General features: G+C 44.2%; 1 protein-coding gene across 1 annotated transcript; it reads left to right on the top strand.

Moving 5' to 3' along the window:
* The first annotated feature begins 35816 nt into the window (after positions 1-35816).
* LOC144683566 (adenosine receptor A1-like) lies at positions 35817-142572 on the top strand. Its single transcript, XM_078546713.1, has 2 exons — positions 35817-38034; positions 137293-142572. Exons 1-2 carry the CDS (start codon positions 37673-37675, stop codon positions 137951-137953), a joined length of 1023 nt encoding a protein of 340 aa, XP_078402839.1. The 5' UTR covers positions 35817-37672; the 3' UTR covers positions 137954-142572.
* Positions 142573-144179: the final 1607 nt, after the last annotated feature.

Below are 144179 nucleotides of genomic sequence, written 5' to 3'. Positions count from 1 at the left end.
TACATTTATGACCCATAGTTTTGAACTCTCCATGTATGAAAACATTTTACCTATGACTATCCTACCAAACTCCTCTGTAATTTTAAAGGCCTCAATTATGTCACAACTCAATCTTTCTTTTCGAGAGAATAGAGCCCTAGCTCGTTCAGTCTTCCCAATAGGAGGAATCACAACTGAAAGATATCAGCATCAATGCTATTTACTTATACAAAAACAACAACTTGTATTATGTAGGACCTTTAATGTAGTAATATGACCCAAGTATTTCACAGGAGCGTTATTAAACAAAATTTGATACCAAGCCACATATGGAGAGGTTAGGGCAGATGGACAAAAACTTATCCAAAAAGATAAGTTTTAAAGAATGCCTTAAGGAAGAAAAGCGGGCTAGAGGCAGAAAAGTTTAGGAAGGGAATTCCAAAGATTAGGGCCTAGGCAGCTGAAGTCACAGCCACCAATGGTGGAGCGACTAAAGTTGGTGAGGGATTTCATGAGGCCAGAACTAGAGGAACACAGATATCTGTAGGGCTGGAGGAGGTCACATAGACAGGGAAGGGTGAAGTCATGGAGGAAATTAAAACCAAGGATGAGAATTTTAAAATCGGGACGTTGCTCAACTAGGAGCCAATATGCGTTGGAGGCAGTTCAGAGGAGGTTTACGAGATTGATACCTGGAATGAGCAGGTTGTCTTATGAGGATAGGTTGGACAGGCTGGGCCTGTTTCCACAGAGTTTAAAAGAGTGAGGGGTGACTTGATTGAAATATATGATACTGAATGGTCTTGACAAGGTGGATGTGGAAAGGATGTTTCCTCTTGTGGGTGAGTCCAGTGCTAGGGGGCACTGTTTTAAATTTAGGGGTTGCCTTTATAGGACAGAGATGAGGAGAATTTTTTTCTCGCAGAGGGTTGTGCGGCTTTGGAGTCCTCTGCCTCAGAAGGCAGTGGAGGCAGAGTCATTGAATATTGGTGATGGGATGGATACATGCTCAGAGCTTAGCTTAACACCAAGGCTGTGAACAGCCTGGTTCAGCCTCAGACAGTTGACAGGGAGAGGGATGGAGTCGTTGGCTCTGGAATGGAGTTTGTGGTGGGGACAGTGGGTAAGAGCTTGGTTCCGGGTTTGGATGGGGATGTGAAATCCAGGATAAAAGTGAATGCATTGAGCGGCCAGCTACAGACTGCAACTTCTGTATTTAGCTCTAGTGTACCAGATTGCGTGTTTATAACACTTGGTGGTCTGGTGGGGGAGTCAGGGTTGGGGGGAGAGGTGGGGGTTGATGGTGTGGGGAGGGGGTCAATTTTGCTCAACTAATGTAATATCAATGGGGATTTTGCAGTTTATCATTAGTTCCAACTGTTGCCCAGGTTTCCTGGAACTCACCAGTGAAAGCAAGGTGAGTACAAAATGGCAAATGAGGGAACTGAAGTCCAAATCTGCTGATAAATGGTCAGTACTGACAACTGCTTCCTTACCTCTTGAAAGATTTGTTAACCGTACTTGTGCTGAGAGGTCAGTTGCATGTTTAGGAATGTGACTTTTTTTCACTTTGGAGATGCCATCTGCATTTGGAAGTTTCTATGTCTGATCTTCAAATTGGATCTCTCTTCTATCAGATCAGCATGAGTGTAGTTTATACTGTGTTACTTTGAACCTCAGGTGAGGACCAAGCTGACTAACAACAGCACCAGTGGAATCAGCAGTCACAGCACCAGGAGCAGCAAGACCTGCACCAGAAACCACTAGAAAACATCTGCTGCTCAGGGACTAGTATTTTTTATATTCTTTCACAGGCTGTGGGCATTTGTTGCCCATCCCTAATTGCCCCAGAGAAAGTGGTGGTGAGCTGCCTTCTTGAATTGTAGTCCATGTGGTGTAGGTACACCCATAGTGCAGTTAGGAGCAGAGTTCCAGGATTTTGACCCAGCAACAGTGAAGGAACGCCGATATCGTTCCAAATCAGGATGGTGTGTGGCTTGAAGGGGAATTTGCATCCGACCTGCACTTGTAGCCACAGTATTTATGTGGATGGTCCACTTCAGTTTCTTGTCAATCATAGCCCCCAAGGATATTGATGGTGGTATATTCGGTGATGGTAATGTCATTGAATGTCAGTGGGAGATGGTTGGATTCTCTCTTGTTGGAGATGGTCATTGCCTGGCACTTGTGTGGCGCAAATGTTACTTGCCACTTATCAGCCCACCCCTGAATGTTGTCCAGGTTGGCGTATATGGGCACGGACTGCTTCAGTATCTGCGGAGCCACGAATGATGCTGAACATTGTGCAGTCATCAGCAAACATCCCCATTTCTGACCTTATGATGGAGGAAGGGTCTTTGATGAAGCAGCTGAAGATGGTTGGGCCTAGAACACTACCCTGAGGAGCTCCTGCAGTGATGTCCTGGAGCTGAGATGATTGACCTCCAACAACCTCAACCATCTTTCTTTGTGCTAGGTATGACTCCAACCAGCGGAGAGTTTCCCCCTGATTCCCATTAACTCCAGTTTTGCTAGGGCTCCTTGATGCCACACTCAGTCAAATGCTGCTTTGATGACAAGAGCAGTCATTCTCACCTCACCTCTTGAGTTCAGCTCTTTTGTCCATGTTTGGGCCAAGGCTGCAATGAAGTCAGGAGCTGGGTGGCCCTGGCAGAACTCAAACTGAGCATCAGTGAGCAGGTTATTGCTGAGTAAGTGCCACTTGATAGCACTGTCGACAACCCCTTCCATCACGTTACTGATGATCGAGAGTAGACTGACGGGGCGGTAACTGGCCAGGTTGGATTTGTCTTGCTTCTTGTGTACAGGATATACCTGGGTAATTTTCCACAAAGCCGGGTAGACGCCAGTGTTGTAGCTGTACTGGAACAACTTGGTTAGGAGCGAGGCTGGTTCTAGAGCACAAGTCTTCAGTACTATTGCTGGAATGTTGTCAGGGGTCATAGCCTTTTGCAGTATCCAGTGCCTTCAGCTGTCTCTTGATATCAGGTGGAGTGAATCGAATTGGCTGAAGACTGGCATCTGAGATGCTGGGAACCTCAGGAGGAGGCCCTGATGGATCATCCACTCGGCACTTCTGGCTGAAGATGGTTGCAAATGCCTTGTCTTTTGCACGAATGTGCTACACCCCCCACCATTGAGGATGAGAACATTTGTGGCACCTCCTCCTCCCCTCTAGTGAGTTGTTTAATTGTCCACCACCATTCACGACTGGATGTGGAAGCACTGCAGGGCCTCGATCTCATCCTTTGGTCGTGTGATCATTTAGCTCTGTCTATCACATGCTGACACACTGTTTGACTAGCAAGTAGTCCTGTGTTGTAGCTTCACCAGGTTGATGCCTCATTGTTAGGTATGCCTGGTACTGCTCCTGGAATGTCCTCCTGCACTCTTCATTGAACCAGGCTTCATCCTCGTCTTGATGGTAATGGTATAACGGGCAATATGCCAGACCATGAGGATACAGATTGTGCTTGTATAGAATTCTGCTGCTGCTGATGGCCCACAGTGCCTCATGGTTGTTCAGTTTTGAGTTGCTAGATCTGTTAGAAATCTACCCCATTTAGTACGGTATTAATGCCACACAACACAACCAAGGATATCCTCAATGTGAGGATGGGACTTCGTCTCCACAATGACTATGCGGTAGTCACCCCCTACCAATACTGTCATGGACAGATGCATCTGGAACGGGTAGATTTGTGAAGATGAGTTCAAGTAGGTTTTTCCATCTTGTTGGTTCCCTCGCCAGCTGCCGCAGACCCAGTCTAGCAGCTATGTCACTTAAGACTCGGCCAGCTCGATCAGTAGTGGTGCTACCGAGCCACTCTTGGTGATGGACATTGAAGTCCCCCACCCAGAGTACATTCTGCACCCCTGCCACCCTCAGTGCTTCCACCAAGTGGTGTTCAACATGGAGGAGCACTGATTCAGCAGCTGAGGGAGGGCAGTACGTGGTAATCAGCAGGAGCTTTCCTTGCCCATGTTTGACCTGATGCCATGAGACTTCATAGGGTCCAGAGTTGTTGTTGAGGACTCCCAGGACAACTCCCTCCCAAATGTATACCACTGCAATGGCACCTCTGGTGGCTCTGTCATGTCGGTGGGACAGGACGTATGCATGGTGGTGATGGTGGTGTCTGGGACATAGTCTGTAAGGTATGATTCTGTGAGTATGACTATGTCAGACTGTTGCTTGATTAGTCAGTGGGACAGCTCTCCCAAGTTCGACACAAGCTCCCAGATGTCAGTAAGGAGGATTTTGCAGGGTTGACAGGGCTAGGGCTGGAATGCACAGGAGAGAAGGAGGCAGTAGAGAAGTGCAGATTGCAGGAGGCCATACCCAGCACACAGGGTCTACAGGATGCTAGTTATGTAGGCTGTACAGCTGTACATCCCAAAGACTGGCGGGTCATATCAAACAGCATGTCCCAGCTGCTGTTCTCAATGAGCAAGACACAAACCATACCCAACCAGCCTGTGTTTGTAAAACTCAAAACATAGGGTAACATTTTTAGCTTGGTGGGTGGTGCATGCCTGACCCACTCGAGTGTAAAATAATGCACATTGACATTGGACGAACGTCCTGACGTCAACGCGCAGTCGCACGATATTTCATTTGGCGGGTGTGCGCCAGAGTCAGCAGCGCACCCGCTGACAATTAAAAGGCTTGTTAAGGTCATTAAATTATCAATTAAGTTGAATTTTTCGCTGCCCATCCAGCCTTACAGTTGACGGGCAGGTGAAAAGGCCAAGCGGCCTTTACAAGTTTTAAGAAAACTCATCCGCAGGCAGAATGAGGTTTCGCAAAGCAAGTAAAAATAAATTAAAAATGTTAAAACTTAATTAATAACATGTCCCTGCTCATGTGACAGAGTCACATGAGGGGACATGTTTTGTAACATTTTTATTTTCTTTATTTTTTTATATAAGTCCTTATCTCCCTGAGGCAGCTCTGTGCCTCAGAGAAAGTAGGAAGCATGCCCCGCTCGCCCTCCTCCCCCGCCTGAACAGGCAGCGCTGCCACTCACGTTTCATGCTGGGCGGGCCTTAATTGGCCCACCAGTGTGAAATCGCCTTCTGTCCTCAATCGTGGCAACGGTTGGCTTCCCGACCGTCCTGCCCGCCCCCACCAAGCCCGCCTGGCATGGGTGAAATTCTGCCCATATTGACCAACATTAGATGTGATTCTGTGATTGGACAACATTTGCTAAATAATTCTCAGTTCACTAAAAATTACGCTGACAACCAATTTAAGGTAGTCAGTTGGGCTCGCAGTGTGGTGCATTTGTGTGTACTAGAAGCTATTTGTATAATACACAAGGCCCTGTTCTTTGCAGGTAGAAAGAACATGTACATACATTGTGCTTGTTTCAGCTAAACAAAATAAGTGACATCCATTTGCTGACTCATTCCTCAGGGAAATGCCTTGACCAATCAGGGTCAAGATGCCTGGTTTAAGTTTCAAACAATGCTTGGCAGTTAACTGTCAGTTACCATCACTGGTGTATTCTCCTTGGCAACGCATCTACCAATCAGAGTCCACATGCCAAACAATCAGCACTCTCTTCACACACGGTATAAACTGTTGTTTTCCCCTTATATTGGCATTCTTGCGAAGTTTCCTGATGAGTGCTTTGATGAAGATGAAAAGCTTTGACATGTCTCTTTTTCAGCAATATTCAACGTGACTAGTGCAAACACAGTAGGCCAAATGGCCTCCTTCTGTGCTGTAACAATTCTGTGATTCTGTGATATGACTCTTCTTCGGAACCAAGTTCCAAAGAAGAGTAATGAACTCAAAATGTTAACTTTATTTCTATCTCCAAAAACACTCAAGAAGCTTGACATCATCCAGGGCAAAGCAGCCCGCTTGATTGGCACCCCACCTACAGGATGCACAGCAGGGACTCACCAAGACTCCTGAGCCAACACCTTCCAAACCCACAACCACTACCATCTAGGAGACACATGGGAACACCACTACCTGGATGTACCCCTCCAAACAACTCACCATCCTGACTTGTGCCTTGAATTTTCAGCTCAATGGGTGGACACGATCGGCGGGCCCGAGAGCGGCCGGGAAATGGACTGCCGACCACGATCAGCCCTTGACCACTACCTCAGCGTTGCTGGGGCGGGAGGGCGGGGGGGGTTGCGGGAGGAGGGCAGGTGACGATGTCAACACGGGCACGGGCAAGTGCTGACAGAATGTTCCCTGAAGACAGAGAACTGCCTCAGGGAGCTGAAGAGCTGAAACCCAGGAAATAAAGTTTTTAAAAATCAGGAAAAAACTGTCCAGGCATCAGAATCAGGCACCTGAACATATAGATTATAAAAATGCAGTCCACAGATTTCTATTTTTGTTTTATTTTATAATGGAAACCTCATCCCACCCTTGGATGAGGTTTGATGAAAAATGTAAAGGCTGCCTGGCCAATTCACCCATCCGCCAACCGTAAGGTTGGACGGGCCACGAAAAATGACAGACAATTGCACCATTAATGGGCTTAATTGCCCTCTTAATTGTCGACAGGTGCGCCTCTGTCAACCGAAATATTGCGTGAGCGCGGGATGACGTTGGGACGCTCGCCTGACATCATCTCGCGCGATTTCACGCCCAATCGGTTTGGGCACACGTCTGCCCGATCAGTGTAACATTCAGCCCCTGGAAATATATCGCCGTTCCTTCACTGGGTCAAAATCCTGGAACTCCCTTCCTAACAGCACTGTGGGTGTACCTACACCACATGGACTGCAGCAGTTCAAGAAGGCAGCTCACCACCACCTTCTCAAGGGCAACTAGAGATGGGCAACAAATGCTGCCTAGCCAGTGACATCCACATCCCATGATGAATAAAAAAAAGATACTGCCAGACCTGCTGAGTTTTTCCAGCACTTTCTGTTTTTAACCCAAGAAATCAATCAGCTCAAATAGGCAGTCATGGACAAGCACCTTAGTTTATCAGCAAAGATTGTTTTAAGTACAGTAAATGTTAGCGATGGCAAGCCAAGTGAACAATGAGATACATGTTGTTTGCCCACAGTTCTGCAACTGCTGTTTTATAACAGCCAGTATGTGCAATTGTTTAACTGGATATTGGATAGCAAAGGACGCAGAGGGACGATGAGTTATGTTTACGGGAGTGACACTGTCAATAAAAACTGAAATTGTGACACCCCGCAACAATACAGAAATCAGACAAGAATCTTTTGTTTGTCCCATTGTTACGTGTATCCACTTAATAACCTATCCATTGGCTCTGTGTTTTCCAATCTACCTTAACAGGAAAATCTTCTGTCCCACTAATGCATAGATGATATGAGATTTGAGTTTTGTGATGTGTGTCACAAGGACCCCTGAGATGAACAGCTGTTAGCATGTATTTTTTACTCAGGACATAACAATGGCTATATAACCATTTTTTAATCAGAGATCATATCGAAAGAGATAATTTTTCATGAAGTTTATTTATTTCATTAGTTTGCTATCAATTTTTTAGTTAGTGTGCAACTAAGCTAGTCATAGGGACACTCATAAATGCCCTAGACAGAAGCGGTTAGATAAAATGAAAATAACATGACGTAGTCAAGCTATACAAACATACACAGTAATGCTTTTCCCTTGTGACCCACGTGATTTAAGCTATTGTCTCCTACTTCAGAAAATGCTAATACAATGCGGCAATTTTCATATCAGCAAGAAATCAGTTATTCATTGGGAAAGTATAGGGAGAATAAAGTCATTTAATGTCTTTTGTGATGATCTTTCTCAGGGATGGATCCCTCACACCCCATTTTCATTCATCAGTTTTAGCATGAAATCTCCAACCACAGCTACAAATGTGTTACACACAGCATAAATCTGACAGCTTTCCAGAGGAGAAATCTTGTCCTATTTGTTCCCTTTCAGAAGAGCTTTTTGATACCTTCCTCCACAGGCTCGGTGTACTCAGTTTTTGTGGAGTCCAATTGTTCATTTAACATTTCAGTTCCTGCTCTGTGTTATGAGAGAATCAATTACATCATAACCCCAGCAAAACTCTCAGCCAATTTGTATATAGGATACATACGTAGGATATACAGCAGAAAAACAGGCCATTCGGCCCAACTAGTCTCTGCTGGTGTTTATTCCCCACACGAATTTCCTCCCATTTTATCTACCTCATCCTGGCCAATCAGTATCTGTTTCTATTCCTGTTTCTCTCATGGTTCTTGTTTCCTTGATTTTATCCAATATCACTGTGAAAGAACAATCAAGCAAATCAAACTATTAAGGATTATTATTAATATTACTATGAGGTAAAGTGACTAAACCTGCATGTCAAACTCCAGAACTGGCCTCAGCATTGATCCACAGAATGTGAGCACACCATTTCAAATCGTAGGCCAATATTCTCCAGACGGACACTATATACCAACCAGGTGCTTTCAGAGTCTTACTACTGGTCACTCTGCTATTCCCATTTACATCTCCTCTCAACTCATTTTTTGTGTCTTTACCAGCTTTATTACTTATCCCTTTTGCTTTACACCGTCTTCTATTCTATAATTTAATCTCTCCTGCCTTCCAGCCCATCACAGACCATCCCTCTAGTTCTTTCCTGTCCTCCCCCTTTTCCCTGATTCTATACTTGCTTAAAACCTGTTACATCTCTAACATTTTCCCAGTTCTGATGAAAAGTCTTCTACCTAAAACATTAACTCTGTTTCTCTCTCCACAAATACAGACTCTCCTGCTCAGTATTCCCAGCAGTTTTATTAATATCTCTATAACCTGCAATCTCCTTATACAATAGATACTGATCCACTTTCTTTGAAAGGTCCCAGCTTCGCCCAAACCAACAACCCTCACTGGGGTCTGTTAACAAATCCATTATCTTCTGGGGATGGGGGGGCTGATATAATCTTAAACCTGGCTTGAGGAACTCTTTCGAGTTATCAACAGTCACAGATTGCAACTCTTTCGAGTACAATCACAGTTCTTGGTTTCCGGGAGTGGGACATGAACCCACAACCCTCTGATTCAAAGGCGAGGGTGCTATGAACTGAGCCACAGCTGTGAACTTCATACTTGTGATCAGTTCTCTGTTCATGGTTTAAGTGTATTTTTTCAGATGATCTGGACTTTTCATTACTTTGAACAGATAAAATGTCCAAAGAAAATATATTGTTCCAAATAGTAGGCCAATACTCTCTGGACAAACCCCAGTACTCAAGTTAATAATTGGATCATACTGGCCATGTGCTTTCAGAGTGTGACTACTCATCATTTCCAAATATTTTTGACCACCATTATCTGTTTCTACATACATTATCCTATGTTTGTCCACATTAAATACAGTTTGCCATATCACAGACAAAGTAGCCTAAGCCTTGTCAAAGACAATCAATTTCCTTCCTACTATCTAGCTGCCCACTGAGCTTTGGGCAAACTGAAAATGCAGTGCAACTTCCACAGTCATCAGTTACAGATTACCTGTAAATGCTGTAAGTAGCAGAGCTTCAAGAACAAATATCTGTGGGTATGCATAGGCAAGGCATTTCCATTTCCATTTATCACCATCCAGTTCTATTGTCAAGTCAATTCTCATTGTGTCACATTGACTAAACTATTTGTGTCTCGGCTTTGTCTGGTCTCTCTGCTTTCAGCCGCATCGTCAAGACTTTCGTTCTGCATGCTTTCATTCATTCCTGATCAGTCCCCTGTTAATGTGTCAGTTGATTCATTATTTGGATTCAAGAGATTGCTGTTTGAACTAATCTGCGAGCTAATTGAATTAGCACCATCAGATGGATTCTGCTGAACTCTTTGGTTAAGTTCAGAATCAGAATCATTCTCCATTAGAGAGCTCAATTCACCAAATCCTGTCATAATCTGACGAAAGACAATTAATTAACCATCTCACTGAACTTTAAGCCTTTTGAAAATGTAAGGGAACCTCTGTAGCAGAGATTAGTTCTACTGGATTTCCCTCATCCATTAGTTTAGTTGCTTCCTCAAGGAATTTGAGTACGTTCGCAAGGCACTTCCTTCTAAGAAGAAACTGATTGTACCCTATAAACAGCATAGGTATTAAGTGTTTAGTTACAGCATTCTGTAGAACACTGTTAGGCTAAGTAGTCTGCAATCATCATATGATATTCATCTAATTGTTTTGCAAAAGTGTCAACAGAAAAAACAGCAACAGTCACTAGCTGGCACTGAATCTCCAATCGATACTTTTTCAATATGTACTAACATAATTTTAGCTTTATTATGGTTGGATTTAGTGCAGCCCACCACAGTGGGAACAATGGTAGCCAGGCCAATTTAATGGCAGGAGAACTCCATGTCAGTCTCCCAGTGGTGATGGAAGCTCCCCCGATTAAGTCGGAGGGCGGAAGGGGCTGGCACGGGATTCCCGGCTGTCATGATCCTGAGGTCAGTAGATTTGAAAGGATAGGATAAAGGTGGCTTTCCATAAATGTCGTGGTGAACCCTTCGCCACATTAGCATCTCTAAAATCCTCAAAGAGCAAGTTGGACTGTAACTGTCCAGGTTGTGATTCTGAAAGAGTTATTTGTACATCAAAGGTAATTTCCTAAAAAGGCTCCTAACTCTTACACTGGAATTGAACATAATTTTATGGCATCTGAGTGCCCTCCATGGGATACTTAATGAACAAATTTAAATAAGGCTCCCGCAATGCAATTGGCTCATCCCGACACTGCATTATAGCTCTCCCATGAGGCCCAGCACAAGTTGGGCAGCACTAGGAATTCTTCAGTTTGCAGCTTATAACAGCACCCCTCTGCAGACAGACTTCAACAGCAGCAGCCCTGACAGAATTTGATTGGAGTGGAGACTGCATTTAATTTACATTTAAGGACCTTATTTTTTAAACTGTTGATTGACCCCATCCCTGCTGACCAGCCCCTCCCAATTGCCAGAGACCATCCCCAAGGGTCCTTGACTGGGGCCTCCTGACGCTGGTTTGCCCTCTCAGGCGCTGGCCAGGCTGTCAACTTGGCCAGATGCCAAGTGGTTAACAGAGCGCAAAAAAAATTATGCTGGGGTCCAGCCACTTTGTTTAGCACAGTCTCCGCATCCCCAGCCTTGCCAGGGTCTTCGGGCGTTTTCAGCCTCCCTTGCCTCCTGTAGATATTTGGGCATAAATCTGCATATCTCTTGAGTGGAGTATGCTTGAACTCACGATCTTCTGACTCAGAGGCAAGAGTGGTATAACTGAGCAAGGTACACTTATATGGTCACATATACAATGTACAGGCTCCTACTCCAAAACCAAAGAAAGGCAAAAGGTATAGCGTCTCATTATCTTCCCAATCTCTTTCTTGCCAAAGGACTTTACTATGTAGTGTTCCATTGTTGAACAGCTTCATGTAGAATCAAGTTATTGAACAATTCCAACAAATCCTTAACTATGAATTTGGGCAATGCTTAAGCGATAACAAAGCAGGATTTTGTGGGTAGCTTTGCCTGTGGGGTGTCTGCAATGTGCTTCCTCCACTCTCAGTTTGTAGTTAAAATTAAACTCTCACTTAATCTGCTGCCAGTGGTTTCCACCTGGCCATCTCACTGCTGGCAGTCCCTTCAATATTCACCACCATCTGCTCTATTCATCCTCTTTGGAGATACTGAGTTATTATTGTTAAAGGACAAATCCTTGTTACAAAATGTTTTCTTCAATGATCGGCCATGAAGTTCTCTACAACGAAGGCAATTTGCATTTAACCCTACCACAAGGTCAACTCATATTTATAGTATATAAATTCCATAAATATGCAGTGGTCAAAGCACTTTTATGTCCCTATGGAATTATTTAAAGTAATCTCTCAAGGATAATTTTCCTCACAATTGTCTAGCACTTGGAAAATGACCCTCATTGTCTTATAATGGTTAGTTAATTACTGGCTTTGGAATAGTGTAAATCTCTCCCATTGATTGTTCTTTTATGTTTCTCTCTTTTTTGCTTACTTATTTATTTTTGGGTGAAAGGCAACGGGCGGTGTGGTGGAGATAGAGCGTGCAATTGCTTGGTGATAAATTTGTGTAGATGACACACATTAAAAATGCGCGCAGAAGAATTTATAATGGAAACAACCTGAAATTGAAATATGGCAGTAAGAAGTCAGGTTGTGCAGCCAGGAAATAGATGCAGGTGTAAATTATTTTATATACATTGTAAACAAATATTGCAGCCAAAAAGCAGCCATGAAATTCAGTAGGCTGCAGGCACAGAACAAGTATGGCTAGCTGTTTTGTCTATAGCACTCATGGTTAGCCAGTATAAAATCTGGAAAGACAAAAGCTCACAAATGCACAATAAAAAGGAGGTTGGAATGGTGGCAGAAAGGTCAACTAATTGTTCCCAAGGTCACAGTGAAGAAATGTAGGCAGCACTGTTTTCTTTGATGCTGAAAATCTTGTTGCAGAATATGCACCAAAGGTCAGATGGTTCTATTGGAGATGAAGGCCACCCTTAGTAAAAACACAGACACCAACTATATGGGAAGAGTCTGCAAACTAAATCAATGCAGTCAGCAAACTCCATCTTCCTCAGTGCAAATGAAGTCCAAGTGTATAGATATTTAGAGCAAAGGTGAAGATTAGTGTACTTCTCAGTTTTGTACATATTTCTTGTGACACCCAATGACCATTGCATAAGTTTCAGTTGAGAACGGCCTCCTACACTCAGTGGTGGGGGTGGGGGGGTAGGGGGGTACCATTTGAAGGACTATGTGCAGCCACTTCTCTTTTATACACAGTGTTTCATCACCCCTAAGCTTCATGGACCACATCTCTTGAAGGTGGGGATAGCAGGTGAAGAGCAGCAAACAGATCATGAGGAGTCCAGAGAAAAGTGCTCCTCTACTATGGAGTTTTTAATGTACTTAATAACCATGGTTACAGAGGATAGCTTAGTTCTCTAAAGATCCATTTGTTGTATTTCTGTGTTTGCTTAATACAAACTTACGAACTTCACAAGGGACTGGTAAACAAAATGTAGGCTCGGTATATTTAAAGATGTAGTACAGGATTGTTCAGCAGACCGATTTGCTATAAAGATTCAACAGCTATTGTCAACAGGGAAGAACAGTTGCAACTCCTTCACACTACATGCTACTAGCTAAACTGAAAGCTCCTCTGAACAATGTCTGCTGGTCACATGGTTTACATCCTGGCTACTTACTCTTTAGCGTATTCTCTCTTAAGGCATTATCACACCATTCACCCAGTGTTTCTTTTCCTTCAAATAATGTGGGTCTCATGGAATGTCATACATCAAAGTCACCATGTTTTAATCTATAATATCCACTGACATAATAACCATGTCTCTTTGGTCAGATGCTACCTTAATAGGGTAGTGATGGGTGTGACCAAAATACCTGCATCTGCATTTTCTAGTCCTTCACGAGCACCTCTTCCTCATCTCAGTTACACAGCATTGCTTTGAATCCCCATCCTTACCTCTTAGGAAGATGCAGCATCAAAACCAGCAGCAATCAAAAAAAGTGTTAACAAAAGTGGAGACCCACCCAAAACACAATCAAACAATGTATGGAGCAAAATGCAGCAAGTAATACAGAGAAATGCAAACATTTATTTTTAATTCTACCTTCTGCTCAGCTTTTTTGAGCAAGGCTATTGCTGTGGGCGAGACTCAAGGACTTAACCCTAATGTCTCAGTTAAACGGACTTTCATATTTAGATGAATCCATCCATACCAGGAGTGCAGCCTTATTATTTATGCTTAAATCATCTGTCAGAAAACCACCACCACTGCCTCTCATCCAAAGGAAGTAAGGAATTGATCATGTGAGGTTGTGAGCCAAATCTTCTGACTCGTGACCTCTGTGTGCGAGGTTTACTTGTTTACAATGGTCCATGCATAATTTAAACTTGGTTTTTGCATGATTCCATCTAAAATTCAATTGAAAGGCTTAACTGAATGTTGGTGGGAACTTAAAATGCCAAAATGTTGGTATACTTCCAATGTACAAGCATTCCAAATATGGTCAGTTCACCCATTGTACATTGTCTAGACACAAGATAACTTAGTTATACCTTTTCAGGAATTATTATTGACCTACTTTTACACTGATGCTAATTGCATGTATTATTTCTCTCAAGCAATTTAATCAGGTTATATTATGTGTTTTTAGTGCTACTGCACAATTCTTTTCACTTTGCCATGAGATCTGAAAAAGCACACTTTATTAAACTAATTTGTTCTCTGGTAGGTTTGTCTGGGTCAAGCACCTCTTGTAATCACTGCAATCACTCCAACTAAATTTGATAAATATTCTATTCTCATTTTTGAAGGTGAAGTCATGTGGTGTGAACTCTCTATTCAATGTTAGACTATGTGAAATGGTGACCCAGATCTTTCCGGCTCCGGAATGTTGGAGACCGGACGAATGACCCAAGGTGCACGTCAGGACCGTTGGAAGTTCCGACAAGCTGGCCTCCATGGGAATTGCCCAGCAAGTTTTGCCCAGGGCAATTCCCCTGCTCCCTGGGACACTCCGCAAATGGTTCTGACTCTCAGTTAGAGTTGGAGACTTCAAACAATTCCATGGGGTATACTTGAATAGTTACCCAGGAAATGTTAGACAGAAAAATTCTAGTCTAAACCCTGGGTAGCTACAGAACTGCAACCCCACCCCCCTCTCCAATCACTTAAACTGACTCCCACCACCACCTACCCCCTGGCTATCCCCAACCCTCCTGACTAATGCCCCAACTACCCCCCTGCCACCCTACCCACCTACCTGCCACCTCACCCACCTAACACCCTATCCACCTGCCACCCCACCCACCTATCATCTCACTCACCTGCCACCCTACCTACCTACCGCCCTACCCACCCACCATCTCACACACCTGCCTCCCTACCCAACTACCATCTCACCCACCGCCCACCCTACCGAGCTATCACCCCGCCCACCTGCCACCGTACCCACTGCCACCCTACCCACCTACCACCCACCCACCTGCCATGTCACTCACCTACCATCTCATTCACCTGCTCACCCTACTCACCTTCCACCCTACCTACCTGTCAGCTTCTACACCTGCCACCCTACCCACCCACCATCTCACCCACCTGCCACCCTGACCACCTGCCACCCTCCCTGTAAGATAATGGTCTGGCACATATAGGGTTAATTTGGGACTGAGTACAATGTGCCCACACAATGATATAAGACAGCACACGACCCACACCTAAAGGTCAGTCTAGTATTGGACAGAGCCATGTTAACCAGCAAGCATGGAGGCAGTTCCTAGCTTGTATCCTTTACTATATTTTTGTAAGTAGTTCTAATAATCAATAAAGACTTACTTATGACTATGAAGGCTTCTTCAAGATGTACAGAACATGACCAATGCCCTACAACATGGTGGCAGCTTGTGGAAAAACCTAAAACCTCACAGAAAATGCAGAGAATCGCTAAAGTTCTAGAAGACTGAAAAAAAAATTCAACAAAGCATTCTGACCTGAAAAGAAGCTCCTGAAGCAGAGGGGCAGAGGAAAAATCACCAGGAAAAAGCTCCAAAGAAAGGCTTACAAGCTGAAGGCAGAAATTTTAAAAATCCTTACTGCAGCAGGAGACTCCATAGAATCTCTCTTAGTACAGTGTCAAATCTCAGAGTGCAGAGCCAGCACACCTAGCAGGGGTGAGCTAAATCCTTTAAAATTCCATGATAGAACAAGTCCTGAGAATCTTTTAACTAATTCAGTAGTCAGAAGTGCAGTTTGAAAAAACCCATTGCTAAAATCCAATCCCCAAGTACGAGCTTGCTCCGAAACAAAAAAATAATAATAATTTGGGATAATCGTGACTTAGAAACTCAACTAAAGGCAAGCAAAGGCCAGGTTTCAAGGAATTTGTGACTCAAAAAGTAAAGTGCTGAAGAGGAGAAGTCTTCAGGCAGTTGATCCAGGCAGCCATTGTTCAAAAATCTTTTTCAAGCTAGGCACGATCACCATTGTAGTGGAAACCGCCAAAATCAGCGAGGGCGGGAAATCCCTATGTCTTTAAATAAACGGTGATGCTATCTTGAATTTCAGAAATCTCTTAAAGCTGAAGCTACACTTTTAAATTTTAGCCATGGATCAGAATTCCACTCTTCCAGAACAATTTGGAATTATCCAAGAGCCAAACCTAATGAAAAATTGGGCGTCCTGAAGAAGAGAATTTCTAAACTATCGGACTACATCAGGTCTAAGTAGAAAGTCAGAAAAAGGCCAGATTAATACCTTTTTATACTGGTTTGGTGAATTTGCTGATGAAATAATCCTAATGCAGTGCATTGATGAGTCTTCAGCCAGCTTCGATTAAATAATAAAAACCTTTGACAAATTCTTTAACCTTCAAGGTGTGGAGCGCACCGAGATTAAGAAGAGGGACAGAAAAGATTAGTCCTAATAGTCAATAAAGACTTACAGTTAACCTACAGATGACTACAAAGACTTCTTCAAACCCTACCAAAGTGTAACCAACACCCTACAACACTACCCACATACCACCTCACACACCTGCCTCCCTACCCACCTACAACTTCACCCACCTGCCACCCTACCCACTTACCTCATATATTACCTAACCTACCACCATACTCATTCACTCATTCATCCACTCAGCCATTCATTAACATTCACAGTGGACGCTTAAACTTACCACATAGCAGCTACTGCTGTAAAAAAGGGGCGTGGTTTCTCTCCACCCCACCTCCCCCACCCCCCGACTCTACAGTGCGATGAAGTTCTCTGATGGATGCTGCACTCCACATTTCTGGAGAAGCCAGTCTCAGAAGACCCAGCAAGAAATGCAGGACAGCATTGAAGTGTGGATAAGTTCGAATGGACAGCAATCCAACAATGATTGCCACTTTGTGGAAGGTGCAGGCTGGTAGATTACCTACACTACAAACAAACCAGTAAAATGTTAGTTATATCTAAACCTTCATTGGTTGTTCATTTATCACTTGCTACTTTTTTTTGCCTTTCCTCTATGTATCAACACATTTTGGGATCTGATTCTTTAAATGTTCACCTAGACACTAGTGTCTGCAATTTATTCTGCAGTTAGTGGGCCAAGCTGAAGTTTGATCCTGTCCTTGTGTGGTCCGTGTGTACTTTCCAGCAGTGGTCTGTGAGGTGTGACCAGGGCTCTAACCATGGCTCCTTTCAAGGATGTCATTAAGTATAAGCTACATATGTCACGGTAAAAATTCTGTGGGACCTACCCACTTGGCAATATCTGGCCTGCACCACCTGATGCCAATGAAGGTGAATGCTAAGGCACAATGCACTCTGCATTAGCAACTCCACTGTTGGAGATTAGATTATACAGGAACAAGAGAACTGGTCAGCTTCCCCTTGCCTCACACACAATGCAGGTAACCTTAACAATCTTGTATAATAACTGTGTTATGTTGGAATGTGAAAATGACTTTAATGTGATCTACACTGTAGGCTGTCTGACCGTTTGCCAAGGTGCTACATGTCACCAATGACGGGGAATGAAAGTGCTGCATGTTGGCAGTCTACATAAATAGCATCACTTTCTTACCAGTTTGTTAAGGGAGGAGGGCACATCCCCCCCTTTGGCTAATTGAGAGTTAATGGGTCTGATAGTATAAATCTGATGCAGTACTACTGGGATCACTTTACCCGAAGCGTTCAGTGTGCCAAAGTGAACTGATCTTGCATAATATGACATTGGTTAATTTAAATATATCAGTGGTGCTTCCAGCCAAAGTATATGATGTCCTAAGAGCACCACGGGCATCTGGGGCTGAAAAGAAAGCGTTGCTGGCTGCCAATTCACTGCTGCCATTTTGTTTTGTATTTCCAGCCACTGGGAATTTAAGTCCTCTTACAGGATTTGGTTATGGAGAGTTAGGAATTTTGGAATAAGGAGTAAGGATGAGGAAGATTAACTATGAGGTCCACACAAAATCATAGGCCCAAATCTTCCAGTCTTAGGATGGTTGCGCCCCAGAGATACCCCGGAAGATGCACTGGGGGATCCGTCAGAAGTCCCCAAACAGTACACAGGAATTGTTTGGGAAGTTTCAACTTCCGATGGCCAATTCTCCTGCATCTGGAACCCTCTGAAACTCTGATTTAAAGTCGGAGACTTTGGATGGTTTCGACTCACTTAGCAGAATAATTACCCAGGAAAGGTTAGTAGGATTAAAACCAGTTCTACCTCCTGGGTAGCTATACTACTGACCCCCCCAACTCCCCACTGGACCCCCCGACAACCCTCCCACCATACATCCCCCTGCCCGACATCTCCCTAACCCCCGACTATACCCCCAGCTATTCTCCCAACCTCCAGAATGCCCCATGAGCCCCTCAACTATGCTCCCCAACCCCGACTACCCCTCAGCCCCCGTGACTTCCCCCTCATCCTTGACCCACCTACCTGCCAGCCTAACCCCCCACCCACCCACCTGCCATGGTATCCTCTTAACCACCTACCTGCCACCCTATTCTCTCACCCACCCACCTACCACCCTACCCCTCACCAACATATCTCCTACCCTGCCCCCTTACCTGCCACCCTACCCCTTCACGCACCCACTTGCCACCCTACCCCTCACCCACTTACCAACCACACCACACCTTCACCCACTTACCTGCCACCCTATTCCCTCACTCACTCACCTACCACCCTACCCCCCCACCCACTTATCTGCCACCCTACCCCCTTACCTGCCACCCTACTCCTTCATCTGCCCACTTGCCACCCTACCCTCACCCACTTACCTGCCACCCTATCTCCTCACCCCCTTACCTGCCACCCAACCCCTCACCCACCCACTTGCCACCCTACTCCCGCACCCATTTACCTTACACATTTACATTCTCTCCATAGCTTGTCAAGGTGCTTTTGGAACATTTAAACTTACCGGGGTATGGCAGCTGGTGCTGTGAAAAAGACATATGATTTGACTTCCCTCAACACCCCTGCACTACGAGGGAAGGATTCCAGTAGCAGGTGTGCTCCACATTTCTCAGGAGGCCCGCTTTGGAAGTCCAGGAGAGAAATGCAGAGCTCCAGTGCAAGGTACGTAAATAGGAGCAGTGACAATCAGACAGTGATTGACACTCCTCGGAAATTTTGGCCCAAAGAAATTAACTTCCCACATATGTTCCATCTAAGTTGCCTGGCTATGCAGCAAACAGAAACCAGAAAATTATTGGGCAAGTGCATGCACAACCATGTAAAAAACAGTAAAAGGGCTGGGCACTTAAACAAATCATTCATGCCACTAAAAGAAAATTCGAAGTAATATTGCTCCTCACCAGTCTATCCAAATCACCTGTTTCAAATATTCCAGTCACATTATGGGGATGCTCTTGATTTAAATCATTTTGAGGGTCTTAATAAACCTGGATGACAGTTTGTATACAGGTTCCTAACATGTTATATATTGACAGACTACAGTATTATTTAAAAACAAAAAGCTAAAAGCTATTGCGGATGCTGGAAATCCAAAACAAAAACAGAATTACCTGGAAAAACTCAGCAGGTCTGGCAGCATCGGTGGAGAAGAAAACAGTTGACGTTTCGAGTCCTCATGACCCTTCGGCAGAACTGAAGTATAGTTAGGAGAGAGGTGAAATATAAGCTGGTCTAAGGTTGGGGGGCGGGGGGAGAGAGAAGTTGAGGGTGGGGTGGTTGTGGGGACAAGCAAGCAGTGATAGGAGCAGATAATCAAAATATGTCACAGACAAAAGGATCAAAGAGGTGTTGAAGCCCTAGGGACCTCAGGTATGTTATAGGCCTTGTGCCTCTGGTGTCCAATGAACCATCTTCCATCGCATTATTGGCCCAAATGCATAATATTAGCGCCAATTTTGCTGCCACATCCTTGGCTGATTTCCCTTGCTCCCTTTATTGAATCCAGGAAAACTGGAGGCCAATTGTAGTGCCCCAGTTACTGTTCTAGCAGAAATCAAACAGCTAATGATCAGAGCTGGGCTCTTCCTGATTTATACAGGTCAGTAACAAACCAAATACCCCAGTGATTCATCAGCTGAGCCCTTCAGGAGAAATGTTACACCTCAGTGGTTAAAATGTGCCTTTGAAGTCAAACCCAGTCTACTTGCACATTCATTAGCTCTAGAAGGAAGCATTCTTGGCTCATGTCTCTGCCCCAGCTCCAATTTCATTGCTCAACAGTTACTGTGCTTGCTCAGGTTATGCTCATGTATTTTTCATCAGTTTTGATTCACAGGAGTGAGCAGACCTTCAGGTCTTCTGAGTTCTCTGGTAACAACATCCGTAGGGCCTTGAAGTTTAAAAAGTTATTTATGATACATTGTCGTCACCAGTGTAAACAACACACCAGCTGAATCTGTGATCTGAACAATGCTCTTTGATAAGTGTTATTTTGTCAACATAAACTGCAAAGGGCAACAAACTTTGATTACTTATATATTACTTTCACATTTGTAGCAAGTAACACACAAGGAGGGAAAGTTAAACCTCACATCCCCTGAGGTATGTTCATATTGTTAATAAACATTCAAATGGTTTATTTGAGGCGTCAGCTGTGGTTCAGTAACAGCACTCTCATCTCTGAGGCAAAAGTTCGTGGGTGGAAGCCCCACCAGAGATTGAGCATATAATCCAACCTGATATTACAGAGTAATACTGGGGGAGTGCTGCACTATCAGAGATGTAATCTTTCAGATGATATGTCAAACCAAGGCTCCCCTGGTCTCTTGGATCCCTAAAGAAGATCCCATAGCACTTTACGTAAAAGAGCAGGGAAGTTCTCCTGATGTCCTGACCAAAATTTACTTGACCTAAACCACTAAACCAAGTCATCTGATCATTATCCCATTGCTGTTTGGGGAAGCTTGCTGTGCACAAATTGGCTGCTGCAATCCCTACATTACAGGAGAACATAAAGACATAACAAAATAGGAGCAGCATAGGCTATTCCAACCCTTCTGTATCAACGTCACCTTCCCACACTACTCCATCACAACATGACTACACTTCAGAAAAAGGCTTCATTGGCTGTAAATTGCTTAGGGTCATCCTGAAGTCACGAAAGGTTTCAATTAATTTAAGCTCTTCTTTTTTCCTATTCTTCAATAGCTGCAACACAAGTCAGCATTGAATGTGAAATGGATGTTACTCTTTGAGTGGCATTTAAGTGATTTGCTGAAGGGTCACCATCCAGGGAAGACCCAGGTTTACTCCAGTTAGCTTATCTCAGCAGGTGCCACACTAATCTCATTTCTGATTTCCCTCGGATAAGGTTATCCAGGTTTCCAGCTCTTGATTGATGTCCGCTGAGCCCTTCTGGAATGCACAAGTGCAAACATCAAATGAAAATTGGCTCAGGCCTCTCCGTGATGCTCCCTATAGTCAAAGAGGCCATTAGCACTGACTATATACTAATGAGTAATAGGAGTCCTTGGGGGAGGTATCAGAGAGTTTTACCTGCTGCTCAAACTCTCATCAATGATTTTGTTACTTCAAGTCTTGATTATTCCAATGCACTCCTGGTTGATCCCTCAATTCTACCCTCTGTAAGTATGAGGTCATCCAAACTCTGCTGCCCATGTTCTGCTTCCCTTCAAGTCCTGTTCATTTATTATCCCTGTGCTCGCTGACCTATATTGACTCCCAGATAAGTAGCACCTCAAATTTAAAATTCTTATCCTTGTTTTCAAATGCTTCCATGACCTCGCCTCTCCCTATCATTGTAACCTCTGCCAGTCCTACAACCCTCCAAGATATTCCTCCAATTCTGGTGACTCGAGCATCTCCAATTTTAATTGCTCCGTTATTGGTGGCCATGCCTTCACCTGCCGAGGTCCTAAACTCTGGAATTTCCTTTCTAATCCTCTCCCCTCGACCTCTCTTTCCTCCTTTAAGGTGGTCCTTAAAACTTACAACAAGCTTGAGGTAATCTGGCCTAATATCTCCTAATGTGGCTCTGTGTCAATTGTTGTGTGATAACACTCCTTTGAAGCACCTTGAGAAATTTTATTGTGTTTATAGTGATACAAAAATAGAAGTTATTCTTGTTGCTGGTCCCATGGCAAAATACCCCAACATGAGTCAGAACCTCTAGAAGAGGAAGGAGTGGTGGAGGGGTTGTGGGGGGACAGAGTAGGTGCAGCGGTAGGGTATAAAACTGTAAAGCCCCTAAGAAGGCACTTCATGGGAGTTGTAAAGGAGTGAGTGAGCAACGACACAGATAATAACTTATTAATTTCTCTCTAACTTCTGTTTGCTGTGCACAGCTGACTTGTTGCACTGTGCGGTCCTTTTAAGATTGACAAGCAGCTGCGCATGTGCACCTCTGAAGAGGACCATTGCTTGTGCAAGGCTTATTTGTTCGCTGCGCTGCACATTTTGAATTGCTGTGTGGCCATTCATCCTTATAGCTTAGAGGGAACACCGAATACCATCCCATTCCAGATAATATCTGCCACTAGAAAATGTCAATGAACTTTAATTCAGAGCAAATCTGAAAATCAATGGACAGAACACCAGTTTCAGCCAGAACACTCTGGCATTGCAGAACCAGTTGATCCTGTCTATTAACCAAGTGTTCCCAGTGTAATGCATGGTAAATGGTACACCATGAACTTATGCAAAGAAACTCCCCCTCTGCGATCCAGGAGCTTGTCACACAACATTTGGACTTTGCACCGGACGTAGTGTAATTCAAGTCTGATGTGAAACCAGGTTTCTAAAGTGCTCGTCTTAGTTTGTTGGATCTTGTGTATTTTATATACTCAAGCCTGCAGATTCTTCCTTAGGCACAGGCTGGAAGTCATACCCAAAATGAGCCAAAAGCTGTGTACCTATGCCGACCTTGAATTTTTTCCTATTGCCAAATCTCATTAGAATAGTCACAAACTTAAAATATGTGCATTTGAAGAAGGGTCATACCGACTCGAAACATTAACTTTGTTTCTCTCTCCCCAGATGCTGTCAGACCTGCTGAGTTTTTCCAGCATTTTCTGTTTTTATTTCAGATTTCCAGCATCCGCAGTATTTTTCTTCTATATTAAAATGTGTGCAAATGGGCATAATTCTTAGAATTTACATTTCAACTCACTTAATCACCGCTCCCACAGAAATCAAGCAGAGCATGTCTAATAATCTGCAATCGGGAAAGCTCTCCAATTTTGATGTGACTTGTAAAGGAATTTTAACGGCGAAGTATAAGAAACAGAAAACGCACAGCAGGTCTCAGTGAGAATTGTGGTTTTTTTCAAATGCTCAAAAAAACTGCAATTATAAGGGCAGAAAAATGACTTTATTTCCCAGAAGATCTAGCTGTAATGCTGAGTCAACTGCAATTGGAGGAGTCTTGCATTTGAGAATTGGGGGCATGAACATTTTGGGGTTTTTTTTTCATATTTGCTCATGGGATGAGAGGGTCACTGGCACTTTTTTCCCGTCCCTAATTTCCCTTAAAGGTAGGGGGCAGGTGTAGTCCATTGGGGGTTTTGATGGTCGAATCTATAAGACCAGGGAGGCTTGTTTGTGTTGTTACACGTGCAAATCAAGCTAAAGATTCCGCAACCCTTTAAATTTGGGTGCAAATAAAAAGGAAACTCTAGACGTGTGCAGTATTGAATCATTTTAATGTTAGGAGAGCATGTGTGCTGTCACTTTACTGTGTTAACATTAAGACAGCAAAGTGGTAACACCATGATCTTGCGCTGCAAGAGAAATTCACATTTATTCCATCACCTTTACTTAGACTTAGGGTAGATTTTTTTTAAAAAGTGCTCCTAGCATAAAGTGTCTGATGGTAGAAAAACATATCAGCATCAAGTTCAGCTGGAAAAACCAACCAAGGCATAAAATGCGTCATGCTTGAATTCCTGATGTGCTATCCTGTTGTGTGAAGCTGATCTGCATCTAATGTCACTAATTCTCAAACTCTACCTTATAAACAACAGCAACTTGCCTTTATAAAACACATTTAAAGCACTAAAGCCCTCCAAGGTATTTTATAGAAGAGTAAGCAGACAAAAGTTGACCTCAAGCCAAAGAAGGAGACTTCAGAACAGGTAACAGGTCACGGAGGTAGATTTAAAGGTGTGCCTTAAAGGTGCAGCAGAGAGGTTTAATACGATTATACCACTAAACGCATCTGAGCTGTGAAATGTTGTGCCATACTCTGCCCACCAGAGAACAAGTTACCTATCCATCGCTTCTCGGCCTTTTGGCTAAGATCAAGTGTTGCAGGGGCGACACCATGGTCCTGCCATGGCAAAGTCGGGATGGAAGGGCGATAACCAATCGCAATCCAAATCTATACCGTGGGTTACCTATCACCGTCCGAGTCACGGTGAACCACAGCGAAGGAGGATCACCTATGGATCGGGGCTTCTTCACCAGGAGGATCCTGTTGAAGGCGTGCGGCTTCCAAGCTACGGAGATCTTCACCCTGCACGACTCCCGCAAAGGTGGTTATTTCGACGTGACTTTCAAGCGAGTGGCAGACTGCGTCCGGCTCCTGAGGGTGTTGGAGGAGAAGAGAGACCTGCCGGAGATGAAGATCCTGACGGCGGAGCCGCACTTTTCTCTGCCGTTGCAACGGGAACGTGAGGTGATGGTGCATGTGTACAACCCCTTCGTCCCTGTCGCCGACGTGGTCACCTTCCTCACCAGGTACTTCGATAAGGTGGGGAGCGGCACCGAGATTCGAGACGACTTGGGGATCTGGACAGGCAAACGCCTGTTTAAGGTCACGCTAAAGACCGATGGTAAGGGAGCCATTTTCCACCCTCCTTCCAGTTTCGCAATCGGGGGAAACCGGGGCTACCTGGTCTACGCTGGGCAACCCGAGCATTGTCGCTCATGCGGCAAGGCTGGCCATGTGGCGGCCAACTGCAGCGCCTCCCTCTGCAAGATCTGCAAACAGGAAGGGCACCAGACAAAAGACTGCAAACAGGCCAAGTGCTGCAACCTGTGTGGCGAGGCAAGTCACCTCTACAGGACCTGCCCCAAACGCTGCCGTACTTACGCACAGGCAGCCAAAGCCGACCAGGGGGAAGCAGAAGAAAGGTTCCGTGTCACTCCAACCACCAAGGCCCCCAGGGAGCTCAACGGGACAAAGGAGGACACAGAGAGAGACAAGGTGGAGAAAGAGATTGAGGCAACAGAGAGCCAATCAACAGCACTACCCCCTGAACCTTCCAGTCCTCAGGACAGCGAATCAATGGAGGAGGAGGCAGCAGTGGAAAAGCAGCAGGGGGAGTGGCGGACGGTGAAGAACAAGAAAAGTAAGAGGGAGCGAAGAAGAAGCAAAGACGTTTCCCAGAGAAGCGGCAAGAGGCGTCTCCCATCCGACACGGATGACAAGGGCAGCAGCTCTTCGGATGATGAAGTGCCAGAGCGGCACCGACAGAAGAGGCGGCAAAGCTCCAGGGCGTTGGAGGACGAGACACCCGAGCTCCAGAAAATTGGAGACAACAAGGAGCCCAGCGCACCCCAACTTTGCCTGCAACCTGAGGAGGCCAGTGCACCACAGCCCCTGGAATCTGGGAGCAGTGAGGCAATCATCGCACCCCAGCTCCAGGAAGCCGGGAACAGCAACCCCCCAGAGGGGGTGAGTTTTGGAGAAGCTTCTCCAGCAAAGGTCATCTCAAAACCCGCTCACTACGTGAACCTCCAGATGCCACTGGAGCAGAACACGGCCAAGGAGATCTACCTCAGCCCATCCAAAGTGAAGGAATTTGAGCTCACTACGGGTATGAAGGAGCAGACTAAAGGTCTGGGACTCTCAGAGACAGTGGGTTTGGTAGGAGAATAAATGCTTTAAAATGGGTTTAAAGATTGTATCCATAAATGTGCGTAGCATTAAATCTACTACGCGATGTGTTGCGACCTTGGACTACCTAGCCAAGGTCAAAGCTGACCTGTTGTTTCTGCAGGAGTGTGCGATACCGCACCTCAGCTCCTACAGGCAATGGTCACGATGGTGGTCCCACGGGCCATCGATCTGGTCGGGCGGAAACGACTCTCGTTCCTCCAGCCTGGGTATTCTGCTGCGGGGAGGCAACTTCACTGTCTCCGAGGTCAAGGAGGTGGTGGGCGGGCGACTCCTCGTAGCAGACGTAATGTACAAGAACGCTCCACTCCGGTTAATTAACGTGTACGGCCCGGCACAAGGGGCTGAGCGGCTGGAGGTTTTTCAGCAGCTCCCACTGCTGCTGGCGACCTCCAGGCCGGTCATTCTGGGCGGGGACTTCAACTGCATCATCGATGCGGCTGGACGATCCGGCAGGGCCGGAAGCAGATTGGACGCTACGTCCAGATCCCTGATGGAAACAGTTAAGGATGCCAAGCTGCACGACGTCTTCAGCAACCCTGCAGACGGAGCGCAGCGTAGATACACCTGGTCGCGGCCAGACGGGTCCATTCGTTCCAGGATAGACTTCCTGTTTGTGTCCCGTGCATTCACAGTCAGATCCACCGACGTCAAGCCGGTGTTCTTCTCTGACCACTGCCTCCTACTGGCGGACTGCCACTTGGAGGAAGACCTGAGGGTGGGCAGGGGGGCATGGAAGCTAAATGTGCAACTGCTGACCCCAGAGAACATTGAGGAGCTCAAGAGGGATTACAAAGGTTGGAGAACCGTGAAACCCCTCTTTGAGTCCCTGACACACTGGTGGGAAGTGATCAAGGGAAGCATCAAGAGGTTTTTCATCCGCAAAGGCACCCAGAAAGCTAGAAAGGAACAGAGGGAAATGTCCCGACTCCAGGAAAAGATGCAGAATCTGCTCCGGCTGCAGTCGATGGGGGTCGATGTCAAGGAGGAGCTCCAAGAGGTGAAGGGCCAGCAAGCCTCGCACTTTGCCTCGGAGGCCTCCAAGATCATCTTCCGTTCCAGAGTCCGCTCCGTGGAGCAGGATGAGACGTGCTCACGTTTCTTCTTCCAAAAGGTACACAGAGAGCGCTCTGTGATCAGCAGCCTGAAGGAAGAAGACGGCTCAGTAAAGTCATCACGGTCCGACATTCTGAGGATCAGCAAATCCTTTTATGCCGGTCTGTATGACGTGAAGCCCACGGACAGCACGGCCTCCCAGTCCTTCCTGTCCTCTATCACGGAGGTCTTAGACCACAGTACGCGGGAGAGCCTAGACAAACCGCTAACCCCTGACGAACTGACTAAGGCCCTCGAGTCCTTCGAGAAGAGTAAAACCCCCGGAAGCGACGGCCTGCCGGCGGAGTTGTATTCGGCTCTGTGGGACTTGATCGGCCCAGACCTGCTAGAAGTGTACGAGAGTATGCTCCTGGCCGGCAGCATGTCAGAATCCATGAGGAAAGGCATCATCACCCTCATCTACAAGCACAAGGGGGAAAGGGAGGAAATTAGAAATTGGCGACCCATTTCACTGTTGAATGTGGACTATAAGATTCTGTCCAAGGTCATCGCCAACCGGGTCAAATCCGCTCTGGAATTGGTGATTCACCCTGACCAGACCTGCTCTGTGCCAGGCAGGAAGATCTCTGACAGCCTGGCGCTGCTCAGGGATACGATTGCCTATGTACAGGACAGGGGTGTGGATACCTGCCTCATCAGCTTGGATCAGGAGAAGGCCTTTGACAGAATATCGCACACCTACATGGGGGATGTGCTCTCCAAAATGGGGTTTGGGGAGGGAATTCGAAATTGGATCCAACTGCTCTACACTAACATCAGTAGCGCAGTCTCAATCAATGGGTGGGAAACAGATAGCTTTCCGATTAAATCTGGAGTCAGGCAGGGCTGTCCTCTCTCGCCTGTCCTTTTCGTGTGCTGCATAGAACCCTTTGCCGAGTCCATCAGGAAGGATCCGGGCATAAGAGGAGTGACGATCCCAGGTAGTGGAGGCACTCAGGTAAAAGCCTCCCTGTACATGGACGACGTCGCCGTCTTCTGCTCGGATCCGCTGTCGGTGCGCAGACTGATGCACGTCTGCGACCAGTTCGAACTGGCCTCGGGAGCCAAGGTAAATCGTGGGAAGAGCGAGGCCATGTTCTTTGGGAACTGGGCTGACCGATCATTTGTCCCCTTCACTGTCAGGGCTGACGGCCTGAAGGTGCTGGGGATATGGTTCGGAGGGACCGGGGCATGCGTTAGAAACTGGAAGGAGCGAGTGGCTATGGTGAAAAGGAAACTGGGCATGTGGGAGCGACGCTCCCTCTCCATTGCGGGTAAGAACCTGGTCATCAGGTGTGAGGTACTCTCGCTGTTGCTGTACGTGGCGCAGGTCTGGCCCATTCCACACTCCTGCGCGATGGCGATCACTCGAGCCATCTTCCGCTTTATCTGGAGGTCGAAAATGGATCGTGTCTGCAGGGACGCGATGTACAAGCCTCTAGATAAAGGGGGAAAAAACGTGCCCAACATCGCCCTCATACTGATGGCCACCTTTGTGTGTGGCTGCATCAAGCGGTGCGTAGACCCTCAGTACGCAAACACCAAGTGTCACTACGTGCTGAGGTTCTACCTGTCCCCGGTGTTGCGAAGGATGGGTCTGGCCACTCTGCCGCGGAACGCTCCAAGTAGTTGGACCGTGCCGTACCACCTGTCCCTGGTGGAAAAATTTATGCAGAAAAACACCTTTGACCACAAGTCCATCAGGCAGTGGTCAGCACGTAACGTCCTAGAGGCCCTGAGGGATAAGGAGAGGGTGGACCCTGTGGGATGGTTCCCCGAGCAGACTGTCAAAGTCATTTGGCAGAATGCCTCATCGCCAGAACTTTCCAACAAGCACCAAGACGTAGCTTGGCTGGTGGTGAGAAAGGCCCTCCCCGTCAGATCCTTCCTACACGCCAGGAGTCTCACCCCCTCTGCACGATGCCCTCGAGGTGGCTGTGGTGGGGAAGAGACCGTTGTTCACCTCCTTGTGGATTGTGCCTTTGCAAAGAAAGTCTGGAGAGAGATGCAGTGGTTGCTGTCGAGGTTCATCCCGAGCAGTTCTGTGACACAGGACTCTGTGCTCTACGGGCTGTTCCCAGGGACACACACCGAGACAAACATCGACTGCAGCTGGAGGATCATCAACTCGGTGAAAGACGCGCTTTGGTCTGCCCGAAACTTGTTGGTCTTCCAGCACAAAGAGTTGTCCCCGACCGATTGTTGCGGACTGGCACAATCCAAAGTCCAGGACTACGTGCTGAGGGACGCACTAAAGCTTGGGGCAGCTGCCGCAAAGGCGCAATGGGGAAGGGTCGCTGTCTAAGACCTTTCTACCACAGCGCACCGAGAGACTGGGAACTGTTTAGAGCCCCTCGGGCTGTACAGATCAAAATGAAAGGCTGTAAATGATTGTAATATTGTTTGTACTGATGCACCTGGTGATACATTTTGTAAAAGTTTAACCTGGATTGTACCCTTGTAATGTTGTTTTTGAAATGGTTTTGAATGTGATTGAAGATTTTTTATGAATAAAGTATATTTTTACAATAAAAAAAAACAAGTTACCTATCCATAAATGTGCGTAGCATTAAATCTACTACGCGATGTGTTGTGACCTTGGACTACCTTGCCAAGGTCAAAGCTGACCTGTTGTTTCTGCAGGAGTGTGCGATACCGCACCTCAGCTCCTACAGGCAATGGTCACGATGGTGGTCCCATGGGCCATCGATTTGGTCGGGCGGAAACGACTCTCGTTCCTCCGGCCTGGGTATTCTGCTGCGGGGAGGCAACTTCACCGTCTCCGAGGTTAAGGAGGTGGTGGGCGGGCGCCTCCTCGTAGCAGACGTAATGTACAAGAACGCTCCACTCCGGTTAATTAACGTGTATGGCCCATCACAAGGGGCTGAGCGGCTGGAGGTTTTTCAGCAGCTCCCACTGCTGCTGGCGACCTCCAGGCCGGTCATTCTGGGCGGTGACTTCAACTGCATCATCGATGCGGCTGGACGATCCAGCAGGGCCGACAGCAGATTGGACGCTATGTCCAGATCCCTGATGGAAACAGTTAAGGATGCCAAGCTGCACGACGTCTTCAGCAACCCTGCAGACGGAGCGCAGCGTAGATACACCTGGTCGCGGCCAGACGGGTCCATTCGTTCCAGGATAGACTTCCTGTTTGTGTCCCGTGCATTCACAGTCAGATCCACCGACGTCAAGCCGGTGTTCTTCTCTGACCACTGCCTCCTACTGGCAGACTGCCACTTGGAGAAGGACCTGAGGGTGGGCAGGGGGGCATGGAAGCTAAATGTGCAACTGCTGACCCCAGAGAACATTGAGGAGCTCAAGAGGGATTACAAAGGTTGGAGAACCGTGAAACCCCTCTTTGAGTCCCTGACACACTGGTGGGAAGCGATCAAGGGAAACATCAAGAGGTTTTTCATCCTCAAAGGCACCCAGAAAGCTAGAAAGGAACAGAGGGAAATGTCCCGACTCCAGAAAAACATGCAGAATCTGCTCCGGCTGCAGTCGATGGGGGTCGATGTCAAGGAGGAGCTCCAAGAGGTGAAGAGCCAGCAAGCCTCGCACCTTGCCTTGGAGGCCTCCAAGATCATCTTCCGTTCCAGAGTCCGCTCCGTGGAGCAGGATGAGACGTGCTCACGTTTCTTCTTCCAAAAGGTACACAGAGAGAGCTCTGTGATCAGCAGCCTGAAGGAAGAAGACGGCTCAGTAAAGTCATCACGGTCCGACATTTTGAAGATCAGCAAATCCTTTTATGCCGGATTGTATGACGTGAAGCCCACGGACAGCACGGCCTCCCAGTCCTTCCTGTCCTCTATCACGGAGGTCTTAGACCACAGTACGCGGGAGAGCCTGGACAAACTGCTAACTCCTGATGAACTGACTAAGGCCCTTGAGTCCTTCGAGAAGAGTAAAACTCCCGGAAGCGACGGCTTGCCGGCGGAGTTGTATTCGGCTCTGTGGGACTTGATCAGCCCCGACCTGCTAGGAGTGTACGAGAGTATGCTCCTGGCCGGTAGTATGTCAGAATCCATGAGGAAAGGCATCATCACCCTCAACTACAAGCACAAGGGGGGAAGGGAGGAAATTAGAAATTGGCGACCCATTTCACTGTTGAATGTGGACTATAAGATTCTGTCCAAGGTCATCGCCAATCGGGTCAAATCCGCTCTGGAATTGGTGATTCACCCTGATCAGACCTGCACTGTGCCAGGCAGGAAGATCTCTGACAGCCTCGCGCTGCTCAGGGATACGATTGCCTATGTACAGGACAGGGGTGTGGATACCTGCCTCATCAGCTTGGATCAGGAGAAGGCCTTTGACAGAATATCGCACACCTACATGGTGGATGTGCTCTCCAAAATGGGGTTTGGGGAGGGAATTCGAAATTGGATCCAACTGCTCTACACTAACATCAGTAGCGCAGTCTCAATCAATGGGTGGGAAACAGATAGCTTTCCGATTAAATCTGGAGTCAGGCAGGGCTGTCCTCTCTCGCCTGTTCTTTTCGTGTGTTGCATAGAACCCTTTGCCGAGTCCATCAGGAAGGATCCGGGCATAAGAGGAGTGACAATCCCAGGCAGTGGAGGCACTCAGGTAAAAGCCTCCCTGTACAGGGACGATGTCGCCATCTTCTGCTCGGATCCGCTGTCGGTGCGCAGACTGATCCACATCTGCGACCAGTTCGAACTGGCCTCGGGAGCCAAGGTAAATTGTGGGAAGAGCGAGGCCATGTTCTTTGGGAACTGGGCTGACCGATCCTTTGTCCCCTTCACTGTCAGGGCTGACGGCCTGAAGGTGCTGGGGATATGGTTCGGAGGGACCAGGGCATGCGTTAGAAACTGGAAGGAGCGAGTGTCTACGGTGAAAAGGAAGCTGGGCATGTGGGAGCGACGCTCCCTCTCCATTGCGGGTAAGAACCTGGTCATCAGGTGTGAGGCACTCTCGCTGTTGCTGTACGTGGTGCAGGTCTGGCCCATTCCACACTCCTGCGTGGTGGCGATCACTTGAGCCATCTTCCGCTTCATCTGGAGGTCAAAAATGGATCGTGTCCGCAGGGACACGATGTACAAGCCTCTAGATAAAGGGGGAAAAAACGTGCCCAACATCGCCCTCATACTGATGGCCACCTTTGTGTGTGGCTGCATCAAGTGGTGCGTAGACCCTCAGTACGCAAACACCAAGTGTCACTACATGCTGAGGTTCTACCTGTCCCCGGTGTTGCGAAGGATGGGTCTGGCCACGCTGCCGCGGAACGCTCCAAGTAGTTGGACCGTGCCGTACCACCTGTCCCTCGTTGAAAAATTTATGCAGAAAAACACCTTTGACCACAAGTCCATCAGGCAGTGGTCAGCATGTAACGTCTTAGAGGCCCTGAGGGAAAAGGAGAGGGTGGATCCTGTGGGATGGTTCCCCGAGCAGACTGTCAAAGTCATTTGGCAGAATGCCTCATCGCCAGAACTTTCCAACAAGCACCAAGACGTGGCTTGGCTGGTGGTGAGAAAGGCCCTCCCCGTCAGATCCTTCCTACACGCCAGGAGTCTCACCCCCTCTGCATGTTGCCCTCGAGGTGGCTGTGGTGGGGAAGAGACCGTTGTTCACCTCCTTGTGGATTGTGCCTTTGCAAAGAAGGTCTGGAGAGAGATGCAGTGGTTTCTGTCGAGGTTCATCCCGAGCAGTTCTGTGACACAGGACTCCGTGCCCTACGGGCTGTTCCCAGGGACACACACCGAGACAAACATCAACTGTAGCTGGAGGATCATCAACTCAGTGAAAGACGCGCTTTGGTCTGCCCGAAACTTGTTGGTCTTCCAGCACAAAGAGTTGTCCCCGACCGAGTGTTGCGGACTGGCACAATCCAAAGTCCAGGACTACGTGCTGAGGGACTCACTAAAGCTTGGGGCAGCTGCCGCAAAGGCGCAATGGGGAAGGGTCGCTGTCTAAGACCTCTCTGCCACAGTGCACCGAGGGACTGGGAACTGTTTAAATCCCCTCAGGCTGTACAGCTCAAAATGAAAGGCTGTAAATGATTGTAATATTGTTTGTACTGATGCACCTGGTGATACATTTTGTAAAAGTTGAACCGGATTGTACCCTTGTAATGGTGTTTTTGAAATGGTTTGGAATGTGATTGAAGATATTTTATGAATAAAGTATATTTTTGCAAAAAAAAGAACAAGTTACCTGCATGTGCAAAGCAGCTCCAAACCTATCCCCCAACACAACTGCCAATCCCTCAACTCCTCCCCGACCCCCATCCCCCACCGCCTTACTGGTAGCCATTTTTATTGTTAGGTCAGTGGAAAGCCAGCACCATGCCTCATTATGTTAACAGGACTAAATACAGAGCATATAAAATTCCCAGGAGATTCAACTCTTTAACAGAAACAGTTTATAAAAATCAGACTTGAGTTACACTGTATGTAGTGTAAAGTCCAAATGGCATGAGACGACCTTGAGGAGAGGTCACACAACATTTGGCTTTAAGCCAAGATGCACTTCCTCACAGAGGATAGTAGAAATCTGGAGCTTGCTCCCCAAAAATGCCGCAGAGGCTGGGGTCAATTCATGCTTTCAAGGCTGGGATTGATAGATTGTTGTTAGCTAAGAGTATCAAAGGATATATAGCAAAGACTTGATGAATAGGCTTGAGGTACAGATCAGCCATGATTTAACTGAATGGTTGAACAGGCTTGAGGGGCTGAACTGCCTGCTTCTATTCATATTTTCCTACAAATTCTGGGGTCACATCTGAGCATTGCCCTTGACTACACACAACATGCACCCAAATCAGACTGGGATCAACACAAAAGTAGCAGTAAAGTTGCAGCCACAATTGTTCTTCCTTTTGACTGAAATTGCATTTACAAGGGACCCTTGGCTTTATAAATAGAGGCATAGAGACAACTGCAGGCATGTTATGATAATCTTTTAATAAAAACACTGATTTGGTCCCAGCTGGAGTATTTTAACCAATTCAGTACACCATATCTCAGAGAAAATTTCAGTCTTTAGAAAGGGTGCAGAGGAGATTTACTGGAATTGCACTAGGGATGAGAGACTTCAGTTATGTGGAGAGACTGGAGAAACTGGTTTAAGAGGGTATTTGCTAGAGGTGTTCAAAATCATTAATTATTTTGGTTGAGTAAGTAAGGAAAAACTGTTTCCAGTGGTGGATTAGAGAGCACAGATTTAAGATAATTGGTTAAAGAACCAAAGGTGACATGAGGAAAAATAAATTACATAGGAAGTTATTCTAAACTGCCTGAATGTACTGTCTGAAAAGATGGCAGAAACAGGTTCAATAATGACTCTCAACAGGGAGCGGGATAAATATTTGAGTGGCAAAACTTGCATGGCTATGGGAAGAAAGCAGGGGAGTGGGGCTAATTGGATGACTCTTTCAAAGAGCTGGCACAGGCACAATGGACAATCTGGTCTCCTCCATGCCGCATGACTATATAATTTCAAAAGGGAAACTGTTCATTTCAGCAAAAGAGATTTGTATGCAGATAATTAAGAAGTGTACACTCCCTGTCTCCACCACCGATTTGGTTACATGCAAAACAATCCTGCATTGCAAGTTTCTTTATGAAAATGTTTTAACAATGCATTCTCCACCCAATGCAGTCCCAAAGGACACAAACAGAGAGCACATCAGGGTGGAAAAAAAGACATTATATATGCATTTAAGAAGAAATTTGCGCTGCTGGCAAATCTTCATAGTCGCACAGATTAATACAAATTAACTGTGAAAATCTGGTGTCATCATATTTACAAGATTTGATTTTTTTGGAGGTGAGTGTGGGGGAAGGATGAAGAGACAGGAAATTGTGGAAATTCTACACTTCATTCAACTGCAGTCAGATGATTTTGATGGCATACTTGTGGAGGACTGGTATACTGGTGCCCTGTCCCAGGCTGCCTGCAGACTTTATTGATAATGGAGATTCTTGCATATTTTCCTACAAATTCTGGGGTCAAATCTGAGCATTACCCTTGACTACACACAACATGCACCCAGACACTACACAGACTGGGATCAACACAAAAGTAGCAGTAAAGTTGCAGCCACAATTGTTCTTCCTTTTGACTGAAATTGCATTTACAAGGGAGACTTGTCTTTATAAATACCGGCATAGAGACAAATGCAAGCGTGTTATGTTAATCCATTAAAAAAAAATTAAAATTTAAATTAAAAAAAAACAGATTAGGTTCCAATTGTAACCAATTCTACACACCACATTTTTGACCCCTTTAACAGAAATGCATTATATTTATATCAGTTCTAGTGGAATAATTTAACGTTTAGCTCTTTGGGTCGTTTTAAGTCCACCTGCCTGTTTTTTTTTGTGAGATGTCGTGGGTTGGGAGCGAATGTTAAATTAACAATCCTCATCTGTCACCGGAGGGTAAACCATGTTGATTTTCAGTGGCAAGGAAAAGTGGGAAGAAGTTGCAATAAAATTTCCGATTAAATAGTTCGATACCAAACCGAGTTCTCAAATCGGTGGCGGAAAAGTAAATGTTTTGTTTGTGGCATCAGCGCTTTTCCACTCATTGTATCAATTGGAAGTGGCTACACCAGTTTGGTTGCAATAAAGGTTGCCATCGCCTGCCTTCATTTCAGAATAGCTCCCTCTGCTGCATCAAAGTGACATGTATGTGAAATCCCTGTTTCCCAGGTCACCCATCAATCATGAATGAACAACTTCAAAGATTAAAACAAAAAGCTAAAAGCTACTGCGGATGCTGGAAATCCAAAACAAAATAAAAACAGAATTACCTGGAAAAACTACTTCAAAGATTGCTCGCTTTTTTCTTCTCCACCGATGCTGCCAGACCTGCTGAGTTTTTCCGGGTAATTCTGTTTTTGTTGTGGGGACGTTTTGTCTGCTATATCGCTTTGCGCTCTCTAACATCTCGTTTACATTGAAGATTACAGCTAATGGACAGAAGGGACATCAGTCTTGGCTATCCAAACTTGTTCCACCACGTGGCTCCACTACTTTTTCTGACTTTAGATGGAAGTGCTCCCATTCAAATTTTAAAGCAGTGTCGTGTTTGGTTTTCTTTTGTAATATGATTATCATACAGGGACCGCTTATCCCCATTATTGTGTGAAAAAGGAGCTATGAGTAACCTATATTGTACCTCTTCCAACTATTATTAATTTATTCAGAGTGATTAATTTTTCAAGTACACTATTGCATCCTATAATGTATTTCAGTCTATCTATAAATAAATAGAAAGAAAAGTAGGAAAATATTACGTTTAAAATTAATTTGGCTCCAAATAGTAAGTTTACCTCCCCGCACACTGTTCAAAGTTTAATTTCCAGTTAAAAACCTTTCTTGTGCTCCCATACTGGATTTGTATTTCCTATCGTTCAGAGAAATGAATGCTTACTAGCACAGTTACAGGTTAATTCTACACTGTAGGTTATATCTACTCCATTGAAGACTAATCAGTATGCCAGGGATTTGGAACTGGACAAGTGCCGGGCACTCCTTTACCCTTTCGGTTCCCCTACAGGACTGCACCCATCTGACTGGGATTGAAAGGTGAGCATTGCTGTTTAAAATTACCAGATAAACATACACTCCTAAATCAAACAAACCAAACACACACTCAGAAATGCACGCTCACAAACCACGCACACACTCACAAACACACAACTACAAACCAAACACACGACCAAGCACAATTGCAAACCAAACACACTCACAAACCACACACACACATTCCCAAATCTCTCACATTCACAAACCGCATACAGACTTACAAACCAATTCACAAACCATACATACACTCGAACCACACACACAGACTTACAAACCAATTCACAAACTCACAAACCGTACACAGCTCACAAACTACACACACACACACACTTACAAACCAATTCACACACTCACAAACCGTACAAACACAGCTCACAAACTACACACACACCCACAAACTATACAAACACATGCATTCATAAACCACACACACACAAACTGCACACGGACTCACACACCAAATACACTCACAAACCGCACATGTACACACCAAACACACTCACAAGCACATACCACATTAATAGCAAACGCACAGGCAGGCACACTCAGAAAGAGGGGTAGATGAACATCAATGGAGCAGCAAATACTGAAACGCTGAAAGCCACGGCTGATCAGCTAACCTGATCAGACTGGGAAGGACACAATTCTGCCGAAGTTAACCCGAAACGTAAACTCTTTCTCATTTCACAGATGCTGCCAGACCTGCTGAATATTTCCAGCATTTTGTTTCGATGAGAAGGAGCCTCTCCTCGCGTGAAGCTGCTTTTCCCGATGTGAAGGTTTACCGAATGACAGCTGAACTGCAAATGTGTCATAAAAAGACTGAAAGGGCTGACACATTTCAGAGAGAGCCGCTGCTTCTGACTGCTGAGAGATGGATGAGAGACTCCCTTAAATCTTGTCAGTGTGAAGCTGGGAGTTGGCCAGTTACCAGGACCCGCTTATAGTGCCAGTTCCATTCCGGTAAGGCAAAGGCAGTGAGTGGGGCGATCCGACCTCCAGCGGTGACCAGATGCAGGATAGTGGACGGGAAACAGGTTTGTGAAATCGCAGAGGTCCCAGGGGGAGAGGGGGCTGAGAGCTGACAAGACAGAGCTACCTCTTCCAGTGACACTTGGTCAAAGCGGATCAGAGCTTGGTGCCTCATCCAGCACCGGACTGGGGCGGATTCAGGATGACGGCTTCTCGGGAGGATGTAGCTGGGACCATCACCCCTTCTCTAGCCATCTACATCGGGATTGAGGTGCTGATCGCGGTGGCCTCAGTCCTGGGCAATGTGCTGGTCTGCTGGGCAGTCAAGATCAACCGGGCTCTTAGGGACACCACCTTCTGCTTCATCGTCTCCCTGGCCCTGGCTGACATCGCCGTGGGCTCTCTGGTTATCCCCTTGGCCATCACCATGAGCATCGGTCTCCAGATCCACTTCTACAGCTGCCTGCTCATCTCCTGCACCGTGCTGGTCCTCACCCAAAGCTCTATCCTTGCACTCCTGGCCATCGCTATAGATCGATACCTCCGAGTCAGGATACCGACCAGGTAACCTTCACCTTCCTGTGACATTCCTTTTGAGTTATATAAAACTTGAGTGAAGTAGAATTGAGTATCTGTGTGCGGCTGGGACCCGCCGGCCTGCACCTCAGAGGGAAATAACCAACTGCCCTTCACCTGTTTACTGCAAGGGCATGTTAAACTGATAGGAACCGACCAACCGCCGCTCTGTCTTTTCCAACGCTCATTGTAGATTTCTTTTGAGAAATAACCTTAAATGCCGATGACCGTAAACGCTCTGTTATTAATGAGCAGCCCCAGTCCCGTGACAGCGAAAAATCGCCCGCATTATCATCTCTCCCCCTGCTGGGGTATTGTTTCATTCCTACCGTAGATCTGGTTCGTTTTCTTTTAACCTCTTCTCAGCCCCAGCTCCTGCCAATATGAAAGTGTATCTGTGGATAATACTTTTACCCTCATTAATAAGATTCGCGCTTCAACGCGAGTTAAAGTGAAACCTACAAATTGACCTCTCGGCTGATAGTGAACGTGTTGGGCATTTTAATGTAATGTTGAGAAAACCCCAGGGGCCATCATTAGACTGTAGCCAGCAGGGAAACCATTGTCTAACACAGGGCTAGACCACGACCAGTTTCACTTAATTACGCTTCGGGGTCAGAGAGAAATATTGCCAGTCCAGCATGCGGTAAACTGGACACAGCCATTGTGAAACATTGGCCCCTTCTCCTGTTGTCTTTTTTTTCTTATGTTTGAGAGCACTGGAGGGCGTCTTCAGAGCATTTTCATTGAGAGACGCCTATAGTTCCGATAGAGTTCGTGACTAGGGTTGTGAAGCTAAGACCTGCGGGGAGTTGAACTTCAGCCTGAGTTAACATCCAAAGATCATGCACAATGGCTGAGCTGGAAGAGCTCTCAGATCCAGCTTGCTGCTCCAGAGTGAAGCAACATTAACAGGAGTTGTACGGTAATTGTTACTGCCCTTTAAGATCACGACTAGCGTGGAGCTGGAGAAGGAACCGGGCGGGAATATAATTTGGGGGCGTTTAAAGTTGTTGAACGTCCAATTGAAAAGTGGTTTTTGATTTCCCGTCGGGCTTCTGGTTTCCTTCAAGATCAAATATCACACAGAAAAGTGCTGGTAAAACTGACCTTATCAGCATCCCAGGCTGATTCTATATAGTAATCAGCCATATAAATAAATCTAAATTGAAAGCTTCATTGCAGTCTTGGCTTCATTTGAATGTGGGCAAACTGCAATGCAAACATTGCTGTTTAATAATCTAGAAGGCTTTATTGGATTATAACCAAGTTTTAGAAAATTATTTAATTTAATCAAACAGTGACCTGCTATTGAACATGTCCATTATTGGAAGGATTAATGTTATGTATTTTCCAAAAATCAAGTAGGTGGTTGTTTTTGGTTTGTCATCACTTAAGCTACAGCCAATAACCAATAATACAATTGAATGGTTTGGTTCTCTGAAGGCTGGTGCAGCATTTAATCCCAGCATCCAAACTAAAAAGCCAGCTGTTTACATTATTCCCCAAATACTGTGAAGTAAGGAATCTCCTTATGCCTAGAGAATAAGAACAGTCAATCTTACATTAACCACTGAGGTTGTTTAAAATTCATATCATTACATATTTCGTTTACAGGAAAGGATATTTGTCAATATCTTTCCAGATGTGTGGCCCTTCGAGATATCAATTAATATGGCATTAAATGCTGAAAAACAAAACAAAATAAGGATCTGGACTCGAAGGATCTGTCCTTCTCTCCACAGATGCTGTCAGACCTGCTGAGTTTTTCCAGCAATTTTTGTTTTTGAAAACAAAATAAGTGACAACCATTTGCTGGTTTATTCCTCAGGGCAATGATTTGACCAATCGGAGTTAAGCTTCCTAGTTTAAATTTCAAACAATGCTTGGCAGTTAACGGTCAGTCACCATCAACTGGCACATTCTCCATGGCAATGCCTCTACCAATCACAGTCCACTTGCCAACCAATCAGCACTCTCTTCTCATATAGTATAAATTGTTGTTCCCTTTACACCACGTATTCTTGTGAATTGTCCTGATGAGTGCAAGATGAAAAGCTTTGACAAAAAAATCTTTTTTCAACAGTACTCAAGTTCTGTACTACCAAATGACTATGGCATTAATTATAATGACTCAATAGCTATTTGAGTATACTTCATACTACATCATAGTTGTCACAAGTACTCAGCTCTGGAATTTCCTCCTTTAAGCTTCTCTGTCTGTCCACCTCTCTTTCCTTCTTAAAGACATTTCATAAAAATTGCCCCTTTGACCAAGCTTTTGGCCATCTTCTCTAATACCATCTGATGTAGCTTGGTGTCAAATTTTGCTTCATAACATTATTGTGAAACAGTGTGGGATGCTTTATTACATTAAAGGCACTATATAAATGCAGGTTGTTGTTTTAATTTACAGAAAATAATTTCTCCAAATAGTGTGTATTGCATTTATTTTTATTTTCCAGGCTATTCCAAACTTTAGCAACAATTCATGTGCCATGTTTTTGCCTGCAATGCAAGTAGAACATTTAGGGGACACACATACACATGCTCCCCCCCTCCCCACACACACACACACACCCACACATACACTTCTCCTCCCCACACACACATATACACCCCACTCCCCACACACACACCCCTCCCCACATGCACGCACACACACAAACACATCCCCCCCCCCACATACACACACACATACACTCATACACTCCCCCCCCCACACACACAACCTCCCCACACACACAACCTCCCCACATGCACACACCCTCTCCACACACATACACCTCCTACACACACATACAACCTCCTTCCCCCCCTCACATACACACCCCTCCCCACACAAACCCACATATGCATGCACACACACACCTCCCCCCCACACATACACACACACATATAACCCCCTCACACACACACACACAACCTCCCCACATGCACACATCCTCCACACACATACACACACACACATACACATACACATATAACCCCCTCACACACACACACACACATACACCCCCCCACACATACACCCCCCCACACACACAGACACATACTCCTCCCCCCACCCCCCACACACACACACAACCTCCCCACCCACATACACACACACCCCACACACACACCTTCCCCCACACACCCCACACACACACCTCCCCCCACACACACACCCCACACACACCCCACACACAAACCTCCCCCCACACACACACACCTCCCCACAGACACACACTTCCCCCAGACACATACCTCCCCCAACACACACACCTCCCCCACACACATACCTCCCCCAACACACACACCTCACCCCACACACATACCTCCCCTACACACACCCCACACACACATACACATCCCTCTCCAAACACACACCCCTCCTCCCCACACACACCCACACACACATACACCCCCCTCCACACAAACATACACATTCCCCCTCCCCACATATAGCCCCCTCCCCTCCACACACACATACACATCCCTCCCCTCCACACACACACACTCAACCTCCCCATATGCACACACCCTCCCCACACACACACCCACGCACACACTTCCCCCCACACTCACATCTCCCCCCCAACACACACACACCCCCCTCCCCACACATACCCCCCACCCCACACACACACCCCTCACACACACACATACACATCCCCACTCCCCATACATACACATCCCCCCTCCCCACACACACCCCTCCTCCCCACACATACATACACCTCCCTCCACACACACATACACACACCCACTCCACACACACACACACACACACACACAACCTCCCCACACACACACCCTCCCAACACACACACACACACACTTCCAGCAAGATAACGCACGTGGAGTTGCTTGTCATGTGGCAGGCGATTGGGTGCAACCTCTTGATGAATACTGTAGCATAAATTCTGACATATGGAGATGAATAAAACACCTTAATATATGATAATATTGGAGACTAATCATGTTGCACATATATTTTGAGTTTAGGAAACTAAATCTAGATGACTGTTAGGTACTTTTCACCCAAGAATTTATAACATGTATTAATAAATCTTCTTTGACATTGCACACAGTCAGTCAAGTCAAAGTAGTCTTCAGGTGAAGTGATTATAGTACAAGGAATAGTGCAACTAGGATGCACAGAAGTAAATTGTTATCCATAGTTGAAGAACAAGGAGTACAGTGGTTTTGGAAGCAGAGAAGTAGAGATGCTTGGCTCATAGAACTGTCTCTACAATACAGGTCAAAGAGCTGGGAAGTACAAAGCTCAGGTTCTACAGTACCACCAGAGTGTAAATACAACATGACATGATTGCATGGGCAGTTTCCATCACAAATGTGGACATAGGAATTTATAATGGTAAAAACTGACATGGGAAGTACATACAGATGTAATATTTTTAATGTATTATATTGGTTGACCCCCTAACTGTGGTATGGCACATAGTAAGTCATCACTTGTACCAAGTGCAATCTTCAGCTAAAATAGGGTTAGAGGCCAAGGGTTAATTGGACAGTGTGTACAGGTGTTAAACAGTACCAATTCTCTAACCATATACTCTACCCTTCATATATTCCCGTTGTAAACTCTCATGTTCCTCTTAAAAATGGAAACTGCCTATCTAAACTTGTCACATTGTAATTATAACCTCCTGACTCAAATGACATTGCCTGCAATGGAGAGAGGGTGTAATTGCAGCTCTTCAACTTTACATAGAGCAGAATCTTCGGCTCGGTGAACAGGGGCAGGGCCCACTCCCCGAGGCGTAAAATGATGCGCGATGACGTTGGGTGTGCATCCTGACGTCACTGCGCGTCATTTAGATATTCAGCTCAGCGGGAGCACAGCCGAGTTGGCTGTGTGCCCACCGAACTGTCAAAGGCCTATTAAGGCAATTTAAAAAGCCAATAAAGCAATTAGCTGAGCTGCCCGTCCAGCCTTAAGGTTGGCGGGCAGGCGAGGAGCCCAGGCAGCCTTTGCACTTTTCATGGAACCTCATCCACAGGCGGGATGAAGTTTCCTGAACGTCTTAAAGCGTTTGAAAAGTTTTTAATAAAATTAATGGACATGTCCCAGCTCATGTGACAGTTTCCCATGAGGGGACATGTCCTTAAAATTTTTTACCTTTCTTCAATGTTTCATAAGTGAAAGTAATCTGCGCTCTTTCTTGCGCATGCGTGAAAGAACGCACTCCCCGATTCAGGCAACCTCCCCGACCCGCACAGGAAGTTCTGTGCTTTCGGGTGTTAATCACGCGGCCCACCTATGTAAAATGGCGGCGCCCAGCCGATCGGGGGCCACCGATTGGCTGTGCGCCCGCCCCCGCACAAATCGCCCTGACGGGGAGAAAATTCTCCCCATAGGTAGTTTTGGCTTCAAATGTGGACCTAGAAATTCAAAATGAAAAAAATACTTCAAGTATACTTCTTTTTTTATATGTTATATATACATAGATAAGGTTCTTCAGCTCCATTTATTTGTAATATACTCAGATGGACAGAACTGCAAGATATATAAGCTAACTCTTTTTCCATGCATTGGTTCGATCTTTCCATGACCCCAATCCATGTGACCTCTTCTGATTTTTTTAAAGCAATTTTTTACAAGCTAGGAGTACAGCTGTTCTGGTAGGTTAGAACATCATTCTTTCACGTCTGGTATCCATTCAAGACTGATGTATTGAAAGTTTTATTTTTCTTGGCATCTGTTAAAGTTATAATTGAAATTAATTATGACAGTCCTGATTTAGCTCAAAGTGGTTGTGAGCTTACAATTAAAATGCTTTTGATTTTATATAATTGCAATTAAATTAGTTGCGCTCAAAGTGGTCACAAAGATGGGTTGTATAAGAGATGGAATTATGTACCGAATGAGTAAGTGAGAGAGTGAGTGAGAGTGCAGTCTCTTGGGGTGAGGGATGAGGCACATTGATGAGGCATACAAAGGAAGTTTTAACCTGGATTTAACCTATTTCATAGCTAATCTGAGGTTCCTGACAATGCCACTGAATACAACAAAAGGAAAACAACGCTAGTACAATTGCCAATACTGACATCTTTCACCATGATGTATAAATAATAACTTTCTTTTCTTACAGGAAAAGTTTATACTGATTTTGTAAATATGGTTTCAGTCATCTACCTCCACAAAAACTGAATATGTTAGCAGAAAGGAATAAAGTAGTTATGGTGAGGATTTAGAGGTGAAGATACATGAGTGCTGTAATAATGAAGCTTAGTCACTGTAGCCTTTTCATGTCAGACAACACTGAGTTTCAACATTTATAATGAGTTACAAAGTGCATAGAAGTTTTAATAAATTTAGTGACGCTGTACCCTTGCAAATAAATGAATATTTTGTCAAAGTCAATGATAGGATTTATTTTGTATTCATAAAAAATGCAGAGATATTTTATATCTTTATAAATTAACAATCGGCAAAAATGGTGCAGCGGTTATCTAATAGGCAGCTAATTATTTTTAAAAATTCCCTGTAAAGGCAAATCTAATCCAATCAATGTTAATCATTCCCAATGGATCAATATCTTAGACGAAATAACTGTGTATTACCAAAGGGGTTTATAACCCATAGTTTAGCAACAAAATATTCCATTCATCAAACATAAGATCTTGATTGCTATTACAAGGAAGGTATAAATGTTTTCATTCTTTCACAGGATGTGGATGTCACTGGCTAGATCAGCATTTGTTGCCCATTCCTAATTGCCCTTGGGAAGGTGGTGCTGAGCTGCCTTCTTGAACCGTTGCAGTCTATGAGGTGTGAATACACCCACAGTGATGTTAGGAAGGGAGTTCCAGGATTTTGATCCAGCCTCAGTGAAGGAACAACAATACAATTCCAAGTCAGTATGGCATGTGGCTTGAAGGGGATCTTGCAGGTGATGGTGTTCCCATGCATCTGCTGCACTTGTCCTTCTAGCTGGTAGAGGTTGTGGATTTGGAAGATGCTGAAGGAGCCTTCTGCAGTGCATCCTGTAGATGGTACACATTGCTGCGACTGTGCATCAGTGGTGGAGGGAGTGAATGTTTAAGGTGGTGGATGGGGTGCCAGTAAAGTGGGCTACTTTGTCCTGGATGGTGTCGAGCTTCTTGAGTGTTGTTGGACCGGCACTCATCCAGGAAAGTGGAGAGTTTTCCATCACACTCCTGACTTATCTCTTGTAGATGGCAGACAGTCCTTGGGGAGTCAAGAGGTGAGTCGCTCACCACTGAATAAACTGTAGCCACAGTATTTATATGGCTAGAACAGTTCAGTTTCTGGTCAATAGTAACACCCAGGATGTTGATAGTGGGGGATTCAGCAATGGTAATGCCATTGAATGTCAAGGGGCGATGGCTGGATTCTTTCTTGTTGGAAATGGCCATTGCCTGGCACTTGTGTGGCGTGAATGTTACTTGCCACTTGTCAGCCCAAGCCTGGATATTGTCCAGGTCTTGCTGCATTTAGAATGGACTGCTTCAGTACCTGAGGAGTCACGAATGGTGCTGAACATTGTGCAATCATCAGCGATCATCTGCATTTCTGACCTGATAGAGGGAAGGTCATTAATTAAGCAGCCGAAGATGGTTGGACCCAGGCCCAGGGGTAATGATCAATTAACAATATTACCATTAATATTTTCTCCATTATCATGCTATTCATGGAAAGATATTCTGTACTCACAGCAACCCCCATGGGTTATGTGATGTTCTGGCGACCTCCCAAACACACCTTAAATAACAAAATATTCAAAATAACGAAGCAAGCAAGCTGGAATGGTGTTTGTGGCCCTTTTGCAATTGGTTCATCTATTGAGTTCAAATAATTAATCAATGGCCAGATGATGGCTACAGTAGCCAAGTTTACTTTGACAAATACAATTTATATCCTGAATTTTATGAGCACAGAATTGTGGTGAGAACCCTCACCTGTTACCATCACATATCAAAGAATCACAGGCTTCAGCATGTACTGAGAAAATTAAGTCCTGGATACAATCAATGGTAAACATAGAGTTGGGTCTTGACCAGCCTGTAGATTCTCTCCTGTCATCAAGTAAGCTATAATGTCACTTGAAATTTTAGAACATATTTTCTTCGCTTACTTAGAATATTAATATTATTATTATATTAATATTATCTGTTGGATTTGACTCAAATGTTTATTTGGCACCAGAGAAAATTAGATTGTCATACTGCCAGGCAGTGTTGATCAAAGATTCGCTGTATTTAGTAACATAATCCTAGTCAACCTAAGAGTCACATTACAAATCTAAAATGGTTTTCAATTTGGAGGAGTGTGGGTTGAATTTGATGACAGTAACATAGTTGGTTAATGGCATTAATGTTATGATAATTAATGACAGCAGCAGCATTTGAATGCAAAAATAGCACAGTATTTTAAACACTCAGTACAAGATTCTTATGTTACTTTGATTTCATGGTTCAAAGTCAAAGCAATAGGGTTTAATGTAGCTATTGCTTTCTCCCAGCTCACTTCACTTGTGTTAACAGCAAAAAAAAAATAGCTTTCATAGTCGCTCTGCATCTTCTATTAACTAGAACCTGCAACCTTATGTGTGATGTGAATGGGGTAAAATGACCCAGAACGAAGAATTTCCCTTTTCCGATGGGATGATGTACCAGAGATTACATGGGTTGCCATGTAAGGGTTTGAATCTACTTTGAAAGGTGGAAAATTCTACACTGTCACACTGTTGTGTTCAAACCAAACTAATAGTTGAATGTAATTACAAGCAGGTTAATTACACAGAAGTGAAACACAAAGGGAAGCTAACAATCCAATACTCGGTGTACTCCATCAACTGTTTCAAAACAATAAGGATTGTGAAATGTTTAGAAATCCATTCTACTGTTTTTGATTTGAGCCTTTCCTGGAAATTTAAGTGGGCAGATGACTTACAAACCTCTTTAACTGGAGACAGGTAGGCACAAGAGTCTGCAGATACAGGGAAACAAATGTAATTCTTTTGGATCTGCAAAAACAGATTTCAATATTGAAGATCAAAGGCTTTTCTTACATTCATGCAATCAGCCTATTAATCATTTCTACTATTTGAATAGATGAAGTGTGAACATGAGATTCTTCATTGTCTGCTATAATCATTCTAAAAACCTAACGCAAGTTCAGAAGGTTGCATACAATAACATTTTAAAGAATGACTCATGAAACGCAGCAGCCAGTTTTTACAAAGCAAGCTCCCACAAACAGTAATGTGATAATCACCAAAGAATCTGTATTAGTAATGTTTATTGAGGCATAAATATTGATCAGGGCGCTTGGGATAACTCCCCTGCTCTTCTTCAAACTATGGCATTGGGATCTTTTCTGACCACGTGTGAGGGCTGGCAGGCCCTCATCCAAAAGACATCTCCACCGACAGTGTAGCACAGCCCTAGTACTGCAATGGGGTATCAGTCTTGATTTTTATGTTTAAGTCCTGGAGTGGGACTTGAAGCCAGAATCTGTGGGTCAGAGGTGAGCCACAGCTGACAGCTGCAGCTTCATGTCAGACACAGTGCAGATTAAACCTTTCTACATCCTCCAATAGTTTTCATTAACCTCATCCTCCAACATGCTAACCTATATCTGGTGCAAACACACATTAAAAAAAGAGGAATATAAAAAGACTAGCCCATTCAGTCTGTCCTATTCAGTTATGTTACAACTAGTCAACATAGCCCCTAAGGTCCACACGCACTAACAGCCATGTAATCTGCTGGGAGAGGCAAAAATGACATATAAAAATAAAGTCTGGGTCAATTAAGGGGCAAAGGGATTCTGGTCAATTCCTCTGTGTCACTGAAGGTTATCAATAACAAATTCAATGAGACTTACTCCCTGCAGCTTCTCTGAATTCACATTCAATGCCTATTATTGCTTAATTATGAAAAGCATGAATCATGTCCTCTGGGAGCTGGGTTACAAATTCCTTTAAGCAGTTAATCAAATTGAGTGTGAGAAGTGAGGCATTAAAGAGTCATTTTTTGACTTATTACTCTCACCCATTGGGAGTGCACATCAAAAGTGAGGACACAGAATGTGTTTTTCATTAAATATTCCTGTTGCATTTTGGAGCGCTTACCTGAAATGATCCAAAGTTTGCAAGCTCACCATATTATCTGCAGAATCTTGAGCTAAGCATGTTCCTGGTTGAAGGCTAATATTATGCAGGAGCAGCTACGGTACATCCGCAAGCATGACCCAGACCTTCCTGTCGCTTGCCATTTCAACACACCACCCTGCTCTCATGCCCACATGTCTGCCCTTGGCCTGCTGCAATGTTCCAGTGAAGCCCAACGCAAACTGGAGGAACAGCACCTCATCTTCTGATTAGGCACTTTACAGCCTTCCGGACTTAATATTGAGTTCAACAACTTCAGACCATGAACTCTCTCCTCCATCCTCATCCCCTTTTTTAATCCCCTTTTTCTACATTCATTTTAATTTTTTATCCATTTTTATTTTAATTTTTATTCATTTATCTGTGGTTTAATCCTTTTTTTTTATCTCCCCTTCTATCCCATTTTCTATCCTTTTTTTCCCCACCACTGCCCCCTCCCCCAACCCCATCCCCGACAGGGCCATCTGTTACTTGTTCCATGTTGGTCATTCACACAATGCTACCCTTGTTCTGCTATTACCACATTCTGCTTTCTTACTTTTATGCCACTATCAGCACCTATTGTTAGCACTAACCATTACCATTAATACCCCCTTTGTCCTTAAGTTCATGACATCTTTGTCAATCCCTCTTTTGTCCCCACCTATCACTGGCCTTCTATCCAGCTCCACCTGCCCCACCCCCTTAAACAGTATACATTTAATCACATTTCCACTTCTCTTCAGCTCTGAAGAAGGACTCGAAAAGTTAACTCTCTTTCTCTCTCTACAGATGCTACTAGACCTGCTGAGTTTTCCCAGCATTTTCTGTTTTGTTTCACATTTCCAGCATCCGCAGTAGTTTGCTTTTATCCAGGAGCTGCCTAGATGAGTGCAGCTCCAACAACACTCAAGAAGCTTGACACCATCCAGGACAAAGCCCGTTTGATTGGTACCCCATCCACAGTGGCAGCAGTGTGTACCATCTACAAGATGGGCTGCAGGAATTCACCAAGCCTCCTTAGACAGCCCCTTCCAAACCCACGAACACCACCATCTAGAAGGACGAGGGCAGCAGACACATGGGAACACCACCGCTTGGAAGTTCCCCTCCAAGCCACTCACCACCCTGACTTGGAAGTATATTGCTGTTCCTTCACTGTTGCTGGGTCAAAAACCTGGAACGCCCTCCCTAACAGCACTGTGGGTATATATACACTACATAGATTGCAGCGGTTCAAGGAGGCACCACCACCTTCTCAAGGGCAATTAGGGATGGGCAATATACGCTGGCCTAGCCAGCAATACCCACTTCCCATGAATGAATTAAAAAAATTAAGTAGCTACAAATTTGTACACTTAACAACGTTCAGTTGCTATAATAGTTCATTGTATATTCTTTTGGAGTTTCTAGAAATTATGCATTATTTGGTGAAAACCAGATTCTTGAATTGCTGGAGTTGGCTTTCCTGAGTGATTTATATTGCAAACAGGGTTCTGATAATTCACCTGCGTTCTGAAATACACCCCCTGCATTCAGCTGGTGCACATTGCATCATTGGTTTGGATTTTAACTTAGCTGAGATGCCGATGTGTGATGTGCGAGACAGAGGCCTGTGGGGAGAATTAGAAGCCTCGTAGGGAAGGCCGGGCAGAAATTGGAAGAGTATGGAGCTGCCCCATCATGTGTGGTTGCCCGTTTGTGCAGGGTTTGCCCAGGTAGGCACTCTGAATCCAGCAGGTAATTGAAAACGCGCTCATTCCTGGATCCATCAACCCCCAACTGGGTTTAGCTGCTGGGTTTCCTGGTCATCCACAGTTTAGTTTCAAAATAATGAGACTCATAATGAGACTCACAACCTCATTATCATGTTGAAAGTGCCCACCCACATCCTTGGAACAGGCTGACCACCTGCCCACCTTTAAACCAGAAGTGAGTGGGTTGGAGGAGGGCTTGGGTCAGAATTCAGGTTTTTAACACTTTACCCTTCTTCTTGTCCCAAATCAATCTATTTTTTGAGGTTAAAACTCTCCCCCTGATCTTCCAAAACATATAGGCTAGGATTTCCCAGTCGGTGAGCGGGGGGGCAGGGCCCGCTCAGTGACACGTAAAGTGACGCAGGATGACATCAGGCGGAACTCCCGACATCACCCCGCCTCATTTCAATTTTCAGGTTGGCGGGGGTTCAGCTGAATCAGCTGTGCACCCGCCGACCTGTCAACGGCCTCAATAGACCATTGACAAAGTAGTTAACGTAATTAATGGACCTGCCTGTCCAACCTTAAGGTTGGCGGGCTGGCCAGGAGCCCTAGCGGGTTTAAAAAAAAGCATGAAACCTCATCCATGGGTGGGATGAGGTTTCATGCAGGTTTTTAAAAAGTCAGTAAAAGTGTAAGTAAAAGTGTCACATGAGGAGACATGTCAGGGAATTTTTTTTTCTGTTTTAAAATTTTTTATTGTAGAGCCGATCTCCCTGAGGCAGCACTTAGCCTCAGGGAGATGAGCGCTCATGTGCGAAAGAATGCACTCTCGGCTCAAGGGAACCCCCCCCCCATTCCGCACAGGGAATGCATAACGCTTCCTTGCGGACGTCACGCTGGGCGGGCCTTAATTGGCCTGCCCACATAAAATGATGGTGTGCCCCCGATTGGGGGCGCCGATCAGAGGCGTGCCTCCACGTCCCGCTTCTCAACATTCCCCCCCCCGCCCGACGGGGGGAAAATTCTGCCCATAATTGTCAGTGAAATCCCGCTCCGTTCACTGAGCCAGAGTCATACTAAATTGGCCAACTAGGAACAGCTCGTTAACATGGCAGCGTGGTGAACAATGGTGAAAGGAAAGAGAAAGCAGACTACTTATTCATATCATTTAGCAAAAGTGGCATCTCCCACTGATTTATAAGTGATCAGAATTTGTGGCAGATAATAGGAAGTTAATAGCTGAAATCTTGGCATTCGTTGCTGAAAGCTGTGGGGAGGTGAGAGGACTCAGCGGGAAGATGGAATTTAAAAAAAACCTTCCCTTCTACTCACCACCCCTTGCTCCTTTTTGTGGAATAACATTGACAAATTTTTCTCTTGTCTGTACAGAATTGGGAATTCCAAACTAAACACATTTCAGTTTATTTTGTGCCGGAAACACATGCCAGTGAGACCGATACTGGAACAGTCTACATCCTTTCTGTTACTTATTTGCAGTCACAATGTCCACCACTGTCTGGCTTCTACTTGGAGACTTTGATTTCCAACCATGTTTTAGACCGAGTCCAGACCACTTCCCAACAAAAATAGCCACATGTTGACTACAGCCAGACACTTTCTGACTGATCTTTGCCTTATTTCATTCCAGCGAGAAGATATCATTAAACTAAATAGCCATGAACGGATTAAATTCTGATTCACCTGCAGGGTTATCAGGTCAACAGCATTGTGCAGTGATTTAGTGACAAAGTTCTTCTTTATAACAAATTATTATGGAACCACTGAAGCAAATGGCATAAATATAACTTATAAATATAAAAAGCATTAAAACAATAATTTCTGGAAACCGAACATAAAATGTCAACCTGCCTTTCACATTTGTATGATAACTGACCAGCTATACATTTTTCAACATTTTTTGCTTCACTTTATAATTTTTGTTTGAGATGTAAAAGCTTTAGTTTGCACAGTTGATTCTCAGTTTTTGTTTAATTTTTTTCTAAAAAGCAATAAAGGTTTTGTTGAACACAATATTGATTACTTGTGAGCTACGGTTGCCATGAGACAATAAATCAATTACATTGAGTGAACCCATTCAGCCCATCTTAGTAAATCCCTTCTTTGCAACATTCAGTTGTTTCTGAAATATCTTCAGGGCTTCCATCCCCACCGATCTATTTGGGAATCTATTTTTTTCCTCTTCATTCTTTCATGAGATGTGGGCATCACCGACAAGGCCAGCATTTGTTGCCCATTCCCAATTGTCCTTGAGCTGAGTGACTTGCTAGGCCAGTTAAGAATCAACCACATTGCTATGGGTCTGGAGTCACAAGTAGGCCAGGACAGGTAAGGATGGCAGGTTTCCTTCCCTAAAAGACATTAGTGAACCAGATAGGCTTTTGCGACAATTGGCTATGGTTTCATGGGCACCATTACAGATTTATACTCCAGATTTTATTAACTGAATTCAAATTCGATCAGCTGACATGTTGGGATTTGAACCCATCTCCCCAGAGCATTTGCGTGGGCTTCTGGATGACTAGTCCAGTACTGTTACCAGTATGCCCCCATCTCCACATTTGTTGATTAATCTTGGTGCAAAGAAGAATCTCCTGATATCAATGATAAACTTGCCTTTTACTAATTTGAACCAATGTCCTTTGACCTCCCTGAAAATGTATTTTAAAGTAATGTTCCAGATTATCTTTTCTATGACATCTACCCCTTATATGGTCCTTTTATTTGAAATCTCAGATGCCTCCTGTCAAGGGTTGAAAAGCTTAAGGTTCTCCAGTCCCTCCTCATAACTCAGACATTGAACACTTGGAATCAACCTTAGCTCCCTCCCCGACCCTCTTCTGTCTTGGTGTCTAGAACAGGACAGTGTTTAAATGCCTTTTGAACAGACAAGTGTATATTTGCTCACCACTTCCTCTAACTCATATTCTATGGGGAGGATATTCCCCTCGTCGGGCGGGCATGGTGGGTGGGCCCGGGAGTGGCCGCAATTGTGCCCCAGCCATGATTTCACACTGGCTTGCCAATTAATGGTCAGTCAGTGTGAAATGCGCGCTGGGAGCCTCAGCACTGCGGGGGTGGAAGTGGGAGGAGTGCGAGCGCTGAAGTTTGCGCATGCGCACGAGTGCATTCACTGAAAACTCCCTGAAGGCACAGAGCTGCCTCAGGGAGCTGAAGATTTTTAAAATGAAAAATAAAGATTCGAAAAATAAGGAAAACATGCCCCCACATGTGACTCGGCCACATGAACAGGCACATGAAAACTGAGTTTAAAAATTTTTATTGTTTGTTCAGTCATTGTTGGAAACCTCATCCCGCCTGTGGATGAGGTTTCGCAAAAAATGCAAAGGCCGTCTGGCCTATTCACCTGCCCGCCAACCGTAAGGTTGGACAGGCGGCGAAAAACACAATTTAATTAATTGAATAATGGGCTTAAAAGCCCTCTTAATTATTAGCAGGCGCGCTGCCGACTCTCATGCGCGCCCACTGACTGAAATATCACGCGGGTGCACAGTGATGTTGGGGCACTTGCCCAACGTCATCGCATGCTATTTCACGCTTGTGCATTTCGGGCGCTCACCTGTGCGCTGAGCTGAAAATTTGGCCCTATGATTTTTGCTGTATGGCTCAAGATTCAATTGGTTTTGATGATTGTAGATCTGTTTTGGTTAAACATGTAGGCCCAGATCATCCAGTCCCACTGGAATAATGGGACATCCACAACCTCTGAGGTAGAGAATTCCAAAGACTCTCAACCTCTGAATGATGAGATTTCTGCTCATCTCAGTCCCTCTATCCTGAGACTTTGCCTCTGTGTTCTAGTTTACCAGGCAGGCGAAACAGACTCTCAGCATCTACCCTGTCAAGCCCTTCCAGGATTCAATGAGATAATCTCTCATACTTTTAAACTCCAGAGAGTATAGGCCCAATTTATTTAAACCTCTCATCATAGGACAATCTTCTCATCTCAGGGACCAACCTAATGAGCCTTCATTGTACACTTCCAATGAAAATATATTCTTCCTTAAATATGGAGACCTGCTCAAAGTACTCCAGATGTGATTTTATTAAAATCCTATACAATTGTATGAAGATTTCTTTATTCTTGAACTCTAACCCCCTTTCAGTAAAGACCAATGTGCCATATGCCTTCCTAATTGCTTGCTGTACCTGGATATTAATTCTTTGTGTTCCTCGTATGAAGGGTAAGCTGGTAATGCTGCAAATCATGGTAGTACTTTTTTATTATTGCTATAGTATCTGTTATATAGAGACTTGCTTTTCTACTTTGTAATCTAATTACTTAATTTTACTTTCTGAAAATACAATGAATTGCAGCACTGATAAAGAAAGTGCATGTGGATGGAATTTTAAAAGGTGACTGATAAAGTGCCTCTGAGCTTAAGCAACATGATATTGAAGGAAATGTGGATAGGAATTGCTTCAAGCACAGTGGAAGGTTGTGTAATTGCCAAGATTATGGAGAACGTATAGAAGAGATTCACTAAGTTATACCAGGGATAGAAGGCTTTAGTTATGAGGAAGGATGAGAGAAATTGAGCTTTTTTCAGTAGAGCAAAGGTGCTGAAGTTTTCCAAATAACGAGGGGCTTGATGAGGTACATCAGAAAAGCTAATTTCCATTGATTGTTCATTCCATTGTCGGTGCAGACTCGATGGGCCAAAGGGCCTCTTCTGCACTGTGTGATTCTGATTGATAAGGCAGTAAATAAAAGGTATAAACTTGGGTAATTACCAAACACATGGAAAAGGTGCAGGAAATTATTTATGCAGAAGCCAAAAAACAATGGAAGTAAAATCCATAATAACTTAAAAAGGAAAATTGATCAATATCTGGAAAAACAAGAGAAGTAAATTAGTGGGTAAAGCAACAGGCAATTGGAATAAAGTAGATAACTTTATCAGAGATCCAGCAAGGCACAATGAGTTCTTTCCGTGTTCTGAAATGTTACGACTACATGACCCCCATGAACGTTTTGATGGATATGGGTGGACGCTAAATCTCTACATATGCTTGATGATTTCTTTTTTGTCTGGTATTTAAATCAATGTGAAAATAACCAAAGCAAAATAAATACTGAATGACGTTATTAAATTAGTGGAGGGTAATTCAGTGAAGATTTTGGCCAGACCACAACAGGAGTCCAGATTTAGTTGCCAAAGCACAAGGGGAACATTCAAACACTCAAGGCAGTGAGAACAAGAGGTATAAGGCTAAAACTTAGTAACAGAGGATTGAGTTGTGAAGAAAGGTGGAAGAAATGGCTTTTCAATCTTGAAAGGAAGTGGCTGAGAAGGGACCTATATTGTATATGTTAAAATGACATGGTACAACGAAAGTCAATCTAGAGTGCTGGTTCCAGAGAATTCAGGACAATAGATGAAAGGTAACATTGGGGGAACCTTTTCCACATAAACTGTGGTAAAGTAGTAGAGGTAAAATCTCAGATTAATTCACAACAGAATTAGATTAGGAAATGTAAACTTTTTATTGGTGAATGAGCTAGATCCCTCATCTGAGTCTATCTTGTGATTGTGAAAATACATATTGTAAGATTTTGCATAATCTCTAATGTCTGTTTGGTTTACAACCGTCCCTTTACTAAAGTCTCTGATGAGGTGTGCAACTTGCATGGGATCGATTTCTCATAAGCAGGATATTAGAAAGAGGGCTAGATGGATAGAAGAAAGGGGTGAGGGTAGATGCAGATCCACTACCTCTCTCTTCTCTTTTAAGACACTCCTTAAAACCTATTCCTCTGACCAAGCACCTGTCCTAATAAGTCTATGTGGCTTAGTGTCAAATTTTCTTTGACAACACTCCTGCAAAGCACCTTCGGATATTAAACAACACTAAAAGAGCTATATAGACAGAAGTAGTTGTTGCGAGCCCTAGAATGCCACCGCTTTCTAGCTCTCCTGTTGGAAATTGATTGCTGGGAATTATGTATCAGATTCCGGAATGTCTCGCGCTGATCAGCCCTCCTTCCAGCTCAGCACCCTTCCACTATATGTGGCCAAGAAACAATTTCAGCTTTAAAGATAATGGGGGTGGAATTGGTCTTTAGAATAACTTAAACAGCTGTGCAATGGATCATTAATTTTACATCCAATTTTCCTTACCATTGACTTCAGCTTATTCCATTGAGACTGGTAGAGATCGATTTTACCCAGTAATATTTTTAATTCTGTCTAATGAAATTATGTGAACACAAGTTGTGAATGATACTAGTGATTGTATCTATGCATTTATGTGTGTGCACAAATCTCTTGCTTCTCACACAACATGAATGTAACCAGGCGGTATAATCAGCATTGCCCACTGGCATCTCTGTTAAGTATAGTCAAGAGCATACTGGTGAGTGCTGCACTATGTGTGCATATAATAACATAATTGATATTTTGACAAAAGGAGGAATTCCTCTCTTTCATCCAGCAAGTCTAAAATGAAACATGACCTAACATCATTTACAGTTACTAGCAGTATTTTTTATTTTAATTCAGCCTTCTGAGGAGCGGCAATTACCATCGGACTGACATTCCACTGTTTTTTTTACACACACTGCTGGAGCTCCGCATTTCTGGCTTGGACTTCCGAGCTGGGCTTCTTCAGAGATACAGAGTGACCCTGTTCTAGGAGTCCTTCCCCGTGGTGCAGGGTTGCCCAGAGAAACCAAGCTATGCCCCCCTTTCTACGGTACTAGTTGCCATATTTTGGTAATTCTTCATTCACTAACACAGTGAGAAGGTTTGGTATATTTAAATAGCTTTTCAGGGTGTTAGTGAATGAGTGTGAGTAAGGTAAGTGGGTAGGGTGCGTAGGGTGGTAGAGTGAGTAGGGTGCCAGCTGTGTAGGGTGGCTGGGTGGTAGCTGGCAAGGTGGGTAAGAGGGTGAAGTCAGATCAGGTTGGGTTGGGGGGTGTCAGAAGGTCAGGGGTGATCGGAGGGTCAGGGAGAAGCCAGTGGGTCGGTGGGGGTGGGGCGGGGGGGGGTTGGGGGGTGGGAGGAGGCGTCACAGGGTTGTGGGATTCGGAGAGTCAGGGGGATTGGGGGAATCAGAGGGTCGGGGGGAGTCGAAGGTGTGGGGGCTAAAGGGTCAGTGGGAGTCGGAAGTTGGGGCTAGTCAGGTGGGAGGTCAGTGGGGAGTCATTGTGGGGGGTGGTTGTCAGTTTTATAGTTAGGCAGGAGTTAGACACAATTTTTCAGTCTAACATTTCCTGGGTAACTATCCAGGTAAGTGAGTCAGAACCATTCAAAGTCTTCAGCTACAACTCAGAGCTGGAGACTTTTTCTGAGGTCCCGGGTGGAGGGTAATTGCCCATCAGAGGTTGAAACTTCCTGAGAAATTCCTGTGGAATCCTTGCATTGAGACTTCTGAGGGGTCCCGTAGAGACCGGAAGATCTGGGCCAATATATCCTCATCACATTCGATTATTATCCTGTCACAGTTCCCTTAGTATTTCTAAGAACAACAATGGCCTGAATTTTTGCCGAGTCAAAATGGCTCCATGCCTTAGCCAAAATGGCACCAGACTCCTGAATCCACATGTCCTGCCCCCATATCTGGCACCCATCATTTTCACTGGTGTGAGGGAATAGGTGCGGGACATACTTTGCACATCCATGGTTTACAGAGGCAGAGGCACATTTAAAAGTGCAGCTGCCTTCACTCGGAAGAAATTTTGGTCACCCGGATTTCTGAAATACGCTGTGTGGGCTTTAGACATTTGAAGAAAAGGTCTAAACCTGTCAGAGTTCTTTGGAGAAGTAATGTATCCTTTTTGAAAGGTAAGTTACCCCTTTGGGAGAGGTCAGGCACCCCTTTGGGATTGTTGAGAAGACATGAATGTGCATAAAAAGTGAATAAAGTCTGTGGAGCTGTCAAGTCATTTAAATCCCCTGCGCTTTAAAGTTTTGAGAAAAATACCAGCCTGCAGTTGAAAAAAAAATGCTTGCAATTTCACTACTGTTTATTTAGATAAGTCAGAGGACTATCATTATAGGATTGGTGCTGCCTGACCACTCCCACAACCTACTGTTACCGCGGTAGGGGGCCTTATGTTCACACTTTGATTGACAGCTCCAAGTGATTATAAAGAGATTAGCTGTTTCCGATGTGGGGCTAAAGGGGCCAAATGCCCTACTTCTGCTCCTATTTCTTATGTTCATATGTACTTGAAGGGATTTAAATATATTGAATGGGCTTTAATCAATGAGAATTTTTTAATATAGTGAAGTATGTAATAGATACTTAGAACTCTATTTTATGTCATCTCAGCATGGCTCCTCAGGATGGCCTTGGTGGATACTGAGTAGCAGTAAGGGCAAATGATGATGTGTGGGAGGACATGGGTTGGCATGAAATGGCACTAAGTTGGTAAAGAGGCTATAAAAGGGCCATGGGGTTTGATAGAAGGACATGGGTTAGCATTGAGGGTATGAAGGGCCATGGGAGTATGTGGGGGTATGAGGTAGCATGAGTTGGCATGAATGGGGCATGGGGAATGTGTGGCCCATGAGGAGAGGTGAGGGCTAAAGGGCTGCTTTTTGTTTACTGGTCTAAATGTTTGTAAAGGTGGAAGGGCCCTGCTGCTTAGCTCAAATGGTGCTGGGGTCCCTATTCCAGAAGTCCCATCCCTGAACCCAGCACCCACAATTTTTGCCAGGATGGGGAGAGATACTGCAGTACTTCTACACATCTGTGGTTCATTGAGTATATTTGTTCTATTTTAGTCTCAATAATGGTGACCACGACAATTATCATCAGTTGTTGTAAAGCCCCATTGGGTTCACTAATGTCCTTCTGGAAAAGAAATCTGCCATCCTTATCCAGTCTGACCTACATGTGACTGCAGACCCACAGCAATGTGGTTGACTCTTAACTGTCCTCTGAAATGGCCTAGCACGCCATTCAGCTCAAGGGCAATTAAGGATGTGCAACAAATGCTGGCCTTATCAGCAACACCCACATCCCAAGAAAGAATAAATGAAAAAAAAAAATGTACATGCCTTCAAACAGAGGCAATTTTTGTTACAGGGATGTCTAAGGCACAACTGTTGGGCTTCAGACATTTGAGGCGGAAAAAAAAGAATTATTTGAAGAGATGAAGTAACCTTATAAAGAGGTCAGGTACCTTGCGCTTCCGACTTGGGACCAAAAACTCAGCCCCCTCTTTTTATTACAACTGTGACAACATCCCAGAACACTGAGGCAAGCCTTTTAACCAGCCCACCTCGGCAACTGGTAGCCCCGGTGGCTGTCGCTGCATTGTTTCCTGTGTCGGCTGGTCTGACTGCGGTTTGCACCTCCCCTCCCAGCACCCCGAACAAACAACCAGCGGGCTGCGGCAGTTTCTCCTGAATTGGGTTTGCAGAGTTGGGAAATTTCCCAACTTTGTGTCTCTGACTCAGGAGCGAAAATTTAGCTCAATGACTGTAAATGGCAGATATTGTAGTATGAATCTGAAATGTGGCAACTTCTTTTATCCCCAAAGGAAATGGGATTCTTTTGAACATTGTCACACATTTTTAAAAGAAGAATGGTGCACTTTAATGATGGAATCGTCAAAATAAACAAGGAATGAGTCCTTGTTTTTAGTGTACACAGATAAAGGAAATGGAAAATCCTTGCCAAATTCCTTCACAGAGTTAACTTTGATTTTAGTACAAGGAAATGATGAATAGCTGGCCCTGTATTTATTTATCATGTAAGAATGTTCAAATGGAGTCTGCAAAATAGGCCTTAGTTCTGTCACTTGACATGTTCCTTGTGGAATTATCAAATGCGAGTGTTTCTAAAGCAATCTTTCATGGATTCTTTAGTTTCTTTATAGTTCCAGAATTGAATTCATCCAGAATTGCTCAGGATCTTGAGACCAAACATGAAACAGCATTTTCATGGAAAAAATTGACTCTACAGACACCCAAGTACATGTGAATTTGCTTTGCTACCTTAGGAAGTCAGTGTCACTTCTTTCATTGGAGAATGCAATTAATCAAAAGCAAAACTTATTCAAAGTGCTAGCACACAATCAAAATGAGCAACTCTTGCAACTGCCCAATTAACATACAGTATAATCAAAAATATATGGTATAATAATGTAAAAGAAACACTAAGTATGTCAAATCAGAGAGGGATCTCATTTCATGCTGTTACACTCCTTTCTGAACAAGAATGAATTATCCTATTTATGTATAAAATAGAACAAATATACTCAATAACATTACGTTGCATATTTTTGACTAGAAGAGTCCACTTATCAGTAATAGCAACCATCTTTTTTCAAAAGGATTATTCATAAAAATGCATTTGGAGCCTTTTTAGATTAGAAGTAAATAAGGTTAAGTGATCTGGAGCAGGGCATTACAGCAGAAATGTTTTATGAATTTTAAAATTATATATGATCAAATCTCTCAGTGATGCTAGTGTGTTGTCCATTTGAAGCCCATCTTGATAGGCTTCAACAGCACCTCTTCATTTGATGAGATCTGATTAAAGGTACTGGAAGGTTGGCTATTACAATTACTGACTGAATTGTTATCAGCACTAATATGTACAGATGTGGTTGCCCTTTTCTTTAAACCTCTGAAAGGGTAAATAAATGCCCTTTTTTCTGTAAGATTGCATTTACCAACCAGTGCAAAAGTTATATTGAATATTGTGTCAGTCTAACTTTGGAACATTAGCAGTGATTGAATATGGCAATTTTGTTTTTAGTTTAAAAAAAAAGTCAATAGTTTGGTGAACTAATTAAATGTACAAATTCAGTTTCCTTTTCAAAGGAATCCCCAAGTCCGCAAATCACATATGTAAAAAGTCAGAAATGTTGTTGCCTTCCAGGAAGTGACTTCTTAAAGGGGCATCGGAGGTATTTTTCAGTTGCTAGCACAAACGTTTCTAAAATAGGTATTGCGCCTCTTGATTGAATGTTTGGGGAGCTGAAAGAAGTGAATGAAAGAAGGCATGTGAGGGAGATGTACCTTAAGTAGAAGAAGTGGTCTTTCTACTACCATTCCTCAAGCAGCTCTACGACTGAGGAATCTCTATGGCGAACTGCTTTTGCAGGCTACAGTTTATTGGTGAGGTAATGGTGGAATTATGCACCTGCAACAATAAATCCTGCAGGCAACCATCATGGCAAGGACAATTCCTTCCAAGCTACTGCATACAACAACATCTGCAACAACAACTGATAGCTGGTGTACAGATATATCAAGCAGATCACTGATATAAGCTCAAATCCTAACATAGCAAGTTGAGAGGCTGAATTAAATAAATTTGACAATTTAAGGGCTAGCATCAGAAAAATGATTATAAACCTGCCAAATTGAGACAGAAACCCAATTGCATAACTGCCATGTGCCTACAAGTGACTCTAGTAACCTAATTCAACGCATATATCCATGTTAAAAATAAATGCAGTTCAATATGCTTGAATGGGATTACAATCTGTGTCACTTTTGCTGATCACGAGCTGATATAGTGAGGAAAAAGGAGAGACATAGGCTAGGATGTGGAAAGAGAGCGCAAACAATACTGTTGTAGAAGGGGCATGGAATATACAGAAAGATAAATAAGAAAAGCAGGAAAGAAAATAAGAGTTAGCACTGGAGTCAAGATTGAGTATGTGTGTAAATTCATAATGCATTCAAAACAAAACCTGGGAGCAAGAAGCATTACTAACTACAGAGGGTTATGATATAGTTATTCTCTGTAGGGGGAGATGGTGATGTAATGGTAATGTCATGGACCAGTGGTCCAGACTAATGCTCTGGGGACGTGGGTTCAAATCTCATCATGGCAGGTGATGGAATTTAAATTCAATCAATAAGATCTGGAATTGAACACTAGTCTCAGTACTTGTGTCCATGAAACCATCATCAATTGTAATTTTTAAAAACACCCATCTGGAAGGAAACCAGTCTGGCTTATATGTGACTTCAGACCCACAGTAATGTGGTTGACTCTTAACTGCCCTCTGAAATGGCCAAGCAAGCCACTCAGTTAGTTTTAGGCTAAGGGGTGGTAGATTTAAATCAGAGATGAGGAGGAATTACTTTTCTCAAAGGGTTGTGAATCTGTGGAATTCATTACCTCAGAGTGCAGTGGATGCCGGGACACTGAATAAATTTAAGGAGGAGATAGACAGATTTTTAATTAGTAACGGTTTGAAAGGTTATGGGGAGAGGGCGGGAAATTGGAGTTGAGGCCGAAATGAGATCAGCCATGATCATAATGAATGGTAGGGCAGGCTCGAGGGGCTGAATTGCCTACTCCTGCTCCTAGTTCTTATGTTCTTATGTTCAGTTCAAGGGCAATTTGGAGTAACAAATGCTGGCCAGCAACACCCACAACCATAAAAGAATACATTTTTAAAAAGTTAATTTGGCTGGAAGAGTGTAAGAGCCTTATTCTGCTCCCATAAAATTAGCAACCCCCACCAAATGATTTATTGTAAAATTGCAGCATCCTCAATCTGGCCTCCACTACCTCTGATATCAATACATTTGCTTCACAATCATAACCACAAACAAATGCAGGGTGGTATGTGCTGTGATCTATTTTGGTAATGGTTTTATCTGGCCTGCAAGATACAGATTTTTTTCTCGCTAAGTGACAAGTTAGAGATTAGAGGTAAAGGCTTTAAAAGTCTATTTGTAGTTTACAAAGCTTTAGATAAGAAAATAACTATTAATGTACTCCTGAGGTCTCCTTATTTACAAACACCACAGTCATTTCATTAGCTTTGAAAGTGATATAATGGAATGTATTTTCCTGTGTGTTGAAGTTCACTCGCCTGGAGCTTTCACTCAATTGTTCTGGTTTTCTTGGCATATTTTAGCAGAACTTGGCATAATTCTACCCTTAAATTTTAGGTCAGCCAAAACTCTGCTGTCCATGTCTTAACTCGCACCAAGTCATGTTCCCCTATCACCCCTGTGCTTGTTGACAAACAAGGTTTGATCTCTAAATTTTCATACTTGTTTTCAAATCCATCCATGGTCTCACCCCTCCCTATCTTTGCGATCTTCTCCAACTCCACAACTCTCCAAGATATCTGCCTGCGCTAATTTTGGCCTCTTGTAAATCCCTGATTTTCATTGCCCCACCATTGGTGGGTGCACCATCAGTTGCCTCGGTTCAAATCCCAGAATGCCCTTCCGACACCCCTCTGCCTCCCGACAGCGCTTACCTCCCTTAGGACCCTCCTTAAAAATCTACCTCTTTGACCAAGCTTTTGGGCAATGACCCAATATCTCCTTATATATTATGAGAAAGGTAAAGTTCCAAAGACATATGGGAACAATGGGATTTACGTTAAAAGGGAGAAACATGTATAAAGGATTGAGGCTGTGTTAGGAAGGCATTGTAAGATCCACCAGAAGTGTGAAAAGCCTGCAGTATTTGTGCAACCAGCCTGCTGTCAATCGAAGCTGGGAAAAGCCACTTTGAATTCTATTGTCCAGGATATTGTGTTGACTTGCCTGGATCTGTTTAAATCTATTTGTTTTTCCTGTTGCCTTAACAGGAGTGTAACTGGAAGCCCGATTAATTAGGGGCTTTACAAGTTATTATAGTAGTAATTTGTAGATCTCTGTATGTTTTCTTTTGTTAATAATTGTTTAATTTAGATTTCTAAAAAAAACTCAAGTCTTGGTGGGCTTATTACTACTGAATTCAGGGCACACATCTTAAAATAAAATATAAATTGCAAAACGGTTGTGACCGCGTGATCAAGTTTCCCTCGTGCATTTGATCTGCTGGCACACATCATCTGCCGCATCATAACAGGATACAATATTGGGCCCAATTTATGTTAGAATCAGAAATTGAGCCCAAAGCAGAAATTCTACCTCACTGTATTTAATTGCCATTATAAGCTACTTACAACTAAATGAAAGCTCAAAGAAAATCTTACCCATTCAGACATGTTCCGATTTCTCATATCTAGACTGTTTCAATGCTTTTTCAATTTTTTTTTTAGCCTTATCACCATGCTTTGTCTTGTCAACAGAAACTTTGTAATCATTACTGTCATTGAAAAATAACTTCCCTGAGAATCCACAGGCTACAACCTGTATAACTGCTGGGATCACACTGACCGTGCTATCAATTACTCAGATGGGAAGAATGTGTGGGAATAGTGGCAGTGATCTCACTTGCTGTAGGTTATTAGGTGCTTGTGGTGGTGCAGGGGGCAGGGGATCGGTTGGGAGGGAGGGATACCCATGGGCCCTCACAGTGACCCCTATTAAACTTCCCATGTAAGAGAGAAGATCCCCATTTCTTTAAAGATTACTACCCACTTGCACTCATCTGGAGGCTGCCAAGCTTCATTGTTGTCAACATACTAGCTTCTAGTAAATACGCCATGTCATTTCTGAGCCAGTGAAAGAAAGAATTTGAATTTATATAGCACCTTCCACAACCTCAGCTCATCCAAAGGCAGTTCATACCCAATAAAATACTTTTGAAATGAAGCCACTATTGTAATGTAAAAAACGTGGAAGTGAATTTCTGCACTATAGAATTGCAAAACAACAATGAGATGATAGTCAGGTAAGCTGTTTTTGTGATATTGGTTGAGGGATAAATATTGACTAGGGTACTGGGAAGAACTCATCTACTTTATTTTGAATGGTAGCATTGGATCTGTTACATCTAAAGAGGGTAAATGGAGCTTTGATGTAATGGTTCATCTGAAAGACAGCGCCTCTGACAGTGCAGCACCCATCAGTACTGCAGTGTATTGTCCACCCAGATTATGTCCTCAAATCACTGGAGTGGGGTTTGAATCCTTCTCACACAGAAATGCTACCACTGAACCATGGCTGACATCTTTACAGCCTCTCACCTTGTATATTTTTCTATTATGTAATTTTGAAGATTTTTTTTAAAAAAACAAATGACCATCAACCTACCATATTTAGTAAAGCATTGCTAAAATATACCTCTAAATTTGGCCCCACTTTTTTTCTGCAGCCTGACCCTGTTTTGTAATATTAGTGTGCCAGTTGTTAAGAGACAGCCTTTTGGTAAAGCGGAGTTATTTAAAAATCCCAGAGGGAAACTTTAAACAACTGTCATATCCTATATTTTTAAGTGGCATGTTTGAAATGCAACTCTAAATTCAGGAATCGGACCACCAGTTCGAGAGGTCTTATATTAAAGTTATATTAAATGTAACCTTTTATTAATTTCCACAAGTTAAAAATATATACACATGGCTCCAAATTACTACTATCACAACTTTTAACAAATTCCCAAACTAATCTCCATTAAGCTGACAGCAACCCATAGACTTAAGCAGACACCAGGCAAAGCATTTTCACCTTACAAATTCAGAATTAGGTTCTTTTCACTTTGGTTCCTGTGGAGGCAGTTGGAAGCTTACAGCTGCTATGATATTAAATTGCCTCTGCCCCGCATATAAAGAACTGCCATCCTTATACCTAGCACATATAAAACTGCTATCCCTATACCTAGCATATCTCATTGAATGTAAATTCTCATTGTATCACCAGCCTCTTTGAATTTCACCTCTTCTAACAATAAAACCCCTTTCATAGTACCAATCTTATTAGTAATATAAACATATTGCTCGGTCTCTGTTAGCTAGATACCAGATTTCGCCCCAGTTCTTGAATGCTCTATTCAAAAAATGCAAATGCACTCTACCTCTCTTACATCTCAGAACTAATTCTCAAAGCACACAGACTAGCTGGTTTTAATCCAATTAAGACACCCACAGACTGAACCTCTTATTTTAAAAGAAAACTATTTTTCAATAATATTTATACATTACTAGCTTCCCTTTGTCATAATTCTAAAAGATAGCTTCCTTTTTAATAACCCATCTCACGTTATCTCCTATACTTATTACACTATTACATTCCAGATACGTGTATTAACATAATATATATCAACAGAAAGCACTCCAGTTCAGTGTCCAGGTTTTGAAAAAAAATTTCCATTTTCCTTTAAGCTTCAAACTCTTGATGACGTATATGCGAACTGATTCTCTTCCAGCAATATGTATAATACATAGATCAAATGGTTGCAATAATAGACTCCATCTGGAAAACCTTGCACTTTTATCGCAAAATTTGTTCAAAAACTTCAAAGGATTATGGTCTGTACAAACAATTGTTTCCGATTAATTGTTTGCAACATAAATTTCAAAATGCTGCAATGCTAACAGCAAACTCAAAGGGCAGAATTTTCTGCCTGTCGGGTGGGCGGGCCCGACCCAATCTCCTGCGGGCGGGGAGCCGATCCCCGCCGGAGAAGTGGGCCCCGCCGCCATTTTATATGGGTGGGCCAATTAAGGCCCGCCCAGCGTGACGTCCGTGGGAAGTGCTATGCGCCTTCCTGTGCGAGCGGGGGAGGATTCCCCAAAAGCGAGAGTGTGCTCTTTCGTGCATGCGCACGAAAGAGCGCACATCTCCCTGAGGCAAAGTGCTGCCTCTGGGAGATTGCTGAAACTTTTTAAAATATTAAAAATAGAAAAAAAAATTCCCTAACATGTCCCCCTCATGTGAAAATGTCACATGAGATGGGACATGTTCATAATTTACATAATAAGTTTATTAAACTTTTTAAAACCCTGCATGAAACCTCATCCCGCCGGTGGGTGAGGTTTCATGTTTTTTCTATTTGCCGCCAGGGCTCTTGGCCTGCCCGCCAACCTTAAGGTTGGACGGGCAGGTCCTTTAATTGTATAATTGATCCTGTCAATGGCCTCAATTGTCCATTGACAGGTCAGCGGACCCGCAGCTGATTTTGCTGCGCCCCCGCCTTCCTGAAAATTTAAATGGGGTGGGATGATGTCGGGGGTTCCGCCCGATGTCATCCCGCGTCATTTTACATGTCGGCGAGCGGGCCCCGCCCCCTGCGCACCGACGACAAAATTCTGCCCAAAGTCTCTTTTTCGATCATTGAATATCTTCTCTGTTGCACATTCAGCTTCCGTGATAAATACCCTGTCAGTTTTTCAATTCCAGTGTCATCTTCTTGTAACAGTACAGCCCTAATGCCCATTTCGCTTTCATCAACAGCCAACTTTAATTGCTTGGCATAATTGGGTACTGAAAAATCTGGTGTCATAGTTAATACAGTTTTCAAACTATCAAATGACTTCTGACACTCCAGTGTCCATTAAAACTTTTTGTTCTTTAATAGTTCAGTCAGCGGAGCAATCACTTGGCTAAAATTTGGTTCAAATTTCCGGTAAAACCCATTCATGCCCAAAAATCTCAAAACTTCTCATTTTGTGGTAGGCACTGGGAAATCCACGATAGCCTTGTCTTTCGCACCTCTTGGAGCCACCTCGCCAAGTCCAATGGTATGGCCTAGATATGCAACTTGTGCTTTTGCAAATTTGCTTTTAGCCAAGTTCATCACCAAATTAGCTTCTTGTAGTTGAGTAAATAACTCTTCCAGGTGCTGTAAATGTTGCTCCATGTAGGACCGAAAATGATTAGATCATTTTAAACAGCACAATTGTTTAGACCTGCAATTACTTTGTGTGTCAGTCTTTGAAATGTCACAGGTGCATTCTACATACCAAGTGGCATGACTTTAAACTGACATAGTCCACTTGGCATTACAAAAGCTGAAATCTCCTTTGCTCTCTCTGACAATAGTGCTTGCCAAAATCCTTTTAGCAAATCAATCTTTGTAATAAATTTCAACTGTCCCACTTTCTCAATGCAATCTTCCAGTCATGATATGGGATATGAATCCGCTTTTGTCACCACATTCACCTTTCAATACTCCACACAGTCTGTGTGTTCCACCCGGTTTCGGCACCAGTACAATCAGCAAACTCCAGTTACTGCAACTAGATTCAATATCATTTTGAAGTATGAAATCAATTTCTTTTTGTAAATGTGATAACTTTGCCAGATTTAATCTATAAGGATGCTGCTTTATTGAAAATGATATTTCTATACATATATCATGTAAAGCTAAATTCGTCTTTCCCAGCTTATTTCCACAAATAGGCTTACATGACTGCAATTGCTTCTCCAAATCACTTTGACACTTGCTTGGAAGGTAACTCAATATTTCATTTAAATTTTAAAGCGCCCCCTCATTATCCAATTTGATTAGAGGAAAATCAGTTTCAGAGTCCTGCACTTCTACCTCGTTCTCATCATCCACCATCACCAATATCTCTTTTTGTTTCCCTTTCCTGTCAAATTCCTTTCAACACATATTTACATGACACACCCTCTGCTTCTTTCTTCTATCTGGAGTATTTATTAGATAATTTACTTCACTCAATTTCTTTTCAACCCTGTAAGACCCACTAAATCTTGTATTTAATGAATCACATAGTACTGGTAATAAAATTAGTACTTTCTCCCCAGAAACAAAACTGCGAGTTTTAGCTTTCTCATTTGCGATCCAACTATATCATTACCCAGATTAAATTGAGCCCCTGCAATGGGCAATTTTTCCACTACTCCAACTATAACTTCACCTGTCTTTCATTAGCTCTTTAACTTTACCTTCCACAATGGAATAGATTTAGCATTGCCATGAACCCCACTTACCCTTTCTCTTTCAATACTCCCTTTGAACAACAAATATCACTATCCCGCAACATTAAGGATTGATAAGCCCCGTCTCTTAAAATTTTAAGATCTTTACCTACTCCATCCTGTACACATGGAAAGACTTTTCCTTCACATACAAAGTCTTTAAACATTTCTGCAACCTGCTCCTCAATTCTCAAGTAAATTGTGAACACATTCCCACTTCTTTACCTATCACCGATTCTCCCTGTTTCACTTGTACACAAACCACTGGAAGTAAAAATGCTGTGGGTTCTGAGGTTCAGGCACAGGAGAGTGCCTGAACCTCAGAACCCACAGCACTTTTACTTCCAGAGCTTTCTGGTATCCCAATAATTCCTACAGATTTTTCCTGCAATCTCCAACACACTGACTTCATGTGCCCCACTTTATTACAATGAAAACGCCTCAATTTTTGAATGTCACTTCTAGCTTCAGCACCTTCCTTTTTATTCTGAGAAAAAAACTTCCTGGGAACTTCCAGCTACTCTTTCTCTTCCCTGACTACCTGCCTTCCTTTCACCTTCCCCCTTTCTATCCTTTTCCAATTTAAAAGGGTGACGAGAAAAGGTTTAGCTCTGTGAACTAACTCAATCATCGGCTATCTCTGCTGCTTGTCTGACATAATCAGCCCTCTGTTCCTCCACATGAGTTTTCACTACTGAAGGGATTGAATCTTTAAACTCTTCCAAAATAACTACTTCCCTAAGAGTTTGGCTCTATTTTTAACACCCGTATCCATCGGTCAAAATTACTTTGTTTTACTCTTTCAAACTCAATATAAGTTTGCACCGGCTGTTTTCTTATATTCCCAAGTTCCTGCCTGTATGCTTCAGAAACCAACTCATATGCACTCAAAATAGCCTTTTTCACTCCATCATAATTCACCAACATTTCTTCTGATAGAGAAGCATATACCTCAAGTGCCCTAACTAACTTAGACTGTAATAATAACGTCCAGTTTTCCTGTGGCCATTTCATCTGTTTAGCTAGCTTCTCAGATGAAATAAACAATGCTTCAATATCTTTTTCCTCAAACTTTTGATCCAAACTTGTACAAATCTAAACATCTCCCCACTTGGTTAGACTCCAGAGATAAATCCTTCCTCACCTACTGGTATCTCTTTTTTAACTGCCATAATTTTCAGTTGGAATTCTCTCCTTTTCTTTCCTCCTTCTCTTTCTTCATAATTTCTAATTCCCTTTTAAAAGCCATTTCTCTGTCCTTTGCTTCTAATTCAAACTTTTTCATTTGCAACTGAAGTCTCGCTACCTCCAGCTGTGACTCAGTAGTGTCAGGTTTCACTTCCAACTGTAGATGCTGTGCTATGCTTTTAATTATATTGGATTTCCTAGCACCCTCAGGTAACCCCAATTTTAACTTATCTACCAGATCTGTTAACTTACTTTTAGTTGTTTTTTTCCAACCCAATCAGAGTTCTCTCTTCTACTCCCAGACAAGTCTTAGCAATTGCCAAAGCCATCTTGTAGTCTCACCACTTCTAAAATACCTCACCAACTCCTGAACTCAAAGTGCTTCTCATACTCGTAACCTTAAGATTCACTAATTCCAAACCAATCAAGGTATTAGAAATATTTTTATCCCGGATGAGCCTCCAATTGCTATGAGACAGCCTTTTGGTAAAGCTGAGTTATTTAAACAACTGTCATAACCTATATTTTTAAGTGGTATGTTTGAGATGCAACCCTAAATTCAGGACTCAGACCATTAGTTCAAGAGGTTTTATATTAAATTAAATGAAACATTTAATTAATTTACACAAGTTAAATATATACACATGGCTACAAATTACTACTATCATAACTTAAGTTCCCAAACTAACCTCCATTAAGGCAACAGCAACCCATAGACTTAACCAAACACCAGGCAAATCATTTTCACCTTACAAATTCAAAATAAGGTTCTTTTTACTTTGGTTCCTGTGGAGACAGTTTGAGGCTTACAGCTGCTTTGATCTTACATTGCCTCCACCCCACAGACACAAAACTGCTATCCTTATACCTAGTATATCTCATTGAATATAAATTCTCACTGTATCACCAGCCTGTTTGAACTTCACCTCTTCTAACAATAAAACCCCTTTCATAGTACCAACCTTATTAGTAAAATAAACATATTGCTTGGTCCCTATTAGCTAGGTGCCAGATTTCACCCCACTTCCTGAATGCTCTATTCAAAAAATGCAAATGCACTCTACCTCTCTTACATCTCAAAACTAGTACTCAAAGCGCCCAGACTAGCTGACTTTAATCCAATTAAGACACACCCGCAGACTAAACCTCTATTTTAAAAGAAAAATATTTCCAATAATATAATATACATCAATAGCTTCATGACAGTGTATAAATGTTTGAATGAAATTTCTTTGCTATTTTAACAGAAGGGTTTAACCAACAATTTCAGGATCCTAATACCTACTTTATCCCTTTTCTGTTCAAAAAGAGAAACATTGCATTTTATTTAACTTTCTCCTACACTATGGTTCTACTGCCTATTTAAGAGATGGGGTAACTTTGCAAAATAGCCTTTCAAATTATTGTTGTGAATGCATCAACCTCCAATCCTTTTTCACATGTTAAATTAAAAACTTAATGGGATAGAATATCAACTTGGTAGTGAAGTGATTTGAATCCATCAAAAGAAAGTTGATGTCATCACTACCTAATCAATCAGGACCAACTGCAACTGACATTGTGGGATATTGAGTTTAATCAGAGTTTAAGACAGAATATAATACGCTAATTAGATTGCGAAAATATTCAACTATGACAAGTCATGAAGTCTGGTCCAGATCAGGCAGGAGTGCTGGCATGCACAAACAGCTCTTTCTTTCTTCTTCCTCCACTTCTCTTCTCGGTGCCCCAAGTCTTTACGACTTCTCGAACCACTAAGGAATGTTTGACCATTCTCTACTGCCTACTGCACTGGGCTCTTCTAAAGTCTTTTAATTTTACCCTGTTTCAGGGGTGGACCTGAATGGTTTATTGCCAAGGTCTTTTTGTCCTATAATGGTATATTTTATTTCAAAATAATCAAATGTGGAATTCTTCAACTAAGCCGTGATTTGAAAACCCCAACTTTAATGTTGTTCACTACCTGTTAGCTTCTTGAACATTTGCATGTACCTTCTGGTCCTAATAATCACTCTTACCTCATCTTTCCCTCATTGCACCTGACAGTTTCATCCTCCCAGTAATATTCCTTCTCTGACATCAAATCAACCCCCAAAAGTTTTGTTATTTGTATCTATTCCACGATTAGTTATTTCTGTTCAAGGCTGTTCAAAAGACCTGTGAACAAGCTGCTCATGATGGCCTGTCAGTTCAGCTGTTCTCATTTCTTATCAAACTGTTGAACCGTGAAGTTGTTCACTAAAGTAACTTCTATTCTACTTCCGCACAATAATGAACTCACGTAACCATCTTAAAGCCTAGCACAGCTTTGTTGTTTGGTTGTTTTGGGCATCTGTTGCTGTCTCACTAGGCCTCCTCTGCCCATGGACCCCTCTTCAGGCAAGGTACTGCTGTAATCACCTAAGAATAATCATTCCATTGGCTTTGTTTCTATGGAAGTAAAACCTTAAGCAATTTCTAGTAAAACAAACTTACAGCACTAACTTATTCCTGTACCATTAGCACATCCTTTAGCTAATCACCACCGTCAACACCCCTTTGACCTTTTGTTTATAATGTCTTTGGCAATCTCTCCTTTGCCTCCACCTATTATTGGCCCTCTATCCAGCTCCACCTTAAACAGCTTATATTTCACCACATTTCTATTTCTCTTTAGTTCTGATGAAGAGTCATACGGACCCGAAACGTTAACTCTGTCTTCCTCTCCACAGATGCTGTCAGACCTGCTGGGCTGAATTTTCCCCCCATCGGGGGGGAAATTGATGGGCGGGTGTATACGGACGCGCTTCTGATCGGCACCCCCGATCAGAGGCGCGGTGCCATTTTACGTGGGCGGGCCAATTAAGGTCCGGCGAGCGTAATGTCCGCAGGGAAGCTATGCGCTCCCTGTGCGGGCAGGGGGGATTGCCAAAATCGAGAGTGCACTCTTTCACGCATGCGCACAATAGAGCGCACTCATCTCCCTGAGGCTAAGTGCTGCCTCAGGGAGATCACCTCTACTTTCAAAAATATTAAAAATAGAAAAAGAAAATTTCCCTTACATGTCCCCTCATGTCACAAAGTCACATGAGTTGGGACATGTCCATAATTTTTACAAAATTTTTATTAAAATATTTTAAAGGCTTCATGAAACCTCTTCGCGCCCGTGGATGAGATTTCATGTTTTTTCTCACTGGGGCTCCTGGCCTGCCCGCCAGCCTTAAGGTTGGACGGGGAGGCCCTTTAATTACTTAATTGACCCTGTTAATGGCCTCAATTGGCCATTGACAGGTCGGCGGGCGCATAGCTGATTTCGCTGTGCTCCCGCCTTCCTGAAAATTTAAATCGGGCACGGTGACGTCGGGAGCTCCCCCCCCGACATCACCGCAAGTCATTTTACACGTCAGTGAGCGGGCCCCGCCCCCTGCTCGCCGACTTGTAAAATTCTGCCCGCTGAGTTTTTCCAGAAATTTTTGTTTTTGTTTCAGATTTCCAGCATCCTCAGTGTTTTGCTTTTATTCCTGTACCTATTTAAAGCTGATTATAAATACACACATATATAATAGGTATATGCTTAATTTCCAACAGTAGCCCAGGGAATTTAGTTGCACCCAAAAAACGCTGGTGAATTAACAGGGGCGGGGCATCCTCCACCCCCCACCCCCCACCCCGCCCCCCCATGGTAGAAAAGTCGGTCTTAGGACATCGACTTTAAAAAGGGCTGCCCCGCAGCGATAACATACTGGGGGCAGCCTTAACTAGGTAATGGCGGGACTTACACCCCTCAGAGGCAGCAGGTCCCGCCCTCGAGAACTGCCAGCCAATCTGATTAGAGCAGAAATGTGGGTTTAGACTCTAGAGGTCAGTTGGTGGGGGTGCTGGGGGGGGTGGTTGGAAGCACAAAATGGGGTGCTCTAATGGGGGCAGGGGACCCCCAAAGGAGGTACTCCTCCCTTTCCTTCCCTCTTTTCAACCCGAGTTGGAAAAGTAGCAGGCTGACCGCTTCCCTTTCCTCCACCCACCATATTATGGTGGTGTAAGTAGGAATAGGCCCATACAAGCCTTTAATCGCAACTAAATTACCTTAATAGGCCTAAGAGTAGGCATGCTGGCTGATGACTTACCCACTCGCATTAATATGGTGGACAGCTTGGGGGTGGACAGGAAGGCGGTGGGCTAGTCACCCAATTTATTTTCTGTGCCCACCCCACCTTCAATTATGCCAAAAAGGGGCCGTAAAATACCCTCCACAATTTGTCCATCACATACTCATGGTTTACTGCTCTATTTTTCTTCCTTCTATGTTTATCCATTTTGCATAACAGTGGTTTCATTAATCATGGTACGCAGACCTGGCTGTCTCTTTAGGCAGTAGATCACGTCAGACTCTGTGCTCTTTATGACGAAGAGCTAGGAGACTGATGGAGGACTTAGCTGGCATACCCCATGCTCTCAAACTCAAAATCTCTCCAAATGCTTTGTTCTCTTGTGATCCTGGAAGAAAAGTAGCTGAAAAAATTATATGATTTCCCTGTGTAGTCTAGTAGGGCACTTAATAATTACAGTTACCACAACCAGAGATCTGAAGCAATAAATTTGTTTGCTCAATATGGTATCCTGCTCCTGATACTCCATCTAATCAAAGATTAATCTTGGATTGAGAACAGAGCAAAATTAAATTTATATTTTCAAAATAAAATCTCGACAAGTGCAGAACTGTAATGTGATATTTTCCATATATTATAAATAAAGTCACCATACAATGTTTACTTTTATAGGCTGGAGTGAGAAATATCAGTGACATTAATACTTATGATGGAGACAGTGTTGATAGGGGTCTTCCTTTGATTCCCCTGCCTTTCAGAAAAAACAGCATTTACTTCAGGCTGGACTTACACAGCAATCTGAAAGGAAATATAATGCACTAATTATTCACGAGTTCCACTACCTCAAAGCAATGTGAAACAGCACCCACAATCATTGGTCTGAATTGTGTGCTCAGCTGCAAAGCAAGCATGTGCTTTGCTGTTGACCTCCAAGAAAGTACCTCACAAAGTGCTGGTGATCTCTGTGGCAGAAATTTTGCCTTTCCCCTCGGCAGTTTAAACTTGGCACTAAGTTAAAGGGATGTCTTGGCGTGCAACAGCAGTGATATCAGCAAGTAGGTAGGCAACCAAATTTTGGATATTCACGCACAGCAAATCAGGAAGTTAGAAGCACTTCAAGTCCTCCATTTTTAATTAAAAGTTTAGGAGCAAAATAAACGCACAACTGCATTAAGATAGAAGTTAAAATAAAGATAAATGGACTGTTAAAAAATTAAAATGAAATGATCTTCTTAAAATGTGGAACTTTTAGTTATAGTGTTAGAAATTTGATACTTCATAAATATAAAATTAGCTTGTCAAGGCCAATAAGGGTATTTAGGAGTATTTATGAAGTTAGTGCGGCATTAATAATCCAGTTATACCCCATTCAACAAGGTGTCACTTTTTCTAGGGCTTTTCCTGTGCGACTAACAGTATAAGAGTGGAAGTTCTCATTAAATCATGGTCGCAAGGGAGTTAGCAGCCTATGGGAAATCTTACAGCACATGCATGACAGCGCTGACAGGACATCAACTTCTGGATTTCAAATCAGGAGCGTGATGGAATACTCTCCACGTGCTTGGAATGAGTACAGCTCCAACAACACTCAGGAACCTTCACACCATCCAGGACAATGCAGCCCACATGATTGGCACCCCATTCACAAACATTCACTCCCTCCACCATTGACGCACAGTGGCAGCAGTGTGTACCATCTACAAGATACACTGCAAGAACTCACCAAGCCTCTGTAGATAGCACCTTCCAAACCCATGACTGCTACAATCTTGAAGGACAAGGGCAGCAGACACATGCGAACACCACCACCTGGAAGTTCCCCTTCCATCCTGACTTGGAAATATATCGCTGTTCCTTCACTGTCCCTGGGTCAAAATCCTGGAACTCCCTTCCTAACAGCTTTGTGGGTGTAGCTACACCATATGGACTGCAGCGGTTCAAGTAGGCAGCTCACCACCGCCTTCTCAAGGGCAGTTAGGGATGGACAATAAATTCTGGCCTAGTCAGCGATGCCCATATCCCAGCAAGGGATAAAAAAATTCTGCATTGTTCTGTGCTTATCTGAGCCTGAAGTTGCTGTCAGTTTCAGTGGAGTAATGACAGCAAAAGCTGACAGTTTTGCTGTCTTTACCTGAGCAAAATCCAGACCATTAACTGTTTTCATTGGATAAGTATATAAATGTTATTTCTAGAATTTGCTTTTGTCCTGCAGTTATAGGTTAGGACTGTGAATCATATCCTCTTCAGACTATAATGTGGTTGCCATTTTGCAAGTATCGTTTCAAATAAGTCCACTCCTAGAGCTCATCTGTTCAAACAAATCATTACTTTCCATGTGCTAATCCAGTGCATTCACTTGTAGGATATTTTAATTTGATGGTGTCTGTACAATTCTCTGAAGGATTTCAATTCTTATTGGAAGCTTCTGCAAGTATTTTATTGCTCAACAGGGACAAACAGGTTTTAATTGTCTAAAAATGCTGGAAATAAACAAGGAGTTAATCAAGGTCAAAGAAGAGAAAAAATAGGTTCTCATTTCAGGAATGTACTCTTCATCACAAATAAGGACTAGGAAAATATAAGCAGGCATTATGGTAAGGTGGAAAGAAAAGCAAGAAAAATGTGAGGAGGAGAATCAACAAGTTCATTAATCACACCAGACTAATTAGACCAGAGGGCTGTTGAATGCCCTGCAAAAAGATAAGACACTGTCCCTGGACCATGAGGGGTTTTCACCAATTCTTAGAATGTAGGCATTGCTAATATGGTCGGTATGTATATGTAATTGGCAGTTTTGATTCAACTGAATGGCTTACCAGGTCATTTGAGGGGAAATTTTCAATATTTGTTCATTGGAAAGAGTGTCGCTGGCAAAGCCAGCATTTTTTGCCTATCCTTAATTACCCTTGAGGTGGTGGCGGTGAGCTGCCATCTTGAACTGCTGTAGTCCATATGGCTAGGGACAGCCACAGTGCTGTTACAGAGGGAGTTCCAGGATTTAGACTCAATGACAGTGAAGGACAGGGTAGTAGGGAGGGGGTTCCATAGAAATTAAAAGAACATCCGCTGATGGGTCAGCAGAGGGAGAGGGGCACTAAGCAGTGATGTAGAATTAGAGAAGCAAAGCGTCTGTTTGAGATTTACAGCTGGAGAAAGTTAGTAGGGAAATAAAGCAAGATCATGGAGTTAATTGGAAGCAATGGCCTTGACCTTGAAGTTGACGCACAGGGCAATAGAACATTTATGATAATAAGTCCTTGCAGCTACTTAAGTTTAGTATTGACAATTTATAATCTGTTCCCTTCATCCCACCATTGGTGGTTGTGCATTCACTGCCTAAGCCCTCCAATCTAGAATTCCTCTCAGCCTCACCATCTCCACCCCCATCTTTGAGGTCAACCTTAAAACTCACCCATGACCAAGCTTTCCCTTACCTCTCCCAACATCTCCTTCTTTAGCTTTGTCCATTCTCTCGATTTTGCCTCTGCAGGCCGGCTTGAGTTTGAGCTATTTTTCTATGTAAAAGGGGCTGTGTAAAAGGGACTGTAAGTTGCTGCAGTAATCATTTAAATAAATGTTTTTCACAAATCTGTCCAGAACAAGTCTTAGTGCAGCATGATATACAAACAAAGCATAAACATAAATAGCAGGATTAAATTAACAAAATGTGAAGAATACTTATTCATTCTTCCACATTATTCCAGCAGTGAACTTCCAAGAATTCCTGCAACTCCAAAGGAGAATAAACAAGTCATGCAGATACCTTCCCCGCGCTGTGTTAACTCAATGTCATTACAATTACCCAGCTCTTCTGGAGGCATTTTCCTGCCAGATTTATACTCTTGTAATGATCCTTGGCCAGACCCCAGGTTCTGGGGGAGATCGAGTTCAGGACCAATGATGTTTTGTTGAAAGTAGACAAAGTTTGAGATTCAAGGTGCTTACTAAGTGAATAAAGCCACAAGATTTCATAGGTTTTGAACAAACAAAAATAAACTTTACTATACAAGTTCAGAAAGACAAAAGAATTTGCAACATCTATCTTATACTCCAATATTCAGGGCAAGTATGAGGTGCACGTGAATTAACAAGCAAACTGTGGTCGAATACACCACAATGCACAATAAATGACAGCTGCAACCAAAATGAATTCCACAGATTTCTCAACAACCCACCCAGATGTTTGTCAGATTGTGAACCAACCAATCTCACTGGCACTTCGTCTTTCTCACGAAGATTTCCAATCTCCATGTTCGAAGATCTTGCCTTGCAATTCTCTCCATCAGCCACCCCTACTCGAACGGCATCAGCAATGGCCCACCTCGCAGTGTTTCAATCTTGCCTTCCGAGATTTCTTTCCCCGGATTTCCTGAGTGCGCTCAAGCATCAACTTACAAGCACAATTTCAGCCCTTTAGCCATGCCAAGCAGATCACCACTGCCCTTTGACCCAACATCCCACACCATGGATTCACCAATCTTAGACTTCATCTTGGAGCTTTAGGGCTTCTCTTGAGCTTTCTTCAACTATCAGGGCTTTTTTTGAGCCTACTTCACTCAAAGTCTACTCCTTGCAGTTCTTTCTCTAATTAGAGATGGGTTTTCCTTTTTGTTAACTCAAATGAGACCTCTTCCTGTCCCCTCGCTCTCAATCTGCATCTGGGACAGCCTTTGGATCTCTCCATGCCCCCCCACCCCTCCCTTGACAATGGCACTCCACAACTGGTCGCCTGGCCTGGGCTTTTGCACTTTTTTTCCCTGTGCACAGGTGTACAAGGCCAGTCCTCAACCTGAAGAATGTAAAGATGTTGAACTGTGCATGTGCAGGCTGGTTCTGGCCTACCCATGCGCAGGAGGTCCAAAGACTGTCAGGACTTGAAGTTTTCAACCTCTGTTCTCAACAAGCAGATAAGCATGAGTTTCATAACGCTCCAACAACAAGGCTGAAAAATAAATATTTTTATTAAGAGCTTGCAGCTCACTGAGGATGCTTAAGGACAATCCACATCCAAGAACCTACTCTGAAAACTCTGCTTACATAGTGACAGCTGTAATAAATTGCATCACAGAAGCTGAGACATCTATAGCATTCTAAAACAATCAACAACATTCTAAGTGAAACAACACACAACATTCTAAAAGAAAAACATCAATTCTCCCTATATTGATAGATCTTTTAAAACATTCATAAATCTAGGTCCAGGTCTGTATCTTTGCCAAAAATAAATAATCTTTCCTTGCCCTATCTGTATAGATAAGTATCTGTATACAAAGCATTGTTGAAACCTGTCCATTAGTTTTTGAGATATTGGACCAGATTTTCGTAGAGTCGGGCCAACTCTGGAGACCATTAAAAATGGTGGGAAGAACCCAATGCAGAAGCCTCGCTCCCATTTCCATTAGTTTCCATTTTTCCTGGCAGCGGGAAGGGTGCAGGGTGTGAATCACACAGGCGGAAAATACAAATTCAGTGGCACAATTTGAAATTAATGCTGAGTTCAAACAGACCCCATTTTCACTGTTCCAAGGGTCTTAACCCACAGTGTGAGAGTCAGGAATTCACGGGTGGATATAAATGCTCTTGAAGCATGGATAAGGTCTGTTTTAAGTATCATCTGAAGTTACTTAATTCACTAGCCCTTTCAAAATGAAGAAAGAAAAACAGACTGAGGCTGTCAGTTAGCATTAAAATAAACACCAGCAGCAGGACTACTTTAGTCGTCAGACCATCTGGTATAGGGTTAGAAGAAAAACTTTCCATCTGTTCCTACGGTTTCAATAGAGTTTATTGTTGACATTTCCCAAGGGGTGTTATTATAGCTGAAGTTATTATGAATGCTTATCAGTATTTCAAAAACTTATCTCACAAAAACAAACTTATCTCAGCAGGGGGTTGAGTTCACATTCCAATTGGCAGCTTAAGGAGGCTATTAAAGGATTATCTGTCTTTTATATGGTCACTGAATATGTATGTTTTTATAACTGATTGACCACTTGAGGGGATGTAAAATCTTTGAATGGGTTTCATTAATGAGAATTATTTTCTGCATCAAGTGTGAATGAGTGAGAGCTTGATCAGATTGTTAGAAGTTTATTCCTTTTTCAATCTCCATGCGGGTCCTGAAGTCTGCCCATAGTGGATACTGGGTGAGTGGCTATAAAGGGGGTGGGCATGAGGTAGCATGGAGAATATGAGGGGGAAAGGGGTACGAGGGGGCATGGGGGGGTTGGGTGGGGGCATGAGTTGGCATGGAGGGTCATGGAGGACATGGGGATGAGGTGATGTGGAAATGGCATGGGGACATCTGTTGGCACAGAGGGGGCATGGCAAGTGGATGAGCAGTGGTAGGTGTGAGGGGTGAGAGCTGGAGCACCTAACAGCTTCTAAAACAACTGGGGCAAAGTCCTAGTGAACTGAGGTGGGCCTTCTAACCAGCTAACCTTGGCATTTGCCTGGGGTCGGCAGGCCTGATTCCATCCCCCCACTACCTCCCCAGAGAAAAAATAGGGTGCCATGGGACCCTACAAACAGAGGAGGGTCTGCTGATTTGGGAAATTTCCCAAATCAAGTTACCAATCCCAATAGCAAAAACCTGGATCATATTGTTTGCAGACTAACAGACTAACAGGGGTGAAAACATTACATCCGGCCACCTTCCATGGCAATGGTAAAAACAGAGGCAAAATCTGCATTTCCCATTAAGCAAGCCTTTGAACCTGGGAATGCTTTAAAATGTTGCTCAGGCTTTTGAAGTCCCCAATAAATCAAAACCTTTAACCCCATAGTGATTAATGTAACAATAGGCCCTGTGATGTATTACAGTCAGTGGAGTATTTGACTACCATTACACAGTGAAGAACTGGCTGAAATCAACTTCTCAAATAATGCAGCAACATTTCTATAATACGAACATACAAACAAGGAGGAGTAGACCATTCAGCCCCTTGAGCCTGCTCCGCCATTTAATAAGATCATGGTTGATCTTATAGTAACCTGAAATCTGCATCCCACCTACTGCCGATAACCTATCAGCCCCATGCTTACCAAGAATCTATCCACCTTTGCCTTAAAAATATTCAAAGTCTCTGCTTCCACCACTTTCAGGAAGAGAGTTCCAAAGACTCATGACCCTCAGTGAAAAAAATTCATCTCATCTGTTTTAAATGGGCAACCCCTTATTTTTAAACAGTGACCCCTAGTTCTGGATTCACCCACAACAGGAAACATCTTCACCATATCCACCCTGTTAAGACACCTTAGGATCTTATGTTTCAGTAAAGTCGCCCCTTACTCTAAATTCTAGCAGATATAAGCCTAGCCTGTCCAACCTTTCCCCATAAGACAACCCACCTATTCCAGGTATTCATCTGGTAAACCTTCTCTGAACTGCTTTCAATGCATTTACATCCTTCCTTAAATAAGGTGACCAATACCGTACACCATACTCCAAATGTGGCCTCGCTAGTGCCCTGTGCAACTGAAGCATAACCTCCCTACTTTTGTATTCAATTCCCCTCGCAATCAATAATAACACTACTAGCTTTCCTAATAATTACTTGCTGCACCTGCATACTAGTCTTTTGTGATTCATGCATTAGGGCACCCAGATCCCTCTGCACCTCAGTTCTGCAATCTCTCACCATTTAGATAATAGGCTCTCTTTTATTCTTCCTGCAAAAATGGACAATTTCACAATTTTAGAAGTTTGCCACATTGCTGTGGGTCTAGTGTCACATCTAGGCCAGAGCAGGTAAGGACTCCAGATTTCCTTCCCTAAAAGGCAGATGGGGTTTTATGACAATCTGGTAGTTTTATGGTCACTTTCATTGAAACTAGGTTTTTATCCCATATTTATTCATTGAACTTAGATTGCACCAACTGCCATAGTGGGATGTGACTTCATATCTCTAAACATTGGCCCAGGACTCCAGATTGCTAGACCTGTAACATTACCAGGGACAGTGGCACAGTGGAAAAGGTTACAGTGTTTTTCTTTAACCAAATGAATATTGCCCTGGATACTCCTACATTTAAACTGAATGTTAATGGTGATAGTGATGGACACCTAATAATGTGATTTATCTAACACTGCTATTCTTGACATTTGTTGCCAGAGTAGAATGGGGTAATCAGGTGACTTAATAGACCAGACAGGTTATCTCCAAAATTTAGAGTATTTAAAATTCAAGAAATGTGAAACCCTATAAGGGCTGACATTTGTTCCACACAACTGAGTCTTTTTAAAATAGCTAGTCAACTCTCAGTTACCATTGGAGACTTGCCCTTGAGAGGGAAAGGGCACAGGTTGTAGTTTAAGTTGGAACAGTCCAACATATTTCTGTGTTGCCCGTAGCCTCAACAACCCCATCCATGGCCTCACCGCTCCATATCCCTGCAACCTCCCCCAGCCTTACAAACATCCAAGATCTTTGTTCCTGCAATTCTAACCTCTTATGCATCCCTCAAATTCATTCGCTGCATCGGTGGCAATCATACCTGCAGTCACCTAAGCCTTAAGCTCTGGAATTCCTCCCTTAAAGGAGGAAAGAGATGGAGCAAGTTTAAGATGCTCCTGTGTAACCAAGCTTTTGGTCAACTGTCCTAATATCTCCTCATTCAGCCTGGTTTTAGTTTACATTTGATTAGACACTTCTGAAGCACCTTAGGACATTTTCCGACATTAAAAGGTGTTATATAAATGCAAATTTTTGCCATTGTTGAAACAGTTGCTACTCATCTGCTCAGTTAGTTTTCAAGAAGCAGTGGCTGTATTTAAGAAATAGACAATGTGAAAATACTGATGAATGCTAATTTGCATAATCTGATCAATAACCAGCATTAGGTAGGGAGAAATACAGATGGCAATAAAATGTTATTGCCTACTGACAATAATGCCCAGTCCATTAACAATCATACAATATTTTAAACTGCCTAAGTCTAGTACACATTAATTGATGTCAACATTTATAACATTTCATTTACAGTCAGTCATGTCATGTTATGTAGACATCCTTTGCCAGCAATACTGGCTCCTTATACTGTTCATCTTTTCACGCCAAATACTGAAAAGCTCAGCTGACCTCACAAGTAACACAGCCTTCACCCTATGATGTACTGCAGTCTCACAGTCTACTGCTGCAACACAAATTCAGATTCTGAAAGCTTATAATAAATTAAGATTTTTTTTCAACAAATACAGTAAAGGCTGAATCTTCCGCTTTTACATTTCCAGATGAGAGCACTTGACACCAGAAGCAGCAATTGGGCACAGAGAATTGTGTGTGCAAAAACAGAGAATATACCCAATAATGTATCTTTTTTTCCCTAAAATTTCCTGAAGTCAATCTAGGGAACGAATTCTACAGAGGGACAGTGGATTAATATTCATTCAGATACAAATTAGATAGGATTCTTTCAGAAAGGAATATTTTGGGATAGAGTACATGAGCAATTTTGACATATGTTAAGTGTCGCAGCTTGGGAAGAACAGGTGACTTTGGACCTATGGCTCACAAAGCTCTATCACTAGGGGCTTTCCTCCTGTGTTATTGCTGGGTCTGTTGTAGACTAATGATAGAGATTAATGGCTATGCTTAGTTAACAACTCCATTGCATCATGTGATACAGGATGATAGAAGATGAACCAGAGGACGTTGGTCTTTTTTGATTAACAATGCTTATGTTCCTAAGTTTTCTTGAAGGGCTCCATGATTGTCCAGCCATTTGAAAAGCAGTGGATGGCTATATACAGTAAATACAGTGAAGTCTACATGTTCAATCCCTGGACTATGCTGAATCAGCTGACTTTCATTATGGGAGCAGAACCAAGCACCAATTAGGTTGTGTACTTGCGTCATGGGGCTGTGTAAAGGGTTCACAAAGGGTTCACACTCATCACTGTAATATCATTTTAAATATCTAGCTAAGGGAGAGTTGAGCTTATTTATGTTGCCCCTTGTAATGGAATAACATCTGTGGTTCACTCAGAAGAAATACCAGACAGTAAGCAATGCTGAGAACAAGCTCATCCACCCCTCAACCCTTAACCCCAGCCAGGAGTTAGCACCTTCAGGGGAGATGAGGGAGAATTATCCAGAAGAGAAATCAGAAGCTTTGCAGCTACAATTTAGGGCTGAATTTTACGTCCCGTGGCTGGGCGCGCACCTGACCCCATTGGGCGTAAAATCGCGCGATATGACGTCAGGCGAGTGTCCTGCACTATATTTCGCTCGGCGGGCGCACGTAAAAGTCGGAAGCGCAACCGCTGACAATTAAAAGGGCAATGAAGCCCATTAATGGGACAATTGTCTCCGATTGTTTGTGGCCCGTACAACCTTACGGTTGGCGGACGGGCGAATGGGCCAAGCGGCCTTTGCATTTTTCATCAAACCTCATCCAAGGGCGGGATGAAATTTCCATTACGAAATAAAATGAAAACAAATATCTGTGGACAGCGTTTTTATCAGCTATATTTTCAGGTGATTGAATATGATGCATGGATACTTTCTTTTGCAGCTTTTAAAAATTTTATTTGAGCATTTTCAGGTCTGCAGCTCCCTGAGGCAGCTGTCTGCCTTCAGGGAGCTTTCTTGCAGCGTTCGCCCACGACCACAGAAAAGTCATCACCCGCCCTCTTCCCGCCCCCACATCAGCAGCGCTGAGTTTTTCAGTGCGTGTTTCATACTGGCTGGCTGTTAATTGGCCAGCCAGCGTGAAATCACGGTCAGGGGCCCATTTCCCAATTGCTTCCGCCGATCGTAGGCGACCAAAGGTAAAATTCAGGCCTTAGTGCCAGCCTGGTCAGATGCAGGCTTTGGAAATTTCTGGGTTTTTATCTGAACAATAAATTGAGATTATTAATCTGAAATTGAAGTAGGCTGAATATAAAAATAAATGTAACCCATTGATTACCAGCCAGGTCAGGAAATTCCAGTCATCCTCCGTCACTCATAGAAAGGAATCATAGAATGACACAGCACAGGAAGAAGTCATTCAGCCCGTTGTGCATATGCTGGCTTCTTGAAAGAGCCATTTTTAAGATTTCACTCTGACAAGGAAGTAAACTCTGACTTACAACAACAGTTTATGTAACAAAACACGCAATGGTACTATACAGGAGACCAGCAAACGAGAAATAAGAAAAATAGTATCGGGAGATAACCATAATTGCAGTCAAAGAGGTAGATTGCAAGGAATCTTTTGAAGGAAGGGACAAAGTGCTAAAATGTACTGGCTTAGGGAGAGAGTTCCAAGAGTGCAATGATGTAGTGGCCGTCATCTCATCCGCTGACAGTGGAGGGGACTGGAGGATAAAAGAAGCATGGAGTGGAGTGTGCGTACTCGATATAAATCTCAAGGAGATTATAGAGATCATGTAGAACACAGTCATGCAGCAAGATGGGAAGGGAGATTTGGATGATACATCCTGGAGGGGAGGTCAAAGGGGTTGGGTATGGTCGGAGGCCTCTGAGGACAGGCATGATAGATGTGTAGGGTTAAGTTCAGGAGAATAATGAAGAAACCATACTGTGAGGTGACAAAGGCATTGATGTTGGGTTCAGCAGCAATGGTACAGAGTTAGGACATAGATAAGCAAGATGTGGTGGTGAAAAAAGCTAGTCTTCTTGTGGGAGTGGATATGATATTTGAAGGTCAGCTTGTTACTTACAATAAGAGGTTATAGTAGAAAAATTAACCCAGGCTAATCATTTGGTTCAAGCAGGTTTATTTTCAAGACAGCTCCTCAATACTATTATCAGAGTATTCCAGCCGTATCTTTTTATTCTGTTTAGATGGGATAATCAATGCCCATCACCTGTTTAACTAGCAATTGCCTTTAACAAGGTGGTTGCCATGCAGTGTGATTATTTATACATTGACACAGCTCAGTGTCAAATAGTACTCTTGAGCATTTTTATTAGAAACAAGCTTCCATGGCCGCTTCACTTCTTCGATTTGCTGCTGCCCGCCTTCTTGCCCTTGGATAGTTTCGACGGGCGGCTTCGTTTGGTGACCTCCTTCAGCTTGGCCGAGGCCAGTTTGACCGCCAGAGCCTTCGCCTTCTTGGCGGGAGCCCTTTTCGGGCCGGCCTGCGCTTTCTTGGTGGGGGTTTTCTTGGTCAGTTTCTTGGCAGGGGATTTCTTGGTCAGTTTCTTGGCGGGGGATTTCTTGGTCAGTTTCTTGGCGGGGGATCTCTTGGAGGCAGCCGCCGGCTTCTTGGCCGATTTCTTGACCGCCGGCTTCTGGACGGGTTTCTTGACCCCAGGCTTTTTCGCCTTCTTGACCACTTTGCGCTGGGGCTCGCTCTTGGGCAGCTTGAAAGAGCCGGAGGCGCCCTTGCCCTTGGTCTGCACCAGGGAGCCCTTGTCGACGCTCCTCTTGATGGCCAACTTGATGCGGCCGCGGTTCTTCTCCAGATTGCATTCAACCATGTTCAGTTTAAACAAGCACTTGGGAAAGTTGATGCATTTGGCCCATGAGATACAAAATTCCTGTTATGAATCAAACATCATTTTGTGTTACATTGAAGTTACCAAAACAAATCTATTCAGGTGTCACAAGCTTTTTATGTTGTAATATTACTCGTAAATAACTAACACCAGAAAGATTTTAAATAAAATGTTAAAAGCCTTAGCATTTTCTTTTTGTACTAGATTTCTGTTTTCTCTATTTCTCTCCCCTTCTCTATTCTTTTCTCTATTTTTATTATTTTAACTTAATTTTGCAATTTTTTCTTCAAAAATGATTTTGAACATTAGGTTTTATTTGTGCCTGCCAGGCCTCATTGTTTAAACATCTACATTTTCCAGCAGCTCTCACTGAATAGCAATCAGGATAGGAACCCTGGCAGATTGTTCCCCTCTATTGTTAATGGATTCTGAGTTAAGTTGTGATGTCTGAGACCCGGAATTGAGCAGGGTTTTCTCGGTAACATGAAGGGCAGAATTTTCCGTGCCAGCTGGCGTCAGGCTTCTTTGGCGGCGTGAGCAGACAATATGGCGAGTAGGCCATAAATTGGTTTCACACCGTCATGAAACCAGTCTGCAATTGTCCACTCTGCCTGTCAATGGCGGGCCGTGTTTCCCACCATTAGACATCGGGAGCCTCATTGTTATACATCTGCACATCATTATAAGCCCAGCTCGCCAGAATCAACCTCCCATGCTGGAGGTGAGTGCACGGTAATGTTGTGCAGTGCTCGCGAGGGTTAGCTGTTGGACCTCAAGGTTGATGCGAGTTGTGGAGGGGCAAAGGCTGCCCTGTGGTTGAGGCAGGTTGGCGGGGGGCAAGGGCTGCCTGCAGTTGATGGTAGTGCACAAGCATATGCGGGGTGGTGGAGGGAAGCGGCCACACATTAGGGAAACCTTGTATAAAGTGACTGTTCCTCCGCAGCTGAGACAGCTCAGGCGTAGCCACATTGATATGCCTGGAGTTGGGCCTCTAGTTTATCTGCCCACTCAAGCAATGCAGAGGCATGAAAGTGCCACCAAATGCTCCAGGGCTTTTCACCCCTTGGGCACAGACTGCAAACGAATGACCATTTTAGTGGATTGCAGAACAGTTGGATGATTGGGCACATTGTACAACCTCCTTGCAAAAGCTGAGCATGAAGCAGTCACTAGTAGAGGTGCTCACAGCCCCTTGCAATGTCTTCATTCCGGTTTGGACCAGTCTCCCCCATGGCTCAAGCTAACAGTGCAGCCTTGCAGTGCGGGTTAGGAGAATGCCTGTGCCTGAGCTGAGAGCACAGCATGCAGTCCAATGAGCATAGGTGCCACCAATTGGTCAGGTGGAGTGGGGCAGAGTTGGATGGGTACTCAGGCAGCCATGCAGCACACTCAACCCTGGACATCCAAGTGGTGGCCAGCACTCTCTGGGATGCGTTAAGGGGCCTTCAGACTTAACCAAGAGAAGTTCTTAGTACGCCCATGTTAACCCACGCATCTCTCTCTTTTATCCTACAGGAGGAGTACATCAGGAGCATGGAGCCTGGTGACCTAGCTGTATGTCTCATGGCTTATAGAGAGCAGAGACAAAGGAGACAAGAGCGACAGAGACGCCTGGCTGGGCAGAGGGAGGAGCAGCATCCTCAGGAAGAAGGGGCAGCTGGGGTTCCTGCACACGCTGCCAAAGAGCCACAGCGAGCCAGCTGGACACCGCCTTTCATTCCTGCAGATGACCGTGAACCAATGTCGCTGAAGACTGCACATGTTTAGGGAACAGGCTTGTCACTCCTGTCACCTGCAGCAGTATTTGGCACCATGGGAACATGGAGGGCATCCTCAGCCAGTGGCTGTGAAAGTGAGCACGGTGTTCAATTTTTACATTAGTGGCTCCCTTCAGGGCTTCACAGGTGACCTCTATGGGATATTGCAAGCCTCCACCTACAAATGAATCCATGAGGTCACGGATATCATTTTCACGAGGGCACAGAACTTTGTGCATTTGGCCCGGGACCAGGAAAGCCTGGAAGCAAGAGCGCTGGGATTTGCCTAGATCTCGGGTTTCCCAAAGGTGCAGGGTGTGATCGAATGCACTCACGTGGCGCTCAGATCTCCATGGCAACAAACAGTCAACTATGTCAACTGTAAGGGCTACCACTCGCTGAGTGTGCTGCTGGTGTGTGGCTACCACAAACACATCCTGCAGGTCTGCACACGATTCCCAGGAAGTGTCCACGACTCCCACATTCCCAATCAGTCTCAGATTCCTGACGTTTTCCAGTGCACACAGAGGCTACAGGGATGGCCCCTCAGGGACAAGGGCTACCCGCAGAGGCTGTGGCTGATGACACCCATGCAGCAGTCTCAGACTGCAGCAGAATGATGGTTTAACTAGGCTCATGCTGCAACTCATCCCTTGGTGGAGCAAACCATCGGGATGCTGAAAATGAGGTTCCAAAGCCTGGACCGGTCTGGTGGAGCCCTGCAATACAGTCCGCAGAGAGTGTCACACATTGTCATCGTCTACTGCACCCTTTACAACCTGGTGCTGCAATGAGGAGAGGAGGTGGCTGAGGAGGAGATGAAGGAGCAGTCACTGGTGGAAGTGTCAACAGGGATGAGGGTGAGGAGGTCCTCGAAGATGAGGATGATGGCGGTGAGGTCATCGCACTGGCCAGATGAGGCAGGTGTGCTCGGGAGGCCCTCATAGCTGCTAGATTTGTGGAGGATGATGATGATGACATGTAGTGAGCAGACACCACAGGTCCTCACATTGCATTGGTGAACGTTTGACTCCCGTCTGGCCGAGGGCAGCTCGCTTGCACTGTGATCAGGGTCATATCATGGAGACGCAGCCGTGAAACTTTAAATGCACCTGATCTTGTCAGCCTTCAGCACCTGACCCCTTCAGGAGCACAGCGTCACCGGTCACAGATGCTGAAGGGATGTGGGCCAGCCTCATCTCAAAGGTGCTAAGAGCACACGGGGAGAATGACGGAACTCTGTGATGCCTGCCCACGACATTCTGGCAGCAATGACAAGCACCATCGAGGTGCAGGCATCACTAATGTATCCATTGAGCGTGAAGCCAGACCATCACTTTGGTCTGAAGGTTACACACTGCACAGGGAAGAGACCCTGAACTGAGACACCTGCCTTTATCTTGTGTAGAAACCAAGGTTTCACATTTGAGTGACACAAACACTGCTCATCAGAACAAGGAGTCATAGGCAAGGAGACATTCTTAGGAGCTTATTTACAATAGTGAACATTATGTACAAGTGATTAACACCCATGCCCAGGCTGTACAACTACATCTTCTTAACCTTCCTAACCCTGCCTCTATGTCTTGGTGTTCCCCTGACATCCACCGTGGAGGCAGAAACAGCCTGCTGACTGCAACGTGTTGTCTGTGATGACATTGGCGGTCACCTTCTGGAGGGCCCGGCCTGCTTCTGGGGTCCTGCCATGTGGCAGTAACACCCTCCTTGGCCTGCAGAGCTGGAGCTGCTAGGGTCACGGGAAGAGGGGATTTGGATGGGCCAGACACTCCTGGAATTATCTGGGTGCATGGCCCTGGGATATGCATCTGCTGAGCCTCCTCCCAATGGGTGCCCTCGGGCCCTGGCTGACTCCTTGAAGAGAAGGCAAAGCTGGAGTGAAATCGAGCTGCTTCACATCCTTCTTGAGTTGAAACTGCTGGAGGCCAACAATGACGTCAGCGATGGCATTCAGCCCGAACTGCAGTGCAGGACCAATATCCTGGACAAAGGTCTCAATGGCGTCTGCCATCCTATCAGTGTTGACCTTGGCGTTGGAATACCAGCGCTATCACCTCAGACTGAAGGTGGACGGCCTCTTCCATCTTGCATTGCAATCTGAGGAGTGCAGCAGACATCCCTTCCTGACATTCCAGAGCTTGCCTTTACAGCTCCAGCAACTGAGACATGACCGAGTCCAGAGGCTCATCACCTGACTCGAACCAAGCAGATTTCTGGCCTCCAGTAGTCCTCCGAGTGCCTAAAATCCGGGAAATCCCTGGCACCGCCTGCTGTGGATCAGACAGTGCGATGTGCTCACCAGGTTGTGACCCTGAGGCTACTCTAGAACTAGGCCCCACCGAGGCGTGTGTCTCTGCGCTGGTGGAGGGCGTGGGTAAGCGCAGTGATGGGTCTTCAATGAGGATCCTTCAAATTCTTCTTCCGCGGTGTTTCTGGGCTTGATTGGAGGTCCTGGGTCGTGGACTCCCTTGGCTGTGCGTGCGAAAGCAAGGAGAGATAATTAATGCATGACATGGCCTGTGAAACAGGACACATCACTCAGCCTGGTTGTCTGATGGATGTTGCACTGCTGGATCCTCACTTGGTTGAGCACTGCCGACCTCATCGTCAGCACAGGACCAGTTCAGGTCATCACCGGCCAGCTGGATGGTTCTGTTTTCAAAGTCCATGAGGACCTTGATTTCTGGCATTCCACCACCGGTCTGCGACCTCTCCCTCTTGTTGTGTGCCAGCTTATCCTGCATGAATACAGATGGGGAGAGTGTGAGCTGGACACCTGCCAGGCCAGATGATAAATATACCTGGCATGTGTGGCTGGTGAGTTGTCCCACGCGCGGGATGAGGAGGACAATAAAGATGTGTGTGAGAGAATGAATGGTGATGTCCCTTGAACTGTCAATGAGTGAGGGCCCTGTGATGGGTTTGTGACTGAGTTGAGAGCGATGAGAAGAGTGGCTTACCCTGGCAGAGTGGAGGAGATGATTCATCCTCTTGTGGCACTGGGTAGCTGTCCTCTTTTGCAGCGCGTTGGCACTGACCACCGCTACCACTGCCTCCCATGCCGGATTGTTGCTACCTCTCCTGCAGCCAGAACGGGTATAGAGGACATCACGGTGGGCCTCCACGGCATCCAAAAGGTGCTCGAGGGAGACATCACTAAACCGGGAGGGCTGCAGTTTTGCTGTCTTTCGGGGCCATGTCTTCTGTGCAGCAGTCCTGGTTTGGAAGCACTGAGAGGCGTGCATGTGGCTGCAGTTTAAATATGGCACCCGGTGTGTGGAATTAGCGAGGTGAAGGCGTAGCAGGCAAATGAGAGTCCATCCACCATCGAAACGGTGTGTTTCCCGAGAATGCATAATTCATGAGGTGGGATTGGGATGAAACGGCGTGAAAAGCCGCCATTACGGTGGCAGGAATAACGTCCTTTTTCCCGCCCGCTACAGTACTTAGTGCAAGTCTGGGATGAATACACCTGAAGTAAGAAAAGGTAGACAACTTAGCTTTGCAGGTGGTAAATCTTGCCTGAGGATATATTCTAGTGAACTCTGTTAGATTTTGTACACCTAAAGCCCTAATAGAGTATCGTGTAGAAAAATATGGGCAGGATTTTCTGGCCCTGACTGCTGCCCGGGATCGTCTGGTCGCACTGAAAGTTAACGGACTTTTGGTTAGCCTGCCACATTCCCCACAGCGAATCCTGCCACAGCGGGGCTGGAAAATCCCGGCCTATGTTTGAGGAATATGCTAGGCTTTGATTCTTATGAAGGTGGACTGTAGCCTGACTCAGGTATTTACTTAAAATTAGTTTATTTGCACCATGTACAACATATACGAAGTGGGTTACTGAGTAGGCACATCTCCTCTGAGTGCTGCCTGTCTGCTGTACAGAGTCTCTAGCACATGACTGCTGATGCCATAGTTACATCACGGTCTACATCACTCAAAAGCATATCCATTTTATTAACCCATTACGCTACAAAATACTTTACAAACTAGAAGGCATGGAATAGGAGTGAAGCTTTTCAAGTGGATAATCAAATGGTTGAGTCAGGGGATACAAGTGTGATTCAGGAGTAACCATTGTCCAACTAGAAGGAGATGAGTAGCAGGATACATAATTGGGATCATTTCAGGTCCCATTGTGTCTTCAGTGTATTTTAATGACTTGAAGGAAAAGTAACAGAGTTTTCCAGGTTTGCTAATGATAACTAAATTTGGAAGGATTGTAAGTAATAGATAATAAACAGGCCACAGGAGTCTTGGTAAATCAGGGAATTGGATCAAAAGTTGGAAGACTGCCTGATTGACCAGCTTGGCTTCCACTTTGAGGGGGAAGCACTCTACAGGAGACCCATGACTAGGTACGACCGACCACCTCCCCCCCGCCCCCCACAACAGTTGGGGCAGGGTCTTATACCAGTCAATTGCCTGACCTGGGGAAGGGGTGCTCTGATCCCAAAGGGAGTTCAATCCTTGACCCCAGTGGGAAGGCCCAATCCAGAAGTGGTGGGGAAGGCATCGAATCCAGCACCCACCCCGGAACAATCCTGCTTCTCCTGGCCCACAAGGAGTGCTGTGAAGGCACTTGGCCCCTCCCAGAGGCTGTATTTGTTTCATGGTAACTACTGGGTTTCCAGCAGGCCACAGTCAAAACTGCAAAGCAGGTTAAGTCTGAGGCACCCAACCTCATTAACACGTTAAAATACCAACCCATCTCCAGGGAGCGGATTGGCCACCTATCCCTCAGTAAAACCCTGAATCCTGGGGGTTGGAACCGACTTCCCATCTCACTTGGATTTTTTGTACGCTTAACCCCCCCCAACCCTCCCATACCCAATCCCACCTGCTTACACATTTTAAAACCTCCTTCCAGAATTAGGACTAGCTCAATGAATACAGATGGCTGTTTCTACTTTCATAATTCAATCACTGGCACTAACCGTTATTTATAGAATTCTTGGAGGATTTTATCAGTTAAAGAAGTTATTATAGTAGTTTGGGAAGTGATGAGCTGTTCTCAGTGAGTCAGAGTCTGGCCAAGTACAACAATCAGCCGACAACTGAGTCCCACCCACTGAGAACAGATAAGTGAATAAAGCATCATATTTTTATTTCTGATTTTCTTACTGGGTGAAAGACTAGGAAGTGTAGAGAGCAAAGGGATTTGTGTGTCAAGCTACATAGTTCATTAAAAGTGAGTGCACAGCTACAAAAATAAAAGGGAGAATGGAAGGTTGTTCCTTATCTCTGGGGGGCTGAATTACATTGCAGACGACGCGGTGCTTTAGTTATACAGAGCCCGATCATCCAGCTTTGGGTGCGACACCTCAAGAAGAACATCTGGGCGTTGGAAGGGTTACAGTGCGTACTCAGTAATAAGATGTCAGGGTTTAAAATTATGAGGATGTGTTGTGCAAACTTGGCTTGTAGTTCCTTGAATTTAGAGAATTGAGGGGTGATTTAATTGGTCCGTTTGAAATGATAGAAGTTTTCAATAGGGTAGATACAAAGAAATTATTTCCTCTTGGGGGTTCCAGAATAAGGGGAACAGTTCCCCCCCCCAATCAGGGGGGATGTGCGGGAGCAGGCACGGGTGGGCGCACCTCCGATCGGCGCCCCCGATTGGGGGTGCGCCACCATTTTACTTGGGCAGGCCAATTCAGGCCCGCCCAGCGTGACGTCTGCCAGGGAACGCTATGTGCTCCCTGTAGGGGCGGGGGGGATGGGGAATTCTCTCAGCAGGGAGTGCGCTCTTTCGTGCATGTACGCGAAAGAGTGCACAGATCTCCTTGAGGCTAAGTGCTGCCTCAGGGAGATCAGCTCCGATTTAAAACTTTCATTAAACATGTTTAAAAATTTTCCCTGTCATGTCCCCTCATGTGACACTGTCACATGAGTTGGGACATGTCCATAAGTTTTATTGAAACCTTTCTTAAAGATTTAAATAACCTCATGAAAGCTTACCCCGCCCGTGGATAAGGTTTCATGATTTTTCTGAAGCCCGCCTGGGCTCCTGGCCTGCCCACCAACCTTAAGGTTGGACGGTCAGGTCCAATAACAATCTTAATTACTTTTTCAATGGCCTCAATAGGCCGTTGACAGGTCGGCGGGCGCACAGCTGACTCGGCTGCACCCCCGCCAACCTGAAAATGGAAATGACGCGGGATAACATCGGGAGTCATCCGACGTTATCCTGCTTCAGTTTACGTGTTGGCGAGTGAGCCCTGCCCCCGCTCGCCAACCGGAAGATCCTGCCCCAGGTTGCAAAACCTTAAAATTAGAATTAGGCCATTTAAGGACAAAATAGGGAAGTATTTTTTCACACAAAGGTTGGTGGAAATCTGGATTTCTCTCACCCAAAACATTGTGGTGCTGGAACATTTGAAATTTTTAAGACTGAGATCGATAGATGTTTTATGTAAGGCTATCAAATGGCATGGATCAAAGGAGGGACAGAATGGCCTACTCTTGTTTCTATGGGCTGAATTTTACCGAGCACCCCCCACCACTGGCTAAAAAGTCAGGGGGGAGCCTGACCATGACCATGGCAGCTTTGCTTTTATTCTTTTATGGGATGTGGGCATCGCTTCTTGAAACTCTACAGTCCTTGTGGTGCAAGTACACCATAGTGCTGCTAGGAGGGGAGTTCCAAGATTTTGTCCCATAACAGTGAAGACACAGCGATGTAGTTCCAATTCAGGACAGCATGCAGCTTGGAAGGGACCTTCCTGTGCATCTGCTGCCCTTGTCCTTCTAGGTGGTAGAGGCCAAAGGTTTGGAAGGTGCTGTCAAAGGAGCCTTGGTGAGTTGCGGCAGTGCATTTTGTATATGGTGCACACTGCTTCCACTGTGTGTCATTGCTGTCACTGTGCATTTAGGCAAAGGAAATGAATGTTTAAGTTTGTGTATGGGATGCCAATCAAGCAGACTACTTCCTCCTGGATGGTATCAAACTTCTTGAGTGTTGTTGGAGCCACACTTATCTGGGCAAGTGGGCAATATTCCATCCTACTCCTGACTTGTGCCTTGTTGAGTGTGAATAGGCTTTGGGGAGCAGGAGGTGACTTACTTGCTGCAGAATTTCCAGCCTCTGACCTGCTCTTGTAGCCACAGTATTTATATGGCTGGTCCAGTTCAGTTTCTGGTCAATGGTAACCCCAGGATGTTGATAGTGGGGGATTCAGCAATGGCAATGCCATTGGATGTCAAGAGGCAATGGTTAGATCCTCTCTTGTTGGAGATAGTCATTTCCTGGCACTTGTGTGGCATGAATGTTACCTGCAACTTATAAGCCTAAACCTGAACGTTGTCCAGGTTTTGCTGCATATTGGCACAGACTGCTCCAGTATCTGAGGAGTCGTGAATGTACTGAACATTATGCAATCATCAGTGATTATCCCCAATTCTGTCCTTATGAAGGAAGGTCAGGGAGCAGTGCTAATTGCTTTAAGGTGAGACTTCTTTCTTGGATGAAGTCCCACCTTAGAGATCTCTGTAGTCCCAGCCAAGAATGGTGCTGGGACTAAAAGCAGCCCCCAAAGCTGAGGAGCCCAGACTGAAAGGTAAGCCCAGAGTCGGGGGTCTCGGTGAAGGGGGTGAGTGAAGGTGTGAGGGGACTGAGTTCAACAGGGCAGCAGGGAGGGTTAAAGGGAGGGGATTGCCCTGGGGAGTGCCTTCCAGTATACTTAGGGGGCTTCTCTTTCATTATCCTAATCCGCGCAGCTAAAGCTACCAGGCTTCACACATGGCTTAGGCCTCCCCTCACCGTGGGTAAAATACCCGTGGCAGCAGGATCTAGGCCCTTAAATTGCCAGTAATTGACCACTTAAGGGCCTCAAAAGGCCTAAGGGCAGGCAGGCCACCTGGATTTTATGTGCCCCCCCGCCTTCAAACTCGCCAGCGGAGGAGTGCAAAATCCAGCCCTCTGTTTCCAACTCTCTCTCATTACACGCATTTCCACACTCAAACTGATAGAATGCTGTAATTTTGGAGGTACCGTATTTTGAATGTGACATTAAACTGAGATTCCGTTTGCCCCGTCAGGTGGACATACATGATCCCATGGCAGTATTCAAAGAAGAGGAGGGGAGTTATCTCCAGTTTCCTTTCCAGCATTAATCCCTCAACCAACTTTGCAAAAAACAGGTTATCTGGACATTAACACATTTTATGCATGTGGGTTGCAGTGTGCAGATTGTTTGCCACCATTCCTACATTTAAAAGTAATTAATTGCCTGTAAAGCACTTTGGGACATCCTGAAGTCATTAAGGGCACTTTATATAAGGCACTATATAAATGTAAGTTCTTTCTTTAGGAGTATCAGAAGTCCAAGCATGGACGAAAGAGCTGAACTCCTGAGGTGATGTGAGAATGACTGCCCTTGATATCAATGCTGCATTTGACCGAGTGTTGAATCAGGCAGCCTTGGCAAAACTGGAGTCAATGGGAATTGGGGAAAACTCTCCACTGATTTGAGTCATACCTAACACAAAAGAAGCTGGTTGTGGTTGTTGAACGTCAGTAATCTCAGCTCCAGAAATCACTGCAGGAATTCCTCAGGGTAGTGTCCTGGGCCCAACCATCTTCAGCTGCTTCATCAATGACCATCCTTCCATCATAAGGTCAGAAGAGGGGATGTTCGCTGATGATTGCACAATGTTCAGCACCATTTGTGGCTCCTCAGATACTGAAACAATTCATGTCCAAATGCAGCAAGACCTGGACAATATCCAGGATTAGGCTGACAAGTGGCATGTAACATTCATGCCACACAAATGCCAGGCAATGACCATCTCCAACAAAACAGAATCTAACCATTACCCCTTGACGTTCAATGGCGTTACCCTCATTGAATCCCCCATTATCAACATCCTGGGTGTTAGCATTGACCAGAAACTGAACTGGACCAGTCATATCAATACTGTGACTACAAGAGCAGGTCAGAGGCTGGGAGTCCTGCGATGAGTAACTCACCTCCTGACTCCCCAAAGCCTGCCCACCGTCGACAAGGCACAAGTCAGGAGTGTGATGGAATACTCCCCACTTGCCTGGATGAGTGCACCTCCCACAATACTCAAGAAGCTTGACAAAGCAGCCCATTTAATTGACACCAGATCCACGAACATTCACTCCCTCCACCACAGATGCACACTAGCAGCAGTGTGTACCATCTACAAGATGCACTACAGGAATTCATCCATACTCCTTAGGCAGCACCTTCCAAATTCACGACAACTACCACCTAGAAGGACAAGGGCAGCAGATAGATGGGAACACCACCACCTGAAAGTTCCCCTCCAAGTCACTCACCACCCTGACTTGGAAATATATTGCCATTCCTTCACTGTCACTGGGTCAAAATCCTGGAACTCCTTCCCTAACAGCACTATGGGTGTACCTACACCACATGGACTGCAGTGGTTCAAGAATGCAGCTCCCCACCACCTTCTCAAGGGCAACAAGGGATGGGCAATAAATGTTGGCCCAGCCAGTGAAGCCCACATCCCGGGAATGAATTAAAAAAACGTACACAGTACTGTCTGTATTCACTTATGATCCATGTGTTCCTCGCTAGGGTTAATGCCAGGACATAAATAAGAAAAATTGCTGCAATAAGAGCCACAAGTCTTTATTTTACTAATCCCCCATTTCTAGACCTATTTCATCCCTGTTTTATCATTGCAGAATAGGCCAAAGATGCCTATAATGTCCTGTCCCCAGGCCATTACCAAATGCTATATTCTGTAAGTAGCCTATGCTAGGGATGTTATGTTAGGCATTATTTGCCTAACTTTTGCTCACTCCCTCTGGAGAAATATTTTGCCCCAGCTCAACATCTCTTTCAGTCAGCCTGACCCAAACTTTAGGTGTAACTAGTTTGAATTATTAATTATGGGAATAAACTGTTACTTAGAGAATTATAGTTGTAATTCTGCATGTTACCAGCCTGTGCTACAATTAACTCCTCGATAGTTCAAAGAACTGCTTCAAGTTTTAACAAAGTATAGTATTAGTGGCTAATTGTATCAATTGAGGTTAAGTACATTCAGGTGGACGGCATTGATTGGACAGTTACTTGAGGACATGTAAAGAGTTACTGACTCAAGAATTGAGTGGAATCAGGAGATATATAACTGTAGTTTTCATTCTGTGAATAAATCTATCCCATGTAAGGACTGGCTTTGGTTTCTTCTTTCGCCAACTGGCTATCAGGAATATAACATCAGTATTCTGAGGAGATGCAGTATTTAAGTAGATGATTGAAAAACAATGTGCATTGGGGACTACACCAGAATTTCATCTCTCTGCCTGGGATCATAATCCATCATAGACTGGTGGGTGGATTATCTTTCTATCTTTAAGGCTTAACATGTTAAGTAAGTTTGGGCAGTCAAAGTCCCAGTGGTGACGAGTATTGGTCAACAATACAAAAACACTCTGACAATAATTAATGGTGAATTGGAACATTGCTGAGAGAAACCATAGAATGGCTGATGTGTGGAATGGAGAACTGTCATATTGGTGCCATAGGAGGTGCTTTGTATACCTGATCTTGCAGCACTGCCAATAAGCACCTGAAATATTCTGTGTCCCAACACTAATATATCACACCTTAGAGCACACAAAATAAAGAATTGAGCGGAAGTTGCCTTTGTTTCTGTTTTCTATTTAATGAGAACTAAGTTCTCATGCAAATATAGGTCAGTTCTAGATCAACAGTTCAAGTGGAAGGAGTATACTATTCTCTACTAGATTGTTGTTTCCATACCCTGTGTAGGTCAGGATTTTATAGCACGGTTTATGCTCATAGAAACTAAGGTGAGTTTCTTTATGGTTCTGATGGGCTTCAGTGTAATAGTATTATGCTGCGATGAAACGTGCAAACCATAGATAAAAGAGGTTGTTAAAAGAGAGGATGGATCAAAATTTTGTTCACTTTTTATTATTCTCATTCAGGAAATCCTTCAGTCCTTTTATTTCTCTCTTATCAGCCTTGGGTCATTTTAATTTGTTCAATTAGTGAATTTTGAGCTCTGGCACACAAAGAGGCAAAAGCTTATTATTCAATTTGTTTCATTTGCTCAGATCCATTTCTACACCACCCTTTCCCTCACCTTGGGGGGACAGGGGGTTGGGAGGGTAAGGTGGGTGAGTGCCGGTTTATGGAAAATTGTGGTACATTGTAGGAGACTGCCTCACAAGCCGTGAGAAATTGGTGGGATCTGTTGTAAGATTTTGTGTTGTGACAAATGATATACAGCAGCAATGTTTCATCTAAAAATGATTCAATGGCCAGAATTTTCTGGCTGACATGCGGGTGGTGTAGCCCACACGTCAGTGCGTAAAATGATGCGCGCTGACGTCGAGCGAGCGTGCCAACTTCAGTGTGCGCCATCACGATATTTCGGTGGGCGGGTGCGCTCAGTTCGCCCGCCATTAATTGAAGGGCTCGTTAAGCCCCTTAACTTGCCAATTGTGTACGATTTTGAGGGGCCTGTGTGAACTTCGTGTCGGCGCATGGGCCCAACCCAGGTAGGAGATTATTTAAGAAAACTTTTGCAATGTCGGGTTATGTGGACTCAGAGGGGTTGTTCATGTTTTTCACAAAGTTACAATTGATCAAAGTGTTTAAAAGTTGCCTGTGTGATTGTTAGTAGTTCTCATCGATTTACAGGAGCTTCTTGTGTACTTTGAAACCAGTCTGCAGACAGTAATCTTTTTCGGGCCTGCTGCTTTCTGGAGGCCTCCATTTAGCCTGGGGATATGGGTTCTGACCTCTACAATGGAGACAGCTTCCCTGAGGAGGAAGGGAGGGATAGAATAAGGAGGAAGCCAGGACTTGACAATCAGCCTCCAGGGGAGCCACCTTTGAGAGGCCAGGCACAGGCACAAGGGGCGCAGGGCCAAGAGGTTGTCCAAGGTGTAAGGGTCAGCAGAAGACGCAACTATCCTGCTGCCCGGGTATACAGGCGGCAAAGCAGCTACCTCAATATGACTGAGGTGCAGTGCCAAAGGAGGCTCCGACTCTCAAAGGAGACAGTCAACTATATCTGTCAGATGATTGGCCCTGAGATCTCCCCTAACTGTGTGGGTGGAACCCCCATGCCAGTGACTCTGAAGCTCACAGTTGCCCTCCACTTCTATGCCTCTGGCTCCTTCCAGGGCTCGGTGGGTGATCTTTGCAGTGTCTCCCAATCAGCTGTCTACACTTGTGTCAAGCAGGTTACAGATGCTCTGTTCAGATGGGTATCCACCTTCATCCATTTCCACTGCGACCAGGCAAGTCAGGCACAACGAGCCAGAGGCTTCGCGGCCATTGCTGGCTTCCCCCGCGTCCAAGGTGCAATAGACGCCAGCAGGTGAGCCCGGTGCCTTCCTCAACAGAAAGGGCTTCCACTCCATGAACGTGCAGATAGTGTATGATCACAGGATGCTGATTTTACAAGTCTGTGCAAGGTATCCAGGCAGCTCCCACGACGCTTACATCCTCAGACACTCCCAGGTGCCGGGGCTCTTCAGTGCTCCAGCTCGGCTGGATGGTTGGCTGCTGGGTGACAAGGGCTATCCCCTGCGAAGGTGGCTTATGACGCCTCTCCACCATCCAAGAACAGAAGCTGAGCATCGGTACAATCAGAGCCAGGGCACCACAAGGGCTGTGGTGGAGAGAGCCATCGGTCTTCTCAAGATGCGCTTCCATTGCCTGGACCGCTCAGGGGGTGCTCTCCAGTACCCCCCAGATTGCGTCTCTCTGATAGTGGTAGTCTGCTGTGCCCTGCATAATCTTGCGCTGCAGTTGACGATGAAGACCTTGACGCCCTGGATGAGGCTGCACATGATGAATCCAGCAGTTCCTCAGAGGATGAGGAAGCACAGGGCGATGATGAGGGGCAGAACGATGACCCACATTTACACCAAGGATGCAGGAACACCCACGACAATTTAACCCAAAGAACCTTCAGCTAGCTCCACACACATGGATCAGCAGGAACAGCATTGCCTGGTGCTTCCACACATGGCACTTATGTGCTACATCTTCCACCTATTCAGCTGCAAATAAGGGCTTAGTACAGAAACATCAATGTCCACTCAAACATTCATGTTAAATATGTGAAAAAGAAAAATGCACCACAAACAAAAGACCCTCAGCCATGGTTACAAAGGTGGACTTTATTTTGTCCAAAACAAAAACACAGACCACTTGTTAGCAATCACAAAAATATGGGTCCCTATTCTAAGGCCAACACAAAATCACTAGTGACATATGCGTGGAGTGCCTAACGTGCCTTACGTTTTCGGGTGCTACGTCTAGGTGCCGCCCCATCGCTCGGAGTAGCTTGTGAGACTCTGGTGTCCTATTGGCCTCGATGACCTTGGCGGGCATCCTTTGGCCCGTGGAGCCTGTGATGGCCCCGCCTCGGAGGGAGTGGCCAGTTCCAGAACTGGCACCTCCCCAGTTGTCGCAGCCTCAACGGATGCAACGGTCACTGGCAAAGGGGCGGAGAAGCTGCTGCCCTCATCCGGAGCACCCTGAGAGGAGCTCGCAGCGACGACAGGCAGCTGCTGTGCCAACGTGAGGTCCAAATCTACCTCCCTGTTCACTGCAGATGCATGGGCACCGAGTGCCGACACTTGGTGTCCACAACATCTCCCACAATGGAAAACACCACCTGTGGCCAGAACCGCTGTGAGGGCTTGCAGGTCGGAGCATAACCCAATCATATTTTGATCCATTTGGTGGAAGCCCCTCTCTATGAGAGTCGCCAATCTCTGTGAAGGAATCCTGATGCTCTGCCCTGAGGGTGGAATCTTCACGTGCACTCTGCCTAGACTCCTCCATCGCAGAGACCAACTGAACCATTCCCTCATGCAACCCTGCCAGATGCAAACACACTTCCTGCCGCCTGTCCTGCAGCTGCTGCATTGGGGACAACTCCAGAGGCACGTCATCAGTGCGGGACTCAGCATGTGCCTCGTCCCCTGCAGCCCTCCGGCTGCTGGCGCCAACGGCACTCTCTGCCCCTACCATCTCCTCCAGCGATTGTGATGTGCCCTCTCCACTGTGACCCGGGACACGAGCCGATGGTAAAGTCCCCACCGAGGTGTGTGTGTCTGCGCTGGTGCCTGGCTGGCTGAAATGATGTGCCACAAGTTGCACTTGTTGGCCCTCAGGTGTGGATGGGGGGCTGCGGGGTCGAGGTGTGGGTTGCTCTGGTGGCGATGCTGAAATTAACAACAAGGACAGTGCATCAGTTAGCGTACATTCAGTTCAACCTTTCATCCCTTTCCCCCCCCAGCCTCATAAATCACTCACCCTTCAAGACCCTAAGGAGAAGAACATTGGTGAGGTGAAAAAGAGTCAAAATGAGCCCCAAACATTAAACGCACATGGAGACAGGCTGGTCAGATGGCCTCAGGAATGCCACATGGCATATTATGTACCACAGGAGTGTGAAGAGTGCAGAGGTACCAGACCTGGATGCATTGTGGCCTGGATAGTTGCGGGGCTGAGGAAACATCGCAAACAGTTGCGACATTTGCCGTTGATCACAGGAAATTGAGAGGTCACATTATTGGCCTTCATTCCGTTAGGAGGGGCATAGACCAGATGGGCAGAAGGCAACATTTCCCCTTGGCGCAGGATGAGTAACGTGGTGGCATTTATCTAAGTTGAGTGCCATGATGTTCACAGCTGAGGTGCTGAGGACCTTTTGGACAAAGTAATGTGGGGCGCACTGGCTGAAAGGGTGGTGGAGATCCCAAACCCTCTCAGATGAAATAAGTCTTTGGCTGTGCAGCAGCAATCCAATGGCCTGTTAGACCATGGTGATAGTGGTCACAAATGGGATAAGGTGACTTTAGAAGGTGGTGGAGACGCGAATCATCAAGGGGACAAGGGTCCCTTCTGTATGACCCACACGTCAGAATGCCTCAGTCTGTGAATGAGCCTTGTTTCAGCATTAACAATTGCAGAAACCATCAGTGGTTTGGATGGTGTGCAGACAGAGTGGATGGGACTGTGGACCTCAAATACCTGCCCGCCGGACCCCAGCCTCACCGCCCCCGGCCACCCTGGCCTCCTGACTGCTGCCCAGCTCCATGGCCTGCTCTTCAAAAGGCGTGAGGTGCTGCAGGAGGGTGTGCCCACCTCCAGTCCTCTGGCGCTCCCGGGCATTATGGTGAGTTTTTGCCTACAAAACAGAGAAGAGCATTTGTTGGGGCTGATCGCTCAAGTACTCGGCACGCGCACGCCGCACCTCAACCACAGTGGCCCATCTGAGGCCTCCAGCGGCTCCTGTCCACACTGCTGGTGATCAGAAGATAGCACGGCTGGTCCCAACCCCCTCCCCCAATGGCCACCTTGGACACATTCGGCGTCCATCACTTTGAATATCACACGGCTCTTAACGCCCATGGCAAGGAGGCGCAACTGGGTGCAGCGCCGAGGCCAGCAGATGGTACTTGCCCAAAACACCTTGAGGCACCATACAAGATGAAAGACACATCAAACCAAGCATTGTTCATGTAGAAGGTGTCCAGCATGCGTGGTTCCCATAGATAACATAGTCTGAAGATTTGTGGCCCCCATTGTAGGGTGATTACTCATGTTACCATATCAGAGCATTAAGTGCATTGGTGACGGTGCTTAATGGGATGCATTGTAATTTGATTGCTTTCATTGATATTTAAAAATTTATGTAGAGGACCATGATACCATAAATGGTGGCTGTAATATTTATTGACCCTGCTCTTAAATAAATTAAAGATGCAATTTAAATTATTTGTAGCAGGCTTGCTATGTATTGCATCTCCAATGTAACTAAATCACTGCAAACTTTGAAATATTGAAAATACAACTGTTTGTAATTATCTATAAATTATTTAAATAAAATGAAGCAATTTAACAAATGAGTCAGATTTATGATGAATAGTTAACTTTGAACAGCAGCACAGGAGAAGATAGAATTGGAGAATCTGTATGGGTAATATTGTAATAGATCTTTACCCTTTATAGATTTATTTTTAAAACTGATATTCAAGAATCACACATTCAGTTAATTTATCTGAAGTGAACCTTGATATGTTGAATTAGCATCTAATTGTTTGTAGAGCAAGAAGGAAGGATTATCAGGGAGTCAACCTAAAATGCTCTAAAAATATTAAAACAAAATACTAAAATACGGCAGTGAATAAATATGGGAATAATATTCTATGTTACAATAGCACAGTTCAGCATTCTTTAAAAATTCTTGCCACAAAAACTTCAAGAGAGTGAACATGTCCTTTTACTCAGTTAAATTGAGATCTTCAATAGAATAAGTAGATTTACTGCATAAATATGGGAAATTTTCCACTTAAGTCTCCCTTTCTGGAACCTGGCCAGCTTTCCAATAGCACAGCAGTTCACTGGTTTATTAATCAGGCAGCCATATTCCCTGATTGCAAATGTACCAGGCTGTACCAGTATTTTAATTTTGCTGGGGATTTGTGCATTGTTACCAGTGCCAGGCTTCCTCTTCTTCAGACCATTGACTAACGAATATACTTTACAGGAACCTGCTGATGAGCTGTAGAGTATCATTAGTGACACATTGATTAATTCCAGGTACTTCCCACGCATATTCTTTTCATGAAATCCACTGTCTACATATAAATATCATTGCAGAGACAAAAAGCCAGGCTTCTGGGCAGTGCCATTTTAATGCATGCAGTAACAGGTTTATAATTACTGGATTACCGTTAACAGTGCTTGGAATATGTAGGCCCAAGGCATGGCCAATTTAGAGATTTAGCTCACTGTGAAAATAAGAATTGCCAATTTCAAAAAGTTTGCATTTAAATGCAAAACCATGATGCCTAATAGTTAAGCTTATTGAATTACCTGGCAACCACTTATTCCAATGTGTGTTTATTATGAATTTTGCTGTAATGAGTCTCTGTGTACCAGTGAAATGGTTCAAGAATTCAGAGGCATGAAAATGATTGAAGGAAACTAATCTCAGGAAATTAAGGTGACAGTTGTATGTGTATCTGTTTAGCATGGATGAGGTAGGGCCATTAACAGGACTATGCGCCAGTGTGCTGTTGTAGATTGGAAGGACTTCATTGTTGGGAGTGAAGGCCTGTGCCCACCTTTAACTTTGATGTGCAGCCAAGATGCACACCCTATAGTTGAAGTCTGAGCACTGGAAGGCTGCAATCCACACTGCAGCCAGCTATTTCCATTGAATGAAGGGGTTTCTCAATAATATGTTTTGGAGGCAGGAGCTGTATGCTCATAGGTTCTAAAGCACCTTCCAAATCCTTAATCTCTACCATTTAGAAGAACAGGAGCAGCAAAGGCATGGGGACACCACTACCTGCAAGTTCCCTTCCAAGCCACACACTTGCCTGACTTGGAACCATCTCAGCGTTTCTTCACTGTTGCTGGATCAAAATCCTGGAACTGCCTTCCTAACAGCACTGTGCGTGTACCTGCACCACATGGACTGCAGCGGTTTACCACCATCTTTTCAAGGGTAATTAGGAATAGCCAACAAATGCAGGCCTTGCTAGCGATGCTGACATCCCAAGAAAGAATTTTAAAAAGGATAAATACCTAATTCAGTTAGTCATTTCCTTGTTTTTAAAATAACTGGTGTTTAAGCTGCATTCTGGGAGTTTGTTCCTGCACAATTTTCATCTTATAGCACAACAGAACTTATTGGAATTAGTTGTAAATCTGCTGATATTTTCCTAAATATGATGTTACCTACATAGCTGTTAGACAGCTATCTACCTTCCATGTATGGGTATTCCTAATTGGGCATACCTCACAGTTTGTAGATTCTGACAGAGGAGGTGATAAGATCAGAAAAAGCATGAAAGGTAAACGAGATTTCATCTGACTGGCCTCTGCTGACAATCATGTACAGTGCCATGCGTGTTAACATATCTGAAGAAACTTGGCAATACACACAACTTGAAGGAAGCTAACATGCAGCTATGCATCCTCCTGTGGTCTGTTCCAGTGCAGGAAGGGGCCTTCTGTGTTACAGGTAGATTAATATGGTAAGATCCTTCTGGCTAACTGTAGAAGATATCTGATCATTTGTGACCACAGGAGCAGAATCATGTATTTAAGTGCACATTTCTCTGCTAGTTTCCATCATCCATTTACTCTGCAGCTGACAACATTAATTGAATGGCCAAGAGAGTCCAATGATGGCTTTTGGAATCAGAGATCGGCTTTGCAGCCATTCTTCAAAACACTTCTGCACTATCCAATGAGAAGAGAGCAGAAGATGTGCCATGCTGCACAAACATCCACCAAACTCAAAGTGAAACACATCCTCAATGAGCACTTCAGCCGTTTAGTGGAGTTTCACTGTATAGGCTAATCCAGAGCATTAAGAATATGGCAAACATCCCCGTGCAAAGGTCTCGAAATTTTGATTTAAAGAAGAAAAGCAGCTGGACAATAGCAAATAAGGTGCTGAGCAGAATTAGCTGCTGAGTAAGATAAAGAGACTGCTGAAATCATTAAACAATGTAACACTATTACTACTTTAATGATTTCCTTTGCTCACAGATGCGCAGCAGTCCTTCTGGAAATTCTGAACCCTCGTTCATATATTGCTTTCTATTCATTGGGTCCAGGTGTACATTAACGAGTGTAACATGAGCTGTATGGAAGACATTGGAAGTCATTATAAGGGTGTAATTTATTATCTGTGAGGAGTCAACAAGTACCTGACAGTCCCAGCATGAAATTAGAAAATGAAATTTCTGCCTCACTATTCCAGTTGAGATCTTTGAGTGAGTGACCGAGTTAGTGAATGATGGCATTCTAGTGTATGTATAATCTTGATCTCCAAAAGGCTGACGATGAAATATAACCTAGAAAGTTTGGCAGCATCATTGGTTTCCCTTCATATTGAAGATGGTCATTTCTTGCATGCATAGAGTCATTTGTTGCACATTTTGATGTGGCTGCGGAACCTGATTACATTACCAAAGATGAATTGTCAGATTTTTTTGGGACTGCCTGGTCTTTCTAGCTTGCCTTTTGTCCTTTGTTGCCTGTATTCTTTGTTATTCGAGGGAAACAACACCACTACTATAGTTTGTTCCCCAGGTAGTTCTTTCTTTGCATTTCCCCCCAGTCTGTGGTAGACATGCCACATTTCCTGAGGTTTGCCTCCAAGGTGCCCTTGAATCTTAATCTCATCCTATCTCGCAGGCACTGTCCAGGGTAAAGTTGTGAATACATGACCGTCATGAAGAGATTAATGTCTATGATGTTATTGGAAATTATTTTTAAAAATAGAGTTAATGGTATCTGTGTCTATGTGTGTGTCTTAATTGGATTAAAGTCAGCTGGTCTAGAGGCATTGATGTATAGAGAAAAGTAGGTTTGAAATGGTAATTAGATAAACATGGGGAAGTTTAGAAACATAGGTATCAAGGGGGCAATTTGAATTTTTAAATAAACCATTCAAAAGAATGGGTGAAATCTTACAGCGGGCTAGAAGACACCAAGAAATGTGTTTTTTTTTCATTACTAATAAAATTGGTGGAATCAAAGAATGTTATTGCAGAGGAGGTAACAGTAAAAGCCTAGTGATACAATGGAAAATTTACATTCAAGGAGGAAGACATGTATAAAGGAGAAAGGAAATTGAGGGTAAGGCAGAGCCATTTTAAGGTCCAACAAGTGTGAGAAGCCTCCAGTCTGTTAAGCCTCAAGTTGTCATCTGCAAGGACCCAGAGGTGAAAGAAACTCATTTTGAATGCAACTGTCCAAGTTGTGCTTTGCCAGGTATCTGTTTAAATCTGAGATTTACTGTTGCCTTACCAAAGGTCTAACTGAGTGTCAAATTAAGTAGGGGATTTTTGTAATTACTATAGTAGTAATTTTGTAGACATATGTACATGTTTACAATCTTTCTTGTATTAAGAAATGTTTAATTTAGTTTTATTAAAAAAACCTGTCGAGACTCGGTGACCTTATACTACTGAATTCAAAGCCTGCATCTTGAAACATACAAATTGCAAAAATGGGTTATGACAACTGTTTCAAGTTTCCCTCTGGGATTTGAACATCACAGCCTTTACCACCGGCTGTGTCATAATAATGACTGCCTTAGGGGTTCTATCATCAGTCATACTTATTGCATGTCCACTCCAGCTGAACTGAGCTTTGATGAAGGGTGTTTCAGTTCCAGACATTGCTGCTCTTTGCAGTACACTAGTGTTAGACACTTTATCCTCCCATTTGATGCCCATGATGTTCCTAATGCATTTCTGAAATGCTGAACTTGCTCTGGCAATACTATTTGCCACCTCACTGTCACTGCAGACACGTCTGGAGGTTGTGCTTCTGAGGTAAGTAGAGTTATCTAAAGCCTTCAGTGTTCTGCTTAAAAGGTCACTGCAAAAGATTTCAACAGCAGAAGATTGGTTGTAATCCTGAAGGCAGAGAGTTTTCACCAAGACGAAAGCTCAGATCTGCAAGGGGGCAGGTCACTCCTGAAGTTTGGACTAATGCTGTTCATTATTTTTATTACTGATTTGGAAAGGGCACAGTGTTGTACAGAACTTGAGAATCTATATCAAATAGATTACAGGGTGATTTAGAGAAGTTTAGGAGGATAGGCCATGTATAAAATTATCTTTCAATGTAGTTTATTGCAGTGTTATGCAATTAGGTATGCAAAATTTCAGACACCTGTATAAATGCAGGGGCTCCCACTAAAGAAGTGCAGAGCAAAAGGGGACATTTTCTCAGCAGTGTTCAAGACCATTGGGAAAGGCAAATAAATTACATTTTTAGGAGAATACAATATCAAACAAAAAATGCTATACATAGACTACACAGGTCATTGGTGCACTAAAGCTTGGAACAACTGTGTCCAGTTTTAGTTCCCACACAAGGCATAGAATATTGAGGCCCTGGAGGAGGTGCAGAGAAGGGAAATCCAGTCTAAGGGCCCTTACTTTTTTGTGATAGACTCAATAAGTTGAATCTACTTTCATTAGTGATAAACAGGCTTAGAGGAGACATAGTTGAGCATTATAGGAGACATGGTTGAGGATTTTAAAATTATAGAGGGAGTAAATTCCATCCAGATTGATGGCCTATTTGAGGTAGAACAAGAAGAGGACATGCATATGAAATACTAAGCAAGGATTTTGGTTTGATGTGAAAAAGCATATCATTCTACAGGAAGTTATTAGCCTCTTGAACGGATTGCCAATACTTAACTAAAAACAGAAAACGCTGGAAAAACTCAGCAGGTCTAGCAGCATCTGTGGAGAGAAAAACAGAGTTAATGTTATGTGTCCATATGATTCTTCTTCAGAGTTAACGAGAAGTAGAAATGTGATGGATTTTATACTGTTTAAGAGGGCATGGAGCAGGTGAAACAAAATAGAAGGTCAGGGATAGGTGACAGCTAATGAGAGATTGACAAAGATGTCATGGACACAAGACAAAGGAACGTTAATGGTAGTGGTAAAGAGTAAAGAAGGTGCTGATAATGGCATAAAGGTAAGATAGCGGAAGGTGTTAATAGCAGAACAAGGGTCAGCACGCTGTGAAAGCAGAGTGACAGATGGTGCTGTTGGGGAGGGGGTTTGGGGAAAATTGATTAAAAAATGAACAAATAAATAAAATAATAAAATCCAATAAAAAAATAAATATTTTTTTAAAAATTGGATTAAAAAGGAGTCAAGAGGGAGGAGAGAATTCATGGTCTGAAGTTGTTGAACTCAATGTTCAGCCCGGAAGGCTGTGAAGTGCCTAATCGGAAGATGAGGTACTGTTGCTCCAGTTTGCGTTGGGCTTCACTGGAACATTGCAGCAGGCCAAGCAGGACATGAGAGCAGGATGGTGTGTTGAAATAGCAAGTGACAGGAAAGTCTGGGTCATGCTTGCGAACTGAACAAAGGTGTTCTGCAAAGTGGTCACCCAGTCTGCATTTAGTCTCCCCAGTGTAGAAGAGACCGCATTGGGAGGTGTGAATACAGTAGACCAAATTGAAGGAGGTGCAAGTGAAGCACTGCTTCACCTGAAAGGAGTGTTGGGGGGCCTTTTCTTAATCCTTGTTTATCCTTTTCCCCAACCCCACCACCATCACCCCCCACCCCCACCCTCCACAGGGCCATCTGTCACTGTTTCTTATGTTTTGCTTTCACAGAGTGCTGACCCTTGCCCTGCTATTAACATCTTCTGCTATCTTAGCTTTATGCCACTATCAGCACCTTGCTTACTCATGAAGTGATATTAATGTCTATATTGTTATTGGAAATTATTTTTAAATTGGACTTGTAGTTGGGTCTGTGTGTGTGTGAGACTTAATTGGATTAAAGCCAGCTAGTCTGGGTGCATTGAGGTATAGTAGTTTTGAGGTGTTAATTAGGTAAACGTAAGGAAGTTAGAAGGTGGAGTGCAATTTGCATTTTTTGAATAAACCATTCAAAAGAATGGGTAAATTCTTGCACCTAGCTGGGAGATGCCAAGCAATGTGTTTATATTACTAATAAAATTAGTGCAATGAAAATGTTATTGTCAGAAGGTGTGACGTTAAAAGCCCAGGATACCATGGAAAATTTACATTCAAAGGAAAAGCTAGGTATAAACAGAAAGGAGTTTGTGTATATAAATCAGAGGCATTTAAGATCTAACAAGCCCCTAAGCCTACAAGTGTCTGCAGAGGAATCAAATTGAAAGGAGCCTCATTTTGAATTTGTAAGGTCAAATGTGCTTTGCCTGGTGTCTGTTTAAAGTCTATGGGTTATTGTTGCCTTGGTGAAGATTACCTGGGAGTGATTAATTTGGGGATTTGTTTAAAAGTGATTATGGTAGTAATTTGTGGACATGTGTATGTGTTTAATTGGTTGTTAAATTAATAAATGTTTAATTTTGTTTTATGTAAAAACCTTTTGAGGCTCGGTGGTCTTTTTCCTGAATTCAGAGCTGCATCTCAAACATACCAATTGAAAATATAGGCTATGACAGTTGTTCAAGCTTCCCTCTGGGATTTAAACAACTCAGCCTTTACCAACTGCTGGGTCATAACATTACCACTGCTATTAACACTCCCTTTGTCTTGTGTCAATGACTTCTTTGTCAATCTCTCCTTAGCTGTCACCAATCCTTGGCCTTCTATCTCATTCCACCTGCTCAACCCCCTCTTAAACAGTATAAAATCCATCACATTTCTACTTCTTTTTAGCTCTGAAACAGTAACTCTGTTTTTCTCTCCACAGATGCTGCCAGACCTGCTGAATTTTCCAGCATTTTCTGTTTCTATTTCCAATTTCCAGCATCCGCAGTATTTTGTTTTTATCTTGCCAATGCTTAAGACTAGGTTAGAATCAAATCTCCGCAGTCCTTCAAATAGGAACTGGACAAATTGCTAAGGCCTTTCCCAGGAAACTGAATGACTAGCAGTGGAGGAGAGCTGGGGGCAGAGGTGAATGCAGGGTTAATAATGTTATTAACCACACCATTTTTACTTTGTAACCTTGTGTTCCTTCAAAGCGATCTGCAAGGGAATAAAGGTGACTGAGTTACCTCTTCTGCTGGGGTTGAAGATAGTTCAACAAATAAAGATCCATAGATAAACTTGCATCCAGCACCTGGACAGTGAAAATTGTCTTATAGCCATTTGAGAGGGATGACAGGGAACTACAAATGTACCCTGAGGGGAAATTGTATTACCAAGCCAGTTCCTGACATTTCCCTGCTGTTGGTGCCCCAACCTGCTGTAGATTGGAGTTTAATGTTTTCAAGAATTCCTGAGAAAATTGATGCCTTGTTTAAAACCTCAACTAAGGAGTGTTCCAATCTAATTGAGTTCAGGAGTGGAACTGTCCCAATGTAAATGAGCTCAGGAGTGACCAGCCTTAGATCTAGGCAGTGGGTATCTGGAAAATGTGGACCCCTGTGGATAGAGGACCTCTCTCCACCTGTCCATCTCCTGCACTAAGATCTCCGGTGCTGCATTGGAGATTCTCGGAGACGCACGCTCCCCTGCTCTGCACAATCACTCTCCTTGCCGGTGAGACTCTCTTCCCAGCAACTTCTAGAACCTACTCCAGTCAACATGCACATCCTGTTTGAATACCGCAGGCTAGCTTGAACTCATGCTAGCCTCTCCTGGTTTTGTACCCCCTCCTCTGGAATGTTGCCCCTCAACAGTGCACTTGGCACTAGTTACATGCTACAATCATGTAAATGAGCTGGCAATATGATGTTTGCCTGTTGCCTGAATTGGAAGCAACGGGCACAGGATAATCACAAATTGCAACCCCCTCACCCATTTTTGGGACTTATCAAATTTCACAACCAAAACATGCAATAAAAGTGACCTCATTGAAATAACTTAAATGTGCATGTCTAGAGTCAACTGAATAACTTACCATAGAAACTCTACAGTCTGGATATTTGCAAAGTTGGGAAGACTTCTGAAGGCCTTTAAAAATGGCAGGTGGAACCCAGATCCAGAAGTCCTGCCACCATTTCTGACAGATCCAATTTTTACCGGAAGGGAGCAGGGAGTGACTCACACAGGGCGGAAACCCAAACTCAGTAGGACTGTTTGAACTTAGTGCTGATTTCAAACATAACACATTTTGGCTTGTCCAAGGGCCTTAACCCATAGTGTGGGAGTCGCAGATTGATGGGGTAGATATAAATGCTCTTGAAGGATGGATACGTTCTGTTTAAGTGTCATGATTTGAAGATTTTTTTTAAAATTCCCCACTCCTTAAACGTGAAAAAACAGGCTTAGCTGTCACTGAGAATTGAAAAAACCCTCTGATAGGCTGCTTTAATTGACAGGCCATCTGGTGTAGGTTAGAATCAGCATTATGATTTGTTTGTGCAATTTCAATAGAGGTCTTTGTTGACATTTTCCAAGGCTATTATGATGTCTTTATAAATGCTGAACTATAACTATCTCAGCTTCTGAGTTCACAGTTTTATTCTCAGTTTAAAGAGGCTATTAAAATATTAGTTGTCTTTGATGTGGCGTCTGAATAGAAGTTTGTTTATTTTTATAAGCAATTAACCACTTGAGGAGATTTAAAAGCTTTCAATTGGTTTCATGGATGGGAGTTTTCATTATCAAGTGTGTACGAGGGAGTGCTGTGTTAAATTGGTACAAGTTTTTTTTTCATCTCCAAATAGCTGCCAAAGTCTGCCCATGCTGGATACTGGGTACATGGCTATGAGGGTGGCATGGGGGGTATGAGGAGACATGTGGCTTGGATGGGGTAATGAGTTGGCATGGAGAGGTAATGGGTAGTGGGAGGGGGAATGTGATGGTTGTGGGCCCAACAGGTTCTAAAACAACTGAACCAAGGTGGTCCTTCTAACCAGCCCATCTCAGCAATATCCCAACCCCGTATCTGCCTACGATCTGCTTCTGGGGTCTGCTAGCCCAGCTCTATACCTCCCCTGCCTCCCACGAGGAAAAATTGTGTCTAACAGGGCCCTTCAAACTGAGGTGGGTCTGCCAAGTCAAGTAATTTCCAGACTCGAGCTACCTGCCTTGGCAGCGACAATCCGACTCTATAAATCTCATCAATTCACTTTAGGAGAACTAAGTTGCAGACAACACTGAATAAAGGAACTCTCCTCATAAACTATAGACAACTGCTCAAGTTTGTCAATACTTTCCTGGTACAAAAAGAATGTGCAGCAAGAAGCTATCGATTGTCTTAAATCTTCAACTTCAGAATTGCTGACAAAACCCAAGCAGTTCATCACGGTTTTTGTAGTCAAGTGGACCATTGAATATTTATGGAATACACTAACATGTCCCTTATGACTTCTAGGCATTTGTAGTGTAGTGTACATGGGATCAAAATATTCAAAGCACAAATCGTCAGAATATTATGGGAATTAGCATGAGATTTATTTTCTGAGTGGGTCTGATCCCCGATTTATTTTTTGTGTATTTGTGTATGTTTTAACTGGCTTGACTTACTTCTTCAATGAATAAGGATTTGACTTGGAATTGACCTTAGAAAATGTTCTCATTTCTTTCATAATTAAATTAAGTATTAACATTTCATGTTCAGTATCAAGTCACCTTGTGACCTAATTTGAAAATAACCTAGGGATGAGATAACAGATGCATTTCTACACATATTTAATAATTTGTTGGACAAAAAGGTGCAGTGCCTGAGAAATGGCACATAGCGATTGTAATTCCTATCTTAAGAAGGGGGACACAGCATGTCCAGGGAATTATAGACATATGCTTTTGGAAAAATAATGGAATCCTTACTAAAAGAGAAAATAGAAGATTTGGAAAGGAAAATATAACAGTGAATATAGTCAGCATGAATTTCAAAGGGAAAATCTTGCTTGACCAATCTTATTGAATTTTTTGAGGAGTCAACAGAGAGAGTGGACATACGAACACACGAAGTAGGAGCAGGAGTAGTCCATTCAGCCCCTCAAGTCTGCTTCGCCATTCAATATGCTTATAGCTGATCTGTTGTGTTTGGAACTCCACATTCCTATCTCCACCCGATAGCCTTAGATTCTGGTTAGGAAAGGGAATCAATCTACCTCTGCCTTATTGTGATGGCTGAGGGCTCTGTCAATGCTAATACAGTGGATGTCATTTAACTGGATTTTCAAAAGGCCTTCTATAAAGTTCCCCAAAATCAGAGAATACGGAGTCAGGGGACAAGTAGCAGAATGGATTTTTAGCTGGCTGCAAGACAGAAAGCAGAGTGTGGGACTCAAGGGTAGTTATTCAGTGCGGCAGAAGGTGGAAAGTGGTGCTGCACAAGCATCTGCTGAGACCATTGCTGTTCACAATGTACATTTACAATTTGGACTTTGGAATCAAAATCAATATTTCTAAATTTGCAGATGACACCAAATTGGGGAGGGGCCAGTCAATGCTGAGGAGGATTGCAACAAATTACAGAAGAATATTAATAAACTTGCAGAATGGGAAAATGAACAATGATTGATGCTCGAGTGTATAAGGGAGACCAGGGAACCATATGTTGTAGCTATACAGAATTGTAGAGCTCTCGAGCGAGAGAGTTAGTGTGACTGGAACATACGATGTTAGGGTGACTTATTTGCTGCTGGTTCCACTTGATCAGCAATGTGCGTTTGACAATTTTTTTCCTTAAACACAGATTTGTACAATACTGTTGCCCTGATTGAAACAGCTATTTCCTCCACACAAAAGTTTGTTTGCAACAAATCTAGGCCTGGATTTTAGCCATTTTTTTTTTAGTATGCCAATGTCAAGATGCAGCATCGCATCATGAGAAAGTATTTCACAATTTTAGTGGAGGAGTTGTAATAATAATGATGTGCAGCTATTCTAACCATTTCCAATTCCTACATCAAGGACAGTCCCATTTTTAACAGTATAATATTCAAAACCCCCTAATAGTTCTGGGCAGGATTTTTACTTCGTTGGGCGGGTGCGGCGGGTGGGCCCGGGAGCGGCCGCAAAACCGACTGCCGTCCGCAATCGGGCCCCTGCTGCCATTTCACGCCGGCTGGCCAATTGACGGCTAGCCGGCGAGAATCGCGCGCTGAAACGCTCAGCGCTGTCTGGGTGGGGCGGGGGGAGGAGGACGAGCACGGATGTCAGCGCAGGTCCAGGGGAGCGCGCAGTGAAAGCTTCCCTGAAGGCAGAGAGCTGCCTGAGGGATCTGAAGATTTCTAACGTTGAAAATAAAGATTTTAAAAATAAGGTAAACATGTCCCCTCATGTGACTCTGCCACATGAGGAGGGAGATGTTAAAGATGAGATTTAAATTTTTTTATTTTCTTTTTAATTAACATTGGAAACCTCATCCCGCCCGTGGGATGAGGTTTCCTCAAAAATCCAAAGGCCGCTCGGCCTTTTCGCCCACCCACCAAACATAACGTTGGACAGGCAATGAAAAATTACCATTGGTTCCTACGTTAATGGCCTTAATATGCCTCTAATTAATAGGCCTGTTAAGGTCATTAAAGTAATAATTAAATGCACTTTATCGCTGCCCGTCCAACCTTATGCTGGGCAGGCAGGCGAATCAGCCAGGCGGCCTTTGGATTTTTTTATGAAACCTCATCCACGGGCGGGATGAGGTTTCCAACAGGAATTAAAAATAAAATAAAAATGTTTAAATCTTATTTGTAACTTGCCCCTGCTCACGTGACAGAATCACGAGGGGACCTGTTTATAACATTTTAAAATTCTTTCTTTATATTTTTACAATTCTTCAGCTCCCTGAGGCAGCTCTGCGCCTTCAGGGAGCTTTCAGTGCGCGTACCCGCACGCATGCGCAAAATTCCGCGCTCGCCCTCCTCCCGCCCCCCACCCCGGCTGCGCTCAGCATTGCAGCGCGCGATTCACGCTAGCTAGCGTTAATTGGCCAGCCAGCGTGAAATTGCGGTCAGGGCCCGATCGCAGGCGGCAGTTGGTTTTGCAACCCTTCTCAGGCCCGCCCACCCGACGAGGTAAAAACCCTGCCCTTAATCTATCTGCATTATTTAAAAAAAGTATTGGCTGCAAATTCAGATGGGTAGTGCTGTATTTTTAGCTGCTTTGCATCCAAAATAGAGTCTGCACGATTTGCTGCAGGCCGCATTAGACATTATTTGAGGTAAGTGTGAAGCAGAACTAGGCAAATGTAGATTAGGCAGATCGTAATGCCTGTCAGCATGCTATGCTGTTTTGGCTCTAGTGGTGCCATTTTCAACCTCAGTGCTCCAGGTAACATCCTCTCTTAACCTCACACAGCTGAACATGTCTCCAATAGAAGGAAAGACCCCTCCCACCAATTTTACTTAAAGGAATCATCAACCACCTCCAGCTATGTTGCAGATTGATCTCTACTGGCTGATGCTGAGTTTTTGTTGATTTGTACTGCTACTTAAAGTTAGTGAAGTCTATGCAAGCAATGGCTTTGCTCAGACCATGTGATCCCAGTCACCAGAGACTGTTGTTTTCCAACCCCTTTGGCCTGCAGCATGACAGGGAGAATGAGCAGAGATGAAAGAAAGGAGAACAAACTGGTCGAAGAGGGAGGAGGAGGAGGGGAAGAATTATTCCCAGGATGTGGCCCTATTCACTCAGGATCTTCAGGGAGCAAACCTTCTACCACAACCTCAGCAGGGAACAATGCGTTAGACACCCCAGTTTCATGAAGAAGGCCCTCACTGAAATCTCCCAGCTGTTACAGCCCGAATTGCGACTTCAGAGCAGGATGAGGAAGGCAATGCCAGTGACTGTGAAGATGGCCATGAGTAACCTCTGGTCAGACTCCTTCCAGTGCAGAGCAGGGAACATCTCCAAAATTTTGCAGTTCTCTCTCCACTTTTTTAAAGGAGGCGACAGATGCATTGTATGCAAAGAGAGGGAAATACATTGAATTTCCCCTTTCCAGAGAGAAGAAGGCAGAGCAAGCATGCATCTTTGCCAGGATGGCAAACTTTCCCATGGTGCTGGGAGTCATTTACTAGGCATATGCCACTTTGTTGATGCTGCATGTACATTCACAGATGTACTGCAACTGCAGAGGCTTCTACTCCTCAGTTTTCAGTGTAACATGCAGGCCAATGCCCAGCGTCCTGACATCAGTCATGGGCAATGCTCTAAGCTGTACAACCTCAAGGCTATGCAGCAACCTAGAAGTTTCTGTACATGTTGAGGACAGGTTTCCCCTTTTAAGTTACCACCCATGCATGGCTGCGCAAACGAATTTAAAAGGTTCACACACTTAAAGGAATGGGCCATGTGCGGCAAGAAAAAATTAGAAGGCATGTTGGTCATGATGCCAACATTCTGTAAAAGTTCACTGCACTATTAGCATTTGGGCCACCACGAGGCCAAAGGTGGCTGAGGTGACAAAAGCTATCTGCTGACCACCTGGATCATAACTTCAGTGTGCAACCTACATACATATGTAGGCAGCATGCAATTAACTAGAGCCATTCTGCGACACACAATCTCATTGAACAGACCACTGGAGTGCTTAGGCAAAGCTTATTCTGCCTGGACTGCTCTGGAGGAGCCATGCAGTACTCAACAGAGCGTGTGTCAAGATTCATTGTGTCTGCTGCACACTGCACAACCTCATCATCATGAGAGGATAGGCCTTGTCTCCAGGTATACGGCAAACAGCTGAGGAGGAGGAGGAGGAACAGGAGGAGGAACAGGAGAAGGAGGAGGCAGGAAGGAGACAACCAACACATCCCGTTGCCAGCCGGGCCATCTGTGATTAGTTCATCCAACTGCAATACCAGTAAATGCAACCTTAATTCCCCATTCAACGACAGTCCCATACCTTACCTTACCCCTGTATTGACCATCACAGCATCCTCTTGACCACAATGGTAAAATAAAGTCACCAGAAAAAATACATTCCAAACAAACTTTGCCAATCACACCATCCAGTATTCCATACAAATGACAACTAATCACGCTTGTGCATTCCCTTAGTGCCTGCCTTCCGTGTTCCTAAGCAGTGCTACCCCAATGACAGCAGCATGGCTGGTTGAAGGCTGATGATTTTCAATGGGGAAGATTTCACATGGTTTTGTAAAATGGCCTTGCTCAGCTCTGGCCCTAGAAGGCCTGTTTTTCGACTGCGTCACCTCAACAGGGGTGGCAGTAGACTGAAGCAGTTGGCTGACAGGCAACAGCTAGGGCACAGATGGAGTGGCAGAGGCAGAGGATGGCTCCTGCCTTTGAAAGAGGACCACAGGTTTGCACACCACAGAGCTGCTGCCATTCCCACAGGGCAGGGTCTCCACAATTCTGGCAATATGTTGAAGCACAGATTGCTGGACCACTGTGACATCTGCAAACCCTTTGCGTGCTGGCACCCACAGTGAATGATAGCAGCAAGTTGAGCTTGCTTGACTTCAGCCTGAGCTTCCGCTGCAGCAGCCTGATATGGGGTGTCTTCTACTTGTGTTGCAGTGGACACTGAGGCATCGGCCATCAGATACTGCATCATGATTGAGTCTGCCAATGTGCTAATGGAGTGTCATCACTTCCATGGCAGAAATGATAGGCTCCAAGCTCTGCACAAAGCCATGTGCTGGGTTGGAGCTGGACTCCTCCATGCTCCTTGACAGTGACTGCAGGCTTTCTGGCAGATCTCTCAATGCACCAAACATTTCATTGTACATACCCATCAACTTCTTTTCTGTTGGCCACTTCATCAAAGTCCTTTATCTGAATCCTGCGCAGCAGAATTCACGTAGGACCTTGTCGTCTGGCGGCCGGCCCCTGTGGTACCTTTTTCCCTGGCCTGGCTGTAGGCCACTCATGTCCAGTGTCTCACCATGAGCAGATTCTGCCTCTAAGCTACCCTCTAAAGTACCCGTGTTATCAATATCTGAGCTGGTGGCTGTGAGTGTGAGAGCGTGTAACGGTGTTTCTTCATTGACAGTCTCTTCTCCAATTTCGACTCCTTGCTCTTGCTCCTGCCTGCCCAGTTTGCAGTTTCTTGGGAATCTGCAGGAAGAAAGGCAGAAGGGTAGGGTTGAAGTGAGAGGAGGGGTGAAAGCAGGAGGTGCACACTTACACCATCTGCAGTTTGTGTATGAGAAGAGATTGTAGGATGAGGAGGAAGGGTCCTGCAAGAGAGAGAGGGGAGCATATCAGTGAGAGTGGTGCAATGCATTGGGCTGATATAGGAACATAGGAGCAGGAGTCGGCCATTTGGCCCCTCAAGCCTGCTCTGCCATTTAACTAGATCATGGCTGATCTTCTACCTCAATGCCATCTTTCTGTACTACAACCCTATCCCTTGATGTCATTGGTATCTAGAAATCTACCAACCTCTGCTTTAAATATACCCAGTGACTGAGCCTCCACAGCCCTCTGGGGTAGAGAATTCCAAAGATTCACCACCCTCTGACTGAAGAAATTCTTCCTCATCCCAGTTCTAAGGCTCTTATTCTGAGACTTGCCCCTTGGTTCTAGATGCCCCCAACCAGGGGAAATATCCTTCTTGCATCTACCATGTCGAGTCCTGTAAGAGTTTTGCACACTTCAATGAGGTCACCTCTCACTCTTCTAAACTCTAGAGATTTGTGGTAATCTGAGGTGTAAAACACCTTTAAGAGAATGTGAGCAGATTGACCACATGACTGTAAGACCCAATGGCTGTGTAGCGCGGGCTACAATGTTAATCAGCAGTATAGAACAGGGTCTGGTTTGAGAAGCACCCATTGTATTAGTGCTCTGTTATGCATTAGTGCTCTGTTACTTGTGTAAATAAACACCATGTGCTTCATCTTATATTGGTCTCTGCATCTGCAGTATATTGTTTGCCAACTCCCCCACCAGCAGATAGGTGTGCAACCGTGTTCATGAGCAAAGCGACCCGACAGGAGGAACATAACAAGAATACAGGCCCAGTCTCCTCAAACTTTCCTCATAGAACAATTCCACCACCCCTGTAATGCAGCAAGACCTGAACAATATCCAGGCTTGGGCTGACAAGTGGCAAGTAACATTCACGCCACACAAGTGCCAGGCAATGACCATCCCCAACAAGATAGAATCTAACCACCATCCTTTGACATTAAATGGCAGTACCATCACTAAATCCCTCACTATCAACATCCTGGGGTTACCATTGACCAGAAACTGGCCAATATAAGGACTAGCCATATAAATATTGTGGCTACAAGAACGGGTCAGAGACTAGGAATCCTGTAGTGAGTAACTCACCTCCTGACTCCCCAAAGCCTTTCCACCTACGAGGCACAAGTCTGGAGCGTGATGGAATACTCTCCAATTGCCTGGCTGAATGCAGCCCCAACAACACTCAAGAAACTGGATGCCATCCAGGACAAAGCAGTCTGTTTGATTGACACGCCGTCCACAAACATTCACCTCCTCCACCACCGATGCACAATGGCAGCAATGTGTACCATCTATGAGGTGCACTGCAGAAACCCTCTAAGGCCCCTTAGACAGCATCTTCCAAACCCATGACCACTACCATTTAGAAGGACAAGGTCAGCAGATGCATAGGAACACCATCACCTGGAAGTTCCCCTCCAAGCCACTCACCATCCTGACTTGGAAATATGTCACTGTTCCTTCACTGTCACTGGGTCAAAATCCTGGAACTCCCTTTGTAACAGCACTGTGGAAGTACCTACACTATTTGGACTGCAACGGTTCAAGAAGGCAGCTCACCACCACCTTCTCAAGGACAATTAGGGATGGGCAATAAGTGCTGGCCTAGCCAGCGACAATCACCATAGAACCATAGAAAAGTTACAGCACAGAAGGAGGCCATTCGGTCTATCTTGTCCATGCCAGCCCGAGGACACCCAGGTGCCCTTTCTAATCCCACCTTCCTGCACCCGGCCCATAGCCCTGCAGCTTACAGCACTTTAGGTGCAGATCCAGGTACTTTTTAAAAGAGTTTAAAGTTTCTGCCTCTACCTCCAACTTGGGCAGCAAATTCCAGACACCCACTACCCTCTACCACTTCTGCAAGGAAAAAAGTTCTTCCTCATGTCCCCCCTACACCTTCTGCCACTTATCTTGAATCTATGTCCCCTGGTTCTAGAATTCTCCATCAAGGGAAACAATTTTATCCTGTCCACTCTATCTATTCCCCTCATAATTTTGTACAACTTAACCAAGTCACCCCTCAGCCTTCTTTGTTCTAAGGAAAATAACCCCAACCTATCCAATCTCTCCTCGTAGCTACACTTTTCTAACCCTGGCAACATTCTTGTAAACCTCATCTGCACTCTCTCCACAGCTATTACATCCTTCCTGTAATGTGGTGACCAGAACTGCACACAATACTCCAGTTGTAGCCTCACCAGTGTTTTATACAATTCCAACATTATATCCTTATATCCTTTTATATTCTATCCCTCTGCCAATGAAGGAGAGCATTCCATATGCCTTCTTTACAACCTTGTCAAGAATATAATTATAATTTGAGATCAGTGCTGGCTGATGTTTGAGCCTGCTAACAATAGTGGGCAGTGCATCTTACTTTTCTCAGCTGAGCTGTCTGACCTTGGGAATGATCTCTGCTACTCAGAGCCTGGGCAGAAATGCTGGTACTGTACGGTGTCAGGTATCCTGAAATGAAGATTGCGATATCAAACCCAATTGAGATATCTTTGTAAACCACAAAGATTCCATGAATGTAGCTCAAATCTGTGATCTCATTACTGCATTTAAATTATAAATGTGAATGAATGATGACATTTTAAAATATGTACATTGATGTTGCATTCCATGTAATAAATGCAATCAGTACAGTTGCAGCCTTTATGCAGTACATTTACAATTTTTTAATATATTCATTCATGGGATGTGAGCATTGCTGGCAAGGCCGGCATTTACTGCCCATCCCTAATTGCCCTTGAGAAGGTGGTGGTGGGCCACCTTTTTGAACCGCTACAGTTCATGTGGTGTAGGTACACCCACAGTGCTGTTAGGGAGGGAGTTCCAGGATTTTGATCCAGAGACAGTGAAGTGGCTTCAGTAGAGGGTAACTTGCAGATGGTGGCATTCCCATGCATTTGATGCCCTTGCTCTTCTGGGTGGTAGAGGTCGCAGGTTTGGAAAGTGTTCTTGATAAAACCTTGGTGAGTTGCTGCAATGTGTCTTGTAGAGGCAGGTTGATGCCACCGTGAGCTGGTGGAGGAGGAAGTGAATGCTTAAGGTAATGGATGGGGTGCCCATCAAGCGGGCTGCCATGTCCTGAATGGTGTTGAGCTTCTTGAGTGTTGTGGGAGCTGCACTCATCCAGGCAAGTGGAGAGTGTTCTAACACACTCCTGACTTCTGCCTTGTAGATGTGGACAGGCTTTGGTGGGTCAGGAGGTGCGTTACTCACTGCAGGATTCCCAGCCTCTGATCTACCTTGTAGCCACAATATTTATAAGACTGATCCAGTTCAGTTCCTGGGCAATGGTAACCCCCCCCAGGATGTTGATTGTGAGGGATTCATTGATGGTAATGCCATTGACTATCAAGGGCTGAGGGTTAGATTCTCTCTTGTTGGAGTTAGTCATTGCCTGTCACTTGTGTGGCATAAACGTTACTTGCCACTTATCAGCCCAAGCCTGAATGTTGCCTAGGTCTTGCTGCACGGGGACATAGACTGCTTCATTATTTGAGGAGTTGTGATTGGTACTGAGCATCGTACAATCATCAGCAAACATCCCCACTTCCGGCCTTATTTTGGTGGGAAAATCATTGATGAAGGTGGTTGGGCCTAGGACACTAGCCTGAGGAACTCCTGCTGTTATGTTGTAGGGTTGAGATGATTGGCCTTCATCAGCTACATCCATCTTCTTTTGTGCTAGGTATGACTCCAACCAGTGGAGAGCTTTCCACTGACTCCCCTTGACTCATTTTTTCTAGGGATCCTTGATGCCACAACCTGCTGCCCTGATGTCAAGGACAGTCACTCTCACCTCACCTCTGGAATTCAGTTATTTTTTCCATGTTTGGATCAAAGCAGTAAGGATGTCTAGAGCCGAGTGGCCATGGCTGAACACAAGCTGAGCATCAATGAACAGGTTATTGCGGCATAAGTACCGTTTGATAGCACTGTCAATAATGTCTTCCACCACTTTGCTGATGATTGAGAAAGGCTGATGGGCTAGTAATAGGCCAGAATGGAATCGTCCTGCTTTTTGTGGACAGAACATACCCGGGCTCTTTTCCACATTGTCAACTAAATATCAGTGTTGTAGCTGTACTGAAACAGTTTGGCTAGGGGAACACATAGTTCTGGAGCACAAGTCTTCAGTACCATGCGATATCATCAAGGCCCATTGCCTTTGGAGTATCCAGTGCATTCAGCCATTTCTTGATACCACACGAGTGAATCTGGCTGAAGACTTGCATCTGTGTTGTTGGGCGCTTGAGGAGTGGTTAAAATGGATCATTAACTCAGCACTTCAGGCTGAAGATGGTTGCGGATGCTTAAGCCTTGTCTTTAATGTTGGGGATATTTGTGGAGTCTCCTGTCAGTTGTTTAATTGTCCACCTCCATTTATGGTCAACAAAGAAGAACCTGCAAAGATCTACAATTGACATGATCTTCTCAGTCCAGCAGCTGCAAGGGAAATGCCGTGAACAAAGGAGACCACTATATATTGCCTTCATTAATCTCACCAGGGCATTTGACCATATGAGCAGAAGTGGTTTATTTAAGCTGCTGGAGAAAGTTGGCTGCCCACCAAAGCTGCTCAATGTGATCTCCTCTTTCGATGACAACATGATGGGTAAGGTCAGCTATGACAGGGCAACATCAGTGCCCTTTGAGATCCGCAATGGGGTCAGACAGATTGTGTTCTGGCACCGACACTCTGGTATATTCTTCTCTTTGCTGCTGTCATAAGCCTTCAGGTCATCTACAGAGGGTAGACTTACGTACCAGAACTGACAAAACTAAGCACCTAAGACCCAAGACAAAGTTGAGCCAAGTCATTATCAGAAAGTTGCTCTACGCTGACAATGATGTACTAGTCTTCCCTACTGAGGAACACCATTATCAAGAAATGGACAGACTCTCTCACACCTGTAAAGAGTTTAGTTTGACCATCAGCATCATGTCATGGTCAAGGATGTTGCCATACTGCCATCTATCAGCATTGACAATGTGACGCTGGAGGTTGTTGATAATCTCACATATCTAGGCTCTACATCACGAACAACCTGTCACTTGATGCTCAAATCAACACAAGCAAAAGCTGCCGCTGTTATGTCCAAACTGAGTAAGAGAATGTGGAACAACAGCAACCTGACTGAGAATACCATACTGCCAATCTACCAAACCTGCATCCTTAACACACTCCTCTAAAGTATAGCTAGGCTAGGCAGGAGAAAAGGCTGAACAGTTTCCACCTTCGCTGTCTCAAGCAGATCCTCGGCATCTCTTGGCAGGAGAAGGTTACCAGCTCAGAGGTCATGGAGCATGCTAATTCTATCAGCAAACACTAGTTGATAACCTGACAATGTCTGCGCTGGCTTGGTCACATTCATCGGATGGATGGCAGCCATATATCCAAAGACCTTCTGTATGGTGAACTGGCAACACGGTCGTGACCTCTTGGACATCTATTCCTCAGCTTCAAGGACACCTGCAAGTGAGATATGAAGATGGCAGACGTGGACACTGACAACTGGGAGACAATGCCTGATAGCCATGACCTCTGGAGACTGACAGTTTGCAAGGGCTTTGAAAGAGGTGAGCAGAATCAAAAAGCTAGAGGCCAGAAAATTGCTCACATTCTCAGCCCACTGTCTTCCCTGCAGCAAATGTAGCAGACTCTCATAACAGGGTGGGGCCCCTGAGCCATACCAGATGAAGCTTAATACAGACGTGACCACCACGGCACAAACCATTGCCTTACGAGACAGAGGGCTGCCACCATTCATGATGAATATGGCATAGAATATGAATAGAGCTTTGATCTGATTGGTTGATTTGCGGGATTGCTTAGCCCTGTATAGCATGCTGCTTCAGCTTGGTCCTGTCTTGCAGCTTTACCAGGTTGGCAACTCATTTTTAGATGTGCCGGGTTCTGTTCCTGGCATACTCTCCTACACTTCTCATTGAACATTGAAGTGTTACTTGTGAAATAATAAAGAAACCAGCAGCAGAATTCACCTCATGAATTGTGTATCTGAGACAGTGAACAAGGTGCCCCTTGCCCAAACAAAGTTTTACTTTCCTGTATTAGCTGTAACAAGCTGGCATAACTTGGATATCAACACCACAGAGGAATGTGGGCCGTTGGACTTCTGTTCAGGCAGATAAATGGGTGGTTGTTAAAGTACAAAAGTAAATTAGATAGAGCTGACAAAGGCGAATAAATTCCATAAAGTATTTCAAATGATTTGTACCCAGTACTGTGTTTGACAACGTCTGGAATTCAGCCAATTGCAAATGTCAATGTTGTCTGAGTTAGTGAACAGTGTTTCCTGAAGCATGGTTTCTGCTGCACAGAATTGATGATCAGCATTCAACTCTTGAGACTTATTACTAATCAAGTTGATGTCATTATTATGCGATGACCTCACCTGAGCTAAATATCCAGAAGGAAGTTGGATTAGCCTAATGTTGGGCACACAAGCTTTGTGTATCGAACTGATTTCAGCACGCATCCCAGCACGAAACGCATTGCTGACATAAGAACATAAGAACTAAGAGCAGGAGTAGGCAATTTAGCCCCTCGTACCTGCCCCGCCATTCAATACAATCATGGCTGATCTCATTTCGGCCTCAACTCCAATTTCCGACCCTCTCCCCATAACCTTTCAACCCATTACTAATTAAAAATCTGTCTATCTCCTCCTTAAATTTATTCAGCGTCCTGACACCCACTGCAATCTGAGGTAGTGAATTCCACAGATTCACGACCCTTTGAGAAAAGTAATTCCTCCTCTTCCCTGATTTAAATCTACCATCCCTTAGCCTAAAACTATGGACTCTCATTCTAGAATGCCCCACAAGGAGAAACATCCGCTCCACGTCTACTTTGTCTATCCCCTTTAGCATCTTATACGCCTCAATTAGATCTCCTCTTATCCTTCTAAACTCTAGCGAGTATAGGCCTAAACTGCTCAATCTCTCCTCATAAGACAAGCCCCGCATCTCTGGAATCAATCTAGTGAACCTCCTCTGAATCGCCTCCAATGCAACTACATCCTTCCTCAAGTAAGGGGACCAACTGTGCACAGTACTCCAGGTGCAGTCTCACCAATGCCTTGTACAGTTGCAACAACACTTCACTATTTTTATACTCTATTCCTTTAGCAATAAATGCCAAAATTCCATTTGCCTTCCTTATTACCTGCTGTACCTGCATACTTGCTTTCAGCGATTCATGCACGAGGACACCCAGATCCCCCTGCACTGAATCATTCTGAAGTTTCTCTCCATTTAAATAATAAGTCACCTTTTTATTCTTCCGACCAAAATGGATAACCTCACACTTATCCATGTTTAACTCCATCTGCCAGATTTTGGCTCATTCACCTAACCTGTCCATATCCATTTGTAAATTTATTATTTCTTCATTGCAGCTTAATTTCCCACCTATTTTGGTGTCATTTGCAAATTTAGCTACAGTACCTTCTATCCCTGAATCCAAGTCATTAATATAGATTGTAAATAGTTGGGGCCCAAGGACCGAACCCTGTGGCACCCCATTAGTTACAGCTTGCCATCCAGAAAAATACCCATTTATCCCGATTCTCTGTTTTCTGTTGGTTAGCCAATCCTCTATCCAAGCTAATATATTACCCCTAACTCCGTGTGATCTTATCTTGTGTATTAATCTTTTGTGTGGCACCTTATCAAAGGCCTTCTGGAAGTCCAGATATACTACATCTACAGGATCCCCATTATCCACTTTGCTTGTCACATCTTCAAAGAACTCTAGCAAATTATTCAACATGATTTACTCTTCATAAAATCATACTGACTCTGATGGATTGCATTTTGACTTTCCAAATGCCCCATTACTACTTGCTTAATAATAGATTCCAATGACAGACATTAAACTAATTGGCCTATAGTTTCCTACTTTCTGCCTCCCCCCCTTTTTGAATTAGGGCGTTATATTAGCATTTTTCCAATCCACTGGAGCCTTTCCAGAATCCAGGGAATTTTGGAATATTATAACCAATGCATCCACTATCTCCGCTGCCACTTCCTTTAAGATCCTGGGATGTAGGCCATCAGGTCCTGGGGACTTGTCACCCTTTAATTCCAATAGTTTGCTCAGTACTTTTTCTCTAGTGATGGGGATTGTTCTAAGTTCCTCCTTCTCTATACCCTCTGCACTACCTGTTACTATCGGGGTGGTACTAGTGTCCTCCACCGTGAAAACTGAGGCAAAATATTGATTAAGCGTCTCTGCCATTTTTGCGTTCCCCATGATTAACTCCCCAGTCTCATCTTCCAAGGGACCAACATTCACTTTAGCTACTCTCTTTCCTTTTATATGCTTGTAGAAGATTTTGCTATCAGTTTTTACATTTTGCGCTAGTTTTCTTTCATAACTTACCTTTGCTCTTTTTATTATTTTTTTGTAACCCTTTGCTGACCTTTAAAAGTTTCCCAATCTTCCGGCCTGCCACTGACCTTTACAATTTGGTATGCCTTAGTTTTTGTCTTTATGTTATCTTTAACTTCCTTGCTTAGCCATGGATGCTTTTTCCCCTCTTACAATCTTTCTTCCTCTTTGGAATATATTTTACTTGGGAAGAATTGAATATCTCCTTAAATATCTGCCACTGTTCATCAACTGTCCTACCTTGTAGTCTTCCTGCCCAGTCCACTAGGGCCAACTCTACCCTAATGCCTATGTAGTTACCTCTGTTTAACTCCAGAACACTAGTGTGGGATTCAAGTTTCTCGCTCTCAAACTGAACTTAAAATTCTAGCATGCTATGATCACTCTTCCCTAGAGGATCCTTTACTATGAGATCATTAATTGATCCCATCTCATTACACAAAACCAAATCCAGAATAGCCTGCTCCCTGAGTGGTTCCACAACATATTACTCCAAAAACAATCTCTAATACACTCTATGAACTCTCCCTCGAGGCTACCCTTGCCAATTTGATTAGTCCAGTCTATATGCATATTAAAATCACCCATGATTATTGCCGTGCCTCTCTTACATGCTCCCAGCATTTCCTGGTTTATATTGTGCCCCAGTGCTGAACTACTGTTTGGGGTCCTATAGATTACTCCCACCAGGGACTTCTTTCCCTTGCTATTTCTTATTTCTACCCAGACTGACTCTACGTCTTGCTCTCCAGTGCCTATGTCATTCCTATAGCACTGATCTCTGCCTTTACTAACAAAGCTACACCACCTCCTTTTCCTTCCTGCCTATCCTTCCAAAACACTGAGTTCCCTTGGATATTCAACTCCCAAACCTGTTCTCCCTGTAACCACGTCTCAGTAACCGCCACCAAATCATACCTATTTACCTCTATTTGCGCTGTTAACTCCTTAGTTTTATTCTGAATGCTATTCGCATTCAGATACAAAGCCTTTAAGTTTTCCCTATTGTCAATTTTCCCTACTCTTATTTAATTCTTTGGTGCAATATGGCGTTCACACACTCTGTCCCTTCCTTTCACTTTCTGGTAACAATCAGCCTCGTCACTAACCTGCACTCTTACCCTCTCCTTAGACTTTGATTTTTTATATTTCCATGCAACTGAACCCTCCCCCCCACTATTTAGTTTAAAGCCCTATCCACAACCCTAGTTATGCGATTCACTAGGACACTGGCCCCAGCATGATTCAAGTAGAGCCCATCCAAATGGAATAGCTCCCTCTTTCCCCAGTACTAGTACAATGTCCCATGAATTCAAACTCATTTCTCCCACACCAATATTTGAGCCACTGGCTGCACACTCTGTAGGGGAGCTAGTTGCATGGGTGGCTAGCATGACCCACAGCTAGCCAGAACCTCTTCAAGCCAGAGAACCTAAGTGGGGTGCTGCACTCATGTGAGACAATCTGCTGAAATTGCCTCTGTAAGGCTTGGCTAGAAGGAAAAGTGTGATAAATGGAGCAACAGGCAAGAAAGAAGCAGAGACTCCCAGGTTTTTGGCTGTGGTGCTGGAGGCATCACCTAATGATGGAGGTGGGAAGGAAGAAAGACACCATGTTTCCACAGGAGCCAGGAGGCCTTGAAGACAGACCCTGAGAAAGACATGGGAGCAGGTGATCAATGAGATTAACTCCCAGAGTCTGACTCCAGGACATGGCCTCAGTGCCGCAAGATGTCAATAACTCACATGGGTGGTCAAGGTCAGCTATGTCAGACACATCACCCAAACACAATGCAACACACTCTTTCCCCTCTCTTGTAGGACAAAGTGACATAACCACAGAGAGCAGCAGAGAACTCGCAGGGGATAGGCACACTTGTATCTCCTGGGCCCTCTGGAAGAAATGGTGCTCTGTAACACAGGGCTGGCTACAATTGGCGCCATTGTATCCAGCAGTACTGAGAACAGGCAGGATGATGGTGTGTTCCCACCTTATGCACCTTCTCAAATCCCACTTCACCCTTGTCCTGCTCTCTGGCATGAAGTGCAAACTGCAGGAGGTGTGATCATGGACTTCTTGCTTTCCATCCCAACCCACTTTCCCTCACCCCAATTCTCCCATTCTGAATTTCTGCTTTCAGATAGCCAAGAGCTGCTGCCTGGTCAGCCAGTACAGCCTTAACATGAAAACCGAGAGTTACCCCAGATCTCAGATGAAGAAGCATCATCCCTTAACATGACGTTTGCAGCCAACAGCTCTGATGCTGGTATTGCACCAAACCTAGAGGTTAAAATGGAGTCACGGTCAGTATATGATGAGTATCTAGGCAGCCAGGCCAAAGGCAAGGGATAATTTATGTGCCAGCTTCCCAGGCGACGAAGTCACATGCAAGTTTTGCTGCAGAGACTTGGCTGAGGACTTCAATGGAGTAGTCTACAGGAAAATACTGATGGACCTGCACATGAGATGCTTACTGAATTGGCATGCCCGCCACAGAACCTCTTCTCACTGTTAAAAAACATGGGCAAGTCTGGCTCCAACCTGACACGGCATCACACAGAGCTCGGAGCCCATTTTGCAGTGTGGAAACGGTGGTCAACTCTATGACAATGCAACAGTGCTTTTTTTTTTGCTATTAATTTTCTGGAATGTGGGCATTGGTGGCAATTTATTGCCCATCCCTAACTGCTCTTGAAAAGGTGGTGGCGAGCTGCCTTCTTGAACCGCTGCAGTCCATGTGCTGTTGGGAAAGGAGTTCCAGGATTTTAACCCAGTTACAGTGAAGGTACGGCGATATTGTTCCAAGTCAGAATGTGAGACTTGGGGGCGAACTTGCAGGTGATCCCTTGCACCTGCTGCTCCAGTTCCTCAAGGTAGTAGGAGTCATGACTTTGGAAGGTACCATCGAAGGAGGCTTGGCAAATTATTGCAGTGCATAATATAGATGGTGTACAGTACAACCATGGAGGGAATGAATGTTTAAGTTGGTGGATGGTGTGCCAATCACATGAGCTGTTTTGCCCTGGATGATGTTGAGCTCCTTGAGTGTTGCTGGAGTTACACTTGTCCAATCAAGTAAGAATATTCCATCACGCCTGACTTGTACCTTGTAAATGGTGGACAGGCTTTTTGAGAATCAGCTGGTGTGTTATTTCACCACAGAATTCCCAGTCATTGATTTGGTTTTGTAACCCACAGTATTTATATGGCTGGTCCTGATATGTTTCTGGTCGACAGTGCCCCACGATGTTGATAGTAATGCTGTTAAATATCAAGGGGAGGTGGTTAGACTTTCTCTCTTATTGGAGATGGCCATTGCCTGGCACTTGTGTGGTGTGAAAATTGCCTACCATTATCAGCCCTAACCTGAACATAGTCCAGATCTTGCTGCATGTGGGCACAGAGTACTTCATCATCTGAGGAGTTGCAACCCTAGTAATTAGGGATGGGCAACAAATACTGGCCTTGTTAGCAACACCCACATCCTGTGAACAAATAAAAAAATCTTCCACTAACTCTGCACCTGCAAAAGAATGTCACAAGAACCACACTGGAATGTTGGATGGTTAGCCCTTTAACCAGCAGTAGTTGGGGTGGGAGTTCCATGTGCAGCTAAAAGCATGTTCGGCTGGGAAAGATTAAGGGAGAAAAAGAAAAAGGGCGACTTGCATTTATATAGCGCTTTTCATGACCACTGGACACCTCGAAGCACTTTACAGCCAGTGAAGCACTTTTTGAAGCATATTCACTGTTGTAATGTAGGAAACGTGGCGGGCAATATGCGCTCAGCAAACTCCCACAATGAAATGACCTGATAATCTGTCTTTTTGTGATGTTGATTGAGGGATAAATATTGGCCAGGACACTGGGGATAACTTCATTACTCTTCTTCGGAATCATGCCATGGGATCTTTTGCATCCACCAAAACAGGCAGTAGGGGCTTTGCTTTCATGGCTGGAATTTTCCAGCCCCGTTGACATTGGTTGTCATGGCGGGCGGGGAGGATGGGAACAATATGGTGAGGAGGCCAAAAATTGGTTCCACGCCATCGTGAAGCCTGTTTGTGATCGTCTGCTCCACATGTCAATTGCGGGCCTGATTCCCACTGCCGCACGTCAGGAACATAATTTAAAAACATTTGCATCTAATTATAAGCCCTGCTCACCGGAATCATCCCCCCCACGTCAATATTACTCCACATGTCGGAATGACTTCAGAACAGCGCGCTTCACGACTGCCTTTAAAAAGTGTGCACCTGGGAATCCAAACTTCGAGGAGAACTCGGAGGTGAGTGCACACAACCTTGCACAGAGCTCGCGAACATCACCCATAGGACATTAAGGAAGAGGCGCTGCACATTCGCGGGGAAAACAGGCAAGACGCTTTTTCCCGGCTGGTTTTCAGTGCAGTGCAGGGGCAAGGGCCCCAGTGTGGGTCAGACCAGGGTGTCAGGGGTTGTGGGTGGGGGGCAAGGCAGGACAGAGAGACTGAAGGAAATACTCAAACACATGCCGGGGGGTGGGGGCAAGGCAGCGCACCCTGACTGAAGGGTGGCCGAGCTGGGGGGAGGGCGGTTGAGGGAAGCGGCCACGCACTTAGAAAAGCCACAGCTGAGACCATTGAGCTGCAACTCCATTGACATGCTTGGAGTTGGGCCTCTGAAGCTTTCAACTTTTCAGCCCTCAGGGCAGACTGCAAATTAGTGTGTGTTTTAGGGGGCAGCAGAGCAATTGGCCGACTGGGCAAGTTGTACAATCCCCTTGCAAAAGCTGGTCATGGCGCAGTCACTGGTGGAGGTGCTCACAGCCCCTTGCAATGTCTTTATTAAGGTTTGGAGCAGTATTCATTATGGTTCAAGCTAACAGCGCAGCCTTGCAGTGCGAGTTAGGAGAATGCCTGCTCCTGAGCTGCGAGCACAGCCTGCAGTCCAGTGAGCAAAGCTGCCACCAATCGGTCAAGTGGAGTGGGGCAGAGGTGGGTGGGGTTTTGGACAGTCAATAAGCACACTACACACTGGCCATCCAAGTGGTGGCCAGCACTTTCCAGCATGCATTGAAGGGGCTTTCAGACTTAACCAAGAGAGGTTCTTAGTACTCCTATGCTAACCCACGCATCTCCCTCTTTGATCATGCAGGAGGAGAACATCAGGATCATGAAGCCTGGTGATTTAGTGGCATGTCTCATGGCTTCCAGGGAGCAGAGAAGAAGAAGAAGTAGAAGAGAATGGTGGAGGCACCTGGCTTGGTGAAGGGAGGAGCACCTCCCTCAAGAGGAAGGGGCGGCAGGGCCTGCTGCACACGCAGCTGAAGATCCACAGAGATCCGTCACTTGTAGGCGCCTCGCTAGACCCAGGGTCTATAGACGGCACCTGGCATTCCTGCAGATGACCGAGAACCAGTGTCGCTGAAGACTGCGCATATCCAGGGAACTGGTCGGTCACACATGCCACCCGCTGCAGGATTTGGCACCACGGGGACATAGAGGGCACCCACTACCAGTGGCCATGAAAGTGACCACGGCGCTCAATTTTTACAGCCGTGGCTCCTTCCAGGTGACCTGTGCGGGATTTTGCAAACCTCCACGCACAAGTATATCCAGGAGGTCATGGACGTCATCTTCTGATAGCCACAGAACTTAGTGCATTTCAGACTGGATCAGGAAATCCAAGAAGCAAGAGTGCTGGGATGTGCACAAATCTCAGGTTTTCCATAAGTGGAGGTTGGCATCGACTGCACTCAAAAGGTGTGGTAACAAGCAGTCAACTACGTCAACCACAAGGGCTTCCACTTGCTGAATGTTCAGCTGGTGTGTGACCACAATAAACACATCCTACAGGTCTACACATGGTTTCCAGGGAGCGTCCATGAGTCCTACATCCTTAGCAGGTCTCAGACCTCTGACATTTTCCAGGGTGCGCACAGGCTGTAGGGTTGGCTCCTCGGGGCCAAGGGCTACCCACAGAGGACGTGGCTGATGACGCCCGTGCAGCAGCCTCAGACTGCAGCAGAGCAATGTTACAACAAGGCTCATGTTGCAACTCGCACCTTGGTGGAGCAAACCTTCAGGACGCTGAAAATGATATTCCGGTGCCTGGACCAGTCCAGTGGGCGGGTGTCCTCTGGGGGGCCGAGAGCTGGAGGGCCCGGCATGCTTTCGGGGCACTACCGTGTGGCAGTGTGGAGCTGGAGCTGCTGGGTTCACAGGAAGAAGCGATTCGGATGGGCCGGACACTCCCAGAGTCACCTGGGTGGATGGCCCCAGGATGTGCACCTGCTGGTCCTCCTCCCTATGGGTGCCCTAGGACCCTGGCTGACTCCTTGAGGAGAAGGGGAAGCTGGAGTGAGATTGAGCTGCCCTGCGCCCTTCTTGCGTTGACACTGCTGGAGGCCAACTATGGTGTCAGTGATGGAGTTGAGCATGCAAAGTAGTGCAGGATTGATGTCCTGGACCAAGGTCTCCATGGCAGCCGCCATCCTACCAGTGTTAACCTCAGTGCATTGGCATGCCGCACAATAACCTCAGACTGAAGGTGGGCGGACTCCTTCATTGTGCCTTGCAACCTGAGGGGTGCAGCGGACATCCCTTCCTGATGTTCCCGAGCTTGCCTTTGCAACTCCAGCCACTGAGACATGACCAAACCCAGAGGCTCCTCACCTGACTTGAGCTCAGCAGATTTCAGGCCTCCAGCAGTCCTCCGAGTGCTGGACACCTGGGAAGTCCCTGCCGCCACCTGCTTTGAATCAGACAGTGCAATGTGCTCACCAGATTGTGACCCCGAGGTCACTCTAGAAGTAGGTCCCAGCAAGGTGTGTACCTCTGCGCTGGTGGAGGGTGTGGGTCAGCGCTGTGACGGGTCTTCATTTAGGGTTTCATCAGATTCTTCTTCCAAGGTGCTTTCGGGGCTTGAGTCGAGGATCTGACTCGTGGAGCCCCCTCAACTGCTTGCCAGATGTGCCTGCATAAGCAAGGGGATATAATTAGTGCATGACAGGGGACTGTGCAACAGGGGAACTGACTCACAGCATGGTTGTCTGATAGATGTTGCACTGCTGGACCCTCACTTGGTTGAGCACCACTGACATCACTATCAGCACAGGAAAGGTCCAGATCATCGCTGGCCAGCTGGATGACTCTATTTTCAAAGTCTGTGAAGATCTTGATGTCAGGCATTCCTCCACCAGTCTGCTACCTCCCCCTTTTGTTGTGTGCAAGCTTGTCCTGCAAGAATACAGAAGGAGAGAGTGTAAGTAGGACACCTGCCAGGCCAGATGATAAGGATAAAAGCAAAATACTGCGGATGCTGGAAATCCGAAACAAAAACAGAAAATGCTGAAAAAACTCAGCAGGTCTAACAGCATCTGTGGAGAGAAAAACAGAGTTAATGTTTCGAGTCCGTATGACTCTTCTTCAGAGCTAAAAGATGATAAGGATGCCTGGCATGTGTGGGTGGTGAGTGGTGCCATGGACGGGATGAGGACACTATCTGCAGGGCAGATGAAGGTGTGTGTGAGAGGGTGAATGATGATGGCAGAGAGTGAGATCCCTGTGCATGTGTGATGGGTTTGTGAGTGTGTGAGTTGAAAGTGATGAGAAGGATGACGTACCCCGGCGGAATGGAAGAGATCATTCATCCTTTTCCGGCACTGGGTGGCTGTCCTCTTTTGTAGGGCATTGGCACTGACCACTGCTGCTACCACCTCCCATGTTGGAGTGATGACCTTGCTTCCTGGTCTTTGCCCACAGCAGACGTAGGGGACGTCTTCATGGCAGGCCTCCACAGTGCCCAGGAGGCACTCAAGGGAGGTGTCGCTAAATTTGGAGGCAGCATGTTTTCTTCCTACGGCAGCCATGACTTTGCAGCAGCTTCCGATGCCTTAGAGAGTGTTAACTCGGTGCAGGGGTGCCCTTTAAATATGGCGTCTGGATTACTGAAGGCCTGAGGTGATGGTGGGGTGGGCAAATCAGAGGTCGAACCACCAGCGACCTGGCTTGTTTCCTGGGAATGCATAATTAATGAGGTGGGCGTGCCGAGAATGGGACACTAAGGCACAAAAAAACGCCATTGCAGCCAGCGGGTAAAAAGTCCTTTTTTCCCACCTACTACTGCATTTTGTGCAAATCTGGCGTGATTCTGCCCCATGTCTCATCTGAAAGACAGCACCTCTGACAGTCCAGCACTTTTTCAGTCCTGCACTGGAATGCCAGCCTTTTTTGTTTTTGTTTTTGTTTTCAAGCCCTGCAGTGGAATTTAAACCTAGAAGGCATTAAGTGAGCTGTATGCACGTTCCAAAATGGCAGATGGTATGCCAAATCAGTGTTAGAAACCATTTGAAATCACAATCTTCCCACACTGCGTGCTTCCAGCGCCGACACAGCGCACCCACATCAGTGTATTGTCAGTCAGGGCATGGGTCACACTGGAAATGGCTGGGAGAGTCCTGCCCTGCAGCTTCAGGCTTCCCTGGCACCAGCAGAAATGCTGCGACAGAGCCTAATTTTGTGACCGCAAATTACTGTGAAATCTTACGCGACCATGTCTTCTACTTCCAGGAACTTTTAGCAGCAAAGCATCAAAGGAAATAAAATACAGTTAAATTGAAACTAAACTGAAACTGTCACTGACATCGGCAGCATTTCTGTATTTCTCAACTTATCAATCCATTCATTGTTTATTAATTAAATGCATGTTTCTCATAGATCCTTGAATCCAGAACAATTCCTTTACTTTTTGATTCTGCTGTGTGAATGCCTAAGTACATTGGCAAGTTGCTGTTAGAAACCAATCATTTTCTAAGCTGAGCTTTTCTTGTGCTGTATTCCATTACTTTTGTTGAGCTGCTTTGGGCTCCATTTTGAATTGATTTGAATCTCAAAGGCTAAAATCTGTCTCCTGTTTATGATAAGGTAAATAAAGCTTTAGTCATTCCGGATTAAAATGATGATGTATGCTTGCAATTAGCCCCAAAAGTTTCATCTCCATTAATCCCTTTACCAGAAGGTTCCTTGGAGATACTTAACATTAGCCAAGAGTGAATGTGTTTTCCATTTTTCCTCATTTGCTGAGGGGAAGCATTGGCTTCTGATTGGCACCACCTTAAAAAGAAATGTCTAAGAATAATGGAGAATTAATTTACACTCTATCAGTCCATGGTCTTGTGCATTGTTGCTCAAGCATTGTGTACTTGCCGATATCACAGTAATTCATTTTAGAAGGAAATTTGTTACGATCAGTTTAAATGTGGAGTTGATAATCTAACCTGGTGTTTTTACTTCTGTTCCACAGCTACAAGAGTACTGTAACACAGAAACGAGCTGGGACCGCTGTTATTCTGTGCTGGGTTATATCTATAATTGTTGGCATGATCCCAATGTTTGGATGGAACAATTACACTGAAGCAACTCAAGATGGAGTGAACGCGAGTCTCGTGAACAATATAATTGTGTGCCGATTTGAGACTGTGATCAGCATGGACTACATGGTCTATTTCAACTTTTTTGGATGGGTGCTGCCACCTCTCGTGTTGATGTTTGTGATTTATGTGGAAATATTTAATCTTATTCGGAAGCACCTGAATCAAAAGGCAGTGTCAATCAACAATGCCGATCCAAGCAGGTACTATGGGAAGGAATTGAAACTTGCCAAATCACTGGCTCTAGTGTTGCTCTTGTTTGCAATATGTTGGCTTCCTCTTCATATCATCAACTGCATTACACTATTTTATTCTTTACATGACAAACCAAATGTAGTGATGTACATTGCCATCTTTCTAACCCATGCAAACTCTGCTGTAAACCCCATAGTTTATGCCTTCAAGATAAACAAGTTCCGAGTGACTTTTCTCCAGATTTGGAGCCAGTACATTTGGTGTAATAAAAATCACAACTCAAATAATTTAAGCAGAGAACAGTCAAGAGCTATGAGAGAACAGAAGAGTACTTTGTAATTTATTTACTTCTTAACCTGAAGCAATTGGCCTGGATAATCAAGTGCAAAATCATTATCAAAGCTGATTTTGACACATTGCCATCGAACTCATTAACTATTAAAATGCTGTGTGTTGCTATGGTAAACATTCAGAGCGAATCCTCAGCTGTCACCTGACCTCCTAGCAAAGAATGTTTTATTTCAGGATTTGAACCACAGCTGACAAAATCTTTATGAGCCTTTAGTTTTCCACTGTTTTGCTCTGTTTTTTCTCTCCTTGTCATGTTTACATATTCTCAGAATTTAACAAAGACGCTGACTCAACAACAGGGTGAGCACAGGCCAAGATACCTGGCTGTCACAGCAAAGGAGTTCAGAAACACAGCAGGTGACACACAGCGGAGAGCGGCCTTAGCTTCCACTTCACCAATCACATCTACAAGGAAAAGAATTCCAGCTCCCAAATAAACAAATCCTTTGCCATAGCAACATCATTGCTAAAGTGCCAAGATTCTATATTCCACGTGTACAGTCAACTTTTCTTGAAGGATTCATTTATTTTAACAGACTGGAATTAATTCAGATCAAAATGCTGACGTACTTAAATAAAAAAAATGAAACTGCTGCTTAAGACCGTCGCTGTGCATCATTTTAAGGAATGTGGTGACCTGACAATATGCTTTATCAGCAAGTGGATTTTATATCATCATGTGTGTACTTTTGCTGATACAGGTGGTTCATTTCGCTGTATTACTCTGTAAGATATAGCCAGCAGGCCTTATGTTTAGCTGTAAACTATTGTTGTGGTAGTTTTAATCAACATTTTAATCTTTAGCAGTTCACTAGAAGACAGAAATCATTGTTATTGACCTAAAATTTGCACTAAGACATTGGAAAACATCAGCTGTGTTGATTGCCCATGTTTATTTCATGCAACTTAATACAGAGTTTGGAAAGAGCAGAGTGTATGTGACGCTCTTCTGTATTTAATCTGAACATTTACCTGCATTCAGATGCTGTAAGCCAACAGCACAATTGAATCATTTCTATTTGTAAATTACATGCCATGTAATGGTCACCATTGATACCACTTCACCACTTCATCATGCAGGTTAACCCAATACCATCAATGATTCATATTTATGCAGAGTGGCTCTGAATGTCTATCTGATATCACTTATCAATATTGTTCATTCTGATACTATTGGTGATGTGTATTCAGCTTCCAATCCCATCACCAGCTCATATTTACCATGAGTTTCTCCTTGGCAGTAAATCATTTTCTTTTTGTTTCAGTTCTTTATATAAGCTTCAGGACAGAGATCTATCTCAGGCGCTGCATCTGATACACTGGAGCAGTGCCCACTTGAATGCCAAGTAGGAGCTCTGAATATGGTGGTATCAGTGTTGCTACCAGTAAGAATTCTAAAGATAAGTTACTTTCAATGCTACTTTTCACTCGGGCATTACAGTCTTTAACTGGAGCAGTTAGATAAAGGAATGCATTAACTATCAAATGGAGATTTTTTTTCGCCATTGACTTTGGGCCTCCGTGAACAGGACTGGCTGTTCTTCAGGAGCAACTCTCAGTTCATTGTAGAAAGTGTGATGCCAGATCTTCTCCATGTCTCCCACCTACTTTGCACTAATTATTGTAATACTCATCTAGTGTTAACAAATGACTATAATGGTGGAGTCAATTAAACAGCTTTATTGTGATTACTATGATTAGTACCAAAGCTCTCATGCTTCATGAACTTATATCTTTCCCATGATTTCGTCATAACAAAAACAAAAGTAGATTGTACCTTCCTACTGATTCAGTGATTTCTTCACATGTCAGATCACTTCTCCTTGACATAATGTTGCTTTTAAAGCTAGTTGAAAATTCTTGTTTGCTTTGTAAAAAAATGTTGTTTGCTTTACATTATTCATGATAAAATAAATTGTTTGCTTAAGCCCTACTGGAAGTCCTGCCACCTTAAACTCATTTGCTGACTCAGTGATTCCTATAGATACTCCTCTAAGCCATGTTTTACTCCCTCATCAGTTTCTAAAAAATAAGTTTAGTTTGTTTTTTATATGTTTGACTTTAAACCTGGCCTTGTTACAGATGACACTAAATGCTGGGTATCAATCGTTTTGAAGCCATTCATTAAGAAACTCGGCTCCCTTGATAATCCAGTGGAACCAGGAGTAAACCACCCAGAGCAGAATGTTTTTAGTTTTGATGCTGAGCCTGTCCTTTGTTGGTTCATCTCAACCAGAGCACCAAAAACACTTCTACACTTGGCCTCAGCACAACAGAGAAGAAAAATTAGCCATAGTTTTTGCACGTGCTTATTACCCAGTGATTCATGGTGGATTGTGGGCATGGGTGGGTGCTGGATGAGAGCAAAACTAGACTTGGTTGTGATCCCTTCCTCAGTGAAATAATGTTCCATTACTCACTGTCTAGACTTCACATACAACAAATGACCATTTGTGTGAGGTACCAGATTGTTGCTGATGCCAGTGGAGCTATACCTCAGTGTGACTCACTGCTTTCAGGAAAGGAGCCTGTACCTTTCAGGCATTTAACATTGTGCATCCTTTCCAAGGCTAGGATAATGTACTTCACTGTTACTAAAGGATTCTTTAGGAATGCACATTTGGAGGTTGAGGTGCTTCATAGAGTGTTCTAGTGAGGAATTACTTATTTTAATACAAAAATAACATCCTGATAACTCTATGATTTTGAATCAATCAGTCAGCCTGTGCAGTTTAAGAATAGATTTATTACATATGTAACCATAAATTTCCCAAATGCACTTTATTACAATTAGTAATACAGAATGGACACCCCTTTGTAATTTTGTGGTAACATCTGAAGCTTATGAATAGGGAAGTCAAAATGAGAAATGAAATGATAATGTAATTATTGTAACAGTAGCTGTTTCTATTAGCCTGGACTTTATTAGCAGAATACCTCTTTAGCGATGTAGACTCCAATTGATTTCCAGTATCTTGATTCATTTCATGATGGTCACCTGATAAGTAGACCACTTTCATTTTATTTCAACAGTTTAATAAGTATCGACTGTAACAACTTTCCAATTTTCAAATCGGGTATTAGCAGAATCTGGGGCTTTGTGATGTCTGAGACGCTAATGCAAAATAAAACTTCTTGTTAACCTATTTGCCTTTTCATATGTGTATTTAAAACAAGATGGGCAAGACTCTGGTAGCACCATTTCTCGACACATTTAAAGTCCATTGAATTGACAGTTTTGTGGGCAATGCAGAGGATGGTTGACTTTGTTCAAGCACCACCATTGCATGTGTGAAAAATGACCATTTAATAAAAACCTTTCCTAAAAAAACACTTTGCATAAATATTTCTTCTACTCTATTCCAGTTTGCTTGGTTTTCTTCTCTGGGTCAAAAAGTAACTCTGCTATTTTATAAGAAAATTAGTTTTTAAAAAAATTATTAATCCATCATATGCAACCTAACTCTAGACCAACTTCAGATGGCATTCCTATTTCTATTGTACCTCTGGACATTTATTCTCATATACTTAATAGAAACCCAAAGCAATGATAGTCTTACATTGAAAAAAAGGGCTGTGTAATAGTGTAAGACATTAACAGAATCACAGAGAGTCATATGGTGCTACAATTTATAATGAAAGCACTTAACAAAAGGACAGGGAAATGGTGTAAATTGTTCAGATAACATCTTATCACATGTATTTATGAAGAGTTGTCTGTGTTTTCACACACACATCCTTCCTCGTGCTAATTTATTGAATGAGAATGATTGGACAGGTTGAGATTAATTAAGTAATATATGACTGAAATTTGGAAATGCTACTTCATAGTTGATTCTGTTAAGTGACAATGGAAAACATCAGTATTCTTCAGGTGGTAAATGTTTATGTGTTATTTAACTTATGTTTTTGAGGATACAACATCTGGAATCAGAGGGCATCTGATGTGGAAAGTGAAAACTAAATATTATGACTGCAGCAGGCCACAATTGCTTTTAAGCTTGGACATGAAAAGTGACAGAGCGATTTGACATAAAACTTGGAAAAATAGCAGAAAATAAATCAAACTCATGCAAGGCCTTTCAACTGGATCATACCACAAAACAGTGGTCTTTGAAATGGAATTCCATGGCATACCTTACTTGAAAGAGTTATTTTTGAATACAAATTAACATTGTGTTGTGGTAAATATGAAATGAGCGATCGTATTTTAGGTAGTGTGATGAATGCATCAGATTTGTCATATTGTTAAATATTCTCACGCTTTCCCCTAGTATCTGTTAAAATGTTTTTCATCAATGTGAGCTGAGCTCTCATTTTCAAGCTGTTTTGAGCCTATGTCCTCTTTGCACCAGAACTCAGTTAAACCTCTCACCTCCTCATTGTTGTTCATTCGAGTGCTCGTTTACTGTACACCAATGTTTCCCATCAAATATTGTTTTGTCAAAGTAAAAGGAATTTCAGAATAGCACAAAAGAAAAATGACTGTACATATGAAAAGTATTATTTAAATTAATTGGTGAATGCAAACGTCATGGGTTGATGTAATAAAATTGCTGTATTGACAGTAGGTGAATATGTAAATAAAATATATATTTCCAGAAGTATTAGAATAAAAAAGGCAACTAATCATTCTGGTTGTACATTTTGTTATTTCCATTCTCATTTTACAGGTTTGTTTCTCTGATCTATAATTCCTCCCCATCACCCTGGGACTAGGTGGGTAGACAAACAGCCTTGCCGAATGGTGATCTACAGTTGTCCAAAGCACAAGAGCTTCCTCTTCCCTCTTTTGCTTTACTGAAGGGTGATCGGAATGGTTTTGCAATCTACACTTGACAATAAATAGACTTTGGGACATCAATTTTCAGTGCAATGGTGCACATTTATCTGCACATTTTATGCAAGTCCTCTCTGCAAAACCATGTTGTTCAGAGCACAGCAGACCACAAAAATCTCAGAGACTCCTTCTGGGCCATATAGATAGGAGCATCTTGATCTGCCAGTGCCAAAACTCATCTTGGGCAAGCCAATGGCTCGATCAATTGTTGCACTGGTTCCTGTTGTACCTAACCTGCAGCTCTGTGGTAGGGTTCCTCACTGGGGTCAGCAGCCAAAACTTGAGTTGGCATCCTTTGCCACCCAGGAGCCAAACTCCAAGGCTATTTGGTGGAGAGAAAACCTACCTAATGTGAGATTGCTGAAGGATGCAGCAGTCATGATAATTCCCTGGATACCAGCCGCAGGCGTGTAGGATGTTCTTGCAGTGGTCACAGAGCAATTAAAGGAGTGGAAATCCTTTCAATTAACAAAGATGCTTGGCTGATCGGTTGGCACCATAATTGCCACATGAGTGCAGTCAATCACCACGTAGACCCATGGAAATCCCAGGAGGAAAGCAAAGCCAACAGCCCCCCCTGGGCTTGACACACCTCAACCATCTCAAAGTATAGTGGAGGTCTTGGCAAACATGGCATCAGTGACCTGGATGATGCAATTGTGTGCTGCGGATTGTGAAGTCCTACAGCTGTCATCAGCAGCTCCCTGTAAAGAGCCGGACACAAAGAAATTGAGGACTGTGATAACCTTAACTGCTGCAGCCAATGTGTGGGCACTTGCTCCTCTTGGGCAGAGGTCTTCCAGAAAGCTGCAGATATCTGTGACCACCTGCTGCAAGAGGCTGAGCTTTCTGAGGTGCTGTTGTTTGGCAACTTCGAGGATGCTGACCCTTGGCCTATAGATCCTGTGTTGGGGGGTATCGCCAGTGTCAATCCTCTCTGTTCCCTGCAGCTGTATGCGGCTGCAGAGCCCCGGGCTAATGCTTTGGGACACAGATTAAAATCCCACCACAGCAGCTGGTAGGGTTTAAATTCAATTAATATAAGCTAGAGTTGAAAGCTAGTCTTAGTAATGGTGCCATGAACTATCCTCGATTATCATTAAAGAAAATCTTTAATGCCCTTTAGGGAAGGAAATCTGCCATTCTTACGTCATCTAGATGCACAGCAATATGGTTGATTCCTGACTGCCTCTGAAATAGCCCATCAAGCCACTCAGCTCAAGGACAATTAGGGATGCACAACAAATGCTGGCCTTGCCAGCGACGCAGACAGCCCATGAAAGAATAAATTATAAAAAGACGGCAGCTGCTGCAGTTGCCGCTTCAGTTGATGTGGCTGCTGGGCTGGATCAAGCTGCACCTCCTCCTCAGAGG

The sequence above is a fragment of the Cetorhinus maximus genome, chromosome 8, assembly GCF_964194155.1.
Source record: "Cetorhinus maximus chromosome 8, sCetMax3.hap1.1, whole genome shotgun sequence".
Classification (NCBI taxonomy): domain Eukaryota; kingdom Metazoa; phylum Chordata; class Chondrichthyes; order Lamniformes; family Cetorhinidae; genus Cetorhinus; species Cetorhinus maximus.
Note: the sequence above shows the minus strand (reverse complement) of the source record. Positions and strands in the feature narration are given on the sequence as shown.

Coding starts and splice junctions, on each gene's coding strand:
- LOC144683566 (XM_078546713.1), top strand. CDS start 37,673: ATGACGGCTTCTCGGGAGGATGTAGCTGGGACCATCACCCCTTCTCTA. Junction 38,035..137,292: donor CGAGTCAGGATACCGACCAG/GTAACCTTCACC, acceptor TCTGTTCCACAG/CTACAAGAGTACTGTAACAC.